This window comes from Caretta caretta, chromosome 21 (genome assembly GCF_965140235.1).
Source record: "Caretta caretta isolate rCarCar2 chromosome 21, rCarCar1.hap1, whole genome shotgun sequence".
Classification (NCBI taxonomy): domain Eukaryota; kingdom Metazoa; phylum Chordata; order Testudines; family Cheloniidae; genus Caretta; species Caretta caretta.
Genome location: NC_134226.1, coordinates 3,599,356 through 3,722,449, shown reverse-complemented (window position 1 = coordinate 3,722,449; position 123,094 = coordinate 3,599,356). Strand labels below are relative to the sequence as shown.

The window sequence follows — 123,094 nt, the reverse complement described above, 5'->3', positions numbered from 1 at the left end:
GCAGGGCTAGCAGTTAGGAGGGAAGCATGTCCCCTCACTAATAAACAGTACGTACATGATTATTTAATGTATTACAAGTGTGGCCAGAGGCTGCAGTCAGGGTTGGGGTCCCATTGGGGCAGGTACAAGATAGACATACATGAAGATATGGTCTCTATCCTGAACTGTGCATTATTGAGAAATAGAGAGAAAGAGCCCCAGTCCTGCCATTTATACAGTCTCTTTTCAAAGTGGACCTGCACTTCAAGATCCTTGTTTTACAAAAAAAAACCTTTAAAGAAAAAAATATTATTATAAGCAAATTAGGTGTAGGCAGTCAAGTTCTTGGCATGTTTTCAAATATTCTTCTGTTGTACTCTCTCTTGTAGAAATTTGAACCTTCGCTCTTTTTCTCAATTTGGCATAGACAGATTTGTCCTAACAGATCCCTAGCATCAACCACTGAGAAACTTCAAAATGAAGCATGATTAACAGATGAAAGTACAGACAGATGGCATTCTCAGAAATCCATAAAACTCCTCCTTCCCCTCCCGACCTCATAACAAAGCTCCGTCACTGCTCATAAACATACCTTGTGCTGTGACTCCACTACTGTGCATTACTTCTCCCTGGCACGTTTTCTGGCTTCAGTCAGCAAATGATGTCTCTCAGCAATCCCTTACTGATTCTACCTTCTTTTTTCATAGTTGGGGAGCAGTGAGTCAAGGGTGAATCTTGGTTTCGAGAGACCAAGTTGAACATTACAGTTCAGTTTCAATGAATCAGAAAGACAGCAGGAAATTCCCTTCTCCTTACTGCCCACGCAGCTACCCAGCACCTAATGGTGTTCCTAATTTTGGAAAGCCTGGACTTTGCCAAAGTTTTAACCTTGTGCCAAGAATTTACATTTATTTGAAGTTGTGTGCTTTACAGGTTTTTCATACAGAAATCACAACCTTCACCACTGAAATGCAACCACCTCTGGGGTGAAAAATGGCAGATATTTAACAGTACATAGTACCATGACTTCCACAACAAAAAGGCAGTAAACTGAGGAGAGACTAGCATCCTCCTCAGTAATATCAATCTGCATTACTAGATTTGGTAATTTGTTCACTGTGCAAAACTGCATTTATTTAACAAACTGGTTCTATATTGAGGCCCCAGTTTTGAATGGGGCCTTTTGGGTAATGCTGTAATAGATTATAAGTGATAATATCTGCTATACTGTCATTTTTCCCCACATATAAAAAGCATGTGACAACCCAGATCTGCTGGTGATGGGCTCAGAAAAGATGAAAGTTTAGATAGATCGATTGATAGATATTGGCATAGAGCTTCCCACTGCCAGCTGTTTTGATCCATTCTGTGCCTTTTGAACTTGTCTGGGCCCTTCCACTGCTGCTTCAGCCTGGCATGAAATATCTGCCAGCTCCTCCAGACCTAGGTGCAAAATCACAGCTAGCTGCTTGTGAACGGGCTCTGGCTATAACCTGATTTTATAGCTAATTTTCCAACTAATGAGAGTTTCACAAGACATAGGGTAGCACAAAGACTTTCACAGGCAGCTGGAAAGGGAGCAAATGAGCCTACAGAAGAAAGAGAAACAATGAGCTGATTCTTAGTTTCTCCATTCCTGCACTTTGGGAAGCAGTGGGGTGGAGGGAGCATAGATAACTTTAAGCCACCTTTGCATTTCCTGTATTCTGGGGCTGTGCTAGAGCCTGCCTGGCCCTTGGTGTAAATTAGAGATAGTTCAGGTCTTCTCCAACTGACAGTCTGCTTCCAAGGCGCCCCGTTGGCCCAGTGAAGCAGAAAATAGCCATGACCGTGTATTGTGGCCACACACCCAGATCTGTACACAATGCCAGCACCTGGAAACAGAGCTGGTATAGAACTCTTGCATCAGCTTATGCTCACCTTAAGGCTCTCTTAGACTGAGAGAAAAGTTAAAAGGGATCTTACTGTAAATGAGAATGAGACCCAGTTTGTTTAAGAATCATGGAACAACAGAGCAAATGAGTTATGCTTTGTCCATTCTCGGATACTTATAAGGATTGGCATGACTTTGCCTGGGGCAGACAACACCTGGTGATACCCTCTTACCTCTTTGTGCCATTTTTATGCTCAGCAAAGACAAACATGATTGCTAATGCAGATGCCAAACAACTCAATCTTTCCACTCCTCTGCAGTCATTTCCTGAATTTCCTGCAGGCTTCATCAAAGCTGGCATGTGGGAACATGCTCTGTCAATGGACTGAAGGATAAAAAGCAGTCTAGTTTGCCTAATTCTAACTTTTCATGCTCCTGGCTGGGAAACACAGCAGCTTCCGAGCTGTTGTCACTGGTGATAACTTAGGGATGGCTCATTTGGCAGAACACGTAGCTGGATCTCACCAGTTCTTTGCAGCTCAGTCACCTAACAAACTGCTCACTATACCATTGCATATCTCCAGTCTATGTGTCATTTGATCCAGCATTGGTCAACCCCTTAGGGCCATCTATTCCTTATCACACGGAGCTCTGGTCATTCCCTGAGTATCAGCTATTTACTACAGTTCAGCATTCTCCAGACTCCAGAGATCTCTTCTTTTGCTTTAAAAACTAATAATCTGTATTTACATTTACACCAATTTGCACAGCTGAAGTAATGCAGGAAGAAATCCTCCAGACTATAATAATTAAAAGCTATCCCACAGAATAATATTTTACTGGCAGAACGGAGATAACTTTTGCCAGTGCAAAATCTGCAGTGTAAAAAATCTGAACCGCTGGGAATTCGTGTAGTATGCACAGGAGTTTTCATACCAGCCGCTAGCGGTTTAAAATTACTTGGGAGGAGCAAAAATAAACAGGGAGGAGCTATTATATTTGATGGGAAAATATCACAAAATTACCACAAGGCAAAACCAAGTTACACAATGAGGTAACATAATGTCCCAGGCATGTAGAACCTTGTTTTGTGCACACGGTAGTCACATTCCAAAATGCAGCTGTGTTTCAAACATAACAGCGGAAAATGACGAAACACTCTACACCTCTGGCATTCAACCTTTTCCATACCAAGATCCCAAGTTACAACAGCATTTATCTATCTACAGGTCGAATAATTTCTCACCCAATAATTTCTGCATTAAGCTCATAACTTCTGTTTGAGCTATAGCATACCTTTTAAAAAGATGTCTAGTTTGTTTTCGTGTCTCCAAGTGATGGAGAACCCATCACATCCCTAAGTAAGTTCTTCCAATGGTTAATTACCCCAACTGTTATAAATGAGTACCTTGTTTCTAGTCTGGGTTTGCCTAGCTTCAAGTCTCAGCCATTGGAATTTCTGATGTTGCATGTTTGCATTTTCTACACATATGATTTGAAAGAGGAGAGTAAAAGCAGAGTAAACATATAACATATCATTTATCACATATCAACATGTACAATTTACCCCTCAGTTATTGGTATGTAGTGCCAGATTTAGCAACTGGCTGAATATAGTTTCATCTTTTCAACGAGAATAATTAATGCAGGCTTATCCAATACCTGAAGAGGGTGTACCTGATGGCTTCCTCTACTTCCTTGCTATCATTCCTCTTCGACTGGCCTCTTGCTGTATTGAAATGATGCTGCAAAAACTTCCTAGTTTGGAATAATATTTGCAGGTCTATCACCTGTAACTGACAAATCTTTTCTGACTGTTGCCAAATCTTCTGATTGAAAAACTGACTTGGAGCAGACGTGTCTCTTAAAAAAAAAACATTTTCAGTTAAAAAAAAAATTGTTTTTCAGTAAAAAGTTTCAAGTTTTGGCTTCAGTTTAGGTAAAATGGAATGGTTCTGGTTTTCAAAAACTACTTTTTTTTTTACTGAAAACCAAAAATATTTATCAAAAACTGTTATTGAAATTTAAAAATATTTAAGTTTTTCATGAAAAACTGAAAAATTATCACAGGAAATTTTGAAAAAAACATGCAACATTTTTAAAAATTCACATGACAAATAACTGGCATCGTTGACAATCTCTTATTAGGACAGCAAAACAAAGTATGTCGATCCCTTTGTGAGGAAAGACTGCAGATCTTTCCAGTAAAAATTAGCTCTACTCAGGGGGTATTATTAGCCCCATTTTCCAGAAATAGTACTACATTAAAGCACACGATGGGAATTTTAGTTTGCTCTAGGAGGGTCTACACAGACCAATTAGCATGCAACAAGTTGGTGCACTTTAGAAATCGTAACCTCATAGTGTGCATTGTTGCTCACAATCCCTCAGTTTCCCATTCTGTAAAATAGGGCTAATAAAGCCTCACTTTATAGGGGCTGTGATCTTGCAAACCCTTATGCATGTGCTTACACTACTAATGGTACTAAAGTTAAGCACATGCGTAAGTATTTGCAGGATCACAGCTTAATTTCACTGGGCCAAATCCATCCCTGTTGGGGCAGGGAGGTGCCAATTGGATTTCTCGGTACCATCTTGGTACACTGCACTTCAGTGAAATTCACTTGGCATTTTCCTAGGGGAAAGCAGCTTTAATCTCACTGGTGACTCCGCGGGACCCCATTTGTACCCACACTTTACCTGCCCTGACCATGCCCCTCTCCCTTGTGCAGACTCTGACATGAATCGGCAAAGTGCTTGTAGAGAGCCTTGATTGGAAAGTGCTGAGGAAATGCAAAGTATGGAGGTGCTCCTGCAAACCCTCACCAAGGGGTTTAGTCCCATTGACTTCACTGGGGCTCCTTGCATGAGTAAAAGGTCAGCATGAGTGAGTAAGGAGTTGCAGGACCAGGAGCTATTCTTCTCAACAGCAGTCTGATTTGTTTGCAGTAGCATGTGCCTAGCTGAGTAGCTGAACCATTTTCTTCCACGACATTATAAATTCCAACCTCCTGCTAAAAACAGTGACTTTAATCTTCATGCCCCTTGCTCCTGTAAGTGTGGCATCTATTGTTTCCTATTAACACTGCTCCAATCCTCTTAGGAGTAGAATCCTATCTCAGGCACATTTATAGCAATAGGTCATTTGTTTCCAGCTAACATGGTAAGACGAGTTGAACTCCGACACCTGGTGTGGCCGTGGATACCGTTTGGTAGTCTCATAAAAACATGACAATAAAATAAAAAATAATATCTGGCACATAGAGAAATGGGGGCCCAATCTTTGGGAGTGAGGTGTTAGATTGTAAGATGTCTGGTGCAGGGGCTATGTTATCTGTATGCTGGGCCTAGCATAATACGGTCCTGATTTTTACTAGGGTTCATAGGTGCTACCATAATATAAATAATAAATAATAATTAAGCTATTAGAAGCTGATGTTTCTCTTCTCTCTATAAGACATGAAATGTTTCATTACAGCATGTAGTAAACACTTTCAAGCATTTCAATGAATGAATGAGATACAGGATTTGAAAAAAAAAAAGATTTTTAATATGATCTTCCTGTTTTAAATTTTTTTAAATAAATGTATAGGAGTGCTGTTTTTTGAAAATCAAACATCTTATATACAAACTATTAAGAGGTTTTAATTATCCTGTTTTTTTATTAATTCTCATAGCAAAGGTCTGAAGCACAAAAGGCTAACTCTATGCATGGGAATAGTTCCCCTGATGTTAACAGGACTTCTCATGTGTATAAAGTTACCCATATGTGTAAGTATTTGCAGGATCAGAGTTAGTCATTAATACAACCTAACTGACCATATTTATGCATACAGAATATCAGAGAATGAAAAATTCATAATAGGAAAATCCAATGGGCAAATTTTCAAGCCTGGGTTCCTAAAGGCAGGCACCTAAATCTATATTTAATGCAACTAGATGGGCCTGATTTTCAGAGGTGCTTGGAACCCGAAGGTCCATCTGAAGTCACTGGAAGTTTTGCAACTCTGAGATCCAGGCATTGATGCAGGTGCCTAACTTTCAGCACACAATTTGAAATTTTGAACTGCAGTCTCCTGGAGAGAAAACACAAAAATTCATGTGTGTTAACCGCTCACACAATGTTTAAAATTGTTCTATGCAATAAATGGTAGACAGGCGGGGAACACAAATGAACAGTGAGATGGTTATGGAAAGTGTAATAGCAGCAGTTGCAACAAAGGGTAGGAAGCAGCAAGATGATCATATCCAAGTAATTTCAGTTTAATATAAGATGTATGTCCTATTGGGGTACTATGAGGTATCCGTATCTGTATCTCTTATTGGGGTACTCTGGGTGAGATTTCCAAAAGAGTCCAAGGCTGATGAGTCACTTAGACGCTTTAAAAATCTTCCCCTAAAAGTTTCACTGGAAAAGGAGCCTACTTTTTAATTAAAAATGTGTAAAAGATGGCACATGTTTCACCAAACTGGACCTGTTTTAGAGTTTTTTTTTTAAAGTAAAAACACTCCTATTTCTTGTAGTTTCGCTTATCCTTGTGAATATTTCACACACTTGAAGGGAAGCCTGGAGTGTCCATCCCAAAAACTTCATACATATGTCAGTGACTAGAAACTACTCATTTCTGATTGCTTTATTATTCAAATAATGCACAGAGTCAGAGAGAAGGGGATTATACATCACATATTAGTGGGAACCTCAGCTTTCAAATCCTTAGATTGACATTAGAAATCATTTTGATCCTGCCTGGAGTTTGCTCTTAAATGAGGCCCTGCTCTGGAACATGTGAAGGTCTTTGTGACACATAGTGGGAATCTCCTAATGATCTTAGTTATTTTTATCCCATCTAACACCACATGTTGTACTAATTTAACTAAGGAAACCCACTCCGGGATCCTCTAATGAGGGAATGAGATTGTAGCGGTGAGCAGAGACCACAGAATAGAAGGAAAGAGAAAGAAAGAAGAGAAGAAATAAAGCAAAAGCAACACAAGGTAACAAAACAGAAATATACAGTACCCATGAAAGACAGGATAGAGAAACAAAGACAGGAAATAACCCAAGAAGAAACAGAAGAAAGAAAAAGCAGCTGAAGGAGAAAAAGAAACAATATAAGCTAAAGGACTTTGACTAAATTTTCCTTTCTTTTTTCTTTCTGTCAATCTTTCTCTTCTGTTTTTGGGAGCAACATGGGACAACATTTCACCAATGAGGAAGGGGAACAAGCAGACATTGATGTTGCTGAGTTGCAGGAATGGTATAAGAAGTTTGTGGTCGAATGTCCCAGTGGGACTCTCTTCATGCATGAATTCAAACGCTTCTTTGGAGTCCAGGATAACCAGGAAGCAGCAGAATATATTGAGACTATGTTCAAAGCTTTTGATAAGAATGGGGTAAGTGTTAAAGACCTGCAGTAGTGGTGCTGGTTAAGTAGATCAATCACCAGTGTTCTTTTCTTTCTGAAACTTGGGGATTGTCTTGGCTCATCGCATCCTATTGTTTGTTTTTTATTACATTTGAGACAAAGTTAGTGACAGATCTGTCAGGGTTGAACCCTGGTAGCCCAAGAAGGAGCTCTAGTTCCTTCCAGGATGCAAGGACTAACTAAATGAAAACATCCCCTTTAGTTCTGGTAGCTGAATCTAAACCATAGGTAGCAAATTAAGGCCAATATTTTCTCACTCACATGCCTAACTATGGATTTAGATGCTTAACTTTAGGCTCCCACGTTAGCCAATGTTCCCAAAGATCCTCAGACAGTAGAGATGAATGCCAAAGAGTTTACTTCCTCTCATGGTATAGAGGGAATCGTAGTGAATGAAGGTCTAGTGAGGCTCTGTATTCTGTGAAATGGAATGAGAATCTTGTATTGTCAGTGCCATGAAAGCACAGACTGAAATCCCAGTTTTAGTGAACAATCTGGTGAGTGAAGCTGTTATGTGCAGAAAGTCACTTAACTTTGGGCCCATTCTAAAGCCCACCAAAGTCAATAGAAAGATTCCAATTGACTTAATTAGTCTTTGGATCAGGTCCTAAAAAAGAGCCCTGCTGTATATAGTTAATATAGAACTAAGGCGAAGCTGGAAAATAACAGGACAAAGTGCTCCTTTTTTCAGTCACTCCAGAACACCCCATGGAGTTCAAATACTGATCCAGTGCTGAGATGACTATTACTGAGCCAGATTCTGCCACTCTTACTCATCCTGATTAGTACTTCGCTCTGCAAGCAGACCCTCTGATTTCACTGGCTCATGTTACTCCCACGGTAACTCATGATGATGATGATTGATGATTAATTAAGCACCAGAAATGTGCAAGCCACAAAAGAAGACAACCTCTATCCTGAAGAGTTACCATGTAACTCATTTTTGTTAACATTAATTATTTGTACTATCATGACAGTATTTGGTCCTTGTTAGTTTCCAATGCTCTGAAATTTCTCCACTGCTCTCACAAGAGCATTAATAATTCGCCGATATAATTTAAATTATTTTCATAGCTGCTGTTTCCATGAGCAGTGCAAGATAAGTCCCTAAGTAGTGACAACCGACACATCTTTTTAACATCAGCTATGTTATAAACAGGAGAAGTATTTTGGATTTGGAAAAGTGCTCTGTAAAAGCTAGGTATCATTATCATATGCACAAATAACGATAAACAGGTGGAAGTTAATCAATATATTGATTTAAACCATTCAAGAAGTAAGAAGTGGCTTAAATAATTATAACATTCTGGGCCTGATTCTCTGTTGTGTTGTCATTTACACGTTTGCAAAATGGGTGTGAAATGCTACCATTCCAGTTCAGTAACACTTTATGCCCACTGTGTACTAACTTTGTGTTGGTGAAAATTATGATACAAGGTCAAGGTAATGGAGAAATAGGCCCCTAATTCCAATCTGTTTTGCTAAATATTAACCTTATCAATTAGATAGATAGACAGGTAGATTTGGAAAGGAGTATAAGGAGTTAAGCAGCCAGCTCCCACTAAAATTTGAGGGAAGTTGGGTTCCCACAACTCTCCTAAGTTTCTTTGAAGCCCCAGCCATATTAGTTGTATGGTGGTGACCATTACTGCAAGTCAATTTGGGACAAAGGGTTGATTCATAGATTCATAGATTCATAGATTCATAGATATTTAGGCCAGAAGGGACCATTATGATCATCTAGTCTGACCTCCTGCACAATGCAGGCCACAGAATTTCACCCACCACTCCTAAAAAAGACCTCACATCTATATCTGTGCTATTGAAGTCCCCAAATTGTAGTTTGAAGACCTCAAGGAGCAGAGAATCCTCCAGCAAGTGACCCGTGCCCCATGCTACAGAGGAAGGCGAAAAACCTCCAGGGCCTTCCAATCTGCCCTGGAGGAAAATTCCTTCCCGACCCCAAATATGGCGATCAGCTAAACCCTGAGCATATGGGCAAGATTCATCAGCCAGATACTACAGAAAATTCCTTCCCGGGTAACTTGGATCTTACCCCATCTAAAAACCCATCACAGGCCATTGGGCCTATTTACCATGAATATTTAATTACCAAAACCATGTTATCCCATCATACCATCTCCTCCATAAACTTATCGAGTTTAATCTTAAAGCAAGATAGATCTTTTGTCCCCACTACTTCCCTCGGAAGGCTATTCCAAAACTTCACTCCTCTGATGGTTAGAAACCTTCGTCTAATTTCTAATCTAAATTTCCTAGTGGCCAGTTTATATCCATTTGTTCTTGTGTCCACATTGGTACTGAGTTTAAATAATTCCTCTCCCTCTCTGGTATTTATCCCTCTGATATATTTATAGAGAGCAATCATATCTCCCCTCAACCTTCTTTTAGTTAGGCTAAACAAGCCAAGCTCCCTGAGTCTCCTTTCATAAGACAAGTTTTCCATTCCTCGGATCATCCTAGTAGCCCTTCTCTGTACCTGTTCCAGTTTGAATTCATCCTTCTTAAACATGGGAGACCAGAACTGCACACAGTATTCCAGGTGAGGTCTCACCAGTGCCTTATATAATGGTACTAAAACCTCCTTATCCCTACTGGAAATACCTCTCCTGATGCATCCCAAGATGACATTAGCTTTGATGGTCATCTGCCTTCCATTAGATTTAGAGGGTCCCTATCCTGCTTCGATTGAAAGCAGTAGGGTCACGTCCAGAGAAAGGTTAGCAGGCGAGGCCATGAAAGAGAGTCTGACAAATCACATTTGGCTCAGAAATTAGGTTGCTGAAAAGAAGCTTCTACAAAACCTTAAGCCCAAGTACTGCAACTGCAGCCATGCCGGGGGCACCTGTGTAACCCCATTGACTTTCAGGGCCTTGCTATTTACCTGAGCAAAAAGGGGTGTTTTTCAATGCAGTTTAATTTCATTAAGATTGTTTCTTAAAGGTGTTAAACTGTGTCTAAATGGGCACTGGGACTGACTAAGTGTCTGTGTGGTTGCCTCTGCATTACTCTAATTTGAAATTATACAAATTCAGCAAAGATTGCATTTCCAAACAAACACAGGCCCCTGTCTTGCAAATGACAGCACATGAGTGCCCCATTTAAGTCAATGGCGCTCCAGTGAGGTGGAGCCGGGGACCTGTACACTAACAGTTGCAGTATCAGGTCACAGAAGTCAGTTCTGCGGTGGGTGCACATACTGTACATACCTCCCATTAGCGCTAGCAGGAGAGAAGCGCAGGCATGAATGGAATGAAAAAGGGGATATTTTTAACAACAATGTAATGATCATAATACTCCCAAAATGTTATGGAGGGTGAATGTAAGAAAATCTTTCAGACATCATATCCTGCAAAGTATAGACTAGATACCGCACACACAAGATAGAAACACCTTTGACCTTCTGGTCTTCCCATAAAGCACAGACCCACCACAACTGTTATGGAACAGCCATAATAAACTGAATGAACATGCTGGGCATTGACAAGTGATTCTCGCTGCCTTAAGAAGTGCACATTTTGGTGGGCCGCCCGAGTATTCTCCTGTGCAATTTCCAGTGTCCTTCTGATCACTGGCCATGAGCTGATACTCCTGTAAACCTGGTTTACATAGCAGGGCCTCTCTGAGGGCAACCTGCCCTGAGGGGAGACAGTCCTCGGACTTAGTGGTTGGGAATCTGGGGCCAGATCCTCAGCTGGTGTAAACTGGCTTAAATCTATTGAAGTCAATGTCGCTGCAGCAATTTGCACCAGTTAAAGATCTAGACCCATGTCTGTAGCTTTAGGTATTAGTGAAAAGTCACTAAGTTCTCCCTTTGAACCTCAGATCTCCAAGGAGCAGCACACCACGTTGTAGACTACCAGCTCACAAGTACCTTTGTAGATTGGATCATGGTTTATCTTTATATTGTTAAAAATCTTCCATTGTTTGGAAATTCAGGTTACTCTGGGCTGATATCAGTTTCAGTCCAGCAGGGTCACAGAAGGTGAAATTCATCCCTGTGCAAAGGCCTATGTGGTGCTAAGTCCCAGTTAAAACTCTCAAAGCAGAGCTTAAGTGGGGCGGAAGCAGGACTTACACAAAGCATAGACTTTGGCTGGCCCTCTGCACAGGGGTGAATTTCATCCACTGGGAGCAATTCTAGAGCACACTAGGGAGTATTAAAATAAATGCACATTTTAAACAGCGTTTTTTGTTCCTTGTTAAAATAAATAGACCAAAGTTTAAAAAATTCTGTATATACAAGACTTGATCTGATTTTTTCCTTATCTTTTCCCTTCTCACCTAGTTAAATAGAGCAATTGAGGAAGGCTCTGTTTTTTGTTTAAGACAGTGAACACCTGAAACCTTCAGATCAGATTCAACAATAGATCGCCCTTTGCACAATCAATCAATTGGCTTGAAAGTGCACAGGATTCCTTCAAAAATGTAAGGAAGCAAAGAAATAAATAAATAACCACATAATCAAGAGAATCACCTCAGCATATCTTTCATCCTTGTTTACAATACAAAACGATTGTATTGATCGGGTCTGACTAAGTGTCCCTGTGGTTGCCTCTCTTGTGTCTGCAGGATAACACCATTGATTTTCTGGAGTATGTGGCTGCTTTGAATCTTGTCCTACGAGGAAAATTGGAACACAAGCTGAGATGGACATTCAAAGTGTACGACAAGGATGGGAACGGCTGCATAGACAAACCTGAGCTCTTAGAAATAGTTGATGTGAGTAGGACTTCGCTATTACTAGCATTTAGAGGACCCAACTGAGACCAGGGGCCCATTATGCTAGACACTATATATACATATAGTAAAGGCAGTCTCTTCCTCAAAGAGCTAACAAACTGAGTAGACAAGACAGACAAAGGATGTAAGTAAGGATTATGTTACTGATGGGGAAGGGAAGCACAGAGAAATTAAGTGATTTGCTCAAAGAAAGGGAGTCTGTGGCAAAGGCAGGAGCGGAACCATCTTCTCCGCCTCAGTTCAATGCCTTAAGCCCAAGATCTAAATCTATCTACTCATTTGGGTATGCTCTTTATGCCCCATACTACTCATGAGCCAAGGGATTAATGTCATTAAGCAAGACACTCTTCCCTGCTCAACATAATGACCTGTACTGTTCTCAAATGAGTTAGTAATTGCAGAAATAATTCGGGATAATGACGAAGCCTGAAGTGAGAATGGCCAGCCTCAGTGACAGGGACTACCACATCCTTTGTGCAATGGCAGGGTGGGAACCACTGGAGAAGGCCAGGGAATAAGTTCCATGATCTGCAGATATATGGATCAGTTGCCCACAGACCATGCATCAGAGGCCCAGGAAGGCAGGAGGCAGAAACAGTAGCCAGGGAGGACCTGTCCCTGTAACCACCAGTGAATTCCTCACACAACAACACATACTCTGACTAGTGTGGAAGGGGTGAATTTCATATTATTTATGAGTCTGGATTAAGGTTTCCTGCCTGAATACTGTGCAGTAAGGGGAGAGACACAAGTTAGTGGTAATACTGGGCAGAATCATCCTTGCTGATCCACACTGTGAATTTCTGTTATGTATTCTGCAATTGCTGTTCATACATAGACAGCTGTTGAGGGAGAGCTTGTGGCCTAGAGTTTAGGGCAAAGGGATTGAGCGCCAGGACTCATTGGTTCTAGTTACTGTGTGACCTTGGACAAAACTCTCAATCTCTCTGTGCTGCAGTTACCCCATCTGGGTATCATTATATGTACCTATTTCACAGGGATATTTGTGAGACTTAATTAGTGATTATAAACCCCTTTGAGATTCTCTGAAAAGATACTGTATCAAAAGATCTGGTCAAAGAAAGGGAAACTTTCTGCAAAAAAAATCCCTTTGTTTTGTTGAAAAGTCAAAATTTGGAAAAATTCGATCAGCTCTAATTTACTGATGTCATTGTCACATGTGAAATGAGTATGGAACAAATAATCATCGGGGTGAGGGAGAAGGGTGAATTCTATTTTCTGGTTCTAATTGGAGAGGATGAATTGCTGGGATTAGGCTCATAACTAGAGTCAGATGAATGCTGCAAAAACATCATTAATAATATCCATTAGAATCCCCATCAGTGTTCGGTTTGATGAGGTCCCTTTGGTGAACATTTGCTTGAATGAGCTTTGTACACACAAGCAGTTGGAAAAAAGCCTGGTTTTTGTGTGCCTGTCAGCGTTCATACGTGAGCCAGGTTGCTTGTGCATGAAACAAAGATATTCACAATGCCTTATTCAGTCTTCTCCTGTTTAAAAGTTTTCAGTTACTCAGTCAGGGGTCAGAAACATTCGATGTGACATAAGTGATCAGTCAGATATCATGAATAAAAAAATAGCAAGTAGTCACAGTCCCTAGTTCGTGGATACCCTTGTAGGCTGAACATTTGTCAGCTGAAATCTTAGAAAAATCTTTATGAATAATGAATATGTTCAGAGAAATCAGGATGGACTAGCTCTTCTTGGCACAAGTTCTCTTTGACCAGGCAGGATCAGCTTTCCTTTGAAAGAATTAAGGTTGCTCTGTCTCTCTCTCTCTCACTCTTCACTGTGGTACCTGAGCATTTAGCCTCTTCTGGGAACTTCTTCCCAATTCTTAGAGCCCTGCAAATCTGTGGATATCTGCTTTATATCCGCAGATATCCACATCCTCAAATGAGGATATCCGCGAGCCATGTTTGCGGATCGTGGATCAGATGCCGATACAAATTTTGTATCTGCGCAATTCTCTCCTAAACAGCAAGGGAAGTACTTAGTAGTCACAGCAGGGATTGTAATTAGCTAGTATCTTCTTCACTAAATCCAATTGACCTCTCTTCTTGGATGGGTCATGGGCAGCAGGTGTGGTAAGGATCCTTTGATCAGCACCATCAGGGAGGACAGCCCTAGTGAAGTTTAGCCATGGTTTTTAGGTCAACAGGGAATGGTTTTAAGGTCACCTAAACAAAAGTGGATCTAGGCTGCTGGCACTTAACATTAAAAAGGTTGCAGAGCAGTTTTTAAACTAAGAGATGGGGGGGGGGGAAAGCCAATGGCTGCAGAGCTGCTCATGGATCGGACAGAGACTTCTCTTAGAGGAGAGTCTATTGATAGAGATTCTCTAGGTTTTAGTCAGGAGGAGATGATGGAAGAGGATAAAGTATGGGCAAGATCAGACGAGAAACATTCACAGAAAGAATCTGACACATCAGAAAAGGGCAGACAAATAAACAGTGACAAGTTTTTAAAGTGCTTGTACACAAATGCTAGAAGTCTAAATAATAAGAAGGGTGAACTAGAGTGCCTCATGTTAAAGGAGGATACTGATATAATAGGCATCATAGAAACCTGGTGGAGTGAGGACAATCAATGGGACACAATCATTCCGGGGTACAAAATATATCGGAAGGACAAAGAACCGGTCGTGCAGGGAGGGGAGTGGCACTATATGTGAAAGAAAGCGTAGAATCAAATGAAGTAAAAATTTTAAATGAATCCACATGTTGCATAGAATCTCTATGGATAGTAATTCTGTGCTCTAATAAGAATATAACAGTAGGGATCTATTATCGACCACCTGACAGGACAGTGATAGTGATGATGAAATGCTAAGGGAGATTAGAGAGGCTACCAAAATAAAGAACTCAATAATAGTGGAGGATTTCAATTATCCCCATATTGACTGTCACCTCAGGACAAAATGCAGAGACAAAATTTCTCGATACTTTAAATGACTGCTTCTTGGAGCGGCCGGTATAGCAACCCACAAAGGGAGAGGCAACTCTCAATCTAGTCCTGAGTGGAGCACAGGATCTGGTCCAGAGGTAACTATAACAGGACCGCTTGGAAATAGTGACCATAGTATAATAACATTTAACTTTCCTGTGGTGGGAAGAACACCTCAACAACCCAACACTATGACATTTAATTTCAGAAAGGAGAACTATGCAAAAAAGAGGAGGTTAGTTAAGCAGAAATTAAAAGGTATAGTGACTAGAGTGAAATCCCTGCAAGCTGCATGGACACTTTTCAAAGACACCATAATAGAGGCTCAACTTAAATGTGTGCCCCAAATTAAAAAACACAGTAAAAGAACAAAAAAGAGCCACCATGACTTAACAACCATGTAAAAGAAACAGTGAGAGATAAAAAGGCATCTTTTAAAAAGTGGAAGTCAAATCCTAGTGAGATAAATAGAAAGGAACATAAACACTGCCAAATTAAAGGTAAAAATGGAATAAGAAAAGCCAAAAAGGAGTTTTAAGAACAGCTAGCCAAAAACTCAAAAGGTAATAACAAAATGTTTTTTAAGTACATCAGAAGCAGGAAGCCTGCTACACAACCAGTGGGGCCCCTGGGCGATCGAGATACAAAAGGAGCACTTGAAGATGATAAAGTCATCGCAGAGAAACTAAATGAATTCTTTGCTTCAGTCTTCACTGCTGAGAATGTTAGGGAGATTCCCAAACCGGAGCCGTCTTTTGTAGGTGACAAATCTGAGGAATTGTCAGACTGAAGTGTAACTAGAGGAGATTTTGGAATTAATTGAGAAACTTAACAGTAACAAGTCACTGGGACCAGATGGCATTCACCCAAGAGTTCTGAAAGAACTCAAATGTGAAACTGTGGAACTATTAACTATGGTTTGTAACCTGTCCTTTAAATCAGCTACTGTACCCAATGACTGGAAGATAGCTAATGTAACTCCAACATTTAAGAAGGTCTCTAGAGGTGATCCTGGCAATTACAGACCGGTAACAAACAACAAACATGTGGACAAGGGGGATCCAGTGGACACAGTGTTCTTAGATTTCCAGAAAGCCTTTGACAAGGTCCCTCACCAAAGGCTCTTACATAAATTAAGTTGTCATGGGATAAGAGGGAAGATCCTTTCATGGACTGAGAACTGGTTAAAAGACAGGGAACAAAGGGTAGGAATAGATGGTAAATTTTCTGAATGGAGAGGGCTAACGAGTGGTGTTCCGCAAGGGTCAGTCCTAAGACGAATCCTATTCAATTTGTTCATAAATGATCTGAAGAAAGGGGTAAACAGTGAGGTGGCAAAGTTTGCAGATGATACTAAATTGCTCAAGATAGTTAAGACCAAAGCAGACTGTGAAGAACTTCAAAAAGAAGTTAAGTGATTGGGCAACAAAATGGCAAATGAAATTTAATGTGGATGAATGTAAAGTAATGCACATTGGAAAAAATAACCCCAACTACACATACAATATGATGGGGGTTAATTTAGCTACAACTTAGGAGAAAGATCTTGGAGTCATCGTGGATAATTCTCTAAAGATGTCCACGCAGTGTGCAGCGGCAGTCAAAAAAGCAAACGGGATGTTAAGAATAATTAAAAAAGGAATAGAGAATAAGACAGAGAATATCTTATTGCCCTTATATAAATCCATAGTATGCCCACATCTTGAATACTGCATACAGATGTGGTCTCCTCATCTCAAAAAAGATATACCGGCATTAGAAAAGGTTCCGAAAAAGGCAACTAAAATGATTAGGGGTTTGGAACGGATCCCATATGAGGAGAGATTAAAGAGGCTAGGACTTTTCAGCTTGGAAAAGAGGAGACTACGGGGGGATATGATAGAGGTCTATAAAATCATGAGTGGTGTGGAGAAAGTGAATAAGGAAAAGTTATTTACTTGTTCCCATAATATAAGAAGTAGGGGCCACCAAATGAAATAAATGGGTAGCAGGTTTAAAACTAATAAAAGGAAGTTCTTCTTCACTCAGTGCACAGTCAACCCATGGAACTCCTTGCCTGAGGAGATTGTGAAGGCTAGGACAATAACAGGGTTTAAAAGAGAACTGGATAAATTCATGGAGGGTAAGTCCATTAATGGCTATTAGCCAGGATGGGTAAAGAATGGTGTCCCTAGTGTCTGTTTGTCAGAGGATGGCAGGAAAGAGATCACTAGACCATTATCTGTTAGGTTCACTCCCTCTGGGGCGCCTTGCATTGGCCACTGTTGGTAGACAGGATACTGGTCTCGATGGACCTTTGGTCTGACCCAGGATGGCCTTTCTTATGTTCTTATGTTGAATCGGGCATGGCTGTGTCATACCTTCACCAATCTCCAGGCTGGCAAGATGCCAGCCAAACGCTTCAACCTCATGAACACAGTTGGTGCTGAAGAGGCATTTGTCCCAAGGGCAGCTGGGATGGAGGGGTGAATAGAAAAGACCTGTCTAATTCTAGGGACAGAAAATAGACTAGACCATGCTGTGCTTTCAACTACATTACTCCAAATCTTGAGTAATGCCACTGACTCCAATTTGGACCAGATATTTTAGCATACTAGTGTATCTGCTCTTAGCTTGAAATCATATTAGGAACCTGTCTAGAACACTCATTTAGCATCTGTTTGGATGAAAGGTGCTACATAAATGAAAGGTCATTATTATTACTGGGTTTTTGCATTTTAGAGATGTTTACAAACTGAAATGCTTCTAGGGGTGTGCATGTAAGGATCTGTTCCTGCTCCCATTGAATTCAGTGGCAAAAACTTCCCTGAGAGCACAATTGGACCCAGAAGAGGAAACAATCCCGAGGATTTAGATTAATTAATTAATTAATCAATAATAACATTTTCACTTTCACTTACTATTATTATTATTATTATTATTATTATTTCCCTTCCCCCTCTTTTTTTTTCTATTAGCAGAGAAATTTTTTCTGCAGCTGGAGAGTGCCAGCAGGGCCAGAAGTAGCACAGAATCTGCCAAAGCTGGCCCCAATGTCAGCAACTATATTCACCCCAAATAAATTAGTAGTAATACTGATAATGAGATGTGAATGAGCTCAGATCTGAGAGGCATGGATGGAGGGAGGCACTAGGTTTCTTTCCCCAGATATGCCACTGACATGCTATGTAGCCTTGGACAAATCATTTAACTTTTCAGCATGAATTTTCCCATCTGTAAAATGGGGACAGTAATACTTGCTTACCCAGCTTGCAGGGGAGCATTGAGGTTTGATTAATGTTTGTGATAGGCACAGGGAGACAGACAGACAGCAGATTCAAAGTGCTAAATGTCATCATTAATAACTCTCTTTCTTTGTTGTTTTGTGCTTGACAGCCCTTTTACTCACAAGCTTCTTTTCTTCCAGTCTATTTACAGGCTGAAGAAAGTGTGTCGGTCAGAAAGGGAAAAGAGGACTCCACTGCTCTCCCCCGAGGAAGTTGTGGAGAGGATATTTCAGTTAGTGGATGAGAATGGGGACGGTAAGAAATTTACAGCTCAGGTTGGATTCATGCCTTGTGAACAAACACCTATGCTGACTAGACCAATTTAATTGACTTTATTGTTGATCACCTAGAAGGAGGATCATCTTATCTATATTAGACATGGTGGACCACGCTCTGATCTCAGTTACATTGAGGTAAATCTTGAAGTAACTATATTAAGGTCAATATCGAAGGGAAGGAGAACATTTCCTGTTATCATAACAAAAGAAAACAGGAGTTCAACATGGGAAAGATCTTCTAATCTAGCTAAATAATTATTCCACACCCATCTACATCCCTGAGATCATGAGGTACCCTGCAAAGGCAGAATACAGGGCTCAATCCTGAAACCCTGGAGTAGTCCTTTATAGTCCCATTGAAGTCAATGGGACCACTCACATCAATAATGGTTTGCAGGATCAGGTTCAGAGTTCGTTTGAGAAAGGATGTATCAGATATCAAACTATAGCAACACTTGATCTTAGTCAAAAGCCCACTTCATGAAGGATAGGCCTGAATATTTTTCTGTCTCTTAGGCCTTATCCACATGGGGAAATTGACCAGAATAGCTATTTTAGAATATTAGCTATTCTGGAATAACCCCCCATGTGGACACTGTTCCAAAATAAAAGTGACTTTATTGGAGAGTAATTACTCTGCTTTGGAATAATTCCTCCAGAATACAATCACTTTTATTCAGTAATAGAGAGGCCACACAGAGGAGTTATTCCAGAATAGCAAAATGATACCAGAATAGTGCTAGTTGAATAGTTATTCTGAACAGTCAATTTTCCCATGTAGACAAGGCCTTAGGAAAGGGATCTGATGACTGTAAACGTGTTGTGGGATGGATCGAAACCTGAAATACCTATACCTTTGGTGATTTTACAGTACCCTGGAAGACAGGTCACACATTGATGAGCAGAGGACTGGTAATGAATTGTTGCCCTCATTGTTACATTTACATTTAATGTACAGAATATCATTTTTACTTCCTTTTTCTCCTCTTCTCTCTGACTTCGAGTATGTCTACACTACAGGGACTACACCAGCATAGCTATGGCACCATAGGTATGCTGGCACAACCTCATAGGTGCATCTCCACTGGACCCTTCTTTTGGCAGCATGTAGGGTACACACATACGTAGTCCCCCTTGCGCAGGTAAAAAGAGCAGTGTAGTTCGTGAGGCATAGCTTAGGTAAGTAAAGAGGCGCCTGCAGGGTGTGAGTATGTATTCAAGTCCATACCCTGCACACTATCTATTTGCCCAAGCAATGCCTCTCCAGCTACAATGCTGCTTTTAGCAGTGTAGTGTCCTGCTGCCTGCTCACGGCTGGAGCCTTTCACTGACAGGTGTAGCTACACACCCTAGCGAGGAGACGATGTGCTTTTCACTGTGGCATGGAGTTGCATGTCCCTTAAATGCCACCACCAGTGGTGTGTAGTGTAGACATATCCAGGTTGTAGACACAGCCTGTGCTGACTGAAAGGCATTTTCTGTCAGTGAAGGAATACCACCTCCCTGCGTCAAAGAACCTAGGCTAACAGAAGCATTCTTCCATCTTCCTAGCTGTGTCTACACTGAGGGTTAGGTTGGCATAGATACAGTGCTCAGGAGTGTGGATTTTTCACACCCCGATCAACACAGCTATGTCAACCTAAATGTTAAGTGTAAACCAGGCCTTTCTGTCACACTCTATTGATCAAAAAAGAAAAGGAGGACTTGTGGCACCTTAGAGACTAACCAATTTATTTGAGCATAAGCTTTCGTGAGCTACAGCATCCGATGAAGTGAGTTGTAGCTCACAAAAGCTTATGCTCAAATAAATTGGTTAGTGTCTAAAGTGCCACAAGTCCTCCTTTTCTTTTTGTGAATACAGACTAACAGGGCTGCTACTCTGAACTCTGTTGATCGCTATCTTCCCCATTTCTTCTACAGGGCAATTGTCCCTTGATGAGTTCATTGATGGTGCACGGAAAGACAAATGGGTGATGAAGATGTTACAAATGGACGTAAACCCTGGAGGGTGGATTGTGGAACAGAGAAGGAAAAGTGCTTGTTTTAATTGAATCCTCTGTGATCATGATGTGGATGAAAATGTGTGATCCTGGGTGCACCGGTGGCTATTTCATTTTGAGGGTGAAATCACCAGATGGCAATCGCCTGTCACTTTTAACACAATCTCAGCATCCAAATGAGAACTTCAGATTGCTTGAGGAACCATCTTTCCATATGTCACACCTGTATGCTGAATATAGCATGGAAACCATTGCTGGCAAGCCACTGTAGGGAATAGGCCTCTTTGTGTACATGCTACCCTGCTTGTCAGCTCAGGTTCCTGGTTGCACCCAAAGGAAGTAACGTCTGATAGTATCCTGCCACGGCTGGTATTCTGAGCAGTGTTTGATATTGAGACTGCCCCAGGGGATTGGGAAAGGAGTGTTCCTGATGCAGTGGTATAGCTTTCATGGTAGATCAGTGTGTCTGTCAATATCATCAATGCCTGCAGAGAGATGAAAATATTGGAAAACAACTACAAAAAATAAGTGCTTTGATAACAGACTCTGAGTACTCAAGAAGTCTATTATGATGCCTAATACATGTGTGAATGAAGGGTGGAAGTATTTCATAGATCACAATAAGCTCTTTGGGACAAGGACTGTCTTTTTGTTCTGTGTCTGTACAGCACCTACCACCAGGTGGTCCTGGTATGTGGCTGGGGCTCCTAGGCATTCCAGAAATACAAACAATTACTAATTGTAATAAGTGCATTGCTGCTAACCTAAAATCATTAGACATCAATATAACAGCATCACAAATGCAAGTTACATTCCAGCCCATGAGATAATGTTATGTTCTGAATTTCTGTGCTGGTAGCCAAAACTATGCATACAGAGCATAGGAAAATATATCGTAGAGAACAATAGTATACTGTCTGGGCAGATGGAGCTCGAGCCTTTTCTGTCTCCCGTTTCTATCTGCCAAATCCTACCCCTGCATCAAGCCAGGTGGTTCTGGGTGAGTTGGGAAAATAAAAACTCCAGACTATGGAGTAGCAGTAGAAAGTGCAGTACTGCTCGACTGCAGGATTTAGATGCTGGGTTGACATAATTAGAAGTCCACTTCTTTCTGAGCCTCTGTTTTCTTATTGAATCGTTGCTGTCAGGCAGATTTCTCTACATTGTGGATCTATTCTGAACTCATTCAGCTTGCAGAACTTTCACTGCCATTGAGAGGTGTTTTGTGTCTGGAAAGAGTGGGTATGAGAGGGCAGAATTTTGCTCATTAATTTTCATATTAACAAGAGCACCAGCATTTGTTTGTAATGAGTGCTGGTAGAATGAAACAAAAATGATCTATGACTATCCTAAGGGATAAGCATGGTGTGAGTTTATTCCAGAGCTACTAAGCCAGTTGCACACCACAAATAGTGAATAGCTGATAGAGAAAATAATTTATAGGCATCCTCTAGCCTGAGATTTGTTATACTTACAAATAACAACCATATCTGCAGAGTGCAGGTTGGATAATGGACAGGAAAAAAAGGGACAAATGTATTGAATAGTTTATTTGGAATCAAAAAATTAAACCAGGAAAAAATATGACTGAATATACTAGACCTGTATTTTTTCCCTTTGAAGCAGTAGGTCTAATCATATCTATGGGAGACTTGCAATCACTTTTCATTTTCCTGTGGCCTTTTACTGTAGTGTCCTTGCTTCTCATTAGTTCACTGGTTTGTTCTTCTATGGCTTTAGTGGTTTTTTAAACGTAGGGAAACGGGGGAAACAGAATAAGATTAATATTGTGCTGCAGTTCATGTTTAAAAGATGAATCCACACGTCGGTCTATTTGTTAAATAGACTTTGTAAGACCGTGTTCAAGTTATTGCCATAGCACAGAAAAGAGGTGGTATTTTTCATTTCTAAGTGAAAGCTATATTTTGGGTTATACAGTGGCTGCTCTGAAAACATCATTCTAGTTTCAGAGTTATTACCAATTCCAGAGATATACCCTACACTTAAAATGAAGAATACACAGCAGCCTCTGGATTAGTTGTAAACATTGTATAAATCCAGGACCACATTCTCAGCTAGCATAAGATAGTGTAGCTCTATTGACTTTAGTTCTACGTTTCTGAGTTATACCAGCTGGGGATCTTCCCCATAAAGCAGGGTTAGAGAGGATCAACCCAATTCAGAAGTGACATAGAGCGTGGCCTAAATTATGTGTCCTTAGACTCCTTCCACTTACATAGCTCTGTTCATACCCACTCTACTGATAGATGTTCCATGGAGCCCGATTCTCCACTGCCTTGCGCCTTGTGTCGTCATTTACTCAAGACCAAATTTTGAACTCTCACAGGTTTCATACGCATATAACTGCTTGACTTAATTGGAGTTAGTCCTACTTTACACTAGGGTAAGGGCCTGATCCAAAGCTCATTGAAATCAATCCAGAATTTACACCTTCATAATAGGAATTCCAGGATCCAAACCAACCTAACGCAACTTGACAATTGCTTTTCCACTCCATATTTCATTTTCTTTTCAGATTTACATATAGCTGATATTTTAGTTTCTCATTACATAGTAGAAGCTTCCTTATGCCAGTCAGCCAATCAGATTGTGGAGAAAGAAAGATGGTTGAAATCCCCCATCCCCATTCAAATAACTGTATGCTGGTGGGCTATTACAATTAAAGCTTGTATAGAATCATTGTTAGAGTTTTGTAACATTTAAATTTAATAAAGAATATTTATTTATTAAAATAATGTGTTTCTTTCTATGTTCTACCTTTTCTCATTTCCCTTCAGATTGAAGTCGTGGCCCATGGGGTATAAGGCAGAGCAATGGGGTGAAATTAGCAAGATGAGTCTCAGGAGCAACGTTCTGTCTAAGAGAAATCTTTGAGGGTCTGAAATAATGAACTTGGGAAGGGGTGGGGCTCACCTTGCTTGGGTCTCGTATAACTAAACAGAATGAGGCAAAAACAATATTCAGTATGGGTTGACCCTGGAGCTACAAGGAGATGGGCTAGTGACTTAATAGGTCTCTTCCGCTGTCCTGTAGCTAATAGGATGCCCATGAGATAAGTATTTCTTTTCCAGATTGGATTTGATATAGCATCACTCAAAAAATCATGCACCACGCAAGATGCAGATGTGATGGCCACCATCTTGGGCATTGAACCAGCGAACTCCAGAGTTAAATGCAGCTGGAGTTAAAGAGTCAGGCTCTATAGCTGTACCAGACTCACAGCCTCTGTGGAGCAGGTAGAGAAGGGCCACTTAACACACGCTCACCAGTGGGCTACACAAGGACCTGTGACACAGAATTATTGAAGATGACAGTGGCAGCTTCTCCAATAGCAGCAACATATATAAAGAGCCAGATTTCCTGCAGGGGGTTAACTCCCAGGTGAAACCAGGAGGCAAGCCCAGCTCAGCCAGAGGGCAGTCCTCAGATGACTCTCCCTGCTGCCGGTAGTACTTGGTCTTATTTAATTGGTCATTGTTTGTCAAAGGTAAAGGCTACATATTTGGATGTAGCTGACCACTGTCCTTTGTGAAGGGACTAATCCGAAAGCAGCAAACTCATATGGCAGAAGCAAAGGTTCCCCCTTAAATCATTGACTTAATCAGATTAATGAGCTCAGGATTGTGGCTGTATTAGTTAGGAAGGAATACACCACAGTCAGTTTCAAGTAAGTATGTTTTACTGACTGCATAAGTGGAGCATGTGCATTCACTAGGAGCAGTAGGATCCCATCAAATGAAGGCACAAAGTAGCAGATCCAAAATCAAGGTCAAACATAGCTCTGAAGGAAGCAGATGCCACTCCACTGAGCTCAGTGGAATTACACTGACTCATTCTAGGGTTGTATTTGGCCACTAGTGTTTACAAATCTTACTGGTGGTTTTTTGTTTTGTTCTTTTGTAATTAATGTCCTTTAAACTAACTTCGCTACCACAATAGTGAAATGATTTTTAATGGGGTGATGGAAACACCTGTCTGCATGTGTGACCAAATGTTGGTTTCTGCAATTTAGAGCCAGTGGGTTGGTAGTGGGCTATTTTAATTAGATGGCTCCTCTTATCAAATTACAAAATACAGAGTGCTATGTATTATTCCTTCTGTAACTTCTAGTGCAAGGCCTTTGCTAAGAATGGAAGCTGAGGACAAGGAGAAGAAGAGCTGGTTAGACTTTTTAAAAATCCCTAAATGTAAATTCTGGCTAAAAAAAAGAAATAATGGAGCCAGTTTTCCACTGGTATAAATCTGGCATAAGGTAGTGAGGAATCAGCCCCAATGTCTCTCTCCCTCTCTCTCTGTGTCATCAGTGCCGTTGTCATCTTCTGTCAAAAATATCATACTGGAACCATAGTCCCACTGCTAAGTCTATAAGCACTAAATGCTTTGATGTCCTCTCAAACTCAATTTGACCTCTGTGTTGGCTCTTGCTGTCAACTACTGTATTAATCCATTTTCCAGACTTACTGCCTTGCTGAAATTGGATTTGCCTGATCCGATTTCTCATTGGCCTAAATTGGAAAATTGGAGGATGGGTATTGATGCTTGCTAAAAGACAAATACCATCTGACTCTCTGAGCTGATCATCGTTTGCTCCCATTCTTGATGATCAACAAAGTTAGAACACACCTGAAGGTGAAATAATGAGGTTAGAAAGCTGAAGTCTTTGCTACTGCAGAGATTGGCTGTGTGGGAGATGTGATAGAGAATAGTAGAGTTATCTTGCTCTGAAGTATGCTGCACAGATAGATTCTCCAGGAACATTACTGAGCATGGCTGAGCATTGTTCAGGAATTGTCTCTGCTTTGAAAGAGACATGGGCCCCAACACAACCCCTGATTCAGGATCAGATCTGGATCTTTATGGGGCTTGGTCCTGCACAGTGCAGAGGTTCAGGTCCTCAACTAGTGTAAACTGTCAATGAAAATCAATGAAGCTATGACAGTTTACCCCACATTGAGGATTTGCCTCCAGTTGCAGATTGCTGTGCATATTAGCAAGATGAGGGAACCCAGTTCTGCATTAATGGATGCACTGCTGGATGGGCACAATATGATCCCTGCCTGGAAGCAAGTATGCGACTTGAGCAGAAAGCAAGCTGTTACCACGGCTAGGACTGCATGTAAGTCCATGTATATTCTGACACGCCCATTCTCTGTCCACAGGCCCACAGTCTTGAGAGGTAGGAGTGAGCACAGTAGGGGCTAGCGATTCACTCCTGCTCTGAGGGGAGGACTATGTCAAGGTCTTAACCCCACCTCCACCCACATGTATCCTCCACTCACAAATATCCTGTTGCAACAGTGGTGGGTAGCCAGCTGTGCACGATGTAAAATACTCGCACAATCCCTGTGCTGCCAACGCTGTAATTTTTTTTTAAGTCTCAGGATATTTGATTTTTTTCTTAAAACCCTGTAACAATGTGAGACCCTCAGCTTTCATTGAAAAAAAAAGTAAGTTTCTAGCCCTCAGAACTGTAAAGAAAATCTGGAAAACATGAAGCAGGTTCACCTGAAAGGCTCAGAATCCAGCAGGGAAATAAAAAGCCCTCAAAATATATTATTTTTTTAAAAAAATTAATAATATTTAAGCTAGTTGCATGACATTTTAGGGCCTGACTCATGATGTTGGAATGTGTGGGGTTGGCAATACTGCAATCAAACACCTACACACAGCGAAGTGGTAATGGAGAGAGAGAGAGAACTATTGAATCTGTTTTATGTCAGTTTCTGCCTTCTCTGTCTTCACACCCTAAAGTAACAGGGTGTAAAAGGAGGCATGATTGCAGCTTGAGTGCATTAAACCTTTATTTATTTATTCTGGATTCCTTTTGCAATTGTTCTTCACTCTTCTGCAGCACTAAACAATGGAAGCAGTGGTCAAATGAAGCAAGGTCTCCTGGCCTAATCTCCTTTCTGTTCTCCTGGGTGGGGTCTCTCGTACTTTCAGCGTGGCTATAATCAATTCAAGTCCCCTTTCCGGAATTATGAAAGTGATGTAAATTAGACGCGGGGAGGGTGGAAGGAAGCAGATTCTGATTTCCAGTGTTACCCATGTTCACTTTCAATGAGAGAGAAATTATTTTCTTGATTTCAAAGGATGCAAAATGTATTTATTGTCATTTTTTAAAGGGCTGAGAGAAAATGGGAGAGGGGGGTGAGGATTCAGCCAAGAAAGAGTTATTCCCAGTTTCCGCCAAAACAACTAATGATTCTATTCCTATATGGCAGATGTGCTCCATAAATGTAAAATAACATTATTACTTTAAGGATTAAAAGTTGCATTGTTTGCGATCAGCACGCTTTTGCAATGTGGTTCTATCTCCTAGATAGCTCAAGTGGAGACACATAATCCATGTGACCTCACAGCATGTGGGTGGGGGTCGCTTTGGAAAGGTTTCAGCAGCGGGCAATTCAAGTGATCCTGACAGCCGTCAGATGGTGGCATGATTGCTCTACTGCAGGAATCCGCGACTGCAGGAGAAATTCCTTGACAATGGGGGAAATGGTAAACACGTTATTCTTTGTATTACAGTAGCATAGAGAGGTCCTAGCTGAGATCTATGCCCAGAATGTACAAACACCTAGTAAGAGACAGCCATTGCTGTGAAGAGTTTTATAATTGAAATAGTGAGGACAGACAAAGGGTGGGAGAAAGAGGGTATTATCCCCAATTTATAGATGGGGAACCAATGCCCCTAAAGCCCATTGAAATAAGCACCTAGGCACATTTGAAAAGCCCACTAAGCACATATTTGCATCTTTAGGCGCCGAAATACCTTTAAAATCTAGTCCTAAGGACCTTGTCCTAGGTCACAGTGAACAGGTAGAGAATTGAACTGAGATCCAGTAAGCCCCAGTCCACTGGCTCATGAGTTTTGCCCACCGCTCTGACCAATTGGTATTTCATTAATTTGTTCTTATTAAGCCAGTCATTGGAAGGAAGCTTCTCTAGTGCTCATAAGCAACTGGGGTTACAGTGTCAGCTTGTCTACCAGAAATGCTAATAAAACATAAATTAATAGTAAGTAAAGAAAGACAGCTGGCACCTGGACAATCCTGAGGTGGTTGCTACCATTTTGCTGTTTATTCAATTATTCATGAGCTGGGGCAAAGCTTAGCCTTTAGAAGTTTCTGATTAAACAGAACTTGGGCCTGTCAAGGTTATGACAGGTAACACCTGCAGCTTCCTTCACAATTAAGAGTATGGAGGAAATAAAGGTCAATCTTCAAATACATATGGGGGTGAATTTCATCCTTGTGTGGAGGCCCAGCACAATGTCCATGCAGCACTTATGTCCAGCATAAATTCTATTTTGAGGGTTTAAGTGATCCATAAGTCTTTGATGGTTTCCCTGCCCCACAGCAAATTTCACCCACAGAGCTCACATGGGAATGTGTATGCCAAAGAAATAGATCATCCAAGAAGTTATCATAAAGCAAAATTCTGCTTTCAATTACGCCTGTGTAAAGGCTGTGTCACTGGGTGAACTGTCTTTTTACTAGAGTTCTGAGTTCAGCCTCACCTGTGACTATTTCACCTCTCAATCCAATGACCATGTGATGGGAGCATGTGATTAGGAACCAGGCCTGCTGGAGCATATAAATGCAACCTAAGACCAGTCAGAGGAAAGATTTAAAAGCGTAGTAAGGTTGTGTGAACTGTTTCATGCAGAGAAAACAGGTGGGAGATGCTCTTTGGTTCCCATGCAGAAGGCTTGCAAAGAGCCGGAGCCAGCTAGGGAGGCTAGAGGGAAGCCTCAGCAGAGACAGGGCTAGGAACCCTGTATCAAAGGCTGCTAGCCAGTAAGAGAGTGGTGGAAAACTTGAGCTGGCTTGAACTTTGTGAATAAGTCAGAATCCAGAAACAGAGGGTTACTAGGAAAATGCCTGCAGGATGAAAGTTTATTAACTGTAGCAGAAGGGAAACTGAGCAATGGGGGCACCTGAAGCCAGACTGGGTGAGCCCTTCTGAAGCCAAAATAACATCAGTACAGTCAGCTAGCCCTGAAGTTACAGGGGATTCAGTGAATGTAGGAGCAGAATCTGAGTCCGAAAACCCCAGGCCTCTCTGGTATCATTTTAAGCTGTAGTGTAGCTCAAGTTCCCTGAATGGACTTGCTTTTGATGTGTACCAGGGAATTAATATATCCTGCTGGGAATAGAAACATTGATTTAATAAAATAAAGTGCCCAAGTGAAATAATTTTATAAAATACCATCTTTACTTTGTTCTTTAATTACACTATAGGATCAGAAGTATAAAACTTAACAGGTAAAAAGCAGCCAAATGCGCGCACACACACAAAAAAAACAAACAGAAAAATCAGAAAAGTGCTTATACATTGGAAACAGCCAGTGCTAAATAACAAAACATTGAATGTGGTGGAAATAACTGCTTCCCGTGTGCAGTGCTGCCTAGTCACTTGTGCATTAGTTGCTGCTGTGGGATGAAGAAACTCTCCACTCCGTGAGCACATAACAGAGAGATGAGCAGATGAGGAATGGCCAGCCCCACCCAGCTGCTGCAGAGGAGGGGCTGGTTAACCATCAATTACCAACCTTTCCTATGTATATGGTGGATACTGGGGGCAGCCAAGATATTACATCTGTCCTGGCAATAGAGGCAGAGAGAGGTAATTGCATTAGGTAATTAGCACACCATTGCGATCCCCAGGGCTCTTTCTGGAAAGGTGGGAAATGGCTTCTAGGAAGGTCAGGGACTCAACCTTATGGGGAAAGATGTTTGGTTCTACTCATTACCTGAATGCCCTAGTGTTTGGAAGAAGCTCACAGGTTGAACATTGTATTTGGCCCATCTCTAGCCATGGATTTCTTTGAACTGCACCTAGGCATTCCACTACCATCGTAGGTTCCCTTGTTTTGACCCTTTGACCTTCTCACCTGTCAGGTTATATTTTCTGATGTCCCCCGTAATTATTTGAGTTCCCAGTCTCAGTGGATCCTCCCCACAGGCTGGGAACAGGTCCTTTAGCTTGCACCTGCCGACCTCCCCAGAACCCAATAGGACCATTGTATGAAAAAACTACTATTGCTAAAAGGTGTAATGGAAAATGAAATAGTGTAACCTACCAGCCCACAGCTTAGTGACTGACATTCCTCCAGCATGAAATTATCCATGGAGGTAGCTAATCTCTGGGTTGGAAAAGGAAATTATAAAAGCAAATCCTACTAAAAGTGTTAAACTAGATCACTTTCCATTTCCCATTGGACCTTGTGTTTGTACCTGAACCTGTGTGGGTAACTAGTAGACTGGGCTCCAGAGAAAAGTAAGATGATTTGTTCCATTCTGATTCCCCAACAAACAAGTCACTGCAATTTGACAGCAGCGAGAGTAAACATGCCTGTGTTATAAAGAAGCAGGAGGGCGAGAAGAAGCCTGGGGATAAAGATTTAACCCAGTCCCAAGACCAAGCCTTCCACAGTTGGAGCTTGCAAAGAGACAGAACTGGTGTGGTTTGGCTTTCAGAGGTGTTGAACACCCGCAGCTCCCACTGATTTCAAAGCACTCTAACCCTGATGCTATAACCTCATTGGCGCCTACCTGAATATTCTGTGGAGATGTTGTATTCCTCTGGATTTCCACCTCCCCCTCCAAACTTGTTATAAGGTCGAAATCTATGAAATGAGGTCGAAATCTATGAAAACTCTCTTTCCCCCACCTATAAAAGTGATTCTGACAGCTATCCAAATCCTAAATTTGCTGGACCAATCAGTAGAGTTACACTGGTGTAAATCCAGAATAACTGAGACCAAAATTTGGCTCACTGGGATCCATAGCTAACTAAGAAAGTATCCAAAGACCAAAGAGTGGACACTATACGTTGTTCTTTCTGTACAGATGAGACATGCAGGAGTATTTCTACAGACGCATAACAAGACATTACCTTTCAAGTCACTGCCATTGCTGCCCTTTCAAATTCCTTCATGGAGAAACAGAGCCACGCAGACGTGTGTGTGAATAGTTCAGACAGGAGTAAAAAGGCACATTTATGTTTTTAACATTTTAAAAGGAAGACAAAAAGTCGCAGCTGCCAACACTCCTTTTTTCTCGCTCATGTTGTTGGTTTTTTTAACCTTCCATTGCCTTTAGTTTAAAGATAGCCTCAAACCAAAGGATGGGCGACATAACCATGGAGTTCTTCGGCTTCCATGCAAGCATCAGAGCTACTACCAAAGGCCAGCTGTCTCAAAATACATATGGAAAGAGAAGATCCAGATCATTTCTCCAGCTGTTCTGGAATCCCCGCTTTCAGGGAGTTATAGTGAGTCAAAGCAAAAGAGATTAGACTGGACACTCTTAGAGTCAATTTTTCCTCCACAGAACCCTGTCACTCTGGGCAGATTTCACTATGGTTGAAATGCACCACAAGAGGAAAGTTAGCAAAAGGCCTATGCACCACTTACAGTCTATTCGGTGGGCTTACGATGGATTCAAGCTGCGCCCAAGTGCCCTGAATTTCACCCTATAATTTGAGTTGTGAAGTGACTCATTGATACCATTTCACTCCATACAATTTGCTTATGCTCCAGTTTACGACAAGCTCCGTTTCATTCCTTTCAAAGACATAATAAGGAGAAAAACGATTCTATCAAAAATATCTGTTTCCCTGTCATGTATGTTACTTGGGATACTTCTCAGTGAGCGCGCGTGTGTGTTTGCTTTTTCTCTGAGAGAAAAATCATCACTACTATATTTTAAAACACCTCTAAGTATGACTTAGTTCCCTTTCCCCAAACACACACATACACAGGCCTAACCAGAGCGGGGTTTGCCAGGGGTTTGCTCTGTTCAGCTAGGGTGCAATTGACCCCAGCACAGTGGGTCCACAGATGCCCATGTTGCCATTTAACACGTGTTAAGGATTTAAAGGGTGCCCTGAGTCTTTTTTTGTGGGCTCCTGCGCAGGTCCAAATTGCACCCTTATTGCCTATTTGTTTTGAACTCTCGCAGTAACCATGGAGTCTGTGCTGATTTGACTGACAGAAAAGCTGTTCATTATGAACTGAACTCTGCAAAGTCCTTAGAAGGTCACCTGTGTTTTTCACATACCAATTTCCATATAGGTCTCATAGCTGTGGTTATCACTCTACTCTCAGAGTGGGAAATTCACCCCTGGGCAGAGTGCCTTTGCAGTCCTACTTCACCTGCCCAGTGCTTACAGCAGGCCTCCCCCAGGGGTTAAGCTCCCATTAAGAGCCAGGTGCTGCTCCTTTTGAAATCAGAGGGTTTTGTCCTTGGCTTTAATGGAGTCAGGTTCTGACCCTAAGACTTAAGTGGCATGAAGACCTTGTGGGGCGCTTTGCACGGAGATGAATTTCCACAGTGGTCACTCAGCAATGTACTTTCTGAAAGTATTATGTGATCCTGCTCTCACCTTCCTGGAACACATTCTTCACTTCTCTCCCTACACAGCAGCAGCAACATTCAGAGGCACCCAGCTGGCAAAGGACCCAGGTGGCACCATTCGGGAAGTCCCCAGCATCATTTGATTCTAGAGCAATAAGCCAGCTCGGCAGCTCGCTCTCTTTAAAGTCTGGTCCCTCTCTTTTACAGAGGCAGCAGTGGTTGCATTGGCTCCCTGGGCAGCGCTCGCCCAACGCCCAGAGGCTCTTGTCACTGCTGGTCTGCGTTGGCCTCACAATTAACTGCGTGCACAATTGGTTTGACATATTTAGAGGAGCTCCTGACTCCCCTGCTAGGGTGATATTCTAACATAGGATGCTCTCATCACCGTGACAGTAGCACAGCTCACCAATTTCCCTACCCCCACCCCAATTGTTTAGTAATGTTAGTCAATAAAATAAAAGAGTTTTGAAAATTTCTATTCAGCCACCTCTCCCGTCTGCTCCGAGCCCTGCGGGTTTTTCCCGTCATTCTGGATCATCTGGACAATGTGCGTCAGGTCCAAGCTCCGGGTGAGGATTTCAAGGAGCACCTCATCCTTCTGTACTCCCTCCATGAACTCCTCCAAGGAGAGCTCACCTGTTTGCCGGAACACATGCAGAGAGGGTTCTGTTAAATCCTGCCCCCATTTCCACTGACTTCAATGGGCCTTGAATCTGGCCCAGAGGAATTATGTAGACACATCATAAGAAAGGGCCTAGCCATGGTTCTCGACCCCCTGCCAAATAAAATTAAACTATTTGCACAACCTCAAAGCCACGCCACTCCTCTCCACAGCTCCAATCGCTCTCAAAACCCACCTCCTTCCCAGCCTCTGTGAACAGAAGCAGCTTGCAGTGTGCCCTGAAGGACAGTAGACCACAGGGCCATTTCTGACCAGTGGAGGAGAAGCCCTTCTGAGGGCTGCAGGCATCTCACAGAGAACCATCAACGGCCAGTTCCCTCTCCTTTTGAAAGAGGGGTGTCATAGAATCATAGAATATCAGGGTTGCAAGGGACCTCAGGAAGTCATCTAGTCCAACCCCCTGCTCAAAGCAGGACCAATCCCCAACTAAATCATCCCAGCCAGGGCTTTGTCAAGCCTGACCTTAAAAACCTCTAAGGAAGGAGATTCCACCACCTCCCAAGGTAGCCCATTCCAGTGCTTCACCACCCTCCTAGTGAAAAAGTTTTTCCTAATATCCACCCTAAACCTCCCCCACTGCAACTTGAGACCATTACCCCTTGTTCTATGTTATTGGGATCTTCTTGTTCTGTCCAGCTTGAGTTCCTCTGATCGCACCTGTATCAGTATGTCATGAGTAGAGGGGCAAAGTCCTACACCATTAAGGCCTTATCAATCAAAACTAGCATTAGAAATGCAACCTGGAACCAACAGGATTTATTTACTGAAGGAGAGAGATAAAAAAAAGGAGCCTATCTCCCTGCCAGGCAGTCTAGGACCGTTCTCTGAAAGTTTCCAGTATCGTTTTAAATCTCCCCAGTCAAAGGGTTTCTACCAGTCCTGTTGGGAGACTCTTCCCAGAGGAGTGCATAACTCACTCCAGAAGTTTATCTTGACATTTCAGCTAAATGTTTCTCTTTCTTAATCTCATCCTCTGCTTAATCCCCCTAGTGGATTCTGGGCCTTTGGGAATATGGACATCTAAATTCAAACACTATGACAAGAGCTTGAGATGTTGGTGTTACACCCCCATGCTTATTTTGGAACTGTTTAAATAGGGCTTCTGATTTTTGGTTTTGAATTTTAGGTTTTAGTGTTGTTTGAAACAGCACTACATTAAAGTGCACAGGGGAACAAACACATTAAACAAGGGGGGTCTATAACAAGGATACAAAGCTTAAAATAACAAGTAAGTCATTTTTATACATACTATAAAAAATTAAGTAGATCGTGTTTAGACAAGAAATTTGGGAAGTACCTGAAAAAAATCTCACACCCCCGAAAACCCCCAATTGTTGGACATCTACATAGAACTCAAAAATTGCTAACACTAAACCCTGAACAATAAAATTAATAACCCCTCCCCCCCCAAAACAGAAGCCCTAGACATAAAGCCAGATTCATGAGGCAGAATTTGGGGCCTGTTTAAACTCTCGGGATTGGTAGAAGCAGAGCACATTTTGACACAGTCCCACATGACATTTTGATAAGTAAACTGGAGAAATGGGGGGTTGGCGGAACTACCATTAAGTAGATACCTAATTGGTTAAACAACCGCAAACAGCGAGTAACTATTAATGGAATGATGTTAGATTGGAAGGAGGTCTCAACTGGAGTTCCACAGGGATCTGTACCGGCTGTGATGTTGTTTAACAGCTTTATGAATGACCCAGATGTAGGAATAGAGAGCATCCTGATCAAATCAGCAGATGACACAAAGCTGGTGGGCGGGGGTTGCAAACATTTTGGAGGACAGAGCTAAAATTCAAAGGGATCTTGATAAGTTGGAGAACTGAACTATTGACAACAAAATGAAATTCAGCAAAGACAAATGTAAGGTGCTACACTGAGGCGGGGGGGGGAAACAAATGCACAAATACAGAATGGGGGATAACTGGATTGGTGGCAGCACTGCTGGGAAGGATCTGGGAGTTGTGGTGGATCACAACCTCCACATGAGTCAACAGTGCGATGTTGCAAAATAAAGAAATGCAATTTTAGGTTGCATTAACAGAGGCACAGCATGCAAGTCATGGGAGGTGATGATAGTACCGCTCTACTCGGTGCTGGTGAGGCCTCAGCTGGAGTATTGGGTCCAGTTTTGGTCACCAATGTATAGAAAAGATGTAGAGAAACTGGAAAGAAACCAGGGGTGAGTGACAAAGATGATCAAAGGGATGGAATACAAGGCATATGAGCAAAGGCTGAAGGAAGTGGTATATGTTTAGTTTGGAAAAGAGGAGATTAAGGGGGGACATGATAGCGGTCTTCAAATACTTGAAAGGCTGCCACAAAAAAGATGAAGAAAAGTTGTTCTCTCTTGCCACAGAGGGCAGGACAAGAGACAATGGGTTCAAGCTACAGCATAGCAGATTTGGATTAAATCTCTGGGAAAACTTCTTAACTGTAAGAACAGTAGGACAATGGAACAGATGCCTAGGGAAGCTCCTTTACTGAAGGGTTCCAAAAGGAGGCTGGAGCCACCTGTCTTAGATGGTTTAGACACAACAAATCCTGCATCTTGGCAGGGGGTTAGACTAGATGACCCTTGCAGTCCCTTCTGACCTTATGATTCTATGATTAAGAATGGGAAATGTATAAGCACCTAGAGTTCAGCCAAGGGGGGAACAGGAGAGGACGATATGGACAGGTTAGATGGTACCTGTTTCTTCTTAGTTTGCTGAGACCTTGAACAAAATTTAAAAGGACTGGGGGCTAAATTTCCCCTCGCACTCTAAAGCTTTTTGGCCAGATCTTCAGATCCTCAGCTGATGTAAATGGCCATAGCTTTACTGATGTCAATGGAGCAACAGCTATATACCCCAGCTGAAGATCTGGCTTTTCAGATGCTTTCAGATCCATTTTTGACAGCTCTGTTTCTGGGCATTCCAGGAGTTTGCAGTAACTTGGCAGGAAGAATTAGGGTTAGGGGGTTCAAGTTAGAGCAAAAAGAAAAGGAGTATGTGTGGCACCTTAGAGACTAACCAATTTATTTATTTATTAAGGTGCCACACGTACTCCTTTTCTTTTTGCGAATACAGACTAACACGGCTGCTGCTCTGAAACCTGTCATTAAGTTAGAGCGGTGCTCTCTCAGGCATATAAAGTTCCTTACCGTCTCCATTAATATCGATTTTATCAAACACCATGTCTGTGAATTCCTCAGCTGTCATTGTTTCGTGACATCGGTTAATGGCTCGAATAGCCTGGAGGCAAAGAAAGACATAGAGAACATTTAATGAGCATGTTGGGTAGATTTATGAATCTGCGGGCTATAAGTAGCAAAGGGGAGTAGCACAAATTACCAAATTTTCATGCAATGGGTTGGGTTCTCAAAGGGATAACAAGTACATTTTTTTAAAAAGATTCAAATCAATTTAAAATACATTAAATGCATTAAAAAATTAAGTAGCTACAGAGGCACGTTGGGATAATTCATAAACCTTTGACGTCCGGAAATCCTGTTTTAAATCCTTAGTGCAAGTCTCAACCTAGCCTTAAATTGATGTATCTAAGCAGCCCAGACTGGAACAGAAGGGATTGCTGCAGGTGAGAACTGGAAGTTACATGGGGAGATGTGTGGAGGCCGAGGGTTGAGGACTTGGACTGCAAGGGAATTCCAGTGCATCAGCACAGCAGTGCGGGAGAGCAACTGGCACAATGCATGCCCACACCAGGCTTGGCACAAGTCACTGCTGTAATTCCCAATTTGTGCCTAACTGAGCCTGAAGGTCCTTCTGCCCAGTATTGTGAGTGGACTAAAGATTTGGCCAATGCTTGCGAATTTGCCAGTTGACAGAGCACAATTACCTCTCTGGCTTGGAATGTTCTCCCTTTGGAAATGTGTTCTTATGGCCTTTCAATCTCTGTACATTTGTCTAATGGCTGATATCTAAGGTGCTATGGCAACACAGTTATTGGCTGAAGAAAAGAGAGGCAGAGCAGCAATTACTCACCTTGATGATATTCAATAATTCTCCTCTGTCAATGCAGCCATTCCCATCCACATCATAGAGCTTGAAATACCATCTCAGTTTCTGTTCCACTTTTCCCTTCAAGACCAGGCTCAGAGCTGCCACGTATTCCATAAAATCAATGTAGCCATCCTGAAAAGCACAAGAACAGGGCTACATCAGAGGTGAGGATGCGTCAGACAGACAGCTTTAAAGGTTCTGTCTGGTATCTTTTGGAACAGCTGACTGCGTTTCTGTAATAAAACTGGCATAATATTACTTACCTTTCCCTAACTACTGGACCAGATCCTAAACTGGTGTAAACTGGCTGTAGTTCCTGTGAAGTCAATAAATGACGCTAATTTATACCTGCTGAGGATCTGGTCCAAGAAGTGTAAAAGCACTTTGAAATCGATGGTACTTATCTGGCCCCCATCACTGTAGTATCTGAGCACCTCACAATCTTTCATGTATTCATCCTCACAACGTCTCTGTGAGGTCTGGTGGTGCTATTATCCCCATTCTACAGATGGGGAACTGAGCACTGACAGACTAAGTGACTTACCCCAGTCTGGGGTAGAGTAGAGAATTGAACTCAGGTCTCTAAGGGCTGTAACCATTAGACTATCCTTCCCATTTAACCAAATCATTTGGTAAAAAAAACTAAATACGTTCAGATGAATTATTACTTTACTAATAAATACTACGAATAAATATTATTATACAACAAACTGTAGTGATTTCTCTCCAATAGCAGTGATGGGAATTGGGAAACCCAGTTGTGTGTCGTTTGGGAAAACATTTCTTTTTTTAATTTAGACATTTATTTTTCAAATTTGATTAAGTTCATATATTTTTAACTATTGCAAATGGAAGCCCAGGCTGTTCAAACAATCAAGAGTCATGCTGGTAATTCATTCTTGCCTGGTACCCAGAAGGACACAACAAAACAAAAGCCAAACTCAAGTTTTGCTGGAGCAAATGGAGCCTGAACCTCAACAGTGCAGGGTGCTATTTTTGATTGAGGAGGCCTAATTTGGTGGAGGGGAAAAAAAAATCAGGCATCAAAGATTTCCTCTGCATTTCAGCAAAACAAGGGTTCTCTGGGGGGACATTCGCCCCCGTGCCAAGGCCAGCCCAGGGGATCGGCAACACTTAAGTTCCACTTAAAGACCTATTTCGCAGGCTTACCTGGTGCCTATGCTTTGTGCCGGTCCCCGTGTACAGGGGTGAATTGCATCTGCTCTGGATCAGGTTTTCTGTGTCCTGCTGCATTTTCCAAATTTGAATAAATATGCAAACCAAACAGACATAAGGACCTAGAGTTCAATGGCTCTATGTGAAACTAGCAGAGGTGAAGGCTTGCACCTTCTCTCCAGTGCGTTTTGAATGCAAGCAGCAGTTCGTTTTAGTTGCCCCAAACACCTCTGCCCCAAACACCTCCACCCCAAATGTGGTAATTTTTAAATTTGCAGATGCACAATGTGTTAATAATCAACAAGATCTCAGAAAGAACAGGAGGACTTGTGGCACCTTAGAGACTAACAAATTTATTTGAGCATAAGCTTTTGTGAGCTACAGCTCACTTCATCAGATGCATGCAGTGGAAAATACAGTGGGGAGATTTATATACACAGAGAACATGAAACAATGGGTGTTACCATACACACTGCAAGGAGAGTGATCACGTAAGGTGAGCTATTACCAGCAGGAGAGTGGAGCGGGGGCGGGGGGGGAGCTTTTGTACTGATAATCAAGATGGGCCATTTCCAGCAGTTGACAAGAACGTCTGAGGAACAGTGGGGGATGGGGGGGACAAGCATGGGGAAATAGTTTTACTTTGTGTAATGACTCATCCACTCCAGTCTCTATTCAAGCCTAAGTTAATTGTATCCAGTTTGTAAATTAATTCCAATTCAGCAGTCTCTCATTGGAATCTGTTTTTGAAGTTTTTTTGTTGAAGTATTGCCACTTTTAGGTCTGTAATCGAGTGACCAGATAGATTGAAGTGTTCTCCAACTGGTTTTTGAATGTTATAATTCTTGACGTCTGATTTGAGTAAATTTATTCTTGTACGTAGAGACTGTCCGGTTTGGCCAATGTACATGGCAGAGGGGCATTGCTGGCACATGATGGCATATATCACATTGGTAGATGTGCAGGTGAACGACCCTCTGATGGTTTGGCTGATGTGATTAGGCCCTATGATGGTGTCCCCTGAATAGATATGTGGACACAGTTGGCAATGGGCTTTGTTGCAAGGATAGGTTCCTGGGTTAGTGGTTCTGTTGTGTGGTTGCTGGTGAGTATTTGCTTCAGGTTGGGGGGCTGTCTGTAAGCAAGGACTGGCCTGTCTCCCAAGATCTGTGAAAGTGATGGGTCGTCCTTCAGGATAGGTGGTAGATCCTTGATGATGCGTTGAAGAGGTTTTAGTTGGGGGCTGAAGGTGATGGCTAGTGGCGTTCCGTTATTTCCTTTTTTGGGCCTGTCCTGTAGTAGGTGACTTTTGGGTACTCTTCTGGCTCGGTCAGTCTGTTTCTTCACTTCAGCAGGTGGGTATTGTAGTTGTAAGAACACTGGATAGAGATCTTGTGTTTGTCTCTGTCTGAGGGGTTGGAGCAAATGCGATTGTATCGCAGAGCTTGGCTGAAGACGATGGATCATGTGGTGTGGTCTGGATGAAAGCTGGAGGCACGTAGGTAGGAATAGCGGTCAGTAGGTTTCTGGTATAGGGTGCTGTTTATGTGACCATCGCTTATTAGCACCGTAGTGTCCAGGAAGTGGATCTCTTGTGTGGACTGGACCAGGCTGAGGTTGGTGGTGGGATGGAAATTGTTGAAATCATGGTGGAATTCCTCAAGGGCTTCTTTTCCATGGGTCCAGATGATGAAGATGTCATCAATGTAGCACAAGTAGAGTAGGGGCATTAGGGGACGAGAGCTGAGGAAGCGTTGTTCTAAATCAGCCATAAAAATGTTGGCATACTGTGGGGCCATGCGGGTACCCATAGCAGTGCCGCTGATTTGAAGGTATACATTGTCCCCAAATGTAAAATAGTTATGGGTAAGCACAAAGTCACAAAGTTCAGCCACCAGGTTTGCCGTGACACTATCGGGGATAGTGTTCCTGACGGCTTGTAGTCCATCTTTGTGTGGACTGTTGGTGTAGAGGGCTTCTACATCCATAGTGGCCAGGATGGTGTTTTCAGGAAGATCACTGATGGATTGTAGTTTGCTCAGGAAGTCAGTGGTGTCTCAAAGATAGCTGGGAGTGCTGGTAGCGTAGGGCCTGAGGAGGGAGTCTACATAGCCAGACAATCCTGCTGTCAGGGTGCCAATGCCTGAGATGATGGGGCGTCCAGGATTTCCAGGGTTATGCATCTTGGGTAGCAGATAGAATACCCCAGCTCAGGGTTCCAGGGGTGTGTCTGTGCGGATTTGTTCTTGTGCTTTTTCAGGGAGTTTCTTGAGCAAATGGTGTAGTTTCTTTTGGTAATCCTCAGTGGGATCAGAGGGAAATGGCTTGTAGAAAGTGGTGTTGGAGAGCTGCCTAGGAGCCTCTTGTTCATATTCCGACCTATTCATGATGACAACAGCACCTCCTTTGTCAGCCTTTTTGATTATGATGTCAGAGTTGTTTCTGAGGCTGTGGATGGCATTGTGTTCTGCACCGCTCAGGTTATGGGGCAAGTGATGCTGCTTTTCCACAGTTTCAGCCCGTGCACGTCGGTGGAAGCACTCTATGTAGAAGTCCAGTCTGTTGTTTCGACCTTCAGGAGCAGTCCACCCAGAATCCTTCTTTTTGTAGTGTTGGTAGGAAGGTCTCTGTGGGTTAGTATGTTGTTCAGAGGTGTGTTGGAAATATTCCTTGAGTTGGAGGCGTCAAAAATAGGTTTCTAGGTCACCACAGAACTGTATCATGTTCTTGGGGGTGGAGGGGCAGAAGGAGAGGCCCTGAGATAGGACAGATTCTTCTGCTGAGCTAAGAGTATAGTTGGATAGATTAACAATATTGCTGGGTGGGTTAAGGGAACCACGGTTGTGGCCCCTTGTGGCATGTAGTAGTTTAGATAGTTTAGTGTCCTTTTTCTTTTGTAGAGAAGCAAAGTGTGTGTTGTAAATGGCTTGTCTAGTTTTTGTAAAGTCCAGCCACGAGGAAGTTTGTGAGGAATGTTGTTTTTTTACGAGAGTATCCAGTTTTGAGAGCTCATTCTTAATCTTTCCTTGTTTGCTGTAGAGAATGTTGATCAGGTGGTTCCACAGTTTCTTTGAGAGTGTGTGGCACAAGCTGTCAGCATAGTCTGTGTGGTATGTAGATTGTAATGGATCTCAGAGTATCTGCTGGGCTTAGAGGTTAATTAAACCGAGAGAGCTATTCTGTGCTATGAGAATCTCTTTATGCAATACAGTATATCTCAGGAAGCAAAGAAGAACAGGCTTATCCAGATGAAATCTGATGTGTCACCCAACACTATCCCATCCATGTGCATATGTAATTCTTTTCACTGCTAATGGGATTTGCATGCAGACGTCAAGGGGAGAAGAGAATTCACAAAGAGCATGTAGAATGGGGTCTTGCGCTGTAATCTTTTCCCTCTGGAAACCTGGGTTCACACTTGGACAGGCCACAACAGGAAAGGGGTTTTAGCCTCATTTTTCTACTTAGTTACATTTGCCCCACACTACCGTTGGGTACATTCAGCTGGAGGGGCTTAGTTCAGGGGAAGTTACAGGTCAGAACAGGTGTATTTGCAGCAGCGCTATGCAGGAGGGAGCTTGCTAGTCACCGTCCTGGCTCTAGGTATTGATCTTTGACAGTCACAACTTCTTAAACTGCCACAAGGCATACTCCCAAACATATTTCAAGTGAAAAATGGCACATTGTACAAAGCAATGGTAATTCCTCGGGAAGTACAGGCCATGTACTGTCATGGAATCAGCCCACTGCTCTGGGAGCCCAGTTAAAGAACAGATCATCTGCTTTATTCCACAGTACTGAATGGCAGACATGCTCCTGCAAGGTGCAAGGAGGCTCCAAAGATGTCTCTTCCCACCTTGGAGTTCAACACACTTTTCAACAGACAGCTCTGCAGGGGTCCCATTCTATGCAACCTGGACAGTAATCTCCTGTATTTCACCTACTGAGAGCTTTCTGTGTGGGTGAAATTAATTCCTGACCAGATGGCCTGCACAAGGCTTAGGTGACACTTAAATCTCAGTTAAGCCCTAGGTCAAGGATTTCAGCAGTGGACAGAACTCACGTTTTCTGCACTGGGTTGAATTTTAGACACAAACTATTGGGATGAAATGAAACCTCAGCAAGGGGTGATGGATGTTATAAATGGCAGTTTGTGAGACAGACAAGGTGGGTGAGGTAATATCTTATTGGACCAACCTCTGCTGATGAGAGAGACAAACTTCTGAACTTACACAGAGTTCTTCTTCAGGTCTGATAGATAAACAGAAAGCCAACTATTGATAGGGCCATGCCATTACGCAGTCAGTTAGACCCAAATAAACCCTCTTAAATAAATAAAGCTACCTTACGCTCCGCTTTCTTACCTGAAAAGGGGGAAGAGCCACTAAGGCCTCCACCACTGCCAATCTGTTCTATATGGAAGGTGAACAGATACCATGGTGAGGCGCATCAGTAAACACCCTGAAATCAGGCAAATCCAGAATCACTCTAGTAATGTCACTTCCAGATTTATATCAGTGTAACAGAGACTAGTTAGTTATGCCTAGATAGCAATTCTTTTCATTTCATTTCCTGCTGAAAGCTCCTTACAAGTTGATGGGCCTGATTCACTCCTGCTTTACACAGAGAATTATGTGGGTGTAACTCCACTGAAGCCAATGAACTTGTGTCGGCATAAGACAGTAATGACTCAGGGCCTGCATATCGAGGGATCTTTCAGCCAATCACAGACATGGCAGCCAAGGAAGTGATTCTGGATAATAACAAATGTTCTCCAAATATGGCCTGATATAGCCCATGCAAGTCTTTCCATTGACTTGAATGGGCTTTGGGTCAGGCCCATAAAGGACACTGTTAAAGAATAATCTTAAAGATCAGGTCTTTCTCCCTCTGAAGACAGTGGACATTTAGCTACTGATTTCAATGGGAACAAGATCGGTTCCTACGACAAAGCGCAGCATCCATTAGTAGCAATTGCTCTACACAAAGCCTCAATGAGTCATTTGGTGCTTTTGCTCCTAACAGCACCTTGTGACAATCATGAACGAATTTAGCAGGAGCAAGTAATTAGACATTTTTAAAAGCTGCAGAAAGAGAAGACCAGCACAAGAAAAACACAGCTGTATAATAAAACAAATCCAAAGATAATAAACATAGAAATCAACAATAAATAAATTTCATCTTTGCCCTAAGCCATGGAACATGCCATACTGAGTGGATGTGGAACTTACTGTTGCTCCATCAAATGAATGTGGCACTTTTGACTCAATTTCTTTTTACTGCCGTGACATTAGACAGTTTGGGATTAAAAGGTAGTTTACTTTAAAGGGATTAGAAACCAGCAGCTAAAATAATTCTTTTAAAGTTGTATTAAACAGAAATACCTACAATTCAAATAATTTAAAACTAAAAGAGATGGAACATTTGCTTTGGAAAGATTCCCTTTTCTTTTACCTGCATTCATATAACAGAGTCATACGGGACATTCATGTCAAATATTTTCACATAAATATATTTATATGACCTTGATTCTCTACCATCTTGCAAATTGTTCAGACATTTAGGCCTGTGCAATATGAGTGCAAAGTAGGTGCAAAATGCTACCAAAACTGGTTTTGGAGAGTGGAGAATTTGGATTTGATAGTGTTTTACACCCAGTTGGCCCTTTACATGGGTGTAAATGACTACATAACATGTAAGGCAACGGAAAGACAGGCCATATTTATATATTATTTTTATTTGTATTATCAGAGTACCTATGGAACCCTAGTCATACACACACACACACACACAAACACATACATATACACAGGCACATACATATTAAATAGGGATGTAATATTTACCTTATTAAAGTCAAATGTCTCAAACATTTGCTCAATGTATTTGTTTGATGCTGGACTCAGATTTTTCAAACCAAAAAACTGCTTGAACTCATGCAGGGTGAGCTGGCCTGAGGGACACTCCGTCATGAACTTCTTATACCATTGGTGGCACTCGGTGGCACTCAGTTCTTCCACGGATTTCCCATCCATGTTCCCCATTTCCACACAAAGAGGTGGTCACGTTTTTTTCAGGAAGAATGGAAATTTTGTAGACTTCTCCTTCTCGGTTGATGGGGGTTTGGTTGGTTTTTGGTTTTTGTTTTTTTTCAATTCTACTTTTTGTCTTAAAGTTTCAAAATCAGCTGATGTCACAGGAGTTACACTAATTAGAGAACCCAAACACCCAAGTGCAAGATTTTTCTAGTTCACTGTCATGGGTCACAGAGCTGCAAAAAGGCACCCCTCCAGAGAGAGTTTCACACTTCCTAAAGTGAATTTAAAATCGCAAAACCCTCTTCAAACAAGGACCTGACATTTAAGTATGCAGCAAATCCTAATCCAGCCAATGAGGAAGAGCCAGTGATGGGATCCCAACTGGGGCATCCAGAGTTCAGGGTTAAAATAGAAAGGAGGTAAAATGGGAGACCTGCAGATTACAGGTAAGATTATGGTGGCAGGATTTGCTCCAAGCATAATCTCCTAATCCACTTCATTTCTGATTTTGTGTCTGACCCTGTGAGTGATGACTCTGATACTAACATCAGAACAAAAGAGAAGAGAGTAAAGTACTCCGAAGGCCCTTTGTTAGTCTGTCCTTTCACTTCTCCTCTCGAACCCATTATAGTCAGAGGGTTTCCAAAAGTGGCCAACAACCTGAGAATGAAAAGTGAGGCTGGGGAGAAGAACACTTCAGCTCCTGTCACATGTGTTTTGCTGGGGTTGATTTTGATGGCCTAGAACAACACCAAGGAAAGAGAATCATCCTGAGCACTAACTAGCAGCCCTCCTAGCAGAGATTGGGTTCAGGGGGCAAATCTCCAGTTAATAAATTGTCAGAGCTCCACTGATTTCAATGGCATTATGACACTTTACACCAGCTAAGGATCTGCTGCCAATTATGATGTGCCTCAGAGATATGTGAAAAGGTCTTAGCATGAATGAGAATTGGGCCCAATGTTGTTTTCATATCTCAGGTGCAACAAACAGAGAAGAATTAACAAAAAATTTATCCTAAAATGTGTAATAGGCCAAATCCTCAGCTAGAGTATAAAATTAATAGAGCTACCTGGATTTACACCATAGTATTCATAAATATTTTTCTCTTCTACACACCTTAAGGCAAGGAGCCCAATTTCTGAACATGGCCTGATGCTGCTTTCCCTGGATTTATGCAGTTACGAATAATAAAAGAAAGGCTTCAAATTAAAGGTATGCAGGCTGGTTACACTTCACCAACTCTTTGTCAGCTACATTTCCTAGAAGCTTGACAATGGCTAAACAGCAAAAACACCGAGCGGGGTAAACATCAGTGAAAAACCTGGAAGAATAATATAAGGCTGAAAACAGGGTTTTTCCAGCAGAAATACTGTGAGGTTTGAGATTCCAGTGACAGTCAGTGTAATGAGGGCAGTGCACTCCAACAAGCCAGCACCGAGAAATTCAACAGGGAAAATGTGAACACGCAGAAGCAAAACCTTTCCCAGACATCTACAAAGCAACCTGTGCTAACCATGAAGTGAACGTGGAGAGCTCCTTTCACCTGAGTGTGCCTCAAAGGGCTTTGCAAAATATTCTCTGTGTGTATATAAAGTCTGCTGCAGTTTCCACGGTATACATCTGATGAAGTGAGCTGTAGCTCACGAAAGCTCATGCTCAAATAAATTGGTTAGTCTCTAAGGTGCCACAAGTACTCCTTTTCTTTTTGCGAATACAGACTAACACGGCTGTTCCTCTGAAATTTGCAAACATTAATTCACTAACCCTCACACTTCCTCCTTCTGAGGCAGAGCAGTATTATTTCCACAGATTTTACAAGAGGAGAAACTGAGCTACAGGAAGGTGATTCAATGGCAGAATCAGCCACAGAACCCAGGTGCCTGACTCTCCATCCTCTGCTTTAACCATTATACTGCACATGCTCCTGGAGCTGGGAAGAGAACCCAGGAGCCCTGACCCCATAGTCCTATGCACTAACCACCTAATACATTGCACACCTGCCATGTTTTGCCTCGATGGAAGCAGAAGTCCTCCTCTGACCCCCTCCGCTGACCTTCTTATCTGGGCTATTTATGGCAGAGATTGTTCCTGGCCCTTATGTGTGTTAACATGAGGAAGGAGAGCACAAGAAACTTTCCTCCCATGTGCAACCAATGTAAGGGCCTGGCACAATCGCACCCTCTGCACAACAAACCTACAGATGCACAATAGGTGCACAAAGGGGCAAGGAGGGGCAGAGCCAGGGGTTCCCTTTCTGCCCCAGCCCGTGGGGAGGACCAGCCCACCGGGAGAGTCAACAGCACCCTCTGAAGGGTAGTCAGTGACCTTCCTCTGCATGCCAATTGTGGCATTCTCATTGCCTGCACCTCCCCCTACTCATGCTGAAGGGAAATGTACCTTGGGAAGGAGCCGCTCTGTCAGGGGCGGTGCAGAGCACTTCCTGATCAGCGAGTGACAGCACTGTGTGGTTTGTGCAAGAGGGATTAAATCCAGGGCAAGGAAACACCTTGTGTCACTGGAGGAATCGAAGGCAACCCTCGCAGATGTGCAGGATGTAAGGAGATTTCCCCAGATTTGCTGCTGATATAAGCACCCGCTAGGGTCAAATACACCTGTGAACATCTGCTTTCCGAATCCAAAGTCAATGGAATTATATCGGGGTTTGTGCCAGTGCAAAGGAAGAGCAGATTTGGCCCTCAGGGCCATGGTGCCAGGGAGCTGCCCCCTAATCAGCAAAAGTGGTCTTGGCCCCTGGCCCCTGGCCTAAGGGAAGGGGGAATTTACCTTTTTCCACTGCTGTTTTCCAGCGTGGCCTCTGCCTGTAAGCTGTCTGCTCTGCACTACTCATCACGCTAGCAATCCCCAGTTCCCAGTGATCAGGCTGGGACTGGGAGATACACAGACAACCTAAAAATAAACCACTAATAAAAGAGTGTGGGCTTGTACCTCAAGAGACACCAATGTGCTAACAGTATATGAAATATCAATGCTTTGTAAGAGCTTCTGGTGGAGATACACAGGACCCAGGGGAAAACAGCCCTCAGACTCACATTCAGTGCTAAAGGGGGAACGCATGAAGCAAATGGAGGCCTCCACTCTCCTATGCATCTTGACAGCATCTGAAGTATGAGGTGCCACTGTTCTTTCGTGTTAAGTGCACTCAATTCTTCAATTCAGAGTCAGCAAACGTAGTGGCACCTGCTGTTAGCAGGATCAGACAGAAGAGATGGGCCTGAAATGGATCGGGTTTAAACACACCCAAACTTGGCTCTGGCTATCCGGGCTAATCTCTAGCACACGGTGAGTAGAATGAAAGCCCTGAATTATTTCAGGATATTGCAAGGTGCCAGGTGAAATTCCCAGCGGTGCCACAAACTCCCTGCATGAGGTTAGGCTAAACACGAGAGCCCAGATCCTCAGAGTTATTTAGATGCCTAGTTTTAAATTATTTCAATGGAAGTTGGGTGCCTAAACACCTTTGAGTTTCTGGGCCTTAAGCTCGCTGGGCCTCAGTTTTCCAGCAGTAAATAGGGGGATGATGATAGTCTTCTACCTCATGGGGGTGGTCATGAGGCTTAGTTAATTATTACTTGTAAAATGCTTTAAACTCCTTTGCTGAAAGGTGCTTCTAAGGGGGTGTCCGGGTTCTCCCCCAACCCACTCTGTTAACAAGAATTAGAACCCTACATAAAGTTGCTGAGTAAGTTCTGCTGGCTCATTATAGCAGGCGTGGCTTGTTAATTCTACCAAGTTAGGAAGTGTGTGATGATCATCCGACCCCAAAGTCTGGGGCACAGAGATTTCAGCAGGGAAGCCCTAGGACCAGCCAGACTTGGGCTGAGATTTATGACATACTGTTGTTGTTTCAACTGCCAGTCAAGCCAAACTCCAGGAAAGGGGATACGTTTGGACTTTATGACTACACTGTTCAGAGCAGAGTGGGAAGTCCATCAGCTCACAATGCTACAGAAGGGCAAAATATTATGATTACAGTTGTACCTTTCTGCCAGTGCATTTGATTCGCCAGACTATTAAAAAAAATCCCATGTACCTTGTGCCTCCTGACGTCTTTTACAGGTTCGTCTAAGTCGGGGCTAGTAAAGACCTCCCCCGTACCTGATATGTTTCAGTGACAGTTACCAAACACAAAACAAGCTTTTACAGCTCCAAACACAAAATGAGCTTTCTGCCTCTCTGGGCACAATGTCATACCGTGCCTAGCAAGGAAGGGGTTCTTATGCTTTTCAGAGTCTGACCAGGACTTTGGGAAACCAAAGAAGAGACCAGCTCCTAGGGAATACAGCCCAGGTTCTACACTGAGCCCAGTGCATGCTGGGGCAAGACATCTGGTGTTTAGTTGTGGGGAGACCCATACAGTACATAGATGATCAGTACAATCAATATTTTATGCACCTCACTGCTGAGTCTCACTACCTCAATTTAAAGAGTTCCCAGCAATACGGACACAACCAGTCTGACTGGGTTTTCCTGTATCATTACAATTACACACACTCTAGGCAACATATTTCTCAGAGATCAGTGCATTCATCAGGTGGATGGATTCACCCAACCCCCATATCCACTGCATTGCTATCACAGGCACCAGTTGTAATTTTTATATGGCTTCATTTAATTTGCCAGCTCGTGGCTAGTTTTGGTAACTTAACCGCAATGGTAGGTTTACACGACTACACTGCATTCTGGAAGGAGTTGTGTAGAAGTGACGGTAGCTGTTTCCTAGGCTGCTGTGAAAGCTTAGCTCCTGCAGTGTCTCCCAAGTGGTCTTCTAGAGCCATCCAGATAAGCTTTACCTTTCCCCTTCAACCCACACACTGCACTAGAATATCCTGCACAAATGAGAGGCTCGGGCCAGGCATACTGTCAGTTTCATTGCTTTGAGTTTATTGTAACCAACTGTGGTTTCGTCCCAACAATGGGTCTCCATTTGACAATGTTTGCACGCTCAACGTCCATCACCTTCCTGGTGTGATCAGTGTCCCGGCAATACCGGTACCCACAGGTTGGCTTCTGCGCAGTATAAAATGGCACGTACGAATTAGAGTAATTCGATTTATAGAAGACAAACTTGAGCGAATCAGGCTTATGACTCCCCGGGTGTACGACGAAAGGAACAAACATAGAGGCTAAAGATTGGTCCTTACAATAGCCTATTGGAGAGGACTGATCCTTGGATGTGCGCAGGGGACAAGGAAAATCCTGTAACACTTTGGCTGTTTCTCTTCCCTTTGATCTCTTGCAGGCATTGATGGGAGCTCCAGGTTTCAGAGCCCCACTGACCTGTGAAAAGAAAAGTCAAACAAAGAGACATTGCAATCCTTTTTTTTCCTGCACAGAATTGTAGGAGTTTCACGTTCTCTCTATCATCTATCCAAACATAATGGTGCTGCACTGGTGTGTGAGAACTGGAAAGTGAAACAGATCAGGCCCAATAGTGAAAGTGGCCAGTCTAGTTACACTGAACAGCAAAACGTCAATAACTAATATAAATGGTAAAAATCTGGTCATTTAAAATTCTTTTATGAGTGTCTGAGGTGTTGCTCGTAGCACAGGTAGGGGATTATTTAAAGAAAATGTATTATTTTTAACTTGGCAGCATCTTTTTACAAATACGACTAATAAAGAAAAAATATACCAAGGGAATTCACAAACCAAACATAAAACTAGATCTGAAGGACTTGATTCTCTGTAACCTTTCTCCTTTTGTAGTCAATTACACTACTGCAAAGTGGGTGTAAAGAGCTTTCAAACTGTTTTCTTGTGCTCCCCATCTGTCTGTCTATATCTAGCTGTTGTCACTTACCTTAGATTGGAAGCTGTTTGGGGCAGGGACTGTCTTTTTGTTCTGCATTTGTACAAAATTAAATGTTCATTGGAGTACGGACTAGGATAAAGGTGAGTGCCCCAGAGTCACTCGCACTTTCTTTGTCCAAGTAACTACTCGTATATTTTATACAAAGTGGAACAACTTTAACAGAACAGATGTAGAGAGCTCCACTCCAGGATACATAGCCCACTGGTTACGGCACTCATGTAGGATGTGGGAGATGGGTATTCCAAGTTCCTGGTCCAGAGCAGTAATTCAAAACTGGGTCTCCCATGTTCCAGCTGACCTAACCAGTAGGCTACAGGTTACAACGGGGTACCACCCCTCAGTTTAATGAATGTTGCTCTTCGCTTTTGTTAAAATTGACCAACATGAAATGCTTCATTTGAAGCCAAAGTTTTCCTAACTGTTTCAATTTGCCAGAAATTCCCCTCACACACACACAATCACACACACACACACAAGCACTTTCACTTTGAGCAGAACCAAAACATTATTTGATTTTTTGGAACTGTCAGTGATGTGAGACCATCAGTAAAATTATTCACACAGCTGTATCAGCAACTCCCTGATCACACTGCTGTGCTTGCTCACTGGCTTCTTGATGCCTGGCCAGGCCATGCATTTCTGTGCTACTTGTACGGCATGTTCTTTGCAGGGCCTAGCCACGACCTTGGCACATCCATCAGTGGGTCTATTTTTATTTTGCACACAAATATGCAAAAGATGGAGAGGAAAATATGAATCAATAAAGATCTACATGTTCCTTGTGTCTTGAGACAACAATGACACCACACCCAAAATATGCTGCACAGTTCACTATCTTATTCCAGCTGAGCATATCCCCTGTGGAAACACCACCTTCCAAATTTGCACTAACATGATCTTTTTGCAGAATGAGGTGATACCAGCCTGATCACAGAGCACACTTGTGTTCATGTATTTTGAGCTATCCCTAGGGTGCTAGACTAAAGGGTCAGGGCGTAATTCTTTAGCACAAAAGAGTCTCAGTTCTACACCCAGTGATGGTTATGAAGCCATGGGATTCTTACAGCAAGTAGTGTGAACAGATTCACATCAAGGTGCACCTCACCAGGTAAAACACAGCACGCAGCAATGATTCTCTGCTGACAGAATTTAGTCTTTCGTCTCCCCCCCAGAGATTTTCATTCTCTCTTCACAGATCTTTTTTTACCCAGCTTTATGACAAACACACCCCGGGTGGGATACTATTGAACAGGAGTCAGTGCATCGGCAGCAGAAGAGCTCAGGAGATGGGAAATGGGAGAGGACAGCCCTTCATCCCTCGGTCAGCTGCCTGAATTCAGCCCTGACCAGATGTCGCTACTATCAAACTCATTTCTCAGAGGCTAATGAACAACTAGATGGTGGTCCTAGTCCAGTTCCTAATGGATCAGCTACCCACTGACATCAGAACTGCAACCAGGTAGAAGCCCTGCTAGTATTCAGGGACCACACAGGCCATAAATGCCTCTCTCAACCCTAAAGGTGATCCCTCTGTGCTGATGCATACCAATGTGGTGGCACGGGAAAGCTTGCCCATGCTGTATCTGTTCTGTGGGTCAACAGAGAGAGTCATTGCAGCACCTTGTGCTAGTGTTAAATTCTCTGAAAGAATGAAAACAGAAATAGGATTTAAATGCACGTAGGGCTCAAAAATGCAGGTCACTTGGGGAAGGTGCAAACATCTCTCAGAAGTAAAATCTACCCTGCACATATAGAGATAAAACATTTAGCGTAGTGAGTGACTCTACATCACCCAGCAGTTCTGCTCCTCCAGAATTGCCTCTGCACTCACACTTGTTCTGACTTCGTTACTACTGGTAATTTGAAGTCTTTCTTGGCAGGGACATTATGTTTTTTACCTTAATTACTTAACCACCACTTAGAGCTCCTTGGGATATGCTGCTTTTCACTGAGGATGCCTGTAATCCTTGGAAAGGTGAAATGGGAACCAAATTTTCCCTGTTCAATTATTAGTTGGGCATCCTAAACAAAATCTTGGATGCCTAGCTTTATTTTTAACCATGTAAAGAGGTTTCCATGACGCCCTGGCTTATACAGCTGATCTATTTTCAGCCTATATATCTGGCTTTGACCACTGGGTCATCAACCTATTAATCACTTAACAGGAAGTTCAGTAAAATGATTATGTAAATTAAATTGCCTACTGTCTTTGAGGGAAGGGGGTCAGCATCCCATAAAGTTACCCCCTGCTCCTGTCACCCACTCCCCAAACAGCCAGCTGCCAGAGGCCTTAATGCTCTCACTGCAGGACCATTTCTTCATGGAGCCTTCATCTGCTTCTGAGAGCTGCTCAGGTTTAGCTCAGTGCCTCCTTGATCCTCCCCAATGGTTAGTGCTTCCCTCTGCATTGTGGCAGCAGGATTCCACTTGGTGGTGGCTGTTTGGGGAAGAGAAAAAATCTTCCCTTCGAAGATATTCTCAGGATGCCACTACAATTCAGAAGCTTATCTGCTTTCTAAGAGCCTAATCCCAAACTCATTGAAGTCAAGGTTAAGAATCCTATTGGCTCCACTGGGCTTTGCATCAGACCTAGCTGCAGCTTGCAAGCGAGAGGTCAGCTTGTTCCAGCCTTATGGAACTACAGGCTTTCTACATGATTTGCTGACACCTCTATCCCAGTCTGAAGCATCTTGACTTTGGGAAGATGGCATTTACTTCTGGGAATGACCGTCTCCAAGCGGGCAGTGTCCTCTGTGCCAGGTGTGCGATAGGAATGAGAGGTGATAGCAGACCTTCCTTGGAATCAGAGGAACAGCCGTGTTAGTCTGTATTCGCAAAAAGAAAAGGAGTACTTGTGGCACCTTAGAGACTAACCAATTTATTTGAGCATGAGCTTTCGTGAGCTACAGCTCACTTCATCAGATGTATACCGTGGAAACTGCAGCAGACTTTATGCACAGAGAATATGAAACAATACCTCCTCCCACCCCACTGTCCTGCTGGTAATAGCTTATCTAAAGTGATCAACAGGTGGGCCATTTCCAGCACAAATGGCCCACCTGTTGATCACTTTAGATAAGCTATTACCAGCAGGACAGTGGGGTGGGAGGAGGTATTGTTTCATATTCTCTGTGTGTATATAAAGTCTGCTGCAGTTTCCACGGTATACATCTGATGAAGTGAGCTGTAGCTCAGGAAAGCTCATGCTCAAATAAATTGGTTAGTCTCTAAGGTGCCACAAGTACTCCTTTTCTTCCTTGGAATGTGCAGAATTGCTCCCTATAGACCAGCTAAAGAGGATGGCTTGAGTGTCTCAGCCCCAGTTCTGAAGTCACTAATGGTACGTTTACATTGCATCTGGAACTGAGCCTCCCAACATCAGTAGACAGACTGACATTAACGGGACTCGAGCTAGTGGATTAAAAATAGTAGTGTGGACATTACAGCTCAGGGGATAACTTGGACTCTTATGCCCATTTGCACCTTGGGTACCAACACATTGGGTACACATTTGGTGCAGAGCTCTTCTGAATATCTGGCCCCACTTGGAGAACTGGGACCTTATTTTCTTGCTTATTTCCACTATATTTACTGAGATCAGTAAATACGAAAGATGCTGCAGACAATTACCACACCCTTTAAACAAACAGCATTAGATAATAAGTATCCGTCCTGGGGCCGGTTTTGTTCAATATCTTCATAAATGATCTGGAGGATGCTGTGGATTGCACTCTCAGCAAATTTGCGGATGATACTAAACTGGGAGGAGTGGTAGATACGCTGGAGGGCAGGGATAGGACACAGAGGGACCTAGACAAATTGGAGGATTAGGCCAAAAGAAATCTGATGAGGTTCAATAAGGATAAGTGCAGGGTCCTGCACTTAGGACGGAAGAACCCAATGCACAGCTACAGACTAGGGACCGAATGGCTAGGCAGCAGTTCTGCGGAAAAGGACCTAGGGGTGACAGTGGACGAGAAGCTGGATATGAGTCAGCAGTGTGCCCTTGTTGCCAAGAAGGCCAATGGCATTTTGGGATGTATAAGTAGGGGCATAGCGAGCAGATCGAGGGACGTGATCATCCCCCTTTATTCGACATAGATTCATAGATTCATAGATATTTAGGCCAGAAGGGACCATTATGATCATCTAGTCTGACCTCCTGCACAATGCAGGCCACAGAATTTCACCCACCACTCCTAAAAAAGACCTCACATCTATATCTGTGCTATTGAAGTCCCCAAATTGTAGTTTGAAGACCTCAAGGAGCAGAGAATCCTCCAGCAAGTGACCCGTGCCCCATGCTACAGAGGAAGGCGAAAAACCTCCAGGGCCTTCCAATCTGCCCTGGAGGAAAATTCCTTCCCGACCCCAAATATGGCGATCAGCTAAACCCTGAGCATATGGGCAAGATTCATCAGCCAGATACTACAGAAAATTCCTTCCCGGGTAACTTGGATCTTACCCCATCTAAAAACCCATCACAGGCCATTGGTGAGGCCTCATCTGGAGTACAGTGTCCAGTTTTGGGCCCCACACTACAAGAAGGATGTGGATAAATTGGAAAGAGTCCAGCGAAGGGCAACAAAAATGATTAGGGGTCTGGAACACATGACTTATGAGGAGAGGCTGAGGGAACTGGGATTGTTTAGTCTGCAGAAGAGAAGAATGAGGGGGGATTTGATAGCTGCTTTCAACTACCTGAGAGGTGGTTCCAGAGAGGATGGTTCTAGACTATTCTCAGTGGTAGAAGAGGACAGGACAAGGAGTAATGGTCTCAAGTTGCAGTGGGGGAGGTTTAGGTTGGATATTAGGAAAAACTTTTTCACTAGGAGGGTGGTGAAACATTGGAATGCGTTGCCTAGGGAGGTGGTGGAATCTCCTTCCTTAGAAGTTTTTAAGGTCAGGCTTGACAAAGCCCTGGCTGGGATGATTTAATTGGGGATTGGTCCTGCTTTTGAGCAGGGGGTTGGACTAGATGACCTCCTGAGGTCCCTTCCAACCCTGATATTCTATGATTCTATGATTCTATGATTAAGTACTTCAGCATCTAGTATAGTCCTTATCTAAAAGACATGATTGTGGAGAAAATTAAATGCAAGGGGAAAAAACAGAGTAGTTAGTGCTGACTATAAAGGAGACTTTTTGCTTCTCAGTATTGTCCACCCGACGTATTCAAAAAACATGTGTCAGGCTCCAAAAATTATAAGAGTGATTTAAAAATCATGCATTTTTAAAATGAATTTTGGGCACTTTTTATGTGCTTTCTGAACCTTTCAGATGCAGCTGGATCATATTTTCTGTAACCCTGAAAGCTAGAAACTTTTTTTTTTAATGAAAGCTGAGCTTCTCATGACATTACATGGCTCAAGGAGCTGGGATTTCAAGAAAAACACCAGGTATCATGCGACTGGAGATAAAATTGTGAGTTTTGGCAGCATAGGTTAAAACTGAAACAGACAGCTCTCCTTGCTTGGCTTGATCTGTGCTCAAAGCATTCACTAGCAACTAACCTAGAGGACATGGGGCACTCTGCATTCCCACACACACTACAGCTTTTAACAGAGCAGCAAAACAGTGGGTGTTCCCAAACTCTAGGTATTTTCTATGTTATCCAGCTGGTTTCCAAGGACCCTTTCTACAGCTGGTCACAGCAGTGACATGCACATCAGTAACCATGAACAACACTACCGCCCGTGCATGTGCACTTTTGAGATGAGGTTAAGGGATGACAGGAATTGCATTACCCTGGTCCATCTCGTCCAGTACGCCTGCCTCTGACAGTGGCTAGCACCAGGTGCTTCAGGGGAAGGTCATAAATCAATAAACATTGTTATGACATGAGATGGCCGTGAAGGGACCAGAGCCGCCTTACATTAAATGGGCCAGCTGTTCAGCATATTAGCAGTGTCTCTGACAGCCCTGATGTGTCATGGTTTGCTGTAATTCATGTAAAAAAAAAAAAAAAAAAAGGCCTCTCTCACAATTCATAGGGAAAGATAACACACGCGTAGAGTACCAGCGTCACCCAGTCACTGCTGCCAGAATGGCGGGGGGGGGTGTGTGTGCTACAGCAGGTTGAATATTTGGAGTTAGGGCTGAGGACGGGGAGAAGGAGTAGAGATAGGTGTGCAAGGAGCACACGCACAGTGTGGATTGAGGATTTAGATCCACGTAGTGTATGTATATGTTGACATTTCATTATGGTTGTCTGTTTGGATGACAAGCTCTTCAAGGTCGGGACCTTTCCTCAAATTCATCGGTAAAGCACCTAGGATAAAATTTTCAAAATCACCAAAGTGACTTAGGCACCCGTGTCCTGTTTTCCAAAGGGATTTAGACACTTAAGAGGCTAAATCACATCAACTGACTAAATGCCTTTTGGAAATGCAATTTAGGTTCCTAAATCAGTTTGGCTTTGCAAGGCTGAGTGCAGCAATGCCTAAAAACCTTTTAAAAATCTAGGTCTGAGTACCTAAGGCCCAATCTAAACATAGATTTTGTGCCAGAACAGCCATTTCAGCTGGGAGTGGGCATTTTACCCTAAATAGTTACACCAGTCCAACCCCTGGTGTAGGTTCAGTTAGACCAGTACAAAGATGATTATACTAGTATCATATGTTCCCCATCCCATACAAGGATAAACTATACCAATAGAAACATATTTATATCTATAACTGCATCCACGCTACAGGGTACTTACTCCCAGTATAGTTAAGACAGGGCAACTTTAGTGTGCAGACAGGCCAGAGTCACTTTTGAAAATGGAACTTAGGCTCCTAGGTTACTTAGGTGCTTCTCAAGCAGCAGGGGGTAGCCGTGTTAGTCTGTAGCCACAAAAAGAATAAGGAGTCCGGGTGGCACCCCTTTCACCCGCGAAATGCCCCAATCAATGTTAGTCTTTAAGGTGGCACCGGACTCCGCCTTGTTTAGATGCTTCTGAAACTCTGACTCCCCGCTAGATGTGCGCGGAGCTAGAGGGACAGGCCCTGGCGCGGCAGGGCCATGCCCAGGTGGCAAGTGCCTTGTGCTCTGCTGGGGAAGGTCCCGGGCCAGGCTCTGCTTCGAGGGGGCTGTTGCAGCGCTCCCAGGATGGTTAAAAGCCCCCCCCCCAATACTTTCTGGGGCGATTCTGCTGAACGCTCTGGTCTCCCCACGAAAGGACCGAGCTGGGGGAGTCGCCCCCTGCCCTGACCACGCCCGCCGCCCTCGGGGCGCGGATTTCCCACCCTCCCCAGCCCACGCACGCCGCGTTGGGCAGCCGGGCCGGGCTCTCTCTGCCCCGCGGCTGGGGACCGGGGCGGGGCGGGTCCTGCCAGTGCCGACCGGAGGACGCCGCTGGCCCCGCCCCTGCCCGCTGGGCTCCTACCTGCGAGGGAACCCCCCCGGCGGGGATCCCCGGCTGCGTCATCCCGCCGCCCGGCCGCTCCGCACGGGGGCTGCCCGCCGAGCCCGGTGCCGCCGCGGCCGCTGGGGGCCTGGTGACCGGGGCCCGCTGCTCGGGCGGCCGGGCCGGGCCATTGTGACTCGGCCGAGGCGTCAGCTGCGGGCAGCTCTCCCCGCGGGCTCCTGGCCTCCCTGCCCCCAAACGGGAGAGCCGGGCTGGGGGGCCAGGGCACGAGGCGGAGGCGTCTCTCCCCGCGCCCCCCTCGCCCCCCGGGCTCCACAGGGAATATACTTTGGTGGGGACAGGGGCCATGATCGGGGGCTGTTGTGAATAGGAAGGTCCTGCTCCCCTGAGCTGCTTTGTCTGGGCAGAGCCTGGCATCTGCGCAGGGCCCCCCCGGACTCCAGCCCCTCTCTAGCCTCACCCGCTCTTGCCCATGCCTTGTCCCTTAGTGATAGTTCAAGTTTTCCCTGAAGCCCCAGCTCCTGGAGTTCTGTGAATCTCTGCTTTCATTTTTCAAAGTAACCTCTGCTTTTTTGTTTGTTTGGTTTTGCCCTCATCCTTGCAGAGAAAGAGCCTGAAATATTGACCGGAGTGCCCCTGAAAGGCCCACAAAGCAGAAAGTACCTGGGTGTTATTTTTTAAAAAAATATTGTGGGTTTTAAGCCAACTTAATTATTGGGGAGGGGCTGACTTTCCCGGGTGGATTGGGGTCTGCCTGTTTGGACCAGCTTGAAGGAAGGGACCCTGTCTACATTCCAGGTATTATTTAGGAGAAAACAAAAGGACCAAACACCTAATGAAAGAACTTGGCTCCCCTTCCAAACTACACTGCTAGAAGAGTTCAGTTCTTCCAGAGCACAGTGACCAGGCAGGAACAGCACAGCATTACAATGCTGTACAATCCTATAAGGACGGTTTGTAAGAATAGGGAACCACTGGTAGTTATATCACTGCACTGCTCAGCACAAAACTCTTCACTCATGCATCTGTGTGGAGCTGCCATGCTGATTACAGACCTTTGTTTTTAACAAAAATGCATTTTTTACTGAGTGAATAGTTCTGAGTGAATGATTCCCCCCCTCCTCTCCCCCCTCCCCCGAATATTGATATTTTCTTGAAGCATCCCTGAGCTGAGGAAAGGGGTCTTTCAGATGTTTTCGCAGATGAACCAGATTTGCATTAAAGTAATAGTTCTTCATCTCAAGAGTTGCAAATTCAAAGTGGGCTTAGGAGACAAGTGAAACAAATTTAATAGTCTCAGCCTCGCACTAGCTATCTACTTTCATAAGAATAGAGAATTCAGCAAAATCACTCAAGAATATACATATCAGAAACATATTATTATTAAATGACTAGTTCATCTTGTGATAAACAAAATGCTTTGCAAAATTATAACAGACCCTATTTTATGCCTGACTAGTTAATAATCACTAACACTGCATGAAAGTGAAAATCTTCTTTGTGTAAAAAATTTGCTGTGAAAACAGGCCATTTTTCCAAATTTTGATATACTTTTGGCCAGTGCCAAACTGTGTTAATTTCCAGTGTTTTCATGGAAGTTCTCGTTATTCAAAATTCAGGCACATTAAGAAATTGTTATTGATGCAGATATTAATACTTAGCACGCCATTCTGATGTCTTTACATCATCAAAGCGCTATATTATCTATCTCCATTAACAAGTCTATATAACTGTATATTAAGTAATCTGTACATTCATGTTTATTAACTTATACTGTTCACCTGAATTTTTAAAAATGTCACTTGAGCCAATTTTCCAAGGATTTGACCTTAGTTTACAATCCCTTGTAAATTTCAAATGTCTTTGTTTTGCTCCTTACTCCTATTTCTAGATTTGATGTCACACTGATGAAATATAACATTGATAATGCTGTCAAAGCCACACCAGTCACTTTGTTCTTCAGCTGTCTGTGAGCTCCAGCCTCAACCTGTTACAGCTAAATCTGAGAAGAGAGGGACTACACCTCTGCAGGATTACATATTTTATTTACATGAGCTCCTCACCAGGTAGCAAAGTTTCTTATCACTTTGTTGCATGAATAACTAACTCACTTCATGCAATAAGAGGTATTTCATAGAAGTCTTGTGTTCCTGAGTAATGGAACCTGCCACAGGTATTGTGCTTTAAGATATGACACAAACATACACCTGCCTTTTCTACAATAACTCATTGAGGAAATAGACCAGGCTTTGGTATGGAATCTGGCATTGTCCCTGTCATGGCAGATGTGTTTGGGAAATTGGGAGTGCTAGTGACATCACCGGCTCCTAGAATGCCAAATGAAAACTCATCTATCTACTGGGTTGTCTTTGGCAGCCTAAGTCATTTGTTTCCTAGTAGCATTTATTTCTGACTAACAATCAGGAACTTGGTGGCGTGCTACGTGTGTGGAATGTGTATGCTGTTTCTGTTGGAATTCTAAATATCTCAGTTGACAGCTGTGGTGCTCACAAATAGACCTGCTTTAAAAGGATAATGTCATTATGTAAGGATAGATGCAGTTCGTAATATACGATGGGATGGATAGGTGGAGGCCATGCACGGCTTCCTTCAGATAGGCACCTAAATGCACATGGCCATCCACTCCTAAAGAAGTGCTGAGCATCTGTAGCTCCCACGTTAAAATCAGACTGTTTTTATGTAGGTGCCTCATTGGAAACACTGGAATTTGTTTGTGTAAAGCACTGCCCTCCTCTGGAGGAAATATGCCAGGCCATTGTCGGCTGGCCCTCTTATTGCCTGAGATAGTGGAACTGTTCCTTCAAATGACAAGGCTGACATCACAACCTGTATTTCTGCTGCTGATTTATTTTTTCTAAAGCACAAAAGAAGCTATTCCTACAGCAGATAATGGACTTTGTTAGGCACATAACAGGCATCAGGTGTTCTCACAGAGACAGTGAACAACTTTTAACTGCTGGACAAAGAAAAATAATTGCTAGCAGAAAGTTGACAGCTTGACAGCTGTAGAATCCAGATGTCAATCAGCAGTGATACCCCTCCGAAGCCCCTGTGAAGCTCAGAGAAAACTTGATGGACAAGATCTAAACTGAGAGGGGTTTCCAGAGAGCCAGAGTTTTCCTTGCTCAGTCTTGTGCTTTTCTTCATTATCAGTGTCTAACTCACTCTGCTATTCTTGGCTTAGTATTTACTTAGTTCGCAGGTCACATGTGTTTACTTTTATGCAATAAAAACAGAGAAGGAAAGAGAGCGAACACACACACAAGTACTGTGTTTTGGAAAATATTTCCACTTCTGTTTTTAGAAACAGTAATGTGTGCATTTTCAACAAACATGGACAGCAAGACAGGATTTTGTTGTGAGGAAAATGACTTGGCATGAAGAAATCACAGTGGTTTCCAATAATATCTTGCATGTACCTGGCCTTTGTTTTTGGAGAAGTGGAGAATACTTAAAGTGACATGCCAACTATATACAATCCCAATATTTTGCATTGTTCTCTGTCTTAGGCACAAAGAGCACCCACCAGCACAGTATATGGGTGGGATTTCCACAAGGCCACACTGTTGGCCTTCCTGCTCCCACTGAAAAACAGTTGGCTTCAATGGGAGCAGAATTAGGACAAAAGTTGAGCGCTTTAGAAAATCTCACCCTATAAATCCTAACTTTCTGTCGCCTCCTACCAGAGACCTTCAAGCACATTGCAAAGGTTCATCAGTGCTCTTCCCCAGACCTCGCCCAGTCTAGCCTAGGGATGAGCCTGGGGTAGAGAACAAATATTTGTAGTCTGGAGCAAACTTGGGGTGGGGATGTGCACAACAACCTGTATAAGGGTGTTAAGTATTACTTGTTAGTTAGCAATCAATTCACTGGAAGTAAAAAAAGACTGGTGAAGACATACCCTTATGCTGAGAGGAATTTGTCTCTCTTTATCACCTCCCTTCCTGACTGTTACTGGCTGTTGCCCTGGGGCGGGGGGTGAGTGTAGGTCCTGCCATGCCACCTTCCCCCTCCTGATCTCCCAGGGCCTTTGAAACTGCTGCAGTCTGTTGAAGTGCCCACCGCTATCCCCCTTGGCCCCACCTCCTGTGGGGATGTATGAGCTGGCTTGGGTGGGCCTTCTACCTGCAACTGGGAAGGGAAAAGAGAGACTCAGGGAGGGGGCCCTTACATGTAAAACAATAACATACATGTGCATCTATATGAATGAGACCAAGTCTGGTCATTTATTCAGCCTAGGTGAAAGCATGGCACCATTGAAGCCCATTGGAATTTTGCCACTGATTTCAGCAGAGCCAGGATTTCACCCACTGGCTCTGACTTCCTCTCTCTATCCAATTTATTTGAGCATGAGCTTTCGTGAGCTACAGCTCACTTCATCAGATGAGCTGTAGCTCACGAAAGCTCATGCTCAAATAAATTGGTTAGTCTCTAAGGTGCTACAAGTACTCCTTTTCTTTTTGCGAATACAGACTAACACAGCTGTTACTCTGAAATCTCTCTATCCAGGTTCTTACATGGCCCTCGTCACTCGGGTATATAAGCACCTTTTCTGAAAAGAGGTGCCAGTGAGTTGAATCTTACTTTACTACTAACCAGTAACAACACTGGGCAATTATGTTGGCTGTAGCCATAGCGCCTTCATGGAACAGCTCTTCTCAAAAGCTTTGTGGATTTCTCTCACTCTATATCATTCTCTTGGCTTCTCTGTTGATCAGCTCCTCTCTTCCCTCCCCTCCTGCTCCTTGAGTTAATTTGTCTATATACGTATATCCGGTTAAACTGGTTTGATCAAACATTGCAAATACCAGGTGGCACTTGCCAAATGTCTTGCATATTTCACAAAGATACAGTGTTTGGTTTGCTTATAATGTACATATTTTGCATTTACCCTACACCTGATGGAAATTAAGCTGATATTACTCAGCAGTGGGGTGGGGAAGTGTTCATTTGGTTTGACCACCAGTCATAAGAGGTACCTGGAGATTTTCTTTAAACATCCGGGGTGCAGGAAGGGTGGGCCTTGGCAAAGAGCTGACATTGTTTTTTCCACAAACCCTCCCTTATGACAAATGTCTCTTTATAGCTTCTATCTTATTACCTGTCATAACTGCAGGCAATACTGTTCCCTTATTTTGACCTTGACTTAGGCCCAGATGACACATCAAAATAACTGTGCATAGTTAAGTGGTCCCGGAGAATTCAAGGCATGGATAAAGTGAATCATAAGTGTCAAGGTTGGCCAGATCGGTTCCTTAGTTTGTCACAAATGCAAACATTTTTGAAAAGAGCTGTTAAAAAGACTGTGGGCCAGAGTCTACCACCCTTGCTCACACTGGGTAGTAGCTTACTCCGAGAGGAGACCCGTTGGACTTCAGGAGGATTCATCTTAGAGGAAGGGATTACTTAATATGAGTGAAGCCGCAGAATCTGAGCCCTAATTTATAGCTACTATGAGTCCCTTCCTTTGGTTCTTTCGTGCCCCGCACTGAGCACAACTGTAACCCATAATGCAGGAATGTTATCTATAGGAGATTAGGTTTTATTTCCTGAATCAAAGGTCTGCAGCGAGTGGCTTAGGTCCCACTGCCAACGGTTTCTCCTATTCATTTTTCCAGAAAAGTACAAAAACAAAGGTTCATGATGAGAAAGACATTTACATTAATACAGCAATTAATATTACCCCCATTTTGCCCTGGACGTAAGATCCATTTTTTCAGTGGCTTTTGGCAGTTCTGAATACACTGTCATTGGGTTGGATTTCCATTTTCAGAGTATTACATTGGTACTCATTCATTGGGAGATTAAATTCAAAACTCTGGAAAGGCTTTTGCATCTGTTTCTCTAATAGTTTTTGTAATTTATGGCAAGGTAAAAATGTGGGAAAAGTGAGCTGACAGGCGGTAACATCTCCAGAATTTACTCTAGTAATGGAATCTACATACATTTTGACCCTATTAGCTGAGTTGGAAGTACAACTGAAGATAATACTTTCATTCATCACCTCACAGTGCTGTTTTCAGAGTTAGTTAATGTTTGAATGACTTTTTGAAGGCATAAAATGCTATGGAATTCCCAAGATTTATAATTAACTGAAGTTATTATTCATTAACTTGCAATATTTATTTGCACCACATATGAAATAGCTTGCAATGTTAGGGATTAATTCAAGGAATGATACCTATTTTTGTACTTAAGAGAAAAATCAATTATATAGTGTTATTTACCCTTTCCCAAAAAACAAAAAAATGGGGTCACATGAGGAAATCAATAGGCAGCAGGCTTAATAGAAACAAGAGGAAGTACTTTTTCACACTGCACAATTAACCTGTGGAACTCATTGCCATGGGATATTGTGGTGGCCAAAAGTATAACTGGGTCAAAGAAAGAACAAGATAAGTTCATGGAGGATACATCCATCAATGGCTATTAGCCAAGATGGTCAGGGTGACCCTAAACCTCTGGCTGCCAGGAGCTGGGAGGAGAAGACGGGCTGATCACTCCAATTGCCCTGGTCTGTACACTCCTATACACTGAAGCTCTGGTACTGGCCACTGTCAGACACAGGGTCCTGAGCTAAATGGACCATTTCTCTGACCCAGTATGGCAGTTCTTATGTTCTTATAGTTGTGGTCAAATTCCATAAACTTTAACTAGCTCTTAGACTGTGATTTAGGCCCCAGTCCTATAAACTAATCTGCACAGACAGGCTTTTCTGCCGAGACACAGTCCCAGTGAAGGAAGGCATCAGGACTTTGCACAGGCACAGGGGCCCAGCCCACCAATATGAATCAGCTTGCAGGATCAGTCCCGTAGCTATTAGCACACCATCTAAATTCTAGCTGCCAATTTGCATTCTGGAAAATACACGATGGAGCAAAATGATTAAACTTATTAGCTGTCCTAAGACAATTGTTATTTATTTCTATTGCAGTAGCATCTAAGGACCTCAGACAGGATTAGGGTCCCATTACAAGAGGCACTCTACAAACAAGGGAGCAAATACAGTCTTGAACCAAAAGAGCCCACCATCCAGGATTTAGACTATATGTAACAGATGAATAAACAGATAAGTGGGGAGCAAAGGAGGGCAGAGGAGAAGGAAGTAACGATAGAAAGAGAAAAATCACAGACTTTAAGTATCTGCTTCTGCTACCCTGACTCAATGCATATACTAGTTAGAAGTACACTTACTGATGACCAAGATATTTAATCAACAGTAGTACCACACAGAAATGACTGGCTCTTCTGGCCATTTATTTTTCAGTGCTCCAGCCTTAAGTCTCCTTATTAGAAGAGACAGATAAAAGATGTGGTGCACTATGAAATAAATTCACTAGTTGACTGACACTTGTTGCTGTTAGTTTGTCTCTAAAAAACAGGAGGGAGAATGAAAAGTGTAAATGTTTTTATCATGACCAGAGACGAGCAAATGAGCAGCTTTGTGGACCTGTTGGATCCTCTCCTGGGTATCACAGTGTTTTGGAGAGATCCATGAAACATCCCTGAGCAGCAGGGACTGGAGATTGGCCGAGTTTAACAATGGTTCATTGTAGCAGGAAGGAAGGAATGTGACCAAGCCTGGAGCTGCTGTTGGGCGTGGCCAGGTAAGAGCAGCCAGCCCTCTACCTGCTCAGGTGTTTACCTTTAAAGCAGCCGAAAAGGTAGCTCTGCAGACCAACACCTGTTTTAGCTTCAGCTGGGTGGTGACAGGGCACACTGGAAATATGTCTTGCTAAAGGAAACACTGGAGACCTGAGCAGAGCACAGCAGGGGATTTGAGCAAAGATGAAGAAGAATCAGTCTGTGCAGGGGACGTTTAGCAAACTCTTTGGGAAGAAACATGCCAACAACACTTCCCTCTATGCCACAAATCCACCCTGGATCTTCACACAAGAGGTCACTTCTGAGGGCAAAGGTGGTCCCGGTTAGTATCTTTCTTTATTTGGGCTTTCAGGAGAAAGGCAGTAAAGAAGTCAAATCCCCCCACCTTCTCAAAGTGCTACCTGGCCTGATTAGCCTCCCGCTTTGAATCCAAGCAGTGACTGGCATAGTTTAGATATGTGGGGTGGGGGAGCAGCAATACCCTTGTTGGGGAGCTCTGGTGTGGACAGTATGAATTCTGCTAGGCAGAGCCCTATTAATCATTCATGCAGTTTGGGAAACTATGGGAGGTATTTGTTAGGACTGAGCAGATTAAAGGGAAACATGTTTGAACCTGTGATCCTCTGCATGAGCAGCAAGTGACAAACTCTGTAAAGTCAAGGAAAATGAAAGGTTTCTAAACAAGTTTAATAGCTAACAAAAACTGAGAAATCTAGCTTAATATGTGGCTTGATAAGGGATTCTCAGATCTCTGAAGAACGTGGTCTGTGACTTGCTTTGTTCTAGTCTTTGCTAACACATTTGACTTGCATTTCTTTTCTGGGGTTTAAATGAGCTTTTGGACATGTGTTTTGTAGGTAACTTGTTTTTGAGGAACTGTGGGGTGTGACGTTTGTTTATTCTGTGGATTTTTTTTGTATCTCATTGTAAATTTAACACCCTGGAGGCTTAGGTGGGATAGCGTCAGATAAATATTATTAGAGCTGAACCAAATTACAGATAACAGAATGTGGATTGGATTGGATTGGATTTTTAGATTCCAATAAACATTTGTAAATTCAAGGGTGGAAGTATTGTTTATTTAGCTGTGTAGCTGACACACTGACAAAAGTTAAAGATATACAGAGGGATTACATCCAGATCTCAGGCTGGGGAAATTCAGATGAGGACAATAGGCACTATTAAAAGTGCCATGAGACTTTATTCAAAAATTGTTCCCTTCTGATTACTGCTATAAATCCAAAGAGGGACTCAAGTATTTTTCCTGTGGAGGGTTTTTGTTTTAAAGTGGCAGTACATTTGGCTAATTACAAAATTAGGCCTCAGTCCTGCGACTGTCTCCTTCCAAGTCAATGGGGTTCCTTGGAGGCACAAGGGACATTGGCGCAGAGGCTGAGATCCATCCATTCTGGAAGCTTATTCAAACAAATAAGGGTCGCAGAATCAGGCCTTTAGTAGCTCTTGCATTGTAATACTTTATTTTGGATGTTTAGGTACTAAATAAAGTTTTTCAAGCCAGCATGTTAAGACTTATCGGTGGATTTATCCCAGGCCTGCTATTGCCTCACTGCTAAGCAGTCTAGGTGCAGATTTAGTTGAATTTTGATTTCAGACAACGCTATGTTCTGCCTGATCAAAGCCCTTCCCTGTATCTTGCCTCTTTCTTTGAATGTTCATAGTTTCATATGCTACAAGGTGCTCCACTGCTTATGCTAATCCCCACCCTAGTTTTGCATCAGAGATATTGCTAAGTAAACACAGGTTAAGCAACAAGAAAAGGGAGTAGGTTTTGCATGTGACTGACTCAGAGATTCCTGATTTTAGTGCCTAATACCATCCCCTCCCTCAGATAGGGCGACACTAGCTTTACAGCTACCATAGGTGATGCAACCAATGAAATTACAATACGTTACGAATTGTGAGTAGCCTCTGTCAAGTCACACAACTGATTCTCTGGTACAGTACAGTCTTTTTTAGGAGAGCTTTAGTTCAAACGTAGGATACTCTTAAAACAAGGCAGTGTCACATTTGCAAATGTCTCCAGAAAACACTATATACCTGAAGGTGCCCAAAGTACAATCCAAGGGAAACCATTTCCTGTGGAGTCTTAAAATAGAGCTCATGCATTTACTTGGAGAGGAAGGTCAGGGGAGAATGCTGATTGCTGGTGGTCTTTTAAGAGGCAAATCCTGTTTATCTGGCAAGGAAAATACAAGTACAAGCATTACCCCGCCTTTTTCATCAAAAGCATTCAAGCTCCTTTCTTAAAGATGCTTCAAAGCCTGCAAATTCTTAATAACCTTGGGGCAAAGTTTTGTGGTCTGTAATCCAGCCTCTTATTGGCTTCAGTTGGTGTCTTGCTTAATTTAAAGATCACATGATTTTGGAGACCCTTGACCATTCAGTCTCTCTACTAAATTAATTGAACTGTTTGAATCAAAAGCTCTGTGAAGTTGCATTAGATTTGAGTGAAAGTCACAACTAAAACTTTTTATAAAACTCAGCTCTTGGGCCTGAACACTGGCCTGTATTGGAAGTTCCTGTTTTTAAGGAGCTCAAGCGTGCATGCATTCCCTCCAATGGTCCTTGTTGCGGCTGGAAATAACACCGGGGATAACACTGGAAATAAAGAGCCATTTAGCACCGTGCACTCCAGCCTGTGTACTGTCACTGGGTGACACGGGGTGGTGGGTGGTGACAGCACCACTCTTGAAGGCTGTTCTCTGGGAACAACTTTTTCCTCAACCCAGGAGGGCTGCATCCTACTCTGAGCATCAGCCTGAAAAGAGCTTGTCAGACTGTTCTCAAGCCATCCCTGCTAACCTTGTGCCTGTGATGGACGCGGTTAGGGAAATGCCATCAGCCAAGCTGACGGAGTTTTGCCTTATTAAGCGGGATGGCGTTTGTGGCTGACTCACGGCACTCAGGCTCGCCCATGCAGGTGTTGAAACGAAGACTGATGTGGTGTTCCTGCTAGCTCTCTATGGAGGCCTCCAGGTGTTCAGTCTCCTTTTCATCCTTGGCCACCTGTTTACCATGAGATCTTCTCGGAAAGAGGGGAGAAGTCTAAGATCAGCAGAGATGCATTAATAACAGGGCTTGTCAGCAAATGATTCCCCCCCCTCATTTACTAAATAAATAAAATTGACAAATGTCATCTACATTTTTGATGAAAATTAACATTTTTTTCATGAGTTTGTGGCTTGTAAACCCAGAACCAGTAGATAGGTTCTTGCAAAACTGAGATGCTCCTTGCTTCTGTTCCTCTCGAAAGATAGGTATGTTTTGCTTTCTTCCTTCTGCTTATATATGCTTCTGAGGTTTGCATTAATGATCCCAATTGCATGCAAATCACACTCCACAACTGAGACCTGAGAACACAAACAATCTGTTTTGCTGGATCACGTTTCCTCCAGCTAACCATCTGGGGCATGTCTCAGACTGTTATCGTCGGGGACCTTTCAGCACAAGATTATCTGTTGCTTCACATCAATTGATCTGGTCAATCAGGAGGAAAACGAGGCTGGGAAGTCATGACAGAGATGCAGAGAATGGGTGTCATTCCCACCTGTTGGCAGGACTATAATGGCAACCAGCTATCCAAACAATCTCAGACACAAACTGGTTGGCAAGACAAATAAATAGGTGTCTCCTTTATAAAAAGAGATTCTTGATTGAATAAAAACCATAATGAGGCTTCCAAGCAAAAAATAACCTGTCCCTTTCACTTGTTTGTATGGATTACACAATCCTAGTTTTCTAACCATATAATCCACAGAAATTAAAGGTGACCATCAGATGGTCCTCCCATGCCTCAGATTTGAATTCTGGCTTGGATTCCTCTGCACTGAGGTGTGAGCATCATGCTCCCAAATTAAAAAAGCGATTTACATAATGAACTCTCTCCCATGGAAACCAGTAACAAAATCCTATTGACTTCAATGGGTGTGAACTCTTCCTTGTGGGAATTTATTCCATTTTTATCTCTGAGTGTGTCTATTTTACATGCCTTTCCCCCGCCCCCCACCTTTTTTTTTTTTTTTTTTTTTTTTTTTAAAAACCTCTCCTTCTTTGCTTTAATTCTCTTGGTAGCAAGTTATTCAGTAGCTATCCTTCTGGCAAAGGTGGGGTTTACATCCTTTGGTGCCTTTGCCTATTAATTCATGCTATAATTCAGTCACAGAGTACATCATTAAAGTAAATTATGGGCTCTATTTACTGTCCGAAAGAACAATGGGAAGAGAGGTGTAGTCCAATGGTAAAAGCAGAGGACTGGGAATTCACCAGTTTTATTCTAACACCTTCAGAGGTCATGGCCAAGTCATGTCAACTATCTGCCATGCATATCTGTAAAATGGGGATAATGATATTTAACTTGGCGGGCGTCTTTAGGCTTCATTATTTGTAAGGTACTTTGAAGACTCAAATTTCAGAGTGGCAGCTGTGTTAGTCTGTATCCACAAAAAGAACAGGAGTACTTGTGGCACCTTAGAGTGTCTTTTGTTAGTGTTATTGATCCCTTTTTGTGTCACTATAATATGTAGTGAAAGGAAGCATTGGAACAGCTGAATTCTGAATTTGATGACAAGAGGAACAAGGATTTTGCAGGGACTAAAGAAGCATTTTGCCTAATCTCTATTTATGTCTGGGTGTGTGTTCTACTTGTGTTTTTTCATTATTTGACTAAGCCCCCTACAGTAAACAACCGAAATATGGCCTGGGCATGTTCCCACTTTATCCCGCTAGTGCAAAGTGATTCATTTAGAAGAGATACATGGAGGTGGATTCAGAGTTTGACTGCCAAGTACTGCTTTGCTGCAGCCATAAATCCACTGGAAACAGCCCTGGTGTAAACTGGGAGTAAGTGGAAGCAGAATTTTGGCTCCATGTCTCGGAGTGCCCAACAAGAGTCTCAGTAAATTCAATCTAGTGCTACTTACATTGACTAGACACTTTTGGGCGGAGGTTTAACTTCAGTCCTCACCCTGCCTAAACAATGACGTTTGTTTCTGTGTAACCTGCAGCGGACTCGTGTCTTCGGGTACGTCTAGACTTAAAAAACCTGCGGTAGCAGCAAGTCTCAGAATCTGTCTCGGCTGACTCAGGCTCACGGAGCTCCTGCTATTGCACTAAAAACTTGAGTGTCGCCGTTCCAGCTTGGGCTGTGAAGCCCAGTGAGGGGGGATGGGTGTTGGAGCCTAACCTCCAGCTGGAGTGTGAACATCTACACTGTTATTTGTAACACCGTAGCATGATCCCTGTGAGCTGTAGTCTGCAGGCACGGGCTCTAAGACTCACTTTCATGGGTTTGGTGGGTGGTTTTTATTTTTTGTTCTTTTCATTGTAGACATCCCTGAGTCACCCTTTTGTGGCTGGACCATGTAAAGAGTTTGAGTCCACTATTGCTGACACCAACCTTATGGTTCATCCAGGTCTAGAAGGCCCAGGTTCAATCCCTGCTGTTGACCCGACCAAGGGCATTATTACCTCTGAACATTTCCAAAGTGCCCTCCAGGCTGCCTTAGAGAATGGCCTGGGCAGTAAAGGAAAGTGCAGGAAGGAAAGCTTCGTGGCTGCTTGCAAAGCCACTTCATGTGCCCCTTCCTTCTGCAGACTCTACTATTAAAGCTCAGTGGGAGAGAGATGCTGCAGATCGCTTGTCCTTTGAGGCTTCATTTGGTGTTCACTGTAAGGAGCTTGAGAAGAGCAGCTGCCGGTGCAGGCTGCCAAGCCCAGGGAGCCGGGATATTACTCCTGAGCAACACTAAGGGCCCATTGTCCCTCTCTGCTGCACGATTAAATGTCAGGGATCTGTTGTAGAGTTAAAGCAGCCTAAAACACCAGCAGCAAAGCCCACATGTTGAAGGCCACCTCCCTACCTGTAGGAATATGCAACTGTCCAGGTGGGGACAGGCGCCAAGGGTAGTAGGTCAGGAGTCAGCAGGGATTCTGTGGCAGGGTTAAAGAGAGAGGCCATCAGTCGATCTCGGCCATCCCCAAGTCCATGTGCTACTGCCAGCCACTGATCCAGCTGTGGAACCAGCCATGCTATTTTACATAAGGAGAGGTCTGAGGAGAATGTCAGAGACCATCTCACTGCACAATCATCTGTTTTCTCCCAGTTGCTTCTGAATCTTCTCCCTCCCAAAGGGTGACTCGGGTGCCAGCTTTGTAAGTCTGGTCCACCGGAGACAGACCTTGATTAATACGGAACAGCAGCAAAACTAACCCAGCAGACCCACCTGCTGGAATAAATCTGTATTCTTTCAGCTCAGATGCTCTCTCTTCTCGCCTGTTTTTATTAAGACTTTCTTTTACTTCCTACAGCAAGAGCTCATTTAATCTGCAGCTCAAACACCCTGTGACACAGAGCACTGAGCACATCCTGGATATGGTGTCTTACTACCGAACACGTGGGACTCTCCACTGAGTTCAAGGGGTCTACTCCATAGAAACCACTTCTCATGTGTTCGCAGGATCAGGGCCCTGGTCACAGTATATTAATTGCAACTGGAGCTGGTTAGAAAAGCGCGAACAAAGTTTTGCAGACAATTTTGTTCTGGCTCTTCCTCCACATTTAATTTGTTGACATTTTCCATTTAGCTCTAGTTATGGTGATTCTTTAGGCACCTTTCCGCATGGTACCAGAAAGCTGATCCACACAGTAAACATAGCCCCTAAGCAAGTGGGAAACTAGTTCTGCACTCACCGGCTGACCCACAGACTGAAACCCCTGCTATTAAGGAAAAGTCAGACAGAAGCTGACTTGCATCATGTCCTAAAGTACTTATAGGGAGGTTCCGATGAGCCAAAGTGAGTAAGTATTGGAACCAAAGACCCTCCTTCTCTTGAGGATTCCCCAAACACCTGAAAGCGTATATAAGCCTGTTCTCATGGCATCTTCACCCCACTTTTGCTGACCCAAGAGATTCGGCTAAGCACCAGACTTTTAGTTTCTTACCCAAACAGATGGAGTTCCCCTAGTAATGGGCGGGAGATGACCTAGGATTCACCACACCACCTCGGAAATATCTACAGTACAAAATGCGGTCAATTTTATAGAAGTCGATTGTGCATGTCCCCACCAAGTGCTTTAGGTTGGCAGAGTGTGTCCTTGATACCTGGCCTCTGCCACCTAATGCCTCCATGCATTCAACTGTGCCCTATCAGTGCAGGAGGACTGAATGAGCTTGGAAAACATATAATCGTGAATGCATTTTATTCGCCTTCTAATCTGCGATAACCTCAGGGACGGAGTTGGTATGGGGAGCATAGAAACATTTGCAGCTGCAGGTGGGGCGGAAAGGGAAAGTAGACTTTTTTAAGAAGTTCCATTTCCGAGAACCAAAGGGAGACTCTTTCACAGTGAATCAAGCAATTCACAGCAGACAGCACCTATGTTTTAGGTACAAGGTCGCATTTTGCCTTTTATATTGAGCGCCTGCCGGTATGGTGACACATCACACACGGCTGGGCAACAGAATTCGGTTTCCAGGCAGCCATGGTAAGCCAAAGGGTACATGGGGTAAGCTTCTTCCGCATTCATAACATGTGGGAATGGTTTCAAACTGCAGCGCCCTCCCTTCCCATAGCAACCAATGCTGGTTGGGTTTGCCGTTTAAAAGGAGGGGCTGCGGTCACCAAACAGAGGGGATTACTGTTCCCTTACAAAACTTCCCCTGTTTCAACCAGGTGACCATGAACAATATCACTCTCTTCTGAGGCTGACACAGAAAGATAAAGACCGAATGTTGCATGAATGTGACCAAAACCCAGGACCATTCGCTGCCATGCTTTGTGCTGCAATGATTCCAGACCACTTGCTACTGGCTTGGCAGGGAAAAGTGTCCTACCATGGAGGATGAAATAAGGCAGCGCTCCCCAGAAACATTCTGCAAAGGCTTTCAGAGTACCTCCAGGAGAGCTTCATGGAGATGTCCATGGAGCATTCCCACTCCATCCCCAGACACGTTAACAGACTGTTCCAGTAGCTGTACTGGCCGTGAATGCATACCAATTGTTCAAATCAAATCAAACATGAAACACAATTGCTTTTAATCCCTGTAGTGTCGTTACAAATGTGGACTCACCAGAGGTGCCTTCTCCGCCTTTGGAGTCCGGGAACAATATGCTCTGGGAGGGTATTGGCTTCAGGGTGAGGAAAAGGTCCTGGCTGCTGGGGAGAATGGATTCTCTGCTTGCCTGCTGCACATTCTTCTCCTCCTCTTCCTCATCCACAAAATCGTCATCTGTGTTACATGAGGCTGCCACCTTGCAGGTGTCCACGGAGAGCGTTGGGGTACTGGTAGGGTCCCCCCCACCCCAGAATGGCATGCAGCTGATCATAGAAGTGGCATGTCTGGGGCTCTGACCTGGAGCAACCATTTGCCTCCTTTGTCTTCTGATAGGCTTGCCTGAGCTCCTTAATTTTCACGTGGCACTGCTGTGTATCCCTGGTGTAGCCTCTGTCCACCATGCCTAGGGTGACCAGACAGCAAGTGTGAAAAATTGGGACGGAGGTGGGGGGTAATAGGAGCCTATATAAGAAAAAGACTCCAGAATTGGGACTGTCCCTATAAAATGGGGACATCTGGTCACCCTAACCATGCCCTGTGCGATTTTGCTATATATATCAGCATTTGTTCTGCTGAATCGGAGTTCTGCTTGCCCAGATTCTTCTCCCCATATAGCAATCAGATCCAGTATCTCCCATTCACTCCATGCTGGAGCTTGTTTGCTATTCTAGGGGGACTGCATGGTCACCTGTTCCGCTGAGCTCGCCACGCTGACCAAACAGGAAATGAAATTCAAAAGTTCCTGGGGCTTTTCCTGTGTACCTGGCTAGTCCATCAGAGTTGAAAGTGCTGTCCAGAGCGGTCACATTGGAGCACTCTGGGATAGCTCCCAGAGGCCAATACCATCAAATGGCACGATGCGGCATCTACAGTACCCCAAATTCGACCCAGGAAGGTTGACTTTAGCACTACTCCCCTTGTCAGGGAGGAGTACAGCAGCTGATTTTAAGAGCTCTTTAGGTCAGCGGAATGGGGTTGGTTGTATAGACGCATTGCTTATAAAATCGACCTCATGTGGCTAAATTCAACCTAACCTCGTAGTGTAGACCAGGCCTTCTTATATGACGGTGTTTGGTTTTAACAGCAGTTAGCTTTATTCCTGTCTCACAGGTTCTATTCTCCTTATTTTTAGGCGATGTTGTTGAACTGTACTATGAGGATAATCGCGTTATGACAGTGACTGATTCTGGAACAGCAACGCTTAAGCCTCGGCCAAGAGTTCGACCGTTACTGACCTTCATGCCCCTTGTGAGTATTTTCCACATCTCCGATTACATTCCTGCACAGCTGGTGCAAGGTTAAAGGAGCTCGCTCTGCCACTCTAGCAAATGGTGTTTAGAACCAGCTAGATTGGTGGGGTGCTCGGTATATCTCTCATCATCTATATGCAGAAAGAAAATCAGAGTGGAAGCAAAACCACTTTTTAATGATGATGGGTACAGGCAGGGACTGAAATCTGAGCTGAGCTCATAGTTTATGATGGACACAGGAAAAATAGCCAGCTAGGAAGCTGTGAGGTGAGGTACGTTACATTGGTCATGAACTTGGTAAACTGCATTAGCATTTCTGGTGCAAATACAAGGCTCAATGTGTTGGTAGCAAATCAGGATCAGATTGTGAGTACAGTATTCTGATTTGACTGCTACTGGTAATGCCCTCTCGTTGGCTCAGTTATGAGATACTCATTTGTAAAGTGAGGTCATGAAGCAGTAGTGGGGAAAGGGAAATTGGCAAAGCTCTAAGCAGGGATGCTGTAAATGAGCAAAAACCCCTTGAGCTGAATGGAACAATGGAGCAGTCAGTGTCCTGATGTGGTATAGCAGGACTTTACACCAAATGATATTTATGGGTCAATGTGTGGATCAGTGCCTGCCAGCTCCAAAAACAAATTCTCCTTCCAGTGTGTGATGGGAGAACCCTATACAATTCATGGGGATTAAACTACTGGAGAAATTACTTTAAAAACCTAGAGAATCAGACCCTTTTTGCAGGATATTTTGAACGATCCTCTAGGCTGCTGTAACAGGGACATAACCCTTGAATAAAGAATTATCACTGTTCTGTTCTATTCTAGATAGGTTTTTATCTGAGTGCCTTCCAGTAGTGCATTAAGCAACGTGACTACATATCTGTCACATGTTGTTGTTTCTCTCATCCTTTCTCTCATCAGGAGGAGGAATGTGTGCAGAGGAGTGTTTGTGTTGGTAGACGTGTGGTGAATTTTCTTGTTAAATAAATATACCCGTTGTTATGTGTTTATACTAGAGAAGGCAGGTCAAAGAAATACATGTGGCACTTGGAGAAGGTTTGTGGTGGTCCTGAGTTCATTCCAGAGCCTCAAACCATGCCCAGGACAGGATGCACACAAAACTCCCGTCCCAATTAAAAACTTGAGTCATGTATTTAAATCGGCCCAAATTCAGCAAATGCTACTTGGGGGTTCTGCATCAGCTCCTTCCCTCCTCCCCTGTATAATACGGGTTGCATTAAGATGGTCATCGTGACTTTGGCCATCCTCACTGTTAAGGGGAGCATGTAACCCAGAGAGCTGAGAGGGAGGAAAGACTGGTATGTCTATGTCAGGTTGAATTAACCCCATAGAAATAGCTTCTTTATTTGTTTCATTCCCTGTGTACCAAGCCACATACGTGCTCAGCTCTGCCACAGCTGCTTAACATCAAAGTCAGGGAGTGCACCAAAAACCCAGGGTAGCTGCTGCTCTGTGCCCGTGACTTGGAGCTCTTCCATGATGGGTGAGGCTGAGAACGTTTCCCTGGGATCTCTTGGGCTTTTTGCTCTTGGTGCATCAGTTTCGCTTGTTTGTACTGTCAGACAGTTCTCCCATACCTTTACGTAACCTCTAGACAGGTCCTTCTATATAAACTCCTTGGGACAGGGACTCTCTCAGACAGGATTAGCAGCACTTGCATAGCAACTGGATGCTAGCATTAAAATTAGGAGGTATGGTCAGCAGGGCTAGATATGGGGATCCCCAAAGAATCTCCAGAAGAATCTCTGTCTACCTCAGGAATCGGAAGGAGAGAGTATTTCTTGCAAATTCAGTAAAATTTCCCCATTTGTTATGAGTATTGAGTATATTTTTCCCTGCATGATGAGCCTTCCCAAGGGTCCAGTCCCACAAGGCATGTGGAATAGGGCACAACTGCCTAGGTGTATTACGGAGACGGGATAGCTGAACTACATGAAATGTACCAGACATGGGTCACTGCTAGAGGTAGGATACTGTCCTTACCAGATACTGGTCTGGTCATGCAAATCATGTATTCTTAGCCCTGAAGAGCTGACGTAGCTAAGAGAGAACGAGCCAGATTCTGTTGCTTCTTCTGCATCGTCAGCATAACTACATTTACTAGTTTTCAGTCAGTTATTACACCTGTGCATTGACAGCGACTGGGTTGCATAAATATTAATGGAGTTGTACAGGTGTTACTATGGGTATTAGAAGACAATGGAGTTGCAGAGGTGTCATTAAAGGAACAATTAGGAGGCTGTGGGATTATACCGGTGTTGTTGAAGGAATAATAAGGAAGCAATGGAGCTGCATAGGTGTCACTGAGGGCATGACTTACCTGCAGAAAGTTTCGTAAAGTGATCGCACCAGAGAGAGAGAACCCTGCTTGATTGGCAGAGCTCAGACTGAGTTTGCAGGATTGGCTTTTAGTTGGAAAAACTTTTTAAAAATTGTATCTTGTATGGAATCAAAGAGAGAGAACAAGCCTGGGAACCCTGTGCGGCCAATTTTCCAGGGGAGATCCATGCTTGTGGCACACCCAGCCTTCTGCCTCTGCTTGAAATGGGCTGCAAGGGGGAAAGAAGCAGGGGGAATAAATAGGTCTCTGCAGCACAAATGTCCTTTGGAATAAACATGCAGAGCCATCCTCTTATTCGGCCCCCGCAATGCAACTTTCTCACCTGCTCCTGTGCTGACCTCTCTGGTGTGCTATTTGGCTACAGGATGGGAGCCATCAGACATAGTCCCTCATCCTCCAATAAGTGTCATGGTGTTTCTCCCCCCTCCCTCCACCCCTGATGCTTCCTGGCTTCTCTGCACTCTCAGAATTCCCTTTTTTAAATATAAAAGGCTAACTATAAATGGAGAAACCAAAGGAATGAGTCACTGAGAAGGCTAAAAAGAAGGGCAGCCCAGCTGTGCTTTGCAGGCAGCAAGAACCTGCCCTGTAAGCTCTTCAAGTAGCGTCTCTCCCTCCCTGCTTTGCTGCCCTGTCACTCAGTCTGTCTGGCATCAGAGAGAAATGAGAGCTGTCCTGCCTGTTGAATGTCGGCTGCATTTCCCTGCATCCCACACACACGCAGCAGAACAGTGTAGAGGTACTTCTGGCCCAAGTGTTTCTATAGCAGGGAGGCGTGGTGGAACACATACTTACACTGTGTCACATGACCCCTGCCAAGACTGGGATGGGGGGGGGGGGAGCAAATGGGGTTTCTTAACACTGGAAAATTAAGTTATCCTCCAAAAAAAGGGGGGTTAGTGACTGAATTTTTTGCAGAAAAACTTAATTTTTGTCTTCATTTTTTGAAATTGCAGAAGGAAATGTCTCACACTCTTCAATTTTTTTTTCCAATTGGGGTACCGAGGAGAGAGTAGGGGGTTTTCTCACAAAGGTAGAAAAAAATTGTTTTTAAATTTTTTAAATTGAATTAAATGAAAAATGTAATTTAAACATTTTTTTCTTTGCATAATAACCTTGCCTTTTTTCACCCAGCTCTAGCTGTGATGTGAAATGAACGGAGCTGAGACCCACTCTCCTGCTCCTGAGGCCTTGCTGTAACACACCTCACATAAGCAATTTACTAATCTACAGCCCCTTCTTTTCACACAGCAACTGACATTCTGCATTGCCAGGGCTTTGGAAGGCTGACGTAGATGTAATCGTGAGTCAATATTGAAAGTGGCTTAGGGTTTGTGTACAGCCTGCCCTGGAATTGTGCCCAGATCTCTTCGGCATTCCTTTCTGTATGACATTTTTTCCCTTGCAAGACTAACTTCCTTCCCACATGAACCCTTATGGCATTTAGCAGTGGCCTTGCTACCAGGGGTAGCAATGCCCCTCTGCCATGTACATTGGTCAAACTGGACAGTCTCTACGTAAAAGAATAAATGGACACAAATCAGATGTCAAGAATTATAACATTCATAAACCAGTCGGAGAACACTTCAATCTCTCTGGTCACGCAATCACAGACATGAAGGTCGCTATCTTAAAACAAAAGAACTTCAAATCCAGACTCCAGCGAGAAACTGCTGAATTGGAATTCATTTGCAAATTGGATACTATTAATTTAGGCTTAAATAGAGACTGGGAGTGGCTAAGTCATTATGCAAGGTAGCCTGTTTCCTCTTGTTTTTTCCTCCCCCCCCCCCCCCCCCCCCAGATGTTCTGGTTTAACTTGGATTTAAACTTGGAGAGTGGTCAGTTTGGATGAGCTATTACCAGCAGGAGAGTGAGTTTGTGTGTGTATGGGGGTGGGAGGCATGTGAGAAAACCTGGATTTGTGCAGGAAATAGCCCGACTTGATTATGTAAAGAGTTGTCACTTTGGATGGGCTAGCACCAGCAGGAGAGTGAATTTGTGTGGGGGGGTGGAGGGTGAGAAAACCTGGATTTGTGCTGGAAATGGCCCACCTGATGATCACTTTAGATAAGCTATTACCAGCAGGACAGTGGGGTGGGAGGAGGTATTGTTTCATATTCTCTGTGTATATATAAAGTCTGCTGCAGTTTCCACGGTATGCATCCGATGAAGTGAGCTGTAGCTCACGAAAGCTCATGCTCAAATAAATTGGTTAGTCTCTAAGGTGCCACAAGTACTCCTTTTCTTTCTACCAGGGGTGATGTTTTCCAGTAGGCACTTTAATGAGAGAGTACAGTGGCTTGGGAGCAGTGGCTCTTTCTTCAGTGGTCAACAGCCTGCACCTCGCACAACTTCCTCCATTCTCATTGCCAGTGCAAGGTGCTGCCTTGACAGCCCTGGAGATCAAAGCACACTAGCTAACCACCAAGCAGGGGCAGCAGTGGAGGGGGCTTTCCTGGTCGTGCCTCACCCCTGACTTGGAGGAGTCACCAAGAGGGATTAGGAGGGAGCTCAGTCAGCCCTCAGCCTCTCTGAGATTGCCACAAATGGGGGCTAGTTGTTGAGTCATCTTTTGCTACAGACTATTACCTCTGGGAACCACAATGAGATGCACCAAAGTCATTCCAAATGAAGGAAGTATAGGTCCTTGTGACAGGAGATAGTGGATCCGGGCAAAGTAAAGTCAGGCAAGCTCTCCCTTCAGCATTTGAAGGGTTATAGAAGCTTCCCTGGAGAGGGACGACCTAATTCTGTCCCACAGTCATGAAGGAGTGCTTTCGTGTGCCAATGAACGCTCATCCCAAGCTGGGTGCTCAGGGCACAGAAAACCTCCTCAAACCTGAAATGCTGGTTCTAAGCGAACCACTCAAGAGAGTAGAAGCATCTCACCATGAGTCAGAGGGAGGCTGAGTAAAGCTAGTCACGTGCCTAGCAAATACATGCAGTTGCTATGGCCAGCATTGTCAAGAGAGGCCACTGACTTGGGCTTCCTCCATTTTTGGAAGACAAACATGTGACATTGTGGGGGCTAATTCTGAGGTGCAGAGCACCGACAACCCCAAAAGAATTCCCTGGGAACAGCAGGTGCTCAGACAGGACCCTGAAACATCATTTTAACATCTCAAAAAATTGGACACCCTACAATTATTGGACACTTGAAAATATAGGCCGCCTTCTTCATTTCCGTAGGGGTGTGTCCCTGTAATCTAGCCTGTGACACGTGCATCTCTCAGAATGCAGGGGCAAATGAATGCTTAGAAATCATTCAATTTCCTTGTTAACAAGCTACTATGTGTATTGCACTCCTGAGATTCAAAGCAATGTGGAATAGCTAAGAATTGCTGGTTTTTCATTTGTCGCCTTCCTTATGCTTTCATGGCTGTACCAGAGAAGGCCACGCTAGCTTGTATGAAATGCCTTTAGACGCCTCTTTGTTTGACTTTTGCTGGCAAAGTTGCAGACCTCAAGGAAATTCTATTTGAAGTCATGGCCTGACATCTTCAGCTGGAGAGGTGCCACTGGGCAAGGGCAAAGGGGGAGAAATCCTGAAATGCTTCCTTCTCCCCTTTCTTCTCCTCAGCCCTTCAACCAAAGCTAAGGTTCTTGCCCAAAAAGTTCCTTCCCATTAACGTGTGTATCTCCAAGAACCACAGAATGTCCTCCATGGGAACAGCCAGAAGTCCATCTAGCCCGGCAGTCGGCCTCTGACAGAGGTTCATACCTGATGCCTTAAAAGTAGTCAACCTGTTCACCACTGTTAATGTGCCTGGTCAGTTGAATATTGACATACATTTTGGGCCTGAGGAGGATGGTCTTCTGACTGTGCCATGATCAGTTTAGGGCAGGCACTGAAGGCTGCGACTGGGACTCCGTAAAGCACACAGTGAGGGAATATATGCATTTTTCATTTGGTCAAGAATTGGTAGGAAACTCTGGGTGAGAATGGGGGTGGGGGAGTTATTTGCCACGTTCATTTATATTGTCTTCTCTCTGGGAGTGCCTCTTGGGTTTCTCTGCCACTTCTGGTGGCTGCTCCCAACACAGACTAAAAACGGAGTGCTTTAAAAACAAGTCAGCCATTCCTTCCCCATCCTACCTGCTGCTGCTGAGTGTGATCTCTCTGGGACATAAACTTTGATCCCTGAGTGAGACAGCTTAATAGCACTCTTGGGAGTTGGGCAATATTATAGTCCTCAGTGGACCTCCCTTTCCTGGCAGCATTAATGTAAATAGGAGCCAGCTGGCATTCATGAATGCAGGCCAAGGCAGCTTTTGCAAAAACCCCATCCTTGTTACATATTAGCATCACTTAGAGTGGGTGGGGTTGACAATCCTAAGCATTCAAGTGTCTAAAGGTGCGTGTGAAATTTTAGGACAATGGTCAGATTTCAATTTACAGCCAGCAATGTTCTGGATCTGTGTAGAATCCAGGAAGGAAGATATTTTTAATAACATGTATTCATTCACTGTATGTATAATTATCAGGTGGTGTGGAAAACACAACGCAAACAATTGTAATGTTTCTTTTGACTATAACAGGGTATCTGGTTCTTAGAACAATTTTTCTGGTGGCCTCAGGGTGTGGCCACTAACCCTTGCTGGTAGCTGCTCTCACAATTTTTTCCAAGCCCAAGCCCCACCGCACTGGGCTGAAGCCCAGAGCCAAAGCCCAGGGGCTGAAACCCAAAGCCCGCTGAGCACACACGCTGGCCCCATGTGTCTGCAGAGACGCTGCTCGGAGCCCTCAGGAGGCTGCATGGTGCAGGGCGCTGATCCCGACCCCAACCCCGCTGGTGGTGCCAGCAAACACCAAGGCAGCCAGGAGAAACAGCTGGACACTACAGGGAGGCGCCACTGCTTTGCCACCATGCCCCAGCCCAATCTCAGCCCAGGAGGCTGTTGTGGCTGCAGAAAAATCCCCTGATGGCTCCATGCAGCCACAGTGGCTGCAGTGAGAAATGCAAACCCTCATGCTGCAGGACACAAGCCAACCTGTAACTATTGGGGGTCAGGAGGAAGCTTTCCCTATGGGCAGGTTATTCCATAACTGCCTACCATGGGGTTCTTACCCCTTTCTCTGAAGCAGCTGGTGCTGGCTGCTTCAGAGACAGGAGACTGAGCTATATGTGCTACTGCTCTGGAAATTCCTGTGTTTCTAAATTATCCCACTCTGCTTTCTTTTTACACCCAGAGCCTTTACAGCCAGTTAATCTATACTCTCGACATGTTTATGATGGTGGAGTAGATTATGTGTTAAAATGAAATTTTGGCCGTTGGGACCTTGGAACCCAACTGCAATCTCTTGCAATAGTAACAATATTGCCAAACAAATGGCAAAGGGCACTGGCTACAGCATTATCCAGGGGGTTGTATAAGAAACACAGCCACGCTGTGCAATGGCGGAAGCTGCTCTTAGGGCAACATTCTCTTTGCACAAAGGACTGTAAAGAGCTGCCTAGAAGAAGCCATTGGCAGTGCACACCACCACATTTTATGGGTCCTACAAAACCCGGGAACTGTGCTATCTGTTCTTGAGTGCTAGCTGCTGGCTCTTTATCTGTTAACCATGTATGTTTTCTATCGATAAAGAGCACTCCTGTTACAGGAACCATCTGACTGGTATAAATTTCTCTGTACCGTGGTACAGAATGGCCCAATTCAGCCTTGTCCAGCCCTTTGTGCAGTCACAGCAAAGTGGGTGTAAAACACCACTGTTCTGATTTGGTAGCACTTCGCACAAGGTGTAGATGACTGCACGCGGTGCCTGGTAAGGATGAATTGAACCTGAAATGTCTATAATGAAGTCTCGAGAAGGTACAGCCGAGGCTCAAAACTGCTGAGTAAAGCGTTGGTCCAGGAATTACAGAGTTCCAGTCCTGGCAGGGCTTGATCTGTTAATTTTCACGCATTAGTGTGTGTTTAGTGAGCCGCAAAAACTTTAAACGCTTTTGCTGAATGATCGTCACAGTGAGTCACTGGAGGGGCAGGTTGGGCTGTTTGTGTTTGGGAGGCATAGGAGGACCTTGTTCAGCATTTCAGCCTAGTTGAAAGTGCCACGAATGAGGCCACTTCTCAGGAAAATGCCATGAACTGGAGCTGACCAAAACTTTTGCACGCCCTGGCTTCAGACAGCTTCACAAGTCTGAAGCTCAGCAGGTCACTAAGATTTGGGCACCTGGGCCAGCTCCTGTTTTGGTTTTGCATCAAAATGCTTCTGAATTTGCAGTGCAGATGCAAAAATAGTTGAGACTCAGCAATTTCAGCTGGGTTTCACGGTGAGTCCTCGGTGCTAACTAGAGAGAGGAATGCAAACCCATGAGGGTTGGGGGAGGGGGGGACAATGTCAGTGGTACTTAACTTATTAGCCTGTGCTGAATGCCACAGCCCCTCCAGAGGATGGAATTCATATCATTTCTTCAGTGAATCAGTGTCCTCTGCGTGTGAACTTTGGTGAGCGACTACCATTGCTTGGTGGAGTCTATCTTCACCCGTGCCCTGAGCTGGAATAAGGCAATCTGGAGTGCCAAGTCCACTCCCAACGAGTGTGCTTCCCAAGGCCACCATGTCAGCAGCAGATGCACCAACGGAGGTAGCTTTCTGGCAATAGCTGATGTTACTTCTCTGGTGGGAGGTTGTCTGTACTTGCAGGCAGACATCACTACGCTGTCAGGTCATGTTTTCAAGCTTTTCTTCACAACCAGGAGGCCTAGGAACATATATAACTAAAAGCTGAGATTCAGATGACATAACATGGGTAAAACTCATGCCCAGCACTTTATACCCAGGGTATTTGAGGTGTTTTTATTATTTATTTGTACTGTAGTAGTGCCTTCGAGCCCCAGGAATGGACCGCGACCCCATTGTACTAGGTGCTGTGTATATACTGTTGTGAGTTTTCTTACCATCCGCTTATTCAACCCTTTCAGAACACCCAGGAGACACATGGAGTGGCTGTACCAACCCCTTCTGTGCCGGAGGGCTTTGAAGAAACAGCATCTCCAGGTAAGGTGTCCTCTCTGCTGAGGTATTCAAAGCCCTTAAAATGGCTTTAATGCACAGATCCACGTATGTTGCCGTCACCGTTCCTTAATCGTGCAACTAGTTTGGCTGAAGACAATTTACCGAGGCATCAGCATTTGGTCTCCTGTGTTTCCACACAAACTGAGCAAGCTTTCAGTTGCTGGCTTTCTTGAGGAGGATTCCAAGTGTCCTTAGGGAAAAGGAGTGAAACACAGTTATGAGATGCTCTCATCAGATGAAGCCAACACCTGCAAAGCATGTTGGGTTAGTTTCTTCTGTGATGCAACCATGGCAACTATCAAGAGTTTTAAAAATATATAAAGTTATTACACTGTTGACATGGAAATTTGGTTGCTTAATTTGTTCCCTTATTCAATGGGAAGCATAGGCGGTAACTAAATTTTGTCTTGACTTTAGATAGTGACTGTGATAATAAGAAGCCAGGAGACTGAATATGCTTTTCTGATCAGTATTATATAAGACCTTGGGAGTCCTGAAACAATCTAATTCTAGTTGTTTCCTTTGTGGACCCAGATTATCTGGTTTGATACATTTTATATGAAAATCAGTGCACCAGAAAAGACAGAGAGAGCTCTGAGGGAGAGTACAATACAAAATAAGTCAGTAGCAATTGCTAACTTAAAACTGATGAACCACTATCAAAATTCCATAAGTTATGGAAGAATCTGATAGAGGTCTACAGTGTCTTTATTTTTTATTAATTCCTCTCCAATTTTCATAACCAAATGAGCACAAAATACATTGCAGGATCTCCCAGTTCAGAAAGAAGCCAAGAGACCTTCTCTTGTCTATTAACCTCAACTTGTTTTTTAAGAAAAAGCTCAATCCATTTTTTTTTCTTAGTGGTGAGATACAACTCTTATGTTAGCATAATTATTAACTCGGCTTTTCAGATGACTAATTCCACCGGGGCTGAAAGGTTTACAAGTATTATCCAGGCCACCTAAGGAGGTGCTAGGTGCCTTCAACTGCCAGTGAAGTCAACAGTTGAGGGTGCTGAGCACCGTCAAGATTAAAGACCTAGAGATTAGTATATTTCATCTACTCCATAGAGAGTTTGGTACAAGCTATACCTGCTTCATTAGGGTCTGCCCCTGGGATTTTAGTTGCAAAATCAGGCTCTTATTCTGGGCATCTCCTAAAGATGTATTGAATGCAAGCACGCTATTAACGAGTGAGTTGCAATGGCTGTGTTGCTGCTAAAATCATTTTTAATCAGGTTGTTTTAAATGAAATGCTTCTAGCTGGCTTTGTGACACTTGGTTCTTCTTAGAAGGACAGTTTTGATGGAGATGTTCTCCGTATGGACTCTGCCCATGTGCAATGTGTTTAATACCAGTGTTCTTTCCCATAGGCCTTAGGCCCCAAATCAATGGCAACTACAGAATGTACAAGTCGGTTGGAGACCTGCGGCCAAAAGGTTTTGAGAGAGACTATCTGGACAATGATATTCCTCCACCTCCTTCCATGGCCCCACCCCCGCCTCCACCTTCCATGACACCCCCACCCCCACCAATGGAAATACCACTGCCTCCACTGTGCACAGGACCTCCTCCGCCACCACCTCCAACGGCGGCATCTCCGCCATCTGTGGCTCCAGCTCTGCTTTCGTCTTCAACCTTACCTTCTCCCAGCCCGCCGTTCCCTCCGGATTTCATTCCTCCAGCACCTCCGCTTGCCTTTTTGCCGCCTCCGGCCCCTCCCCTGCCGCCTCCGGCCCCTCCCCTGCCGCCTCCGGCCCCTCCCCTGCCGCCTCCGGCCCCTCCCCTGCTTCATACTCCCATCTCGAACGGTGTCTCCAAGTGGAAATCGGAAACGGTTCTGAACACGAGGCAGACAGACGCCAGGGAAAATGCCAGCGCCCCCTCTCTTGCTGTCACCACTCCACCAGCCTCTCACCAGAAGGAAGAGTCGCTGACCAAGTCTGCCCCAGAACCTCACCTAACTTTCCCCAGATCATTAAAAGTACCTCCCGCTGCCCCGGTGAGAACTTCATCCATTTCCATGGAAGAAAAAGATCCCTGTGAGGAAGATGGGCTTATTTCCAGACATCCTCGCACCCGCCCTCCCCTTCCGCCGAGCTTCACCATCAGACCTGCAGCCAAGGTGCACTTAGCTGGAGAAGCTGAGCAGAAATCTACCTTGGATAGGCAGATAGTAACAAAGCCCGTCAGGCAAATCACAGAACCCGCGAGCCCAAGACCAGGGTCAGACTGTGGCAAAGGGACTAATTTTAATAGCTATCAGTCCTCATTGTCAGAGGCAGCAAAGGTCCCGCTGGAGAAAGCTGAAAAGGACTTAAGTCCAAAATCTGAGCTTCCTGCTGCAGAGGAGGAATCGGACGTGCCCTCTCCAGACTACACATCATCTGATGATGACTGGAAGGAACCCAGTAATCTAAACAGGCTGAGGCAAGAACTATCAGTCCTGCTGTCCTCTTCTTCGAAAAGGGAGGAGAGACAGCTGGATAAACCCATAAATGCCAGACCTACCAACAGTATTAGTGACCATGCTAGCAATGATAGGTTTAGCTCTGTTGGGTCAAATCAAGCTAAACCTACTTTGAAGGATCCACAGTTACCAGCAGGGGGGGAAAGTGAGAGGAAAGAGAAGATCCCTACTAATTCACTCACTACAAAAGAGTACTCCTCCTCGGTTTTCTCTGCTCCAGGCAATAAACCCACCAGCACGCAAGCAAACAGTGTTATGAAATTCAGGAACGAGCTGGAAGCACTACTCTCCCCAACAAAGGAAGGTAAACCACCAACAGGACTTACAAATCACAGACACAGTTCAGGCACAAACAGAGTTACCCTGAATTCTGGAAGCAGCCAGACAAATTCTGGTGACTCCAGGCTGCCAAAACCTGTAGCCAATCAGCTCCCACCCACAGCAGCTTCAGTGGAAGTTGAGAAGATGCAGGAGGATCCTAAGACTCTCATTGCCCTCACCAGTAATAAGACTTTGGAGAACTTAAACCCTGTTTCGGGATACCTGCTGTCTGATCATGTTCAGAAGTCTCCAGACCCACCTCAGAAACCAAAGGACCAACTCTTTGTTCTAGCCTCCTCTTCACTCTCCTCTATGGAGGCTACCTCTCCCACACAAACCTCTGGGCCACACACAGACACTTTTCTTGTCCAATACAAGAGCCATCGGGCCAAGACCAGCTCCACAGACAGTCTGTCCTCTCTGACCCCCTCCCAAACTGTGGAGGAGGGGCCAGTCAATACAAACAAACATGATGCAGAAAGAGGCACAATCCTGTGCTCTGCTGAGAAGCCAGGGGTGCCTTCACAGCCAACCTCTTCTTCCATGAATGCAGACCAGGAGGATGACAATGCCCTGATCCACCCTGTCACAGGAGAAAAGGTGGAGAAAGGCTCTCCAATGGCTCTCCTCCTGGCCGCAAAACAGCGGGCCCAAAGAGTCAGGCAATCTGCCTCCCGCCAGAACAGTTATTTGTCCAAAAAACACCCCCTTAAGCTATCCGAGAAATCCAGTAGCGGCAGCAGCAGCCAGTCAGAAAGTGGTTTGACCAACTTCTACTTCAGTGAATCCAAGCCCTACTCCTTTGTGGTGGTACCAAAGTCTCCACAGAAGGCGTCCCCTGCCCTGTTGGAAGGCAAGCAGCATGACAGGATGGTCACACCTGAAGGCAAGGCACTGGGCTTCTCGGAACCAGGACAGAGGGCCTACAAACCACTGTCGTTCTCCAGCACTTCTGAGCAAAGCCAGAGCATGCAGAAAACTAGCGCTGGGGAGTCCCAGAGCCTTTCCAAGCCAGAGAGGTTTGGTGCCTCCAGTTTAGTTCAAGGCCTCTTGGAGTCCAGCCACTTGAGACTGCAAGACCTTCCCCCCAAACCTGACCTTCCCCTGTACTCTGTCTCTTCACCTCCTAGCTCCTTGACCAAGGAGGAGGAAGAGAATGGAGAGAAGCTTGACTATGAGATCATCCCACCACCACCAGAGTTCAGCAATGACGCCAACAGGGTCGAGAATGCTTCTTCAAATGTGGCAGAGAGCTGCAGAGACCCCAGTTTCCCAGATTACAGCCAACCCTGGGAAAGGCAGCAGAATATCCGATGCCCAAGCTACGGCTATGCTAACAGTTACGCCCTGCCCTCCAAAATGGCCCCAGACAGCAGCACGAGGACTAGCGGCTTCAGTCAACATTACCCAGGTGGCAGTTACTCCACTGGCCCTCCTGTCTGCCGCCCAGACAGCCGCCCGCTGATCAAGAAGCGCCTGTACGTGTCTGAACCCGATAGGTCCTACACGAGAACATCCACATCCTCCAGGAACGTTAGCACACCCGTGACCTATGGCCACAGCATAGTGGGGTATGGCTCCCAGGCTGCGGAGGGGATGTGCCGGGTCAGCTCCACCCACAGGAGTGCTCCCAGCAGCACGCAGGGCAGGCGGATGTCACTGGAGCCCCCTGGGAAAACCAGGTCTTATAACAACACCATGAACAATGCCAAGTATAAAGGGCAGAATGGGGACTACTCTGCCGCCAGTGCAGCAGCAACCAGCAGGTACGTTCCACTTATTGCAAGGGCAGGTGGGCTGATGCTGGAAACCCTTGGAATGGGGGGCTGGGAGGGGTATCCAATTTGAATCCCCAGGTCTGATCCCATATCTGTGGTTCTCGTTCTGGGTCACATCCGAGAGGAAGAGGCTTCTCCCCTCATACTGGCGCAGGTGCAACTAATGTCTTTTGAGAACATCTTTGGTGCTCTCTCTAACTCAAACCCAAGACCTGATTCTTCCTTCCACCTCAGTCCTAGGCCTGACTTTCAGCTGGTTTTCCCTCTGACCCAGGCACTGTCTGGCTCCACGCAAAGCCCCCTCAGCCCATCTCTAATTATAACTTGTTCTGGAGGGTGGAGAGGGTTTGCTTAAGGGGAAAATATACCCAAGTTGAAGCAGTCTGTTTGAAGAGCAGGACGGGCAGGGCAGGGAACAGGACCATGCCTTGCTCCACATTTGCACTATGCCTACTCGTAACAGGGTCTCAATCCTGATTGGGGCATCTGGGCAGCGTCGCAATACAGATACATGCCAGAAAGAGCACTATGAACAAGCCTTATCCCAGCTTCTTCCCAGAATCCGGAGGCTCTTCTGCTGGCAAAGCAGGGAGAGGTGTGTCCCCTCCATGTGCGTATTCTTCCCAAGGAGCATGCTCCTGAATCGGCTTTAATTAGAGCATGTTTTGAAGCAGATTTAAAACACAAGCAGAGGGATTCCTTTGCCTAGGGCACTGTAGGTATGTCTTGTTGCACCATCAGATAAAAGAATGGTGCACATTTAAAGGCACAGTGTGCCCACTGGTACAGGCCGTGCAGATGGAGGAGTGGTTAAGGATTGCCCTAGCCAATCTGTTCCTGCGTGCGTGTCTTCAGATTTGGGCTGTTGAATACTATGGCAACAGGCACTGAAGAGAACTACAGCTTGCTCTCCCTGGGTGCAGAATGAAATATATCTATAGGAACACACTTACGCCTGCCCCCACCCCTTCTGGATGCTTTGCTGCTTTGTTTTATAAATGGCTTCCATGGCTTTTGATGACTTCCTCCTTTGTTTCCTCCCTCAGGCCTACCCAGGGCAACCCACAGTACAGTTCTCCTGTGAACACGTTCACTGTCAGGCCTGGGACACGGCAGCCGATTTCCTACATGTACCAAGGTAGCCATCGATAAGTTGGTTCAGGAGGCTGCTTTGCTGCCTCCGGTTACATAAACCCCACAAGCCTGTTCCAACGTGGTGTGACGCAGGATGGACCTTGACGTGTCAGTAATGATGAAGTCTATCCAGGAGTAGTGCTGTAGGAGCATAAGGGTCTGCCATGGCTCCCAGAGCATCCTGTAAATGCAATGCTTGTAAACTATTGGGAGTGAGGGTGAGACTAAAACCCTTCTCAAAAAAACAAATATGGAGAGTAGTTACTGGAGTTGCTGTACTGTTGTCTTAGGGGAATGCCTTATCTCTCCCCCACAGGACCATTAGGTAAATGCTTTAGTGTATTAGGGCTTTTAAAATGTAAAGGAAAGAACATGCCCTGCATGCTGTTTAAAAGCACGTGATACAAAATTACTCATTAGTGATTTTCTTTTGTTAAATTCCGTTTTAAACCTACTTTAAATGCAATTTATTTGGAAGGGGGGAAAAACTCCACTGGGAACCTGCATGACAAGGGGAAGGTGACTGAATCCAGATATGCTAAAAACGGGATGTAGAAATAGGGAGCTTTAACAGAACAGTGAGAGACATGATCAGAGCAAAGGATGGAGGACCTGGAACTACTAGAATCTAATCTTAGCTATGCCACAGATTCCCTCACTAGCCTTGGGCACATCAGTTAGCTGCATGTTTTCAAAAGTGGCTTTTGATTTTTGAGGGCCTGTCTTGACCCCCAAGGTCATGGGAGCTGTAGGTGCTTCATCATTTCAGGAAAAAAATTACCTTCGGGCTCTCTCATTGAGCAGCCAGAAATGGAGGTGTGGAAGTTTAAAAGCCACTTCTGAAAATTTGGACCTTAATGTCTTGTCTTCATTTAGCCAATTTGTAAGTGGTGCTAATGCTAATGACCACCTGCTTCAGAGGCCTGCTGAGAGGATTAACTGGTTCAGGTTTGTAAAGTACTTTGGAGCTGGAAGACACTAAGTGATAATTATCCTTAAATTCTGTCCATACCAATGGACATCACTGTGACTTACAAACTGTGTACCGTTTTACAGTTCTCTTGTCCCTCAGAAGAATGCCCCATAAATGCCCCATTCCAAACAGTTAAGCAACTTTTTTTTCCCTATAAATTCATCTCTCATAAAGGATGTAGTTTTAGTTTTAGCCTACTTTGGGGTCAGCTAATTTTTAATGTAGTCCTTAAGTAGCTGACACACAGTCTTTGGTAGTGTGCCAGTAGTAAAATATTAGTGGTTTATAGCATAGTCTGTTTTTAAGCTATTTCTGTATTATGGATGCACTCTGACCATCTCATCAGGCAAGCATGCTGCATTGTGTCTGTTTTCTTCCAGTTCAAAAATCTATCCGAATTACAGTCAAACAAAGGTTATCCAAATGAAATGGGAGCTATGAAAGTAACTGTAGGTAAACAGGTGACCTTGAGTCTCTCTCTCTCTCCCTATATATAACACACACACCTCATTTTACATAACCAAAGTTTGGTTAGCTAATTTAGTTGGTAAAAGATAAACAAATCTAGTATCAAAATAAACTCAATTAAAATGACTGTAAAATAAATGTAAAAACATGTAGAACATATTTTCTAGTTATGGACATCAAACAAAAAGCACTTTGAGACACTAGTCATTTTTTATTTAAAGCACTTTTTATTTTCACTAATATGCAATATCTTTCTAGTTCAGTGAAGCTTTCCTACGGAGTATGTGTTTAGGTAAAAGGTTATTATTTTTGCTGTTGGACTCTTAACATTAAGAGAAAAACTTTGGCTTACACGATGCAATTTTTTAAAAAAGTTTTTGGTTTTTTTGGTATGAACATCATGTTGTAAATTGATAGTAAGTGTACTGTTATTTGTAATTCATTATACTAATGACCTAACTTCTGGCCTTATTCCACAGTTGCCCCATATATTGGATATAAATTTAAGTATTCTGGACTTCTACTTTGCTACAAATACAATGAGACTGCGTATGTGATAAGTGTAATAGCTGAAATTCAATTCCCCTAATACACACGACACACAATTCCAAATAAGCTTACTCCAGGTGGTATGCAATAACTAACACATGAAATGCCAGCGTGGTGTTTAAAAAATAAAATGAATGGATACTGACGGAAGCAATAATTTTCTCTATATTGTAAATAGTTGCCAAAAGTACTAGTGTCCCAATCCTTCAAATACTTAACACATGCAACTTCTATATTGTACCTAGTTCTTGTTGAAGTTTATAGGATTACATGTGTGAGTAAAGCAATGTACTTTTTTCACTATTTGCAGAATCAGGGCCTGAATTTGAACTATTAAAAGTATATTTTCCTTGTAAACATTCAGATGATTTTCCAGTGCCTTAGATTTTTTTTATTTTAAAACCACTTTCCACTAATGTTTTCAGTTTCACACAGGCATGATTTTGCTTCTTAATGTAACTTTTTGCAAACTAAGATTCTGGCATTGACCTCTAATAACTTGAAATTGTGAACGCTAACTTTCCCATCAAAACGGTTCAAAATCAAGTTTGGGAAATTGAGGCTTTACTCATAAATGATCCATTTTCACTAAGGAATAGTCCTAGGTTGTTTTGGGTTTTGGTTTTTCCAAGCAAAACCGTGTAAAATTAGCCTGCTATTATGAAAACACAAAATCTGAAATACTATTTGTTTTTTTGACACATTTCAATTTTGTTGCTTGTATTTCACACAGTCCCACTAGATACACCAATTTGTACTGCTATTTTATGTAGTCTGGGAAGGTTTTACTTCCATCAAAAATTTGTTATATGGTAAATTAGTTACATTGTTCATATTGATAAAACAGATTCATTTATTTCTTGGACTAGAAAAACAACTTCCACTTTAATATGGGCACCTACCCTTATAAATAGATGAAACAGTTACATAGAGAACAATAAGATGGTGTCTATGGTGGTTAATTCAAGCCAGTGTTAATGCAAGTGGGGTTTTGTGTTCACTATTATAAATGTGGGTAGCGTGAATTATATTCTACTTCCTGAATGCCTGCCATGTCTGCTCCCTCTGAATTCAATGGCAACACGCTGTAGACTACAAGGAGAGCTCTGACGGGCTCCCAGTGGAGAGCTGCCACATTGCAAAAAAATCACCATCAGAGTTATTGGCCGAATAAGCAGAGGGCAAAACCCAGATGGGCAATGAAGAGGGACTTTTAGGGAAGGACTCAAGTGCTTCCAGGTCAGGCTGAAAGCACTTTAACAGGACAGCATGTGTAGTTTGCACTGTGCTGTAGATCAACACAGGACTATCTTTTTATTCCAGGGTTCTTAATTTGGCAGTTTTCACCAGCTTTCTAAATTCAATAATGCTGTTTGGTTTTTTGTTTTCTAATATAAAATCACCCAGATGAATTTATGGTTATATGTTTTACTTGGTCACTGTATATAGATCACTGCATATAGGTTGCTTCCAAAATGAATAAATGGACTATAGTTCATATTAAACCTGATGTTTAAAACCTTCTAGTATTTTTTTAAACAATTTGCTTTAACTTTGATGAAAACTTGGTCACTCATTTATCAGAACTGCAGTTATTTCCAGCAAATATGTATTCTACACAAACTACACTGGTGGTAGTATAACTATTTTTACGTGTAAAATGTATAACAAGCTTGTATTTATAGACTGTATTAAAATGTCACGCCCTGTGCAATCTCTCTCATTAAATATGTTTCACTTTTGTTTTTGCTTGAAAGGGTTGGGTTATGCTCCATTGTCTAATTAAATAAAACTTTGTTTGACTTATTCAGTTATCCAAAAGTTGTTTTAGAGAGACAAACTCTGCTCCTGATTCAGCTGCTGCAAAAGCATAATCTCCTTCAACTTTAAGACTTAAGGAGAAAAAAGGAGCGTGGTGAGGATTGCCTGTTTCCTGCCATTGGTAAAGGACAAAGGAGCCTTTCATTTCTAGGTAACTGAAATTCAGCCTCGCTGTATAATTACCACCATCTGTCTGTGGATCAGTCCAGCTCACTGTCCATAACAAAACACCACTGCAGTTGGTACTGGCCTCTGTAGCAGGGGCACTAGAGTCTCTAAGGACTGAATGGGTATAAACCGTGAACTACGGCATCTGGGCAGGGAAGCTTGTTTATATTCTCTGTACCACACTTGTTCTATAGAACCACAGGACTCTAGTCTTTAGAGCTGTCAGTCCTGTCCAGCTTCTTTTACTAGCACTGAAACTCCCCTAAGCATTTGCAAGTCTTAACACGAGTGTCTTTTAAAATGGAAAATGCTCACATTACTCATGCTACAATGAGAAGAGAAAAGACTGAGACTTGTTTTAAACATTGGCTCCCTCTCTCCACTCCTCCACATTAAATACACATTTACATTTCTTTCACTCAACTCTGGTTACAGACCAGGACTCTTTACTGGGGAAGTGCAGAATGTGTGTGTATATATATATATGAATGCCCAACTTGGGAGGCATACCAAAAACTAAGATCAGTGTACAAGTGAGTCCAATAGTGGAGACATCAATAATCTAACTTTCCACAGCCCTTTTTCCAAATGGCTTCTACATAAATTGGGGTTTAGGGCCCACCTGCCCCTCTAAAGGCCAAGCCTATGTTAAGGAAGCTTACACACATGCATGGCTATAGCTGTAATCACGCTGGTGCAAATCCCTAAAGCAGACCCCATACACTGATGTAAAATGGAGTTTACACAGTTGCAGTTTACATCAGTCAGTCACATCAGTGTGAATTTCCTTAGATGCCGTTGACAGACTTACTTCAGTGTATTGAGAAGTCTGTTGATGTGCAGAAAAATAATACAGTTTTAAGCTTGTTTCCCCCCAAGTCCAGTGCAGATAGCATATAGCTACCTCAGGTTATTACTACTTAGCTCTTTGGGGCTCGCTCTTTCTTCTGTATTTGTACAGAATCTAGCACCATAGGGTTCTGGTCTATGAGTAGGGCTCCTAGATTGCATTACTATAAGAAATGTCTGGTTTAGAAGCTCAGAGGCACAAGCTTTGTAAAACTGGTTCAAAGATGGATACTAATAGCCAATGACACCTTTGTGCAAAATGGGTTAATGGAATGTGAGCAGGGAAGAACTTGTTTGCTACTCCCTTCCTTTAGAAAGTATTTACTGAAGAATAACTCATTCAACATTTGGCAAGAACCAACTGCAGAGGCAGAAAGACACACGAGTCAGAACAGAAAGCAAAAGTCAAACCACCACCATCCAAACAAAATGGCTTATCCATAACTGAACCAGGTATGCTTGTCTTCAAAGCTATCAAGACCAGTTCTACATGCCAGATTTTACTCCAGGGGCAAAAATACCAGCATCTCTAGAGATAAAGATTGTAGTTTAAATTACTAAAATTAACAGCTATATCAGTTAAAAACAAAACACAGTGGAAGCTCTCTAACGAGAACTGTAGGCAGAGGGTGGGTGAAATTGCTTAACACAGGTCTCCTCTGACACATAAGCTTTTTCTTTACACAATCTATGCAGCCCACTGCATGTAAGTTAGTTCTTACACTAGCCTGACATTTCAGGTCAGCTTTTTCAAGAGAGCTCATCTGCTATTAGGGCACCAAAATAAGTGACTGGATCTTCCCAGAGCTCAGCATGCTGGCTCCCGAACACTACCAACACCATTCTTTCTTTAGGTGCCTAAATGGGAGCCAAACGGTCCCTACAAAACAGGCCCTGTAGAAAAGGAACAGATGTAAATGGGTAATTAAATTATTCAGCCCTCCATTTTTTCTGCAGGATCCACTGGTTCTCCAAAGGCAAACAGTGGTTTATAACAACTGAAACAGGGCTTACATACTTCATTTAAGTTAGCTGGGGCCAGATTCTGCAACAGCTATGCATACTGAACTCACATTATCTTCAATGGGAATTATGCACTAAACAATTATTAGGGAGGTATTAGTCAAAACTCCAGATAAGGCTGAGTCAAGTTTTGCACTTAAAGCAGGGATTCAACCTCTTTTGTATGAGGAATAAACTCAATCCGTTTTAGAATTATACATTTACCCCTTACAGACAAATGAATGTTCTGAGCACTTACATGTAAATCCATTAATTAAAATTTAAAAATGGGTCCTCTGCAGCAGATGTAAATTCGAGTAGCTGTAACTACAAAAAGCAAGATCAGAGGAGTACAAAGATGAGCTTTAAATCACCTTGCACAGCTGCTGTCTTGACCCATATCTGGATCTGATAGCTGTACTCTGGCAATATTTGTAAAATATGTTCGTTAGCATCAAGGGATATACAAGTGAATTGCCTCACACACCCAACCTGCCAGTCCCCTAAATTACAAGGGCACGATGAGCAAGTTAGATAAAAAGCCATTTTAGAGATGAAAAAATACCATTGTATATTCCCTCTGTTCCTAAATAATTTAGTTAAGCACCTATATAGCACTTTGCATTACCCATACTGTATAAACATACTTTGAATGAAACAGATACCTCTGTACATTTTAACACTATGAAACTGAGTTATCAACATAACTTAGTGCTATAGAATATGAAGCAGTAAGATTTCTGTTAACCAATTACCAGTTCAGTTATCAATGAGCAGACACTCTATTGCATGTAACACGTGCATCCTTAAGGCCACAGAATGTAATCTCCTTTGGGTGAAAAGTACGTATTCCTCCACCACCACAATGAGGCTTAAATCTTAATTGAGCCATTTAGATACTTCCACAGTATAAATAATAAAAAAAAATAAGGGTGGGGCTGAAAGATGAGATATTTCTCTCCTCAAAGTTAGGGCTTATATTCAACTGTCAGAAATCTTAATATGAAAGCACAGCAATATGGGTAGAGAAGACTATGTACAACTTTGTATTAGATATTTTTTTAAACTAGCTCTATAATGGCTTTTTCCAACTGCAATGTCTCATTTCCCATTACGCTGAAATATCCTGATGGAGAAGGCCCTACCAGTTTAATTCATAATGGTCCTGGCAGATACTCATTTACCTAAAAGAAATGGCTCAACTTTCAAAGAAAGAAGATTCTTTCATGCTGCTCTCAACTATGCAATCAAAAGCTCCTCATTAGGTAACCCGAACAGAAATAGACAGCTGCTGCCCCCATGTGGTGTGACGCAGGGAAGCTTAGCATTCAGAATAAACTATTAAAAGTTTGAAGGGGAAGAGCAAAGCATTTGTGCGCTGCTGGCACATTAACAGAAGCACTGAAGACTGATCTGACACCATACAATTTTATAATACCAGTAGAGTCTTAGCAGTCTTCAGACACACACAGCCCCACTGAGCCTGAGCTCAGAATCACCCACCTTTTCATTGTGACTAGTTTCACTTATGCCATGGAAGTTACAAACTGCATTAGTTTCAGCATTTGGTTTTAAAATATCCATGGGTTTTTGACATTTGGAGATTAGTTCCCAGGGGCAGAGAAATGTGATAGTGAACAGCTGTGCCAATCCCACTGCAAAATCTGAGAGAGGTCTTAAGTGAGAGCTCATTAAAAAATACCATAGGATTATAGCAACATATGCATCAGGGCAGCTTTTCAAAACCATACTGTAGTATAAGGGAAACAGCCAGGTTTTAAAAATGTTATGCTGTAAGTTACAAAAATACTACAAGACAAGCAAAACAAATACTAGGAATTTCTGGGGTATGCCCCACTCCCCAGTGCAAAAAGCCACTTAACATAAATAGTACAACAGAAGTCGCCCTTTTATGAAAGGCTACCAGCAGCAGCTGGTCACAGTGACTTTCAGAAGAGAAACAAGTCATTTGAGCTTTCAGAATCTTCACTCTGACTCCAAGCTGCAACAAGGGAGCTCTGCCCCGCAGCTTTCTTCTGCTCTTCAAGTGAGGTATCTGCAAAGCAGGGAAGCTGAAGTTTTGACCCTGGGAAAGCCCAAGGGGGTAACTCGCTGTGGCTTTCAGGCCTCAGTGGAGCCCTGGTCTACACTGGGGGGGGGGAGGGGGGGGGGGAGGAGAGGGGAATCAATCTAAGTTATGCAACTTCAGCTACCTGAATAACGTAGCTGAAGTCGACGTACTTCGATCTACTTACCGCGGTGTCTTCACCAGTGGAGTACTGGAGTCGACAGGAGAGCACTCGATTTATCGTGTCTTGACTAGACACGATAAATCGACCCCTGCTGGATCGATCACTCCGGAGGTAAGTGTAGACATGCCCTTAGTGTCAAACATAATGCAGCCAACTAAACTACCATCATCTTTGATGCAGACACACATCCTGGAGAGCCCAGATCATAGTTCTCCCTAGGTAATACTTCCCCATGAAGGCATTCAAAGGCTGCACTGGACAACTGTGGGAGCGTCACTTGGCATTCCTGCTGAACAGCACAGATCTCCATCTTCTCTCTTATTGACTATCTGAGCATTCAGATGTCCATTCACAGGACAGAAGTATACACTAGCAGATTCCATGCCTGCATACGGGATTCACACGCTCAAGAGGGAAGACAGAGCATCCCTAACTGTGCCGGAGGTTGCATGAATGACTTTCTGTGCTATAAATATTGAATCAAGGTTTCCTGTTCATTTGTCAGGATTAATTTACATCGCTCTTAATCTCATTGTTCCATAATCCCAACTCAGACAAGGCCCCCACAAGACTGCCAGACTTTTTAACTGGCAGGAGCTTCTGTTCTGCTACTTCTGTAAGTGGTTTGATATGCCAAGACAAATAAAAACCAAATCCTTTATGGTTTTATTTATTTATTTTTACCTAATTGCCCACTTCCCTGCAATTCCTTGTGTCTGAAATCAAAATTCTCTGGTGCAACATGTTAAAGCTTTATCACAGGTGAATCTGGACTCTACATCAAGGGGCTGTTTTTGTAATTAGCTCGTGCCTAATGCAAAGTTGCTACAGGACCTGTCTTCTTGGTTGCAAGTCACAAGCTCTGAGACAGGCAATGGGCCATATACATCCCAGGGGCATAACATCTAGAGTTATACCGGGGATAAATCTGGACCAGTGAGTTTATAAAACTAGTCATGTACACTGTTGCTTCCAGCAGCTTCAGTAGTCTGTGTTGGAACTGTGTGGTGTAAAACTTGATGGTCCCATCCAACTGTAGAGAGCAAGGCCTTGTTCAAGGGAGACCACGATAGGCCTCTCACAAAGTCTCGATGAGAGCGACTTCTGAAACTGGGAAAATCAGAAGACATAAAAAGGGATTAGACAGATACAGTGCTAAGGCAACAATATTTTAAGGGCCCCCCCGCCTTACTTTACATTACAAAACGCTACTTAACTGCATCATCATTCCTGGAAAATCCACACACACAGCCAGGCAGTGTTCAGTAACTAACTCCTGCTGATTAATACGCTATAAGCTTCTTTATCATCTTCCCCCTTCTTGACCCCCAAACAGGTGTTCAGTTCAAAAAAGGGACTGAAAGACTCTAGCTTTGCTTTGTTATTCCCCGCAGCCAAGTCCATTCCTATAAATATGTGAGAATGCATCTGATTCATTTCTGCAGTACTACAAAAACAAAACAAAAAACCTGACTTCTTTTACAACAGTATGTCAGTAAGCTTAATATGTTCTTCCCAACTCCTGGAGGGCTATTACTTTTCCTGCCTATAAAACATACTTAATGATCATTTAATAGGAGGCTAAAATTTCAAAATGCACCAAGTATTAATTCCATTTAGTACTTACACCTCTGAAAGGCTGGAGTCAAGAACAGCTACCGAGCAGTCTTCACTAATTGAAGCCAGGAGGGGCGAACTGTAGGGTAAAAGAAAGACTGATGTTAAAACTACCATATATACCTGAAAGCTCAAAAACAAACAACATATGAAACATATGCTTCTTAATGGAGTGAACAAAGACTACCAGGCAATATTATAACCCATATCTGCACAAGTTTCTTTTACCAGTATTTTAGTGTTCTATGCATATCTTATAGATTTCAACCAGAATTAACAGACAACATTCTGTTGCTGCATAAAGGAAAGGAAACACAGTTATAAGATGATTCAAAAGGGCCCAAGTGTTACTGACACGCACTTCCACATCACTCTGGAGTCAAATATACACTGCTAGCCCCAGCCTTAGTGCAGAACAGTATGAACATCTTTCCCCACATGGTTCTTGGTTCAGAGGGTTTTTCCTTTTTTCTTTTTTTTAAAAAACAGGACAGAATTGTTAGGGTGCAATAGATATACAGAGCACTGGCAAGACAGTAGACAGAGCAGCACGGTGAATGGACTTTACACATACATGGGAATCAATGTAAGACACCAATTCCTGTGCACTTCATATCATTTTTACATATTGCCTATTACAAAAGGCTGTAGCCAAGAGTACTTCTAATTGCTTTAATTCTGAGAGCAAACAAGGTCATTCATATCAGCATCTAAACTGCCTCATTCCACCATAATATCAGTACCTGTGTGTAGAAAATGCAAAACCAGTGACAGTTTGGGAGTGCACAGCTGAACTTAGAGCAGAGTCTGGGTTCTTTGTGTCTACAAGAGCAACTGTCCCGTTTTCATCACCTTTAAAAGAACAAAGGAGAACAGGATTATTAGGAAAATCCAACAGAGAACAAAGAGCATTCGATCAGAATGTGTAGTCTGGATAATGACAATCAGCTAGTAGTAAGATAGCTCCTTACCCAACACAAATGTGTCACTTTGCTGTGGATGCCACATAACTGAGGTAGGGAGGTGAGCAGAGGCACTGCAAACTGTCAGGAAAGAAACTATGGTGAGTGTGAAGAGAACTGTGAGCTCAGGTATTCCCAGGTTATTTTAGCACCCTCAGTTGCTGATTGGCTAAGATTTTTTTTTTTTAAAAAACTTGTTGTACTTCTGCGATGCTATTTTATGACTGGTTTCTTTGTGCTTTCATCCTAGCACTATCATTGGCGGAGATAAATTCTATGTGGTAGTAGAACATTACAAACTTAATGAAACATTGCAAATTTATCTCCTCCCCCTCTCCCCCACAAAATTCCATGTATTGTATATCCACAGACTCACCAATTCGAGTAGCTGGTTTGGGGCATCTGGTATCCCACAGTAAAATTCTGTCATCCTACAAATTCAAAGTTAATGGAGAAAAAAAGGTTTTATGAACTCTGCCTCCACATATCACATCAATGAATTAAGCTTTGGACTGGGAATCAGGAGTAGTAATTGCTGTTCTCCCACTCACTCTCTCCACGGGCTTGGATAAATCACGCTGTGCTTTTAGTTCCCCCTCTCTAAAATGGGGGCAGTCACACTTACCTACCACACCAGAGTGGGGATCAGTGTTTCTATAGGATTTCAAAGTATAAGTACTGCTGTATAACTGCTAAGCATTATCAGTTAGAGGCAATATTGTGTATTTGAATCAGAATACTCTGATAACATATTAAACAAATCGGAATCCATTCCAATCTATATGGCAAATTCATAACTGAGAAGCACATAAATATTTTGATTCAGATGATTTCATTCAAGAGGGTTTTCTTTCAAATTGTGACAACTGCTAAAAGCAGAAATTATGTATATTTTCATAACAATATTTTGCAATTGTATAGTGACTTCCCATCCTTAACTATAAGTCCGTCTTTTCCCTCCCACACCCCAGGTTTAAGGTCTCTCTAAACTGAGATTATTTGTATCATGGTAGCTACACCAGTGTACACTCCCAGTATAGATGCAGTGCACCAATGCAGCCTACCCTGATTTCAGACCGGTGCAACCTCTGCACTGCTCTGGTGCTGTAATCTGCAATAAGAGTTTAAACTGGGGTAGATATACCCTCAGTACAGACTGAGGGTTAACAACTACACAGCTAGCCTACAGCATATTTCAATGTAGTCAATACAAATTATCATTGTAAGTTATGGACCAATGAACGTGCCAAACTGGAATGCTTCAAGATGACAAAAAACACGATGTGCTACTTATTGAAAACGTAAATACATGTTTTAACTGCAGAGTTCACAGGCCAAATCAGATTTATACCATAGAGATTTGGAGACAGAGTTGGTTTTACCTCAGCACAGGACAGGAACACTGTGTCCTTACCAGGACAAGAGGCCACACATGTCACTGGGCTGGAATGAGCTATCAAAAGAAAAAAGGATAAAGCTACTGAAGTGTTGGGAATGTGAATCAAGTCTGTATGCGACCTAGCCAAAGAGGGGCACTGGGTGGCTCACTTGCACTGCTTCTACCTGGGCTGTGGCCAGGAGGGAAGTTACACCTCCATCTTCCATCAGCTCTAAATTCACAAAAACTTGTATTATAAAGTAATAAATATAAAATTCTAGGGGAGAAATATTTTCAGCCCAGCACAACTACCGTACAATGGATCCACAGAGAGGAGAACTGTCACTTGTCAGTACGATGTTTGGAGGAAGAAATGAGAGCGAGGGGAATGACACACATCCCTGGAAAGATGTGGGCTAGAAAAATTCTAGGAAGCCTACAAACCTATGGATAATCCCACAAAACAGACAACTTTGTAAATTTTGTTAAATCATAAACACTGTCCATTTGAAATTTATTGTACTGTCATTTTTCCTTGAAAGCTGAGCATCATGAATTATAATCAGGATAAATACAACTGGGGTTAGTGGTAAGAATTCCAAAGTAAATAATTTTGGGTCAAAGATTGTGGTGTGGTCACCAGCCAGGATACTGCATATATATCAGCTCTGTGCATTTTATTAGAGCAGTGTGTGTTTTATTAGACCGAGAACAGCTGGATTTGAAATCCAGACTCCCAAAGCAGCTCCTAGAAGTGAACAGGAGAAGCAAAATCCATAAGTCAATTTGGCACTCACCTCTGTAAGAGTGCAGCACTGTTTGCTGTGGGATGTCCCAAACCTTCACGCTACAAGTAAGAACACAACCAGTTAGGAAGAGCGAGGGATGATTCACTCAAAACAAGAGAGAGAAGCACGAATGCAAAGAAAACTAACCAGAAGTCTTTGCTGCCACTAACCGCCTGAGTGGCATTAGTGAAAACGCTCACTGTTGTCACAATGTCGTCATGCTCATATTTACAAAACTTGTTCACTATTAGAGTTTCGTTCTCATCCAACTCCCAGAGCTCCACAGCACCTAAAGGAGAACAGGGAAAGCCAACCATTTTACCAAGAGGGTCCAACCAAGAAAAAACACAAAAGACCGGGGGAGAAGATGTTCTATTACCAAGAGAACTCATTACCCAGAAGGGCCCTGCGGCGAACCAGATGGGATCTAAATGGAAATACCCCCATAGACAAATCAATTAACAGAGAGAAAGTGCAAGAAAGTTTTCAAAAATGCCACCATGATCATATTAAGAATATTAGGTAGCACTTACAGGGTGGTTTTTATTTTCAAAGCATGTTACAACACATGCAATCAAAAACCTTAACAATGCTTCAATATTATGGTGATGAGTGTCACAGAAAACCCTAAACTACAGAATATGGAACATCCCTCCGAGATAAATTATTATTATTACTCATGTCACCTAGGAGCCCGAGGCATGGCCCAGGACCCCATAATGCCAGGTGCTGTACAAACAGAACAAACAAGACAGTCCCTGTTATTCTTATTTAACAGATGGGAATACGGCACAGAACTGTGACATCACTTCCCTGTGGACTTACAGTTGGGCCAGGAACACGGTTCGGGTGTCTTAATTCCAAATCTGTGTTCAGGCATTGTTTACCAAGGTTCAGAATTGTCACGGTCTCAGCTGAGAGCCCAGGTAAGGGGCTGGAATCCAGCAGTGCAACTCATTTTGCATTGTAGGTCTGTACACATAAATCTGCTTTGTACATGTTCCCCTGTCATTTCAAACATTGGTCAACAACAGTTTGCTCATCTGCATGTCCACAATGTTTGCTTTAAAAAAAAAAAAAAAATTCTGAAACATTTTTAATCCCACAGACACACCCACTTCTGGTCAATACGGACCACTGGGCTGGTTCCCTTCATGTGGTCAACTTCCTTCCATATGGCATCCTAGATAACTCCCTTGAACTGCACCAGGCTAACTACTGATCATGCCCACACATTACGGACAAACTACAGAGGTATAAAAATGCAATCCATTTCAATTTACCAGAATCTGAGGCCACTAGTATTCCTTTATCCGCTACCCATTTCAGATCCGCTACGCCTGCTTCCGTCTGAACCCCAGCAGAGCAAAAACCTTCATTAGGGGCCCGTTTTGGATCCTTAAATACCCAAATGGAACCCACCCAGCAACGTCCACTCAAACTGGAAGCACCCAGGAGAAGAGCTCCATCTGCAAAAGAGATAAAAATGAGAGAGAGAGTTAAATACCACAATTCCTGATATACTGAGCCTATTCGTAAAGCACAATACAGAACTCAGGTTATCTAGGTTAACTAAAGCTTTGTCTTGACTGATAAAGTTTTGGTTTGACTGAGCTAACACATGCTAACTAAGAGCTTATCTACACTTAAAATGCTACAGCGGCACAGGTGCACCAGGTCAGTGAAGACGCTACCTACACTGACCAGAGGGCTTCTCCCACTGGCGTAGGTACTCCACCTTCCAGAGAAGGGGTAGCTAGGTCGATGGGAGAAGTCCCCCATTGAACTAGTACGGTCCACACTGGCTGGCAGGTCAGTTTAACTGTGTCACACGGGAGTGTGGATTTTTCTATTCTATTTCTAAATTCTATGGGGGTATGAATGGTGTCTTTGGGACCTGCACTGAATGAACAGATCTTAGGGGATGGTGCAGCAACGCCCAGTGGTTGCACTGTAGGCAGGTGTGAGAAAACGGTAGAGCCCTGCAAGGTCCCAAGAGACAACCCAGGAGCTCTCTCTCGGGGTGTGAAACTGTTCAGAAGTGCGACCTCAGGAGGGTAACACTTGGCTGCAGGGTATCCCAGGGGCTGTATGATGAGTATCGCTAGGCAGTAGCTGTGATGCACCATGTCCCAGAAGGGAGGGAGAATGTTCGGAATCCCCCAGAACACAGTGTTTGGGATCACCCGGGGAAATTCTGGGGCTCACGTGTGCCAGGGAGAGGATGTGCACTGGAATGGGGGGGTGCAGAACAGTTCGCGTTAGGGGTAGGCGTTAGCCACTGAGGGGCGCAGGCCACGGGCTGGGGACTGAGTGCTGTCCAGGTTCAGGACAGACGAGGTGTCCTGGGGGCACAGCGTGGGGCAATGCTACAGGGGCGCACGGCGAGGGTGCCAAGGGGCAGGGTGCATGGGAAGCACATGCCCCAGGGGGTGCAGGGGTCGTGGGGGGGGAGGTAGGGGATCGGGGGGGCCCCTCCCAGGGGCAATGCTCCAGGGGCACAGGTGCCAAGGGGCAGGGTGCACGGGAAGCACATGCCCCAGGGGGTGCAGGGGGCGCTGGGGGGAGCTGGGCCCTTGCCCCCCCAGGGGCAAAGGGGCAATGCTCCAGGGGCGCAGGTGCCAAGGGGCAAGGTGCACGGGAAGAACGTGCCCCAGGGGGCGCTGGGGGGGATCGGGGGGACGCATCCCAGGGGCAATGCTCCAGGGGGGCAGGTGCCAAGGGGCAGGGTGCACGGGAAGCACGTGCCCCAGGGGGTGCAGGGGGCGTTGGGGGGGATCGGGGGGACGCATCCCAGGGGCAATGCTCCAGGGGGGCAGGTGCCAAGGTGCACGGGAAGCACGTGCCCCAGGGGGCGCTGGGGGGGCCGGAGGGGGCCCACCCCGGGGGCCCGGCGGCGGGGGTACCTGGGCGGTAGTGGGCCCCGTCCAGGTGGCGCTCCATGCAGGCGGGCGCGTTGGGCGGGATGTTCCACTCGGGCCCGCCCGAGGCCCCCCCGTCGGGCTGCTCCGGCTCGTGCATGGCGGCAGTGCGCGACTCCCCCAGGCACGAGCAGACGGACCCCGGCAGCCTCCACGTGCTGCTCCCGGGACACCCCGACTGGGCCCCGCCCCCCGCCACCGCCCTGCCGCTCCTCTCGCGAGACTTGCCCGAGCCCCGAGCCCCGCCCCCCCCGCGCTCCGCGAAATTACAGGCGAATTACGACTCCTCTCGCGATACTTTTACCGCTCTCGCCCTCACCCTCGCGAGATTTGGGGTGTTCCCAAGCTCCTCTCGCGAGGCTTCATTCTCCGCAGCCATCTTGCTGCCGCCGCGGCTGGGGTCACCGGGACGGAGAGGGCAGCGCCGCAGCCGTGCCGACAATGCTGTCCCGCCTGGGCCTGCGCGCCGGTGAGTGGGGCCCGTCCCCGGGGCGGGGGGCGGCTGGGCGCGGGCGGGCCCGGGCCTTGCGCTGATCGCTCTGTGTCCTCCCCAGCTCCGGCGGCGCTGAAGAGCCTGGCTCCCTCCCTCTCCGTGGGGTAAGTGCGGCCCGGGCGAGGCGCCGGGCTTCTGGGCCTGCCCCGGGCGGGGGTGGGGGGGAGGTCAGGACGCCTGGGTTCTCTTCCCCCTCCGGTTGGGTTGCGGTGGGGGGGGGGAAGGTCAGGACTCCTGGGTTCTCTTTCCCCTCCGGTTGGGTTGCGGTGGGGGGCAGTCAGGACTCCTGGGTTCTGTTTCTAGTGGGGTCTGTGGGGAGACGGGGGACTAGGAATTAAGATTCTGGGGGCCTGTTCCTGGGGCTGGGGGTTAGGGTTGCTGGCTGTGCTAGACATGACCTGTACTACCTTGGCATGGAGCTAAAAACTCCGTGACAGTCTCTTCTGTGAATCCCTCTTTAGGTTAGATGAAGCGTTTGCATAAGCAGGCGGTTGTGCTGGTTTAACTCCTATGCCCACTTAATTCAACCAGTGAGTGTATACACTGTTATATCTGTTTAATGGAGTGATGATAATGGCTAGTTCTTATCACACTTTTTGTGAGTAGATCTCCAGGCACTTTATAGAGGGGGTAATTTCCAAACTGGTTATGTTGGTTTAGCTAGCTTCTGCCTAGTACAGATACCAGCAAATACAATATCAGTAGTGTTATTTCAGCTCAAGACTATCAACAAAGTTAGACCAGTTTAAATTGGTATAAAGTAACACATTTAGCTTGAATGGTGCAACTTTGTCAGGCCCTAATATTTGAGCTACCTTCTGGTAGCTATTTGAGTGCTATTATCCACCCTGCTTTGGCAACACTCAGCTAGCTTCTGATCAAACTTTTTAACATGATCAGGGTTCTGGAGGTTGGGATGCTTCTGTTTGTTGGACCATGGGCAAGTCACCTAAATTTTCAGTCTATTTACCTGTTAAATCGTGATAATAGAATTTGCTTCCGTTATGCATCTGGAAGAATAATTTTTTTGTTAAGCATCTTGAGACCCTTCAGTAGAAAATTAAAGGAATGAAAAGTATTCTTGTAGAAGTATAGATTTGCTACAATTTCTCATTTAAGTCCCTGCTGTGAATCTTCAGACAGGATCGTGAAGGTCTTTTTTCTTTTTCCATATACATGCAACCTCTATGTGTGCCCATTTGCTCATGTGAAACTAGGTAAAATCTACCAAATCTATGCAAATAAATAGATGTGTTTACCAAGGGTAAATTTGTATAAGCATTAACCAAAGTCCATTTTGAATGTTTTGTATACAGTTTTGACTTCTACATAACTGAAAATATTTTGGGGCCCTCATATAAGAACAAGTGTCCTACTCTGAAACCTAACTTCATTTGAGACTTCTTTTTTGCAAAGGAATACACTTCACAGAAAATCTGTTTTTACTCATAGTGTATTACATGCGTCTAGACCATTTCACACAGGTCAGCACTGCTTGGCTCCTTTACCACCTCTCCCTGAGAAAGGAGGGCAAGTTCGTCATGGGTTGATCCCGGAGGAATTTTTCCAGTTCCTGTATCCTAAAACAGGAGTCACAGGTTAGTGTGTTGTACCTTTGTGGGTTTGATTTTGATTTCTTGGTGCTGCACACTTGCTATGGCCATCAAGTGAGGCAAAGTGTCTGAAAAGTTTAGGTTTTACTGGTGTGAGTAACTTGACATTGATTTGGGTAATGAATTTGCTTTTGTGGTGGGAAAGAACACACTCTGTTTAGGGTATTGTACTAATTATAGACTTGATTCTGCATGGTGATAAGTTTCCCTCTGAGATACTGAGAACCTTCAACTCTTTTGAAGTCTGGGACTCAAATGGGGGAGTTGATCAGAGGGCACCTTACAGACTTTAGCTTTCAGTAAAGGATAAGTCCGAAGTGTGTGTTATAGGCCTGATTAGCGGAAAAGTTTTTGCAGCTGCTGGCTCACAGTAACTTCCAAACATGGAGGTTAATGCCCTATGCTGAGAGGGCAGCAGAAGTTACCGGTAACATATTAGGCGTTCCATGGTTACTTTCTGGTGATGGAAGTCTTCATATAACAGTATATCTCTGGGAATGGTGTAAGATGGAGTCTGTCTCGTTCTTCTACCGGAGTCATCCTTTTTGTGGAGAAGTGTGACAAGTCCTTCAATATTCCTATGTAACTTAAAATAATTAAAATACCTAGCTCTGCTTTCAGTCAGTTGAACTTGGAATGGATCTGTTTCCAAGTGATGTATTTAAAACAGTATCCTTTTTATCTATTTTAGGGCCCTATGTGCTGGGGACTGGGCTACTGTTCTACCTTCTCTCCAAGGAAATCTATATAGTCAACCATGAAACGATTGCAGGTGCCTGCATAGTGGGAGTCCTCATCTATATAGTTAAAAAATATGGGGGTGATGTAGCAGCTTTTGCTGATAGGCTCAATGAGGTAAGAAAAAAAGAGAACATAATCTAACTTGACACTGATTCTCAATGCAACAATCCCAGGTGTTCAGTTGCTAAAATCAGTTTGGAAATAAACCGTTATTAAGAAGGCAAATTTAAAAAAAATAAAAAAGTTCATCAGTTCTTCTAATATTGAAGAAAAGTAATGGCTTTTTTAATGATAGTTCTCTTTGTACAGTGCAGAAAGCCTACAAAGCACTTTACAATAGGTGTTCTGTGCCAAATAAATCTTACAGGGCACACTTACAGGCAATTTAATTTAAATTCATGGACAGGTTCGATGTAGAATTGTGTACAGTGTGACTGTCTTGCAACTAAGTGTTCTTGCATTTTGACTGATGATCTACTAATCCTGAAGAAATGGATGAAACTCTCATCAGAACAGTACTTCCAGGCCCTGTTGGCTAAGGGAGCCAGAACTTGACTATGTCATGCATGTTTAGAAGCCACCTGTTTGCAAAATGCTTATTTTATGGTATTTTGCCATGGGTGTCACAATCTAAAATTAAAGGGCTGAGGCATAGTATGCATTTATAGTTGGTGTCATGAATCAATATCCATATATGTAGAATTTGAGTAGCATTTTTCAAAAGCAGCTTAATTCCCATTTTCAGCAGTGACTTGGATGCTTGGGGAGCATAAGCCTCTGACTTTCAAACTTACCTGCTTTTTAGCTGGTGTGGGGTTTCTTAGAAATAACAATGTAACCATGTACATGCATTTTGAAGCCAGTGCATTGCAGTCTTTTACATCTACTTCAGAGTGAAATGGAGGAATTTAGTCTGGAAATTAGAGACCTCGTTGCCTCATTCTTCATATTTTGGGGGCATGCTATTTTATTTCTGTACTCTTTTATGTGTGTTCCTTGGTTCTTTTCTGCAAAGGCCTTTTCTATGCTAGAAAGGGTTTGCTTGTATAACTATAGCTTCTTTCTAGTGTAGACAAGGTCTTGGCCTAAATAAACTTGTACTGTAGACCTGATTTACCAGTGCTTTTGTTGATGTCGCTTATTTCAGTTGGGTAATTGGGTATAAGTTCCACTAGTAAAAAGGCTTTTGCCAGAATAAGCTGCATCTACGCTAGGATTGTTTGCAGGTATATCTGTACCGGTCAACCTTTTCCAGTGTACACAAGCCCTTAACAGAAAAGTGCTTGCCTTGTAGCTTATATTGGGTCCCTGATTGAAATAAGCTATACTGACAGAAACTCATCTGTGCTGGTAAAACTGCATTTATGTATGTTTTAAGCGTAGACCAGGCTTAAGCTTTAAACATGGCAGCTTGAATTTCAGTTACTGTTCGTGGCTGCCCCTCTTCACCCTCAGAACTGATAAGTTACAGTTTAAGGAGACAGTGCAGTTTTGAACAATCAGATAAGCGGTTGATCTTTCCCTTTCTTACGTTTCAGTCTGGATTTTAAAGTTCCTTCTTATTTCAGGAGAAAGTTGCCAAAGCTTTAGCTGTGAAAAATGATTCAATCAACCACCTGGAGTCAATAATTGAACAGGAAAAGAAGGAGCAATGGAGGGTTGAAGGCCGCAGTTATCTCTTTGATGCCAAGCGGGTACGTTATTACAAATACAACTTTACAAATATCTTTTTACATGGCCCTCAGAGACACTCAGGATCTGTGGTTATATGTACTTAAGCAGCAAACGTTGACTATCGGTACATTAGGCGTGGCAGGTCACATAGACAATTAAGTTGTATGACATTTCCCATTATAAGACCCTATTTTCAGTTGCACGTAACTTTACCAGAATTATTCAGGCTTTAATTTTTCCATCTTGGGTGTCTGCCCCAGCTTTTTTTTTTTAAATCTTCATTGAAAATGGTTCAGCCATTTCTGAGAATGAAGCTAGGGAAAAATACATTGTTAGAACATTCTGGCGACCTTTCATTTGAGAAGTTCTAGAATCTGCAAGTTATGGAGCAGAGACTTGAAATTTGGCAGTTTGAGGCCTCTGTGTTGAGGGTGTTCCTTTTGCAGTCCATGTTGACCTGCCCAAATTTGGCCAAATTTTAAGCCTTTGAAAGATCACAGTTCACACGTACTCAATAGACATTCCTCAGAGTTTAGCTGCTAAATTTGTCAAAGACTCCATCCATACTGCAGCATAGGGCTAAGCAGGACTTTCCTGTCAATTGCAGCTTTGGGCTGCTGTGGAAGTGTTGGGTCTGAGCACATGAACTGAGAGCAGGGAGACTATCTTGTGCTGTCCTGCTGAGCCCAGGCAGCATGGAGGAGGAAGCTGCCTAATTTGAATGAAGAAGGGACAAGAGCCAGACCTGCAGGTGTGTAGATTGGGATGGAGTATTGATTAGGTAAGAGGGGGAGTGGTGACAGATCAGGTGAGGGACTTGGCACGGGGACAACTAGGACAAGAAGCTGGGAGGAATGGGATACTGAAATGGGATGAGGAACACAGGGAAGATGAGGGGCTGAGGGCCAGGGAATGAACTGGAACTGTCTGGACAAGGAGAATGGGCTAAGAAGCCTGAGGAGTGGGGGAATGAGACTGGAATAAGAGTCTGAGGGGTAAGGAAGAGTGGGACAGGGATGGGCTAAAGAGAATGGGCTAGGAGGGGTCATAGAGGGGCAGGGAACAGTCCGTCGCCTCCTTTCCAGATCTTTGTGAAACCCACTGGCAGAGTGTTTCATCCTCCTCTAGTGTTGGTCCACCTAAAGAGTTCCACCTTCTGCTGTATCTGCCACTGTGGCAGAGGTCTGTATTGTGGATCTAAAGGTTCCAGCCCTGCGGATAACCCATGTGGGTGTCAATGTGACATTTTTTCCAGTTTTTTAAACCTAGGAAATTACACACAACCTATTTTAAAAGAACATGATGATGAGAGCTCCTGTGTAGAGATGGATTAGGCTAGTTTTTTTGCCAAATATTCATCTTGAGTATAAAGACACTCGGTTGAAAAGTCTAAAATGCAGCCCATTTTTTAAAATACTACAGATATTTAAATAGTGGGACTCTCGCTTTTTGACAGGCTATATAGTCTTTGTATATAGTATAGAGTTGGGATTCTAGGGTTCAGTTTCTGTCTCTGAGACCTTGTGAAGTCATTTAACTTTTGTGCCTCCATCTGTGAATGAACACACAGCCAATTTTTGTAAAATACTCTAGGTTCCTTTGAAAGGCAACATGAGAGTGTAGTGATCGAGGGACATCTACCTAGAACACCTCACTGCACATTGGCAATACTAGGAGGGATGAGCTGGAGTGCTGATGAGAAGCGTGGTCGGGAAAGTAACTTAAATACTTTCCAGATGGATTGTATTTTTCTAATGGACAACCAATCCTAAATTCTCAACTACTGAGGGATAATCTTCACTCACTGATATATTTGCTTTCCACAACCAACTCTCTGTATAACTTTTCAGGAGTGATGTATCCAAATACTAGGATGCTAATATCTAAACTGTATTATTAAATGTATTGATCTATATTTATTGCTGATTACATATCTTACGACTTTTAAAACAAACTTTGTATTTATGGATAATCTAAACATTATACCCAGATGTACACACACTCTTTTCTTAACCTGTGTATTATATAATTTTTAACATTAGTGTTAATACAAATTTTAAATCTGAAATAAAAGAATACCAGTGAAGATGGTCAGAAAAGTCATAATAGAAAATTGAAATGCATCTTTTCTCTGACTAGAATAACATTGCTATGCTGCTAGAGACTAACTACCGAGAGAGGCTGCTCACTGTATACAATGAAGTGAAGAAGCGGCTAGACTATCAAATCGCTGTACAGCAACTGACGCGTCGTAAGGAACAAGATCACATGATCAACTGGATAGAGAAAAACGTTGCCCAGAGCATCACCGCTCAACAGGTACTTTTAGTGTCTGAGCTTCTGGCAGTTCACTGTGCCTCCCGTGTCCTAATACAGAACACTGTTTTCCTCACCTATCTGCCATCTCTGGCCAAATATGACTCGTATTTCTTTGGTTTGCTCTTCTCTGGCTGGCTCCCAGAGGGCCCGAGGCACATGCCTACTCTTCTGAGCAACACAAAAATGCTGAGGACTTGCAGCATTTCTTGATTCCATTTGGGTTGTGGTTGCTGGTTGCTTCTGAGAATCCCGCCCAATGACTCCAATTGAGGGAATACCTTCCAGCACAATGGTGGGTTGTGGGTGGGAGGTATGCCCAGGAGGCTGGGGTACTTCCGTGCAGCATCCCTTGATGTAAAGCATAGATGTTTAAATGTGAATTTTTAAGATGACTGGCAACTGCACATTTCCCTTCCTTGGTGCCTCTTCCGTGGTCTGCCTCCACACTGGGAGGTGAAGAAAATGGGTAGACCTAGATATGGAGTTGAAGTGCACTAAATGCGGAGTTCATTTACATAACGCTGTCTTCTCTCCTCCATCAGTTCTGCCTGCGCTTTGGAGGATCCACTCGCTCTTCCCAAAGCTTACTCTTCCTCTAGATAGGTTGGCCTGCCACTTGCCAACATTCTGCAGTCTCCTTTGAATTGTGCAGGCTGACTGTTTTGTAGGATCAGATTTTGATCATCTAGATTGATCATTGCTTGCTAATGCTTGAACATAGACCAATATTTGGATTTCCATCTCCATGACTTTCTTAGGTGGTTGTGCAAAGTATTAATCATACATGAGTTGGAACTAGATCCTTTCTGTACTTGGCTTCAGTATTTACCCAGCAAAATCAGAACATAGCTGGTGTGCACAAATGGTTCGTGCAAATGATTCTTTTCCCTAAATTGTTTCAAGGCCTGTGAAAGTCTATTCGTTTCCTTTTTCAGGAGAAGGAGAGTATTGCCAAGTGCATCTCAGATTTGAAGATATTATCGAAGAGCCCGCAGGCGGCAGTATAATGCACGACATTGAATTCCAGTCAGCTCTGTGTGGCATCTGTGATCTGCTGTTGGAAACTGTACAACTGTAACTCTCAATTAAAATAAGTTCTTTACGCTCCCTGTCTGACTAGCAGCGGTTCCAGAATATGTTTATGGCAGTTAATTCTGACATGTGAACAGGAACCTATGTACTTGTTCCAGTTTGTTTTTATGCAGAAATTAGGATTCTGCAGATGAATAAAAACGTAACTCTTCCTTTGTTAAAGCCAAACAGTTCATGTTTCTTTGTGACTGGCGTTGCCACTGACTCACTATATGTCTAGGCAAGTGACTACTTTTGCCTGTGCCTCAGTTTCCTCCTCTGTAAAATAAGTACATGGGAAAGTGAGGCATGATTCATACTTGTAAAGCATTTTGATATCCTTGAGTAGTATGAACAAACAGTGTTTACACTAGATATACATTTGGGTTATGGCCTAACCATTACACAGACAGCAATGGCTTATTTGCTCCCGGGTGGGGAGAGGGAAGGAGAGAGGCACTATGCAGAGTATGTTATACTCCACTTGCTCTGGAGTGTGGGTAGTTTCCCCCCCTCCCTCTTTTTTCCACCCAGCTGTCCTATATTTCTCACCCTATGTGCTTTTTGGGGGGAAAAAAAAACAAAAAACTTGATGGGTATTTTCGCACATTAGGTTTTCTGATCTCTGCCTTGCAACCATAAGCAGTATTTCTGTATATGATAAGAAGTCTGTTACGTGGCTCACCTTGCAAGCAGAAGTTCCCACGATGAAGCCCTGCTGGCGGACCGTAGATCATATTTCACAGTGCTAAACTGAAATTTTATGACGCCTCTTACTCAATGAAAGAGGGGCTGCTCTTCCTTTGTTTTTGTGGGGCGAGAGAAAGGTCCCTGGAGTCTGTGAATGAAATGAATGCTTAGTGTGTTGGGTGTGTGTGTGGTTTCTTTAAACAAAGCCTCAACCTCTGTCTGTCTAACTTTCCTGTGGATCTTGTTAAAGACTAATGCTCTCAATTGTGCATTTCTAGCATGGTACCCCTGTTTTCTGGATGAATAGATGGCTCCCTCCCACAATCTATCCCACAAGCAGGGATGTGATTATGCTCCCTACAGTATGATACAGTTGCCTTTAGAAATTACCAGTGGCTCTGAGAGGGCTAAAGCCATCTTCCAACTCTGCACACTGTCTACCACTTGTCTCCTCCAAAGCACATACCCCTTTGACTTTCTGTTAGCAAACTGAAAAATCAGAATTGTCAGTGTCACTTTCCTCTGTACTCGTGCCATATAAATCTCTCTGGATTCTACATGCCCACACTAACTACTGTCCCAATTTGCAGTGTCTCAACAATGAAAAGTGAGCTAAGATTGGGCCAGCTACTAGTCCACAGGGGAGGAAGTTGGGAGCAGGAAGTAGCACTGAAGGCAGCTATGAACCTGACTTGCTATATATGTGTTTTGGGACAGATTATTGCAGGGAAATAAAGCAGAGAAGAAAATAGTTGCTAATCTGCTAAACCAGTTTCTTAAAACTCAAGGAAGTGCAATTTCCTTCCATCTGTGGTTCCAAGCTGAATTAGTTTTGTTCTTCCCCCCCCCCCCCCCCCTTCCTGCGTATGTTCTGTAATGGAGCTGACATTTGTTATGTGTCCTCAACTTCATTGAATTGTTACCCATCTACCTACTTTACCTCTAGCAACAATAGTCAGTTCTGTAGTGAGAGGAGTTTAAGGTAAAAGGCACTTTGCAAACAGGAATTAAATAGCTTATATTTCCAAACAACTGGAGACCACTACCCTCATTCCATCTTACTTTCTATCCATTGTACTCGAACAGCAGGCACAGAATTCATAACTGAACAGTGGTGACATAAGCCTAACATTTAGGCTTTTTGTTAATAAACATTTCTACTAATCCTACCCATTCAAAAAAATCAATTCAATGTGAAAATAGTTTTATTGGGATATAAACAGTTCCTGAGCAGAGTGAGAATCCAAGCACGACAGTAACGTGCCAAGTGTTGACTAAGGACAGGTAAATCACTTGGCTTACATTTGAACCCACTCAGTCATCTTGACTCAAATGTTATTGAGTGTGTGTTCCACTTACTGGAGATTTGAAAAAGGAGCAAGTAGAGGAAGAATTCTAATTTAAAACAAAAATAGAGAGCCTTCCATTGATTGTCTGATCTTTTCAGGGGTGGAGGTCTATTCCTCATACAAGCCCTAACTGAGCAAAACACTTAAATATGAGTAATCTCATCGTTATTCAGCAATGCACATTACTTTGGTAAGTAATTTATTCACAAGTTACTTCCCATTGAAATAATAAGATTATTGTGTTTAAATGCTGTGCTGAAAAGGTATGAGATAATTTAACACAAGGGGAAAAAAACTTTAGTTTTTTTTAAACATGGTGATTCAATTTAAAAAAAAAAAATAGAACCAATCATAAAGATTTCAAAAATTCAAAATGTCAACCAAAATTTTGACTGGCTTTGTTAAAAACAAAGCTTTAACTTCAGAGGAGAAAAAAAATATTCAAGAGATTTGCAAAACCAAAACATTCTCTTGTGTTCATTCTCCCTTAATAAGTACATCAGAATTTTGACACCTGATTTCAAAATACTTGTTTGCCTAAAAATGGGTATTGTTTACATGAAAAAAATGGGTGATTTCCTGTGTGACAAAATCTGATATTACTGAATTTCCTAATGCATGCAAGAAAAGATCCTGTCTAGCCCAAGACCGGAGATCTTTCAACATCTGAACGGATGTAGATATGTTGAATTACCTCTGAAAGCTGTTACTGGTCTGCTTTGAGAAAGGGGAAAATCAAGTTGTTTTTGCAGCTGCTAAGGCTTTGGAACATTTTCCTGGCGTCCAGTGCGCAACAATTTCATAGAAGGAGGTAAGATGTAGTTATTTCATTTATCTTAATTAAAAACATTTTTACTGGTAAAGAATAAATCAGTCATATTTATTGTCAAATCTGGTCATTTTCAGATCGTGTCCTGAGATTTAAAAAATACCTTTTCCTCTTTGTTGATGTGTGAAAGACCCACACAAACAATAGAGGACTAACTGATTATACGCGGGAACATCAAGCGCTGTCAAATGCACAACATAAACTGAAAAGAGAATTTTTTCCTAACCTCTTTCAGTTATATTCATAGCTGCTGCAGATACAAATTTTCATGCAGAAGTGTGGGTTTTACATTGGCTGTTTCTCTTTCAGATTGAAACAGAATTTACTTTAGTCAGTGTCTTTAACAGTAGATAGACTGTGTGTTTATAAGTATGGAAAAATATTCCGAGTATGGCCTAGTAGAACATTTCAGGGTGCAGTGCTGACCAGTGAGGGGCTGTCACCCCTGCCCTGCAACCTTGAGTGCCTCACAATGCTTTGCTGTTGTAGCATCCAACTTAGGTTCCTCAGAAGCACGCTGTCAGCATGCAGGTTACTTCCTGAGTGTCTGTGTAAAGTCACCATGCTGGTCCAGCAGTTCTGACACCAGCAGCCTGACAGCAACACACCTGCCCACGCTATGGCTTCCAGCAGCCTTCATTACTATTTGCAGGGTGACAACAACACACTCCAGTCCCGGATTTTCCTTTAAAATGTGTGTTCTGCACTATTCAGCCCTCTCCTGGACAGTCCAGACATACTAGGTCTGTTGCCCCTCTAATAGGATCAATACACAACAGCTTGCCACCTTAAATGGAGTTACCCAAACAATTCACAACACTGGATTATTTTGATTAAAGAACAAAACTAGTTTTTAAGTGAGTTACAAGTAATGTATTAAAGTCAGAAATGGATATAGGAAAAATAAAGATAAAATGCTTTCTAACCTAAATAAACTAGACTTGGTTCAAAGTGAAGTCCCTTACCACAGGTTTCTGGTAAGATTGCTGACCAAACTCTCAGGCTAGGGCCTGCTCCCAAAGTGTAATGGCTGTTTATTTCATCTTGGGTGAAAAGAGAGAGATGGGTAGGGAGAGATAAGTGGGGGTTTGCCCCTCATTTTCATAGTTCAGTCACTCTTAAAAGCATTTTCCTGAATGTGACCCCTAGTTAAAGTTCATTCCAGCCGAGAGCAAGGAAACATGGAGTCTGCTGGAGGAAGGAGGCTTCAGGCTGTTTCTTTTCACCTGTGTATGCTGAAATTCAGATTTTCTTTGTCCTCTTTCTTCCTCCTCTTGCTGTCTGAGGACTCTGTTTACAGTGAAATGGAGGTAAACAGACATTCCTTTGTTTAAGCCAGGCCTGCTTCACCAGTTCTACCTGAGGGGGCTATGTGTGTTTGAACATGTCCCTTTAACATCATACAGGGGGTTTTTCATAACTTTTCACATAATGTTGCTCCATCCATTTCACCATGGTATTATTCATCAGTGAGTTATTAGTTTTTAAAAGGATACCTCACAAGGTGTATTTTGTACAAAGATGATTACAATAGTCTGCAGGGTGTGAATACAGGGGTGCATTCGGTCACACCTAGAGGTGGAGTGAGATACTGGTTGCCATGACTCCTAGGTTTTGTTGCTGTTTCTGCTACTGACTTGCTGCCCATTTTGTTTGGACAAGTTATTTATTCTCTCTGTTTGCTACACCTCACACACACTCTAAAATGTGGCAAAAAGAAAAGGAGTACTTGTGGCACCTTAGAGACTAACCAATTTATTTGAGCATGAGCTTTCGTGAGCTACAGCTCACTTCATCAGATGTTTACCGTGGAAACTGCAGCAGACTTTATATACACACAGAGAATATGAAACAATACCTCCTCCCACCCCACTGTCCTGCTGGTAATAGCTTATCTAAAGTGATCAACAGGTGGGCCATTTCCAGCACAAATCCAGGTTTTCTCACCCTCCACCCCCCACACAAATTCACTCTCCTGCTGGTGCTAGCCCATCCAAAGTGACAACTCTTTACATAATCAAGTAGGGCTATTTCCTGCATAGATCAAGGTTTTCTCACATCCCCCCCACCCCCATACACACACAAACTCACTCTCCTGCTGGTAATAGCTCATCTAAACTGACCACTCTCCAAGTTTAAATCCAAGTTAAACCAGAACATCTGGGGGGGGGGGTAGGAAAAAACAAGAAGAAACAGGCTACCTTGCATAATGACTTAATGACACCTACAAGATCTCTGTAAAGCTTTCTTACAACTACAATACCCACCTGCAGAAGTAAAGAAACAGATTGATAGAGCCAGAAGAGTTCCCAGAAGTTACCTACTACAGGACAGGCCTAACAAAGAAAATAACAGAACGCCACTAGCCGTCACCTTCAGCCCCCAACTAAAACCCCTCCAACGCATTATTAAGGATCTACAACCTATCCTAAAGGATGACCCAACACTCTCACAAGTCTTGGGAGACAGGCCAGTCCTTGCCTACAGACAGCCCCGCAACCTGAAGCAAATACTCACCAACAACCACATACCACACAACAGAACCACTAACCCAGGAACTTATCCTTGCAACAAAGCCCGTTGCCAATTGTGCCCACATATCTATTCAGGGGACACCATCACAGGGCCTAATAACATCAGCCACACTATCAGAGGCTCGTTCACCTGCACATCCACCAATGTGATATATGCCATCATGTGCCAGCAATGCCCCTCTGCCATGTACATTGGTCAAACTGGACAGTCTCTACGTAAAAGAATAAATGGACACAAATCAGATGTCAAGAATTATAACATTCATAAACCAGTCGGAGAACACTTCAATCTCTGTGGTCACGCAATCGCAGACATGAAGGTCGCTATCTTAAAACAAAAAAACTTCAAATCCAGACTCCAGCGAGAAACTGCTGAATTGGAATTCATTTGCAAATTGGATACTATTAATTTAGGCTTAAATAGAGACTGGGAGTGGCTAAGTCATTATGCAAGGTAGCCTGTTTCTTCTTGTTTTTTCCTACCCCCCCCCCCCCCCAGATGTTCTGGTTTAACTTGGATTTAAACTTGGAGAGTGGTCAGTTTAGATGAGCTATTACCAGCAGGAGAGTGAGTTTGTGTGTGTATGGGGGTGGGGGGGATGTGAGAAAACCTTGATCTATGCAGGAAATAGCCCTACTTGATTATGTAAAGAGTTGTCACTTTGGATGGGCTAGCACCAGCAGGAGAGTGAATTTGTGTGGGGGGTGGAGGGTGAGAAAACCTGGATTTGTGCTGGAAATGGCCCACCTGTTGATCACTTTAGATAAGCTATTACCAGCAGGACAGTGGGGTGGGAGGAGGTATTGTTTCATATTCTCTGTGTGTATATAAAGTCTGCTGCAGTTTCCACGGTAAACATCTGATGAAGTGAGCTGTAGCTCACGAAAGCTCATGCTCAAATAAATTGGTTAGTCTCTAAGGTGCCACAAGTACTCCTTTTCTTTTTGCGAATACAGACTAACACGGCTGTTCCTCTGAAATCTAAAATGTGGATAATACTTTCTTAGCTCGCAGGTATGTCGTGAGGCTTAATCCATTGCAGTTTAAGCATTTTGAGCTCCTTGGATGAAAGCCTCCAGAGAAGTACAAATTAGAGTAGACCCAGAATTTGGGTTTCCAGTACAAACTATTAATACTAGTAATTAATAATGACCCGGAGACACCTGTCCTCCATGAATCAGACCAGGACTTTAGAACACATTGAGACACAATCTAATGATCTTAGAAATCAGAGACTCGGCCCAAAATCTACAATGTTTTCTAAACAGTATATACATACTTTTTATCCTTAGTTACCAGAGGAAGAGAGAATGGGAAGTTCGTCCTCGAAAAACAATCATAAATCACATCCAGGTAATTGCATCTTGCACAGGGGTATGACATTACACTCCGTATTCTTTATGAAAATATGTTTCTGTTATGGGTATGACAAAACTGAAATGCAAGATGGCTCACGTAAGATATCCTTGGAAAGGTTGTGATTTACTGAATGTGATTATCCAATTTGTATGCATGTATCATTTCTGTATCTGAAGTTCAGATTATGGACTATGTAACAATTACAACTGAGTGTGTATTGGGAAGACACCCACCAGACAACAGGCCATCAGATTTGATGGGCCATTAGGAAGAAACAAGAAGACTGTGAAGATACTAATCTCTCTCCTTCCTGGGAGGGGTCCTGGGACTAGCTGTGACACTACTAGGTCCGGTGGTCTTGTCACCTGATATTAAACATTGTCCTGGACTTCTTGTAACTTTCCATTAAAAGGAGAAGGGGGTCAAGTTTGGGAAACAAAAGATTCCTGCCTTATGTAAATCTTATTTAAGGGTGGGGAGGATGGCAAATGGGACTCTCCTCCGTGGCCTACCCAAGAAGAAAGACTGCTAAAAGTTCCTGAAGGGACAAAGAAACCAACCTGCAGGGAAAGTCAGGGGTGAGTCCAGACTGAGACGGGTCCAATCCGTAAGAAAAATAACTGGAACTCTGAGTGAAATGCAACCCTGCCTCCTGCCTAGATTCAACATATCTTATTATATCCAATGAGAAACTACATTTTGTAACCTGTTTCTTTAGTGAATCAAGCTTAGTTTGCGTGTTTTATTTTATTTGCTTAGTAGTCTGCTTTGTTCTGTTTGCTATCTCTTCAACCACTTAAAATCTGCTTTTACAGTAAATAAAATTTGTTTTGTTTATTAAACCCAGTTTATGTAATTTCTAACTTGGGGGGGCAAGAAGTCATGCATATTTCTCTTCACATTGAGACAGAGGGTGAAATTTTATGAGTTTGCGCTGTGCAGATTTTTGTATACAGCGTAAAACAATACGTGAGTGCTGGGTGAGCCTTCTCTCACAGAGCTGATTTCAGTCTGTGTCTGCAGCTGGTTGTGGCCGTACCTGTGTTTATGTGCTGCAAGAGGCCGGAGAGCCTAATACAGCAACACAGGGAGAGGGAATCCAGGCTGGTGGAGCAGGAGAGGCTCACTAAAACCACAGTATATCAGGTGACATCCTGGACAGGGGGTCCAACCCATCACAGGGAGGAAAAACCAAATTCTGTTCTCAGTTACACTGGGGTAATCCCAAGACTTCAACAGAGCTGCATTAGTGTAATTGGTAATAATATTTGGGCCACTAGACCAGTACATCATCTCACTTCTCTCTGTGAGACATTTTTGAGCAGCAGTAATAGTGTAGCCGTGTAATTCTCACAGAACATGATTTACCATAGCCCAGCTTTCATCCACAGGCATTTGATCCTTCTCATTCTAATTAGTAATCATAAAAAGAAGATTTTAAAGAACGTTCTCACACCAATGTACGTTAATAGCTCCCTTGTGGGTCATGGGCCTCTGGACAGAACAGATCCCAATACTGGAAACACTGCTGCAGAAAGAAACTTATTTTAAGAAACAGATAACATGTTGTAATGCTCTTTGTATTCCCTTCTAGCAGCACCATCATCACCTGCCGCCCCCACCAGCACTGCCAGCACCAGTTCCAGCACAATTACTGTAGTCACGATTACAAGAGACAAGAGCATATTTGATAAGTAAACAAGAACTATTTTTGTGGGTTAATTGTCATGATGGCAAGAGATCGTTCACGGACTCCAAGGAGAGTTGTTATGGGCAGTGACTTCAATTTTTCTAATTGTAAAGGGTTGCTCGGAATTTGCTACAGAATCTGTATATTTATATTGCTGATAAACAACATGTATTCATCATCAGCCCTTAATGCAATTCTAATGAAAACAACATAACCAATAAGTCATAAAGAGCTTGAAGTAAGTGCTACATCAGATTCCAAAAGAGATGTTTTTAAATTAATAACTCTCTGATACATTCACCACCACATTTTGATTTAAATGAGATAATAGAACAATGTAAGTTGACAGACTGATGTGATATGCTCAGTGGTGATGCTGGGATACACTGTTTAGCTTTTCAAAATTTCATGGAAATGAAAATGTCAGGCCAAATTCTATGCCCATTTACACTGTTGTAAATCAGGAGTGACTTCATTGACTATAGCAGAGTAACTCCTTATTTACACTGGAGCAAATGAGAGTGGATTCTTGTCATCCGTAAGTGTACAATGAACAGAAATATACCTCATGACTCCTTCAGAGATATAAACTGTTAGTAAAAACACCCATTACTGTTTCCCCCCCCAGAGATTTTCTCCAGTCACAAGAGACGCAGCTTGCAAACTGTAATATATTTCTTACAGTGTGTGAATTGGATAATCTGCCTCCAGTAGATTAATGCCTTCAGTGAATATCCCTGTGGTCCGGCGGTTGTATATATTTGAATTTAAATCTGAAGTGAGAGGATATTTTTCTTTTTTTTGTGTGTGTGTTTGCCTCACAGACTTACCTTTTTCATCAGATTTATGTTCATTTTCTGAATGCAGCATTTTTACGTTTTTGAAACTCAGGCTCTGTAATGGGTGTGAAAAGCCAAAACATTTTAAAATATACACTGAGGTCCTCATCCTGCTCCACTTCAAGACATTAACTTCAATGGGAGATAGGTTTTATGGTCTCCAGTACAGTGCTTTCCAATTACCAGGCCAGGCTCAGTCCTGGTGTAAGTAGGTGCAATTCCACTGAGATCAGTGAAGTTACATCAGGGCTGAATCCGGTCTGTTTAGATCAAGTCTCTTTCTGTTACTTAGAATTAAATATGTTACTGATCTTGTTACCCATATTTATTCCTGTGAATGTGAGGGTCCATAGTGCAGCTTGCATAACCTGTGGTAATGCTTTTCATGCCAATAACAATATCTGAATGACACACTTATTAGTTGCAAACATCTCATATTATCACACAGATTTTTTTAGGTTCTTTCTTCCCTCTCATTTGGAATTTTGGCCCACTAAATAGCAGCTCTCTGTAGACATGTGATTTTGCTATCCAATAACATCTATCTATCTCTATTAACTCAGCTCAAATTCAGTGCATCGGGCATGGTTCCGGAAGTTTTGGTAACATTAGTGTTTGAACTCAGCATAGAGCCCTGAGGTGCTGAGATAGTATTGGCCAGTGTGGTAGCCAGGACAGAGAGCAGGAAAGGGAAGAGCTGTTTGTTTCTGACCCACTGTATTCTGTGCACTAACAGCCCTGAGTTCCTCTACATACTGGTGGCCTGTATCTCTGCTGTCCTGTTGACCATACTGGTATTTACAATCGTCTGCTTTATCAGGAAAAGGAAAGGTAAGGGATGTGCAATGAAGAATAATGCTTGCAGGATATTGGACTGCTGTAGCTTGTGGCAGAGGACAGCTGGTTACCATGGGCCAGGTTCTCAAAGGTATTTAGGCACCTAACTCACATTGAGATCAACTGGATTTAGATGCCTAAATGCCTTTTAGCATCTAGGACCGAGGATCTCAGATGTTCCACATTCAAATGTGGTTGCTGCGGGTGCAGGTTTTTCATTGAGGAAGTGATGGT

General features: G+C 43.4%; 6 protein-coding genes across 6 annotated transcripts; 3 read left to right on the top strand and 3 right to left on the bottom strand.

Moving 5' to 3' along the window:
* Positions 1–7,042: 7,042 nt before the first annotated feature.
* GUCA1B (guanylate cyclase activator 1B) lies at positions 7,043–20,604 on the top strand. The gene is made up of 4 exons (XM_048827120.2): positions 7,043–7,246; positions 11,872–12,021; positions 18,416–18,530; positions 20,474–20,604. The coding sequence occupies exons 1-4, from the start codon at positions 7,043–7,045 to the stop codon at positions 20,602–20,604; spliced, it is 600 nt and encodes a 199-aa protein (XP_048683077.2).
* An 8,165-nt stretch (positions 20,605–28,769) lies between these two features.
* GUCA1A (guanylate cyclase activator 1A) lies at positions 28,770–44,882 on the bottom strand. Its single transcript, XM_048826918.2, has 4 exons — positions 43,655–44,882; positions 36,615–36,764; positions 35,774–35,864; positions 28,770–32,573 (listed from the first exon to the last, which is right to left on the bottom strand). Exons 1-4 carry the CDS (start codon positions 43,850–43,852, stop codon positions 32,413–32,415), a joined length of 600 nt encoding a protein of 199 aa, XP_048682875.2. The 5' UTR covers positions 43,853–44,882; the 3' UTR covers positions 28,770–32,412.
* Positions 44,883–48,728: 3,846 nt separating this feature from the next.
* Positions 48,729–57,381, bottom strand: CIMIP3 (ciliary microtubule inner protein 3). The gene is made up of 2 exons (XM_048827119.2): positions 57,052–57,381; positions 48,729–49,147 (listed from the first exon to the last, which is right to left on the bottom strand). Exons 1-2 carry the CDS (start codon positions 57,379–57,381, stop codon positions 48,737–48,739), a joined length of 741 nt encoding a protein of 246 aa, XP_048683076.2. The 3' UTR covers positions 48,729–48,736.
* A 7,354-nt stretch (positions 57,382–64,735) lies between these two features.
* C21H6orf132 (chromosome 21 C6orf132 homolog) lies at positions 64,736–92,869 on the top strand. The gene is made up of 5 exons (XM_048826815.2): positions 64,736–64,981; positions 73,867–73,982; positions 83,275–83,350; positions 84,744–87,927; positions 88,986–92,869. Exons 1-5 carry the CDS (start codon positions 64,843–64,845, stop codon positions 89,089–89,091), a joined length of 3,621 nt encoding a protein of 1,206 aa, XP_048682772.2. The 5' UTR covers positions 64,736–64,842; the 3' UTR covers positions 89,092–92,869.
* A 4,943-nt stretch (positions 92,870–97,812) lies between these two features.
* Positions 97,813–105,022, bottom strand: WDR77 (WD repeat domain 77). The gene is made up of 10 exons (XM_048826816.2): positions 104,807–105,022; positions 103,184–103,369; positions 102,048–102,189; positions 101,910–101,959; positions 101,117–101,187; positions 100,111–100,165; positions 99,744–99,815; positions 99,516–99,624; positions 98,783–98,851; positions 97,813–98,265 (listed from the first exon to the last, which is right to left on the bottom strand). Exons 1-10 carry the CDS (start codon positions 104,919–104,921, stop codon positions 98,106–98,108), a joined length of 1,029 nt encoding a protein of 342 aa, XP_048682773.1. The 5' UTR covers positions 104,922–105,022; the 3' UTR covers positions 97,813–98,105.
* Positions 105,023–105,151: 129 nt separating this feature from the next.
* On the top strand, positions 105,152–112,921 carry ATP5PB (ATP synthase peripheral stalk-membrane subunit b). Its single transcript, XM_048826543.2, has 7 exons — positions 105,152–105,290; positions 105,376–105,418; positions 106,767–106,912; positions 107,619–107,782; positions 109,237–109,362; positions 111,482–111,661; positions 112,597–112,921. Exons 1-7 carry the CDS (start codon positions 105,263–105,265, stop codon positions 112,666–112,668), a joined length of 759 nt encoding a protein of 252 aa, XP_048682500.2. The 5' UTR covers positions 105,152–105,262; the 3' UTR covers positions 112,669–112,921.
* The last annotated feature ends 10,173 nt before the right edge of the window (positions 112,922–123,094 follow it).

Coding starts and splice junctions, on each gene's coding strand:
- GUCA1B (XM_048827120.2), top strand. CDS start 7,043: ATGGGACAACATTTCACCAATGAGGAAGGGGAACAAGCAGACATTGAT. Junction 7,247..11,871: donor AAGCTTTTGATAAGAATGGG/GTAAGTGTTAAA, acceptor TTGTGTCTGCAG/GATAACACCATTGATTTTCT. Junction 12,022..18,415: donor AGCTCTTAGAAATAGTTGAT/GTGAGTAGGACT, acceptor CTTTTCTTCCAG/TCTATTTACAGGCTGAAGAA.
- GUCA1A (XM_048826918.2), bottom strand. CDS start 43,852: ATGGGGAACATGGATGGGAAATCCGTGGAAGAACTGAGTGCCACCGAG. Junction 36,765..43,654: donor AGACATTTGACTTTAATAAG/GTAAATATTACA, acceptor TGTGCTTTTCAG/GATGGCTACATTGATTTTAT. Junction 35,865..36,614: donor AATTATTGAATATCATCAAG/GTGAGTAATTGC, acceptor CTTTGCCTCCAG/GCTATTCGAGCCATTAACCG.
- CIMIP3 (XM_048827119.2), bottom strand. CDS start 57,381: ATGGCCCCTGTCCCCACCAAAGTATATTCCCTGTGGAGCCCGGGGGGC. Junction 49,148..57,051: donor CCGGGGGGGTTCCCTCGCAG/GTAGGAGCCCAG, acceptor TTCTTTTCACAG/GTCAGTGGGGCTCTGAAACC.
- C21H6orf132 (XM_048826815.2), top strand. CDS start 64,843: ATGAAGAAGAATCAGTCTGTGCAGGGGACGTTTAGCAAACTCTTTGGG. Junction 64,982..73,866: donor TGAGGGCAAAGGTGGTCCCG/GTTAGTATCTTT, acceptor CCTTATTTTTAG/GCGATGTTGTTGAACTGTAC. Junction 87,928..88,985: donor AGTGCAGCAGCAACCAGCAG/GTACGTTCCACT, acceptor TTCCTCCCTCAG/GCCTACCCAGGGCAACCCAC.
- WDR77 (XM_048826816.2), bottom strand. CDS start 104,921: ATGCACGAGCCGGAGCAGCCCGACGGGGGGGCCTCGGGCGGGCCCGAG. Junction 101,960..102,047: donor AGTGGCAGCAAAGACTTCTG/GTTAGTTTTCTT, acceptor TCTTACTTGTAG/CGTGAAGGTTTGGGACATCC. Junction 100,166..101,116: donor TGTTCCTGTCCTGTGCTGAG/GTAAAACCAACT, acceptor TTGAATTTGTAG/GATGACAGAATTTTACTGTG.
- ATP5PB (XM_048826543.2), top strand. CDS start 105,263: ATGCTGTCCCGCCTGGGCCTGCGCGCCG. Junction 109,363..111,481: donor ATCTCTTTGATGCCAAGCGG/GTACGTTATTAC, acceptor TTCTCTGACTAG/AATAACATTGCTATGCTGCT. Junction 111,662..112,596: donor AGAGCATCACCGCTCAACAG/GTACTTTTAGTG, acceptor TTCCTTTTTCAG/GAGAAGGAGAGTATTGCCAA.